This window comes from Acinonyx jubatus, chromosome C2, assembly GCF_027475565.1.
Source record: "Acinonyx jubatus isolate Ajub_Pintada_27869175 chromosome C2, VMU_Ajub_asm_v1.0, whole genome shotgun sequence".
Taxonomy (NCBI): domain Eukaryota; kingdom Metazoa; phylum Chordata; class Mammalia; order Carnivora; family Felidae; genus Acinonyx; species Acinonyx jubatus.
Genome location: NC_069384.1, coordinates 17,675,190 through 17,819,368, shown reverse-complemented (window position 1 = coordinate 17,819,368; position 144,179 = coordinate 17,675,190). Strand labels below are relative to the sequence as shown.

Genomic DNA, 144,179 nt, shown 5'->3' with positions numbered 1-144,179 from the left:
CTTCACAGGGAGAAGGGAGGCTTATTTATTTGGGATAATGTGTCATCGGTGTAAAAGAACCCAGACACAAATAATTACTCCCTCCGCAAGGGTAGAGAAGACTGCTTCTCTTCAACATAGAGTGACGTTGGCCCTGGTTTCTCTCGGTCAGTGAGGAAGACAAGGACAGGCAACTCTTGCCGCAAATTATGGGTTGAAAAGTTCGACTTCAAGGCCTTCCCAGACTTTTTTCTCTGTATGCTTTCAGAGAACAAGGCCAACGTATTTCTGGGTTCTAATATCCAGTTCCTATTAAAGTAAAGAGACTAGGATGTTCAAGTTAGTTTTATGGCAGGGACGAACTGATAATCAGTATGGAATAGGTTAAGTGTTCATTTGCATTTTTAGGTGCCCTTGATTTTGGAGTAATTTTCAGGCTTTGATTAGCAATGGGTCGGGAGAAAGCTGGAGGCTTTCTTGTGATCAAGCTGCTGGTGAGACTGGTTCTGAAGTCTGCTTATCTCATTATTGGGTGCCTTGGTGGGTTTATTCAGAAAGCTAGGATGTTCTAAAGCCTGGTAAGAGTCCTCTGCTGTGGTATGTTCATAAAGGCTATCCAGAAATGATTGGTAAATATCTAGGAAGTCTTAAAACTGGTTGCCAAACCACCAGCAGCTGGGCCACAGGAAAGTATTTACACCACAAAAATTGGCAAAAGCTATAAATCAGGGCTCCTTTGCCCCGCCTCCTTAGGGGACTTTTTTCCCTGTTCATTGCTGTTCATTTCTCTTCGTTTCTTAACATTAATCTGTCTTCCATTTTCCCTGAGCAGTAAAACTTTTCAGTCCAGGACTTTGAGTCCACTCTCTCTGTAGTTTCCTCTCTGGCCACCTGCTATTTTCTCCACTCAAGGTCGACTTATCCAAAAGGCAAAATAGGCATGGTGCCTAGGGCCCATGATACTTTCAGAGGTCCATACAATAGGAACATAATAATAATACTACTACATAAGAATGAACTCATTCTGGATTATCTTCATCTACCTACGAACATAGTCATGAAACACACTTTTTTATACTTTTTAGGAAGAAAGGGGACCATGAGGGCAAAAGTGCTTAGAGTTCACAAAAGTCATCATGCGGTCCTGTCCACAGGCCCTCTTCAGCCTCATGGCCCAGAGCTGATGTGAAAATGAGCTCTCTTAAAAACGATCGTCAGAATGGTGTAATGCATACTGGCAGAACCATTTCAGGTGTCTTTGGCACGGACCACAGCATTACCCCTAGAAGCCTGATTTAACCCCACATTTCATGGGTCTCTCTGGTATATCTGTTTTTGACTAACACATTCTCACCATCTTGGATTGTGATTCTTTCTAAAATATGGCAAAGAATATCAAACTCCTATTTGGGTTCCATTGAATAAAACATCTGCTGCCTTTGTCTTATATTTTATATTCATGCCCAGTGTTTTGCTAAACTTGTAGTTATTCAAGCCAATAGTAAGAATGTCAATGACATCTCCTGCTTCTTTTGGTATTTTCTGGTTTATTTATACGTATTTCCTCAGGATTTGGGCTTTTTCGTTTTGTTTTATTTTTGTTTTGCTTTTTAAGTGGAATCCTATCTTTACTAAAAGCTTGGCAACTGGAGTTTATGTTGGGGGGTCAGTTATTAGGGATGCCAACTAGAGCTAGTAACTCTGTGGTGGGCTTTGAGGGATGTTGAGGAATTCTTTCTTAATCATATCTAGGTCACAGACCTACTTATAATGCACTTGAAATAGTCCCATTAAAATCAGTCTTTCTTGGTCACCGTCCTTTTATCTCAACTCAAATCCTTCCTTTAGGTCTCCTGACCTGCTACTCCTTCATTCCTCCATACTTTCAACCCATATAGAGATTATATCTCAAATTTAATGGGCAAAGAATCACCAGTGGAACCTATTAAAATGGAGCCATCTGGGCCGCACGTCTAAGGATTCCCACCGGTAGGCTTAGATTGGAGACTCAAGATCAACGTTTTTGCTGATGCGGGCTGAAGGGAGCTGCCTTAAATTCTTTCTGGCTTACACAAAAATGAAACTTGAGCTTTCTGATACTTCACAAATTGCGACAAGCCCAGACCAAGAGTTACCAATGATTAAAGAAGACAATTTAAGTGATAGAAACAAACTTTATTTAACACTTCATGAAGTGGGCAGTTTCTGTTCTCAAGAGTCCAGACGACGGCAAAATGGGGCAGAAGGCAGATTCTTTTAGAAGATAAAGAACAGGGAATGAGGAAGAGAAAGATAGAAAATGAGTAAGGAAGCAAGTAGAGAGCTCAGAGTTGGCCTGGCCTTTAGGGGTTGTCTGGCTGAACATACCATGTTTCTGGTCAAGCAGAGCATTTATAGGGACACGAAGTTTTCTAGGTTTCAGTTCGCTGATGAGGCACCCTGGGCCGGATCGGCTAAACCTATTTTAACTTATATTAAGAGAAATTCAGAAGACTGTGGAGGGAGACAATGGAATAAAATATTAATAGTTGGGTAGCACACAATATGCTTGGCATTTAACACCTGTTAATTTTAATCATCATAACAATCCCGGAAGAGAAGTGCAAAGATCACCGTCTTACAATTAGGAGAGGCAGGCTGAGAAGGGTGGGTAAATCGCTCACTTTTCACATTGTAAGTAGTAGAGACCGAATATGCATCCAAATGTCTTTGCTTTGAAGAAGGGAGAAAATGTATCTACTGATCCTCATCCCAACCAGTTGCTAAGGTCATTTCTTAACCAACCATTCTCAACTCTACTTTGAACCTACAGGACATCCAAAAAGGATTTTGTATGTTAACCTGCTTAATTGTTCTCTGCTGCTTTCAGTTAAGACATTTTGAGCTCCTTCTTATTTTGATTTGAGCCCAAAGGAGAATGTGTGCACCCTTAGGTTTATCGAAAGGGCAGGTTCCTCTAGTTTCTGGGCAGAGGCGTGATTATATGGACCTGGTCACTGTCCACTGTTCTCTGCTCAGCCAACTCCAACCTACCCTTAGATGACCATCAAATCTTGCTTACATATTGCTATAGTTCCTGTAGGAGCTTCCTTTCCAGCCTCTGCACCTCCAATGTCAGTGCTGCAACAGGGTTTTTGCACTTGGTTTTCTTCCACACCTGGGTGTGCTTCTCTCCTCTCCATTGCTTAGTTACCCCCCATGTTCACTTACACATCTTGACCCTGGGGCACCTGGGTGGCTTGGTCGGTGGAACGCCTGACTCTTAATTTTGGCTCAGGTCATGATCTCGCAGTTCATGATCTCAGTCCTGAGTCAGGCTCTGCGCTGTCACTGCGAGCTTGCTTGGGATTCTCTTTCTCTCTGCCCTTCCCACACGCTTCCTCTCTCAAAATAAATAAATATACTTAAAAAAAAAAAGAGACAATCTTATGGATTTAAGCCACTTGCAGTGTGGCTAGACCAGATAGATGTACTGTATGTGTAAAACATATACCAGATTTTGAAGGCTTAGTACAGAAAAATGAAAAGAATGTAAACTATCTCATTAATAATTTTTATATTGGTTACATGTTCAAATTATAATATTTTGGATATATTGGGTTAAAGTATATTTCTATTGGACAGAATGTCTTTGAAAAATGCTTAAGTTAATGAGCATTTACTCTCTTTGGGTGACTGAAGAATTTCTAAATATGAAACAAGGTACAAAACACAGGTTAGAATTATAATTTACTCTAATTTCTATAAGGTCTGTAAATTATCAGAATATTAAAATTCCTCTGAAACATATTTTAAACATGTATATATTTATACATAATAATTCAAATTATTAAAATGGCATGATATGACTGTTCACAGAGAAGAAGGACTAAAGAGTTCTTTTCTTTTTTTCTCCAATTTTCCCATTTTTGTCCTGTTTCTGGAGAAAAAATGTTGGTTACTTTGGTTAAGGATAATAATACAAATGGGGCTCTGAAAAATTATAAATATGTGTGCATGATAGTAAGTATGAGTTTCTCTTTTTTTATTAAAAACATTATTACCATTTATCAAGATGGTAAATTGAATACATATTTTGTTTTGTTCAACATACTCATGGGTTAATTATATTTTAAAGAGACAGTTAAATGTTTTAAATTTATCACTTACGTGAATATTTATATATTTGTGCATACTTCATACACATGGAGTTATATAAACCTTTTACCACAAGTTGTTAAATGAATAATATACAGAAAGAGTAGAATTAAAATTTTGGTCTTTTTTTCTGTGAAACAGTCTTTGTGTGTGTGTGTGTATGTGTGTGTGTGTGTGTGTGTGTATGAAATGACTTGGTTACTTTCCGCCCAGATGGTAGAAATTCTGTATGATCTGTTAACACATGTTTAAGGGCAAGAGTGATATAACAAGTGATGATGAAATGCTTTGTTTTTAAGATTCTTTACTTATAAACCCTTTTCATTGTTTTAAGGTTTATTTGTTTGAGAGTGAGAGAGAGCACAGGTGGCGAAGGCGCTGAGGGAGAGAGAGAATCCCAAGCAGGTTCTATACCACCAGTGCAGAGCCTGATGTGGGGCTCAAACCCACAAAACATGAGATCACGACCTGAGTCGCAGTTGGACACTTAACTGAGTGAGCCTCTCAGGCGCCCCTAAAACCCTTTTCATTTTTATTCATAGACAGGTTGTGGGCTACTACGTTAGTCAACTTGGGCTGTTGTAACAAATACCACAGCCTGGGTGGCTGACACTATAGAAATTCGTTTTCTCACAGTTCTGGAGGCTTAAATGAGATCAAGATGCCATCCCAGCCTGTTTCTGGTGAGAATCCCCTTCTTGGTTTGCAGATGGCCACCTTCTCACAATGTGTTCCCATGGTCTTTTGTTGGTTCATGTGCATGGAAAGAGAGAGGTTGGACTCCCTAGTGTCTCTTTGTATAAGGACACTAATCCTATTGGATCAGAGCCCCACCCTATGACCTCATTTAGTCACAACTGCTTCCTTAATTCTGAATACAGTCCGACTGGGGGTGGTTAGGACTTCAACATATGAACTTTGAGGGGAACCAGACATTCAGTCTATAACCCGGTAGTCAGTCAATATGTAGAAGTCATCAAAAGCCAATTGCCCATTTCAGTCTTTCATTAGATGCAGTAGCCAATGCATATCCACTTAATTCTACAGCAGTGACAAATCTTGTGAAAGCTTCAACTGCTTTAGTTCCAGGGTTTCTGTTAAAAGGAATGATCTTCGGGGCAGACAGAGAACACCCAGAATTTCTCAGCTTGTCACCTTCTTTCCCATTGCTGCAACAACGTAAGCCCAGCCTCTCCCTTTTTTATTTTACCTGAAGGGAATGCCATGATTGCTCACCTGTTAGGAAACTCTCCAAGCCCTGCAGAGCCCCGGTAGAGACTCCCTTTAATATTCTTAATTTAAGTTTGCTTGTTGATGGCTTAACTTCAAAAGAAAAACTGAAAATTGCCATGCAGGTTATGTTATAACAGATCTGAATTTTCTCTTGAAATATAAGCCACTCCCCAAAATTAGCTCAGTTCAAATGGTGAAATTAATTTTCCAGGCCCAGATCGGCCAGCTAGCAAAAGATAACAGGGCAAATATTTACACTAAAAGTAAGTATGATTTTGGGCTAGTCCATGACTTCAAATACTGTAGCCTTTCTTAACTTCTACGGAAAATCTTATGAAAACAAGTTTAAAAAAATTGTATGTTTTTCTATTATCTAACGAGATAGACATAACGATAGTGAAGTGTAGCAAAAATGCTTCAGGGTATTATCCATAATAGCAGAGCTCAACTGGCAGCGATATTGACTCAATATTGGTGAGGTAATTTTAAGAGTATTTCCAAGGATGTTTTCAGTGCGTGCCCTACCCACCCACATCATAATTCTGATAAGACCATAAAATAAGAAATGGATAGAAACCAAATGGACTATGAGGTGTTCAGGTAATTGTTCATTCTCGGAATGGATTGAGACTCTTTGTGGAGTCTCTGATATAATAGATATACTCTGTCCTAAAGAATGTCATCCCATTATTCAGTGTGATTTCTTAGAACTGAGAGCTTCAGTTGTGCCTTTAGAAGCTATCCCAGTGTTCTATGAGGGCAGCTGCCTCTGGATGGCACAGGGGGCTGTCATGGAGCCCTCCCGTACTCTGGTTTGTGGCTACGCTGTATGGGATTCCGTGACTATGAAAAAGGCATCCTATAATCCCCCAAATAGGAATGCTAGCTGAGGTTCTGCACAGAAAAGGAAAACCCATATCTGAATGGCACCTGTCCTGGTGAGGACAAACCACTGGCCTCCACGATGGAAGGGATCCAATGGAATTAACTTACCATCAAGAGTTTGGTTGATCTCTTTGAGGAGTTGTGCTACATCAGGGTGTTATGGGTTAAATTGTGCCCCCTCCCCATCCAAATTTCGTGTTGAAGCCCTAATCACCAGTACCACAGAATATGATCTTTGGAAATAGGATCATTGTCGATGAAATTAGTTGAATAAGGTCATCCTGGAGTAGGGTGGCCTCTTGATCCGGTATGCCCAGTGTCCTTACGAAAAGGAGAAATCTGGACACAAATACTCAAAATGCAGATGTTGGCAGCGATCAGAGAATGCCTCCATTTATAAGCCAAGAAACACCAAAGATTGCTCACAACACTATCGGAAGCTGGGAGAGAGGCTTGGAACAGGTTTTTCCGCACAGTCCTCAGAAGGAACCGACTCTGCTGACAGCTTTGTCACAGCCTTTTAGCCTCTAGAACTGTGAGAGAATAAATGCTGTTGGTTAAGCTACTCATTTTATGGTACCTTGTTACAGTAGCTTTGGCAAGCTAATATATCGGGGGCGTAGCGTTGGTTTCCTTTGCTGACCTGTTGGACATTCAGAAGTACCAGTGGCTTCACCTACTTTGGTAAGTGAGAGTCCATGCTGTTGGGCTCTGTCTCTGCCATGGTGACCACTCTGGAGTGGTCAGTGACAAGGATTGACTGCCATCATGCAACCACGTCATTTTATTGAGTGCCTTTCCAGTGGTGAATGTTTTGGTGGGGATTAGCATTTAATTCGCATTTAGAACCCACTCTTTTAGGTCATCTATAGGTCTCTACCATAGACTTGCTTGTCTCTACTCTCCCAGTCCTTTTCTTTCCAGGTCCTTAACCAGACATCCACACTACTGGCCACTGCACGGAAATCTATACTTATTCTGACCTTGGGCTATTCTTCCTTGCACACAAAGAGAATGACTAAATATACTGCTCAGAGCTCTATTGGGAAGAATTTCCCTTTCTCCTATTTTTCAAAGCCACCCCTATATGTATCTGTGATGCAGCCACCTCCATTTTTGGCTTGCACTCATGTGCTGAGACAACTCATCTATCAACTAACTTAGACTTTCCCTCATCTCTCAGCTGGTTGTATGGGTCCCTGCATATAGCCATGAGTGCAAGTCAAGGGAAGGGCACCGATCCACCAATGGGTCACATGGGGCCTCTGAGCTATCTGCAGCCTATTCGGTCCTGTGTGAACTCAATCCACGTGTACTGTCTCCATCTTGTGATGGACTGCTGCTGGGCCCATCTGAACCTATGATGTGGTGAGTCTGATGGACTCCAGTTCATAAAGAGTGTTTCCGAATATATAGTTATTTGGTATCCTGTGGTTGAGCATTTCATCTCTACCAGAGCTCAGAAATATGCCAAAGGCTGTTTATCAAAGACTATAATTTCATGCTATAGATGGCATGACCTTGTTTCCGAATCCCAAGAACCTATGTTGTGACTCGCCCACTGGAGCTTGTCCTAAGTTCTATATTGTATCTTCGACCATCGATACCTCCCACACCATAGGACCGCTGCGGTGTCCTTTCCTGCTTAGGCCGGCAGCCTTCTTTGTTATGCAGGGCATTACTTACAGAACCCAAAGAGTCTGCCAGGCTCGATGCTTCCTTCTTTTTGACAGGGGACAGAAGAGGCAGCAATGTGTCTTTTAATTTTACTTCAGCATGTCCCTCACCGTGGGACCTCCCAAGTGGCTGGGCTGTCTCCCATCCTCTGGAATATGTGTGTCTTACCAAAATTTCCAGCACAAACACCAGCCACTTCTTGTGTTTTCTATCCAATCAGCACGAGGCCATCGATACAACAGATGAGTGTTGTGTTCAGAGGGATGCCGACAGTCCGGATGTCTTTGTACAATATTATGACAGAGGACAGGAAGGTTAACACAGCCTTGCAGAAAGATTGTAAGAAATAGTTTTATATGCTCTCCAATACTTGTGATGGTCTTTTAAAATCAGAAAAGAAAAGAACGTGTTTGCCAAATCAATGGCTGCCTACCATTTCCCCCAGACTTTATTAATATGCTCTAGCAATTTACCACATCTGGCACAGCAACTGGGTCACTGCAACTACTCAGTTAAGTCTATACTAGCCTATAGTCATTCTCCAGGATCCATCCGCTTTCTGCAGGATCTGGCCGGAGAGTAAATAGATCTATGACAGGGGAAACCAACCCTGCACTCTCTCTAGGTCTTTATTAGTACCAGTAATCTCCACCATTTTTTTGGAGATCTGATATCGTGTTTGGTTTACTATGTTGGCCAGTGTTGTAGGGCAGAGCAGTTTCAGGTTTATATTTGGTTTTCCCCACATGGTAGTTTTTATTTCACAGATAAGAGATCTGATACAGGCGTTAGCCCCAATTTCCGTATATCTATATCTATATCTATATCTATATCTATATCTATATCTATATCAATTCCAATTATGTACTCAGGGACTGGAGAAACAATTGCTTAGTGGCTCGTGGATGAAGTGGGCACACTATAAGGCAGAACCCTATATATTACATGGACACATGGGCTTCCCCCTCAAAGTAGAGCCATGATGATGCTTCAGGTCTCCCAAATGTCAACTCATAAATGTCTTGATATTTTCCCAGTGTACTATCACCTAGGTAAATGGCTATAAATCCCTTTAGGCAAATATTTAAGGGAAGAGTTATGGTATGATACTTGATGTTATAAGATCCTTCCTTTAGAGCTGCAATCACCCCTTCAGTCAATGATTTATGGGAACTTAGCAAAAGGTATTTTTTGTTGTTAGAATTTTTCCACCAGGGCCTTGATCTTCATGTCATAGACTGCCTTGGCTGAGGGTTCTGACATCTCTGGAGCTCTATTATATTTGCCCTTCTACTAAAGGCAATTAGGGACTTCCTGGGAGCTTCCGCCTAGATTCTGTCTCTCGTACAACCATTAACTATCTATTAGCAGCTCTTTTTAAAAATTTTTTTTAACATTTATTTTATTTTTGAGACAGAGAGAGACAGAGCATGAATGGGGGAGGGTCAGAGAGAGAGGGAGACACAGAATCCGAAATAGGCTCCAGGTTCTGAGCTGTCAGCACAGAGCCCGATGCAGGGCTTGAACTCACGGACTGCGAGATCATGACCTGAGCTGAAGTCGGACGCTTAACCGACTGAGCCACCCAGGCACCCCATATAGCAGCTCTTAATTTCCCATTACCCTGCAGGGTATTAATGCATCTTTGTAATCATCAGCTAACCCAAGTTTGGCGTCTTGCTGTCTTAGCAAGACATCGTTTCTCTCGGTTTTTTTTTTTTTTTTCAAATGTCTGCAGCATCATACCTGACACATTATTTTGCCACATCAAGACATGGTTCCAGGTCACTATCAGTGCAATCCTCAGCAACTGAACCACTACCATATGTCGGGGACCATTCATATCCTATCCACCAAGCAGGACACACTCTCATCTGCTGAGCAGTGAGTGAGCCATCCCCAAGCGCTGTTCTTACCACTATTTTCTCAGATCGTATCTAGTACCATTTGTGACAGTCCAGGTCCTCCAAGGAGAAGATTCAGATGATTTTATTAGGAGAAATGCCTGTGAGAAACAATGGTGAGAAAACATGGAGAAGCTGGGAAAGCCATCAGAGCTCAAGTAATTCTGACCCTGCGTGAAGGAGAAAAGAAGAATGGTGGGTGAAAGCATCCTGGACCATTGTGCAATCTGACAAAGTCAGCAAAGCCACCGGGGAGTCCACAAAGCAAAGTTGTTCGTTAGAAGAGTTTTCTGCATCCCAGGATTGGTTCCGTCTTAGTATCACGGAGTTGCTTGCTCACTTGCTGGCAACAACCTATGGGAAGCACTGTGTCTGTTCAAACGTGGTGATGGATTTCAGAGAGCAGCTGGGGCCCCAGGTCAATTACACGCCCTCTAGTTGGAATTTTGCAATGTTTGTTCTCATGGCCACAAAAATGCCCTCCTATAGGTCCTTCCTGGTGGATGCCTTATGAACTTAACCTAAGATTTCAGTCTTGTAGGAAATGGACCTTGACCCAACACCAACAAAACCTTTCTACTGAAGTTATTACAATCGTTCATGGGCATGTGACTGTTGTAGTCTCACGTAACTCTGCCCTTAGAATTTCAGGATGGTTTAATGTTTTGCTGTTGCCGTCTTGAAATGCTTAATAATTTTTGAACAAATGGGCTGCTATTCCATTTTTCATTGGATCTTGCAAGTTATATAGCCAGATCTGTCAACCCTACCAGAGAAATATAGTAGTCATCCTGGATGAAAAATACTGGGGCTTTTTGGCTAAAATATTGTTTGTTCTTTTCAGAGATATTCCAGACAGCTTTTCAGCAGCTGTTTAACTCCACTCTGAAAAGTTTCCCGTTTTAAGGGACCAATCATCAGCTCACTTCTGTTGAGATATTTAATACTTATATTTCCATTGGATTCTATACCACTTAAAATCACTACTGTTTATGAGAACACAACTTCTGCTCTGGAAGTCCAACAAAACAGCTTGAATTCAGTAACCAGCATTATCATGGTCAGTTACATAGCATTCAATTTCCTTTTAGCAAGCCAAAGGGCAGTTTATGCTTAGAATGAACACATCTGTCCACACCTATATAAATATTATAGATTACATTAAAAAAAATCCATGACTGGGGAAAAAAGCCAACTAGATCTCTAGAAAAGACCCAGATGAATGTAAGGACATATTTTCATTGCCTGGATTTGGTAATTTAGTTTCTTGTTTCAGGTTCTCATACAAAGACTTATCAACACTTTTCCCATTGATGACTGGCTGAGTTACAGTTGGCCAGTGGATCGTTTCCAGAATCTTAAGAGTTACTGGACGATCCTTGTTACATCAGACAGTTGAACTCCTCCTCTAGCAACAGGAGCAAGAAGGACCAGCCTAAGTCCAACTGCACATGATCTTCTCCAGAAAATCTCCTAATAGGAAAAATCATGGCAGTGATAACAACCTGGATTCTGTACATTCATGTCCTGTAAGCTAACTTTGTCCACCCTTGGCCCAAAGAGGGTACTGAGAAGACAAAAGTAGCTCTGATGGCCGTCGGCTGAGCTGGCCTGGCTCTAACAGCTGGGCCATGGTATTCTGCTGGACAGAAAGAATGTCACAGAACAAGTCAGACAAGCCCACTCTGTGACTGTGATGGGGCAAAACAAAAACAAGGCCAGTTGTTTTTACGGAATTTTATGGAATCATGTCTGGTGGAGCACAGCCAAAATCAAGAACACCGTCCACATCACAAAAGGGTGAGGCACCCCCCTCCTTTTGCTGCATGAGTGATTGGTGTTTCTTCAGCAATTATAACTTTACCCTACTTCACTCTCCTGCCTTTAGATGAAAAATTATTGAGATACCTTAGAATTGCCCCTACTTTCTGACAACACTTAATTCAGAGTCAAACTATGCTTTCTTGAACCTTCTCCAAAATTATGAAACATCAACCCTCAATGCCACAATACCCCCCAGCACTCTTTCACGTACATGCTCCATGGTTCACCATGGTGTTCTGGTATTCTCCTTCATAGCAACCAGCTGATAAACCCAGCTTTGTTTGACTACAGGTGTGCTTTTGGTGGGCTACAGCTAGAGGGCGCTGATAGTTCTGCTCAGCTTTTAATTTTGATTTTATCTTTATTTGTATGGCTATTGTTAAAAGTTGGGCTCCTCACGGAAATGGAAATGCAGGAGCTGTGTTGATTTTGTTCACACTGTGTTCACAAAGCCTGTACAAAGCCTGGTGTTTTGTAGTCTACTAATAAATACTTGTTGAAAGAATGGAGAAGAAAGGAAATCTGAGAATAGAAGAAATCAATATATTTGACTTGAAAAAGTTGCAAAAAAAAAAAAGGATTCTGTTTACTTTGTAAAAGTACATAAGCAAATTTCACCAAGTATGACAAGCCTAGAATCAATAGCCTTATTTTCTTAAGACTACCTTAAAAACAGCCACTCAACAATGCGATATTATTTGGCCATAAAAAGCAATGAAGGGCTGATATGCACTATAGCATGAATGAAGCTTCGGATTGAATTTAGATACTTATATTCATATAATTCACCTATTTAAATAGTTGAGGGCATTATATTAGTATAAGTATCTAAATTCCATCTCAATAAGGCTGTTACCAAAAAAAAAAAAAAAATGACCATCAATAGAGATTTTATACCTATTAGAGATGATACTCTTGAGGTTTTTCATGACATGGAAACACACTATTAACATTTTCCTGTGCAAAATGGCAAGACGCAGAAATACACATTGTTTTGTAAAATATATTTATACACACAGAGAGAATAAAAGGAAGTGCCCTAGAAGATTGATGCTATTTATATCTGCACTCCAAGAGATTTTCATTTTCCACTGCACGGTTTTGATATTTTCCAAATATTACACAATGAGAAGATATGACTTATAATCAGAACAATATTACAGAAATATTTGGCTGGAATCCTGTGATTTTTGTCTTGACGCAACTCTATTGCAAAATAGAAAAAAAAAAGGTTTGGTTTCTCTCAAGGTAGCCATTCCTCACAGAGGACACAGGAAATATACATACATGAAAATGGTGTCTTTTTTTTTTTTTTTTTGACACATCATGATCACTTTCTCAAGAAAATGGGCTTCCAGGAATTAATACTTTCTGATGGCATTTGGTGATGGCAATTGGGTCAACATTGCCCAGAGAGTCAAGGGCAAAATTCTGATTTTTCACAACTCGTCGTAAAAAATAGTATGCCCTAAAGAAGGCAGTATTAAATGCTTGATGTTCACTGATGACTTTCCAGAAATAAAAAACCCTGATCTTAAAAAGCCAAGTTCTTCTTTAAAACAGAGGTTAAGAAAGTCTCAAGCGGTATAGAAAAATGCTAAAATTATAGTATATAAAATATAGTAAAATACATAGAACTTTTATAGAGAAAATTTTGCAAATCACAATGAAATGTACAGAAGGAAGGGAAGATAGATTTATTAAAGAGGTGAAGCTGGAGACAATGGGAGGCCTATTGTGAGAAGGAATATGAAAGAGGAGAAAGAAATTTGGTAGATAATTTATGACGTAGCATTATATTACGGGAAGCAATGCTACTTATGTACTCATTCAGAAATACCCATGGGGGGATGTCTGGGTGGCTCAGTGGGTTAAGCTCCAACTTCAGCTCAGGTCATGATCTCGTGGTTCGTGGGTTCGAGCCCCATATCAGGCTCTGTGCTGACAGCTCAGAGCCTGAGGCCTGCTTCGGATTCTGTGTCTCCCTCTCTCCCTGCCCCTCCCCCGCTCACGCTCTGTCTCTCTCTCTCTTTCTCTCAAAAAGAAATAAACCTTAAAAAAAGATAAGAAATGCACATAAGACACAAGCATCACAGTCTCTGTCCTCAAGAAGCTTCATACTAGTTGGGGATACCAAAGAAAGACAGATTCAAAAATACATACAGATGTTTCTCGAACAGTATGTGTCAATAGCAAATTCACATTAGGACTCTGAACAGACATCAAGAATGCACAGAAGAGAGAAGGAAGTAGCCTTGCCATTCGGCTCCTGCAAATCAGGTAGTCAGAATACAAGTGTATCCTGTACATAAAGCACATAAAGTCCCCTTGGAACACAGAAATAGATTTTATTCTCTTCTGAGAATAATTGGAAATGACCCAGCTGCCTGAATTCCTTGCTTCTTTTTTCAGAAGTAGATTTTTTATGTTTATTTTTTTTTGAGAGAGGGAGAGAGGGAGCAGTGAAGGGGCAGAGAGAGAGAGAGAGAGAGAGAGAGAGGAAGACACGGAATCCGAAGCAGGCTCCAGGCTCTGAGCCGTCAGCAGAGAGCCCAGTGTGGGGCTCGAACTCATGAACCACAAGACCATGACCTGAGCCGAAGTCTGACACTTAACTGACTGAGCCACCCAGGTGCCCCTCAGAAGCATTCTTAAGAACCTCTCCCTGTCTATTCAGCTCTGCTTCTGTTTCCCAAAAACTTAGTTTTATCCTGATTTTTAATTCTGCCTAGAATCTCAGTTTCGTCGATGCTATGGGCTGAATGTTGGTGCTCCCCTAAAACTCATATGTTAGAACCCTAACCATTAGTGTGATGACATTTGGACGTAGGGCTTTAGGGAGGTGGTTGGGGTTAGAATGGGTCAGGAGAGTGGGGGCTTCACGATGGGATTAGCGCCCTTTTAAGAGACCCTGGAGAGCTTGCTTGATCCCTCTCTCTCTGCCACGTGAGGACACAGCCAGAAGGTCGAGGTCTGCAAGCCAGGATGAGAGCCTTCACCAGAACCCAGCCATGCTGGTATGTGACTTCCAGCTTCTAGAACTGTGAGAAATAACCTTCTGCGGTTTAAGACACCTAGTGTATGCTATTTTGTTATGGCAGCCCAAACTGACTTTCCCCGTTATCCCTTAAAGAACTTACATTGTAAGACATTTTATTTTATTATTATTTTATTCAAAAACAAAAATTTTTTTTAAATGTTTATTTTTGAGAGTGAGAGAGACAGAAGGTGAGTGGGGGAGGGACAGGACAGAGAGAGACACAGAATCTGAAGCAGGCTCCCAGCTCCGAGCTGTCAGCACAGAGCCCGACGCGGGGCTCGGACTCATGAAACTATGAGATCACGACCTGAGCCAAAGTCGGACACTTAACCGACTGAGCCACCCAGGTGCCCCTCCTATATAAATTTTCTATCCTAATTGCGTGACACCAGTTTTAAATTAATTGATCTTTTGATTCTCTCAAAATAGAGATAAGGAAAAGTAGTTTCCTGTATGCTGTCTGCTTGTTTTCATTATGATAAAATAGGAATGACCCAAAGAAACAATGGCTTTGTTAGTTTTTCATTTCCGAAACGTTAATTAACATTACGTTTGAAAAATCTGTCTTGGAAAGACATTTCTTTGCATATTGAACTGTACTCATGTAAGTAGTCAGTATAAATCACTCTTTCCATATGATTTATTTGCTCAGGCTTCATAAAACTGCCTTTTATAGTAAATTAGCTCGGCGGGCACATGGGGAGATCACGTTCTTAGAAACTGATTCTTATTCTGTTGTATTACTGACGTGTTTCAGCTGTACTAATGTGCTTCTGGCAACGGATGCTGCGAACCTTTTGCTTGGGAAGCCACGTTTGTCGTGCTCCGTGGTGAGGAACTTCAAGTCCTGACCCAAGGATGCCTGCAGGAGCTGGAGGAGATACAATTTACTTCCTAAGAAGCTGGCTACACCCGTCAGAACGCTGGCAGTCCACCTGTCCTGGCATTTCACGCAGTGCTTGTTTTCCAAACCCAAGAAACATAAACTGCTGTCTCTAATTAACAGCAGAGCACCCCTCTTGTCCAAGTCCTGAAATGATCCTGCTGCTCGATCTGGCATAAAGCTTCTAGCAGAGTCCTGGTGGCAGGAAAAGACATTTCTAGAAGATAATTTAGGAGACAAGCTGGATGCCCACTTTTCTAAGCACTTTAAGTGAATCTTTTGGATCCGAATATCGTATTACGGCTGCGTATTTCAGTCACGGTGTCTGAGCGCCTAACAGATCTCCCTTCACCGGACTGCATTCTGATGTGCAGCCGTGGGCTTCTTAGAAAAGCCAGGAACTCTCAGCTCGCTGTAAAAGCTGACAGAATTTTATGATAGGTCACAATTTCCTGTTCACTTTGGATTCCAAGGTGTCTACTTAGGACTTGTCTTGATGCTAAGCTAAGGCATGGTATATTTGCTTTCCTCCTTTCAATTCTGTTTTGCAAATATAGACTAGTTCCTTTCTTTAATTTTTGAAATTTTTTCCTAGGACAGGTCAGAATAGTTTTTCCCAAATTCAGGGCCTCGCAACAGGGGTTTTCCCCCATATTGACATTTTTTTCATTAGGAATGAGATTTGTAGAGCACCCAATATAAGGCAAAAGGCATGAGACTACCCAGAAGACCACAGGCTGATGTAACCAAGAGTCATACCCTGCACTTTTTCTCAGCTTGACATCTCTATTCTGCCCTTTTCTTATGTTATCTCTGAACGCTTACTCTCTGATGAATCCTACAGATGAATGTTGAGCCCTCTCACCACAGGAGCTAGTTGCCAGGGGGTGAGATTTTTTTTTAAATAGAAAGACAGAGATTTTCTTTATAAAATTTTCTTTATAATCATCACAGGCCTTGATGCTCGCTGTTTGGATTTCTTTTAAAATGTAATCAGTAGGGCTCAAGGCTATTTTTAATTTTAGTTAGAAAAATTAATGTGCCATTTCTAGCTCCCAATTATTGTGCATTAAATTGAGATACAAGGCGCTAAATTTTGAGCCACGTCTGAATTTAATTTAATTAACTTTTTTTTTTCTTTTGGTGCCAATTTGGATGCATTCCCAATAATACCCTCAACATGAAAAGAGAAAGTGGGTTGAAATAAAAGTTAGGAATTGTGTTTTTCCCTGGCCCTGGGGCTTGTCGCCATTGAACAAGCCTGAGAGCTTGCGGAAAGTTCTTGCTTAGAAGTGGACCTTTTTGTGACCTCCCTGACATAATGATTCTACCTTATCCGGAAAGTTTATCTTCTTCCACCGAGCAATTTCAGAAGCATGTAGAATGTTAAAAGAAGAAGTGGACAGTCTCCTAGACAGTCACACTCAGATATTGGAAACCATAATGAGAAGACATCAGACAATTAGGCAATACGTAGCAAGAGATTTTACACAGAACGGTCCCATTTCTAGAAATTTATTTAAAAATGATATATGAGAGACAGAATTGTAGAACAGTGACATTGCAAACAATATCACTGTGCAATGATAAAGGATAAGTACATGCATCATCTGGGGGAACTTCGTTCCCCACTTTACCAGTAACGTTACCTATTACCTGAATCCCATGTTCTCTTTCTTTGCTTCACTCTTGTTTTGCTGGATCCGATCCTCTAATAGCTTCTTGCAAAAGGATGCAGAGAAAAGATGCAAAGAAAGTTATTTCAAAAAAATATTTTGTGCTTCAGAAAATGACTTTAATCTATACTTTCACTTAGTACTGTCGCTGGATATTGATTCAGTTTGAAAGACATTTTCTGTTGACTTCTAGCTGCCAACGTTGCCTTTGAAAAGTCCTATTATAATTATAATTATAATGAAAAGCCATTATAATTTCTCATCCTTTGCATACCTTATGTCAATGTTCTGAAATTTCAGTCATATGCCATCATGGGATTACTCTTTAATTTATTGCATTTGGTTTTTTTGATGACCCTTTTACAATCTAGAGTTCAACGTCCTTTGGTTTTGAAGAGTTTTGTCATATTGTTTTCCAATATCTTTCCCCCACTTTCTCCCTGTCTCGAAAGAGACATTTAACTTCCTGGACTGATCATCTAATTGTCTTAATTTTTCTTTATAAGTTTGCATCTCTTTCTTTCTTTCTTTCTTTCTTTCTTTCTTTCTTTCTTTCTTTCTTAAGGTTTATTTATTTTTGAGAGAGAGAGAGAGAAGGGCAGAGAGAGAGGAGGAGACACAGAATCTGAAACAAGCTTCAGGCTCTGAGCTGTCACCACAGAGCCCGACGAGGGGCTCCCACTCATGAAATGCGACATCGTGACCTAGGCTGAAGTCGGGTGCTTAACCAACTGAGCCACCCAGGCACCCCTACATCTCTTTCCATGTATGTTTTATCTTATGAGAGATTTCCTTTATTAGTCAATTACTGTTTTTTTTTTATTTTTGCCATCACATTCTTTGAATTTCCATGAACTCTTTCTTTCTTTAAATCGTGCTTTTATACTATTCCATGTATTCCATATTAAGGTACTTCTATTCTCCTTATCTCTAAATGTCTTTCCTACTTTTATTTGTCTTTTACAGCTATAAAGTTTCTTAGTATATATGGGATAATAAAAAAGAACAACACCCGAAGCTGATATGATGTTGTACGTCAATTATACTGCAATAAAAAAGAAAATGAAAGAACAACTTTTGTTGTGGTTACCATTGCTCATCTTTTTACTATTGCTATATTTGGGATATACTAATTTCTGCTCCCTCCATTTATCTTTCTTTTGGTTTGTGTTTCCTGTTCTTTTTCTAACCTTTAAGAGGGATGCTTAGCTTATTAATTTTCAGCCACTCGATGAAAAGTTATGCTCCTGGTGAAATGCAATAATAAAGAAACCTCAAACTGACTTTAAATATGATCACTTCCATAAATACATGCAGAGGAAATGTTCGATAAAATTCAGTATCAATACCTGTATCAGAAATAAAACAAAACGACATCATAAATATCCTTAACCTCAAAAACCTATGATATGTCATTTTGGGAACATCATAGTTAATGGTGAAATCTTGAAAGTATTCCGTTCACATCAACAGCAGAACAAGAGTGACAACTGGCATTTCTATTCAACACCATTCTAGACAACACAGCACAACAACAACAACAACAAATGCCAATGATAACAGGATAAAAAGATATGAAGTTATTCATAGTCCATTCCTGATATCTAAATAAATTGCACATGAATCAACTATTTAAATACTTGAATGAAAATGTAAAATCCTGAAAAAGTTATGAGATCATTTCTTTATGATCCCAAGAGTGAAAGAGTTTTTGTTTTAAACTAAGACTTTAAATCCAATGACAACAAATACATTAATAACTTCAACCATATTAAAATGAAAATCTTCTGTATGGTGCACACACACACACACACACATTTATTAAAACTGACCCAGAATTTTTGCCTCTGGGAGTCTTTTCTGTGGATATGGCTCTACTCTCCAAATGACATTATGTCATTGTTTGTAATAGTAAAATCTTGGAAATGTGCATCAAAATGGAATTATAATTATTATTATTAAAAACAATGAGAATACTCCCTGATAACATTATATGTAAGGTATACTGCTAAGTGTATAAACCAAGATGCAGAACAGTAGATAGATAGATAGATAGATAGATATCTCAAGCCATTTTTTGTACAAGAAAAGGAAAACCTAAGAACAAATATGTTGTGTTCCTTTATAACTGCATAAAGAAACATTGAAAGAACACACAAGAAAATAATAAAAGTAGCTATCTATACAAGGTGGAAGTGAACAAGCCGGGGAAAACACTTCCTAAATTTGAACAATTAGCAAACTGGGAAGACACGCTTTACCAACTACGAAGGCTTATTTTAAAGCTATAGTTATAAATACAGTGAAGTCATAGAACAGAGATAGACATATAGACCAATAGAACAAACAAGGAATTCAGAGAGAGATTTGACATTTGACGATGGTGGTACGGTAGGAAATGTTCAGGTTCACCATGTTTCTATGTGCTTCCCCACATTTCTCATACTCTGTCACTTAGGCTGAAGCCATGTGACTAGTTCTAATCAATAGGCCATAAATAAAAGTGATGTGTGTCACTTCCATGTCCAGGCAGTTATCAAAAAAGACAGATGAGAGGCCACTAAGGTATGGCAACATTCAGCTTCTTGTTCTGGGTAGAAGGTATAAAGATTTTGTTTGATCATTTTTCCCTATAATGTACATGTACTATTTCATATATGCTTTTGTATTAGAGTTCTCCAGAAACAGACCAATAGGAGATATATGTGTATATATGTGTATATATGTGTATATATGTGTGTGTGTGTGTATATATATATAGATATATATAGCCTCATAATATACATTTAATATAAGGAATTGGCTTACAGGAGTATGGCGTTTGAGAAATCCAAGATCTGCAGTCAGCAAGCTGGAGACCCAGGAGAGGTGACGGCACAAGTTCTAGTTGTGTCTGACTCAGAAAGCAGGGCAAGACCCATGTCCCTGCTCAAAAGTCAGGCAGAGAAAGCGAATTCTCCCTCAGTCTGTTTTGTCCTATTCAGGCCTTCAGAGGGTTGAATGAGACCCATTCACATCGGAGAGGGAGATTGGTTTTACTCAGTCTTCTTAGTCAAATGTTAATCTCATCCAGAAATGCCCTCACAGACACTCAGAATAATGCTTGACCAAGTATCTGGGTACCCTGTGGCCTAGATAAGTTGACACATAAAATTCTCCACCACAAGTCATAGGCTTTCATACACAAGCTTCATACACATCTCCTTAAACCATACTCAATCTCCAAATGAACACAGTAACAAAATCATAATTCTGCTGAAATGATACAAATAGCTTCTGTGCAACCCCAAATTCAGGGTCTTTCCCAGAAGAGAAGGTAACATCCTTGAGTAAGGTTTACTCCTTGATATCCTGTAACTTAAATGCTAGGATGTAAAATTAACAAGACACATATCACTACATTTTATATTATATGATGAGGGGATAAAAGAGGGAAGAAAACAAAAATATTGGTTAATATATGTGTTAGTTCAGGCTGCTATAACAAAGTACCACAGACTGAGTGACTTACAAACCACAGGTATTTATTTCTCACCGTTTTTGGAGCCTGGAATTCTGAGATCAGGGTGCCTGCATGGTCAGGTTTGGTGAGAGCTCTCTTCTGGACGGCAGACTGCTGATTTCTTGTATTCTCAAGTGATAGGAAGAGAGATAGCTGGATCTCTGGCTTCTTCTAAGGACATAAATCCCATTCATGAGTGTCTCACCTGCATGACCTAATTACCTCCCACAGGCTGCATCTGCAAATACAGTGGGGATTCAAGTTCCAGCGAATGAGTTTTTGGAAGAGGGGACACACAGCGCGTGCGCGCGCGCACACACACACACACACACACACACACACACAAGCATGCACGTACAAACATGTAAGAAAATAATGAGGAAATACTCATGACAGTTGCAGTACTCATTCTGTGTGGTAGTAGCTGCCATTTGTAACTATCTTCTATGCAGTCTGTATTCCCTTTGCCTTCAGCAAGCAGCTCAGCTGGTCAGAGTTCTTCACCTAGTGATTGAAACCATCATTTCTGAAAGGTCTCCGTCATTAGCGGTTCTGCCTGTAGTGGTTGTTGTGGTTTCCCGTTGACGTGGTGACACTAAAAGAACCCTAAAGGATCTCCTGTGTTCCTGACCTTACTTTCATTGTGAGGCAGCACTTCAATTTCTCCTGAATAGTCAGAATCAGTCACCCCAACCAGCACTGTAACTCTCTTCTTTGCCTGTTGATTCAGATGCACGAGGAACCCAAAGGGGCCAGATGTTGGTCCTCACTTCCAGTTCGATGGGATCATTGCTGTGTCTCCTGGTGGAGGCATCCCTTACTTAGTACTTACTAAGGCACCCCTTACTAAGTACCAGGTCAGCAGGGCGTAGAGTCAGGAGATCAAGAAGCAGAAGTGTTGCTATTGGATCACTAGGGGCAATCCTGAGGGGTGCCACTCTTGTTTCCACCCCTAGATTCCTGGACCTGTGAATCTTGGCTGTGGGAGAACGAGCACCTTTTTGGTTGTGGGAGGGGTCAGCTTCAACAACTTATCCTTTACCCCAGAAGGGATATGCCCACATGCTCACACTCTTTACCATTGGAAATAAAGTCATTACAATCTTTGAATCTAATTAGAGATTCTACTCCAGGAACCTCCAGATGAATTCAGAAAACTCATTATTGATATTCTATTCCTCCAGAACCATACTCAGTACCTCTATCCGTGTTAGGATTCTCCAGAGAAACAGAACCAATAGGCGATTCCTAGGTGGATCCCTACCTCTATCTCTAACTCTTCCTATATGAGGAGATTTATTATACGGACTTGACTCATGTAATTGTGAAGGCAGAGAAGTCCCCAGATCTGCAGTCGGCAAGCTGGAGATCCAGGACAGCCAATGGTCTAGCTCCAGCCTGAGTACAAAGGCCTGAGAACCAAGAGAGCCAATGGTGTAAATTCCAGTTTCAGCGCGAGTCGAGTCCAAGGGCAGAAGACCAATCTCCCAGCTCAAAGAAAATCAAGCAGAGGTTGAATTCTTCCTTACACAGTCTTTTTTTTTTTCTATTTAGACCTTCAAGGGATTGAATATGTTCCTCCCATATTGGGGGGGGGGGTACCGTCTGTTTTACCTAGTCTTACAATTCAAATGTTAATCTCATCAAGAAACACCCGCACAGGGGCACCTGGGTGGCTCAGTCGGTTAAGTGTCCGGCTTTGGCTTAGGTCATGATCTCTCAGTTCGTGGGTTGGAGCCCCACATTGGGCTCTATGCTGACAGCTCAGAGCCTGGAGCCTGCTTCAGATTCTGTGTCTCCCTCGTTCTCTCTGCTCCTTCCCCATTCGTGCTCGCTCTCTCTCTCTCTCTCTCTCTCTCTCTCCCAAAAATAAATAAACATTAAAAAAGAAAAAGAAACACCCCCACAGACCCACTCAGAGCAATGTTTAACCAAATATCTGGGCATCTCGTGGCCCAGGCAAGTTGACACATAAAATGAACCATTATAGCTTTTTCATAGGTTTGCTATTTTTTCCACAATTCTTTGTGAATTATACAAATTAGAATGGGTGAAGGATGATTCCTCCCAAATATTCTAGGCAAAGAAAATATTACCAATTAATGCTGTTGGCCTGTTATATCACAAATTATTAGTTGGTACATAAAAAATTTTTACCACAATGTTTTTATGACAGATTTAATCTTTTTACAACACGAAGTGATTTATTTCCTTTATTCCGTTAATGATTTTTAACTTAAAGTATTTTGTCTGATATTATAATTTCCACTTGTGTTTTCCTTTGTTGGTGTTTTCCTGATATTTTGTTTTTTATTTTATTTCTGAATGATGTGTGTAATTTTTAATAAACATTGCTTTTAAAAGCACTTAGTTTAATTATCAAATTTTACTCCTCTTAAGGGGCAATATATTTCACAGTCGGAATTTACTATCAAAACAGTATGGTTGGTTTTATATCTGCCATTTTGTCTTATACTTCCTTGTTTTATTTATTTTTTTTTATACTTTATTTTGTTTTATTTTTTCTTGTTTCAGTCCATTTGCTTTTACTATAGAAACTCTCTTGTTTATTGTTATTTTATTTAGCAATTTAGAAGAGAGAGATGAGCAAACATCGGCCTGGTGAGAGACTTCAGGGGACTCGAACCTCAAGGTCTGGAGAAAGTGAGGTGAGCCTGTAGCAGGTATGATTTGCTTCAAAGCACAGCGGCTGGCTGCTTAATTCATGTCACAGGACAGCTGCAGCATGAGTTTAATCGTAGGTAGAAAAGACTCTATAAGCTTTTTATACTGATCTTTAAAATTGCAAGCCACGTGATTTCAGCGTGCTGTGGAGTGGTCTGGCAATATGCCAGGATATTGTTAGGCCAGGCCTGGGTAGACACCTGTACCTTTGCTGCCCAAATTCTGGATTTGCATCGGTGACCAAAACGACTCACCTTTGATTCATGTGTCCTGTTTACAGCCCTAGTTACACCAGGCCGATGTTTGCTCATCAGAGCATTTGCTTCTTTGCTGAGTCCGAATCTTTCTATGAGTTTTAGCCTCTTTGGAAACAGTCGCTTCATTATTTTCTTTACATGCGCGCACACACACACACACACACACACACACACGTCTAGTTACAGCTCTAGGATGGACTTGGGATGGGCTAATGCACCTGAGGAGTCAGGTTGGTCAGACCTACACAATTTCACGTAAAGAGGCAGGAGAATCAGACGTAGGGTACAGGACTGAAAATGTGTCCTGGAGAGAAAATGTGGAGCTGGTGACAAAGGTGGCCGGCATGGCATATTTCTACTCTTGGCCAAAGGAGAACAACAGACCAAACGTGACTCTGAGGGAGGTGCCGCAGGGTGCACAAAATGTGCACAAAATCACACGAAATTGGTAAATGTCCCATGAATTAATTTCAAGCTAGGAGAATTTTTTTTTTCTTCTGGGATATTAATTCTCAGGTTTTGTATTCTTGACCAATTGGCATCCCACTATGGCTGAAGCCAGGATGGTTTTCTCCTTCCCCCTGACATTTTTTTGTGGCTGCTATGGTTTTTGACAACACTAAGCATGGAATCCTACAAATAATTTGGGCTAAGATGATAACTGAGGGGTTAGGGATGGCTTGTTCTCTAAACGTTGTTGGTGTGGAGTTAGCGCCGAGATGATGTTGTGTCTCTTATTAGATCATTAAATGCTTTATAAACAAGGCCCATGGGGTATGTGACATCAAATTAATCCAAGCTGTGAGACTCTAAAAGTGATTGCACGTATTCTGTTAAGAAGGAGCCAAGCTGCCGAGAGCATTTCGCCACCAGTCAGGCTAAAAGAACTGTTCTCCCTGACATTGAGGCAAATAAGAGGATGATGATCAGTCTTTACACTGAAAATTTTGAACTCCGAATTTTCAGTTGTGAGACTACAAATATTCGATTTTGGATTTTAACATTCTTGTGCTTTGTTTGGGAAGCGTGAGATTTAAAGTTTTAAATGTCTGTTTCAGAGTTTGATAATGGAGGAGACTCTTCTCTTGGCATACGGTAGGGCGAGACTTTTTATCATTAGAGTCACTTTATAGGTGTTTTAGTATTGAGTTTTGCAAGGTCATTCACATTTATTCCAGACAGTTGCTTCTGGGTGACGGGAACATAAATCCCAACAGGTATAAGTTCACTGACTTGATCCTTTGCTGTAAAAAGAATCTTGATCAGGTGCATTGCTAGATGAGCTGAGCCAACATCTTGATAAATGAGGCATTGACTTAGTCAACGGATGGTGGCAATGAAAGAAGTGTAGTGAGGGAGGGAGGCAAATTCCGATCCAGAGTGAATCTCTGTTAATGTGAGAACCAACTGAAGCTCCTTCCACAATGGAAAAGATCCAATGTAATCAGGCTTTACTGGTTAGCTGGCTGCCCCCAATTTGTTACGGTGCCCATTTTAATGTTTTCTTTTAACGTTTATTTATTTTTGAGACAGAGAGAGACAGAGCATGAATGGGGAGGGGTCAGAGAGAGAGGGAGACACAGAATCCGAAGCAGGCTCCAGGCTCTGAGCCGTCAGCCCAGAGCCGGACGCGGGGCTCGAACTCACGGACCGCGAGATCGTGACCTGAGCCGAAGTCGGACGCTTACCCGACTGAGCCCCCCGGGGCGCCCCTGTTACAGCGCCCCTCTTACAAATCAACATTGGTCTTTGCCATTGGACATTTGCGCAGTCGGACTGGTGGTAGTTAGATCTGCCTCCAGAAGGAGAAATTCATGGTGTTGGACCCATACCCTCTGGCTCTGGCATCTTTGCCATTTTGTTCTCAAGCCCACCGAGCAGTTACTGGCTGGCTTAGAAAGGGACTGACGTATATTAGAGCAGATCACCTTGTACGACACTTCGCTGAGAAGATCCTATGCAGTCAGCCCCGTAGGGAGTGTTCACGTGAGACACAATTATTCTTCCTCGAGCCTCTTCTTTTTTTTTTTTTTTTCAACGTTTATTTATTTTTGGGACAGAGAGAGACAGAGCATGAACGGGGGAGGGGCAGAGAGAGAGGGAGACACAGAATCCGAAGCAGGCTCCAGGCTCTGAGCCATCAGCCCAGAGCCTGACGCGGGGCTCGAACTCCCGGACCGCGAGATCGTGACCTGGCTGAAGTCGGACGCTTAACCGACTGCGCCACCCAGGCCCCCCCTCGAGCCTCTTCTTAAAAGTCCACGTCTACCTACGTGGCAGAGGTCTTTGCGACAAATACAGTCATTCTTCCCTCCCAGTTCAAAGCTGCCATTCTCACAGGATGTTTGGCAAATGGGTCACCATAGATCACATGAAACTATTTGCCTCCAAAACCTAAAGAAGCATAAAAAGCCTCATGTCTCTTTCTTAGAGGAAAGAGCTACCAGGTAGAGTAAATTCTATTTCACATTGTATTGTGATCATTTTTATCTTCTCCGGCCCCCTGGACATTCTAAAAATTCACTGAAGCGACAGACTTCTGATTTGTGTGTGTGAAATTCTACGCTGCCTCATATTTGTCCCACTGAAGAATCAAGGGCGCCTGCGAAGAATCTGGCTTACTTTCATCAGCGGAGTGAACTGGCCTATATACCCTGTGGGATGATGAAACCATAGGTCCTTGAGAAGTAAACAGTCACAGAGACTCAGAGAATGGGCGTAGTCCTAGCGAACGTAGGGAGGATGCACTGCTGCCACTGACAGATGAAAAAGAAATCGCTCTGGCGATCTTCACAGATGATATGGGTAACAACGATTGCATAGCGGAAATTTGCAGCTGTGTTGACTCACTACAGTAAAGGGACAAAATCTGGGCGTCTATTGCCATTGAAGTCATCTAATTGCCTTTCAGGTAAATGCATGTTCATCGTCCACGTTGCATCTCCCAACTGTGCATGCTATCCAGGCAAGTTAAATGAGGATGTAGAGGAATTGCCACAACTTAATCTCATGCAGTATTGTTTTCCTTTATTCATCTTGTGGGGAGGAACAGAATTCTGTGAGCTCTCCCACTATAATGGCTTTTGCTCCATGTTTTGGGGAGACAACGGGACCTAGGGATTTTGTTTTCAACGATGCATTTAGAATCTGTGTTCTTCATCCTGTGGATGCGATGGACAAGTTAATGGAGTTTCTGGCTCCACCATAATATAGATTTGGGTATACCTATAAACTCCAGCTCTAATTGGTGGGCTCATGATGGTGTCTGGGTCTGTAGAGATTGGCATTAGCTCAGGTCTAACAATCACCAAAAGGTATGGGTATTTCCCTTCACTGCTATATGTTCACCCTGATACATAATGGCTGGTCTCTTTGGGAAAGGCCAGAAGGAATATCAACACTACATACTTATGGCAGTGTCACAGGAGCCTTGAAGATATCCAGACTCCTTTTTCATTCAAGGGTTTCTAGGTTTGTTTCCAGGTTTGGACATTGGGTAATGAGCTGGGCCGTTCCATCATTACAATTCAAATCTTATCCCCATTCAGTAGATATAGAGGTTTTATATTTTCAGTGACTTAGATAAAGTGGGACCTTAGGATACTTCCCATCCAATTTGGTCTTAAGAATCCATATTTATATTACCACTGGTGCAGATCCCTATGGTTAAAACATTGTGGCTACCACTTTGGTCTTGCTTAAAACCAGGGAACAGCGGTCACCCTGTCTCTAATAGTTGCATATGGTCACATGACCTCCCTCGCTTCTAGACCGATTTCCACTGAACACCTAGACCCCATTTCAATGACAACATCCACCACTGAGGTAGGCATTTACGGGCTCTGGCCATATACTTGCTGACCTCGGAGCTTGAAGGACAAAGTGTGCCAGGTTAGGATAAAATGAGTAGTCCCTCCATGATGGCTTTGAGAGGGTTAGAGTGACCATAGCCCACGTTTATTTGCTTCATGGTGCATGAATGAGTCAGCACAGTTAAAGGCACAGACTAGGTGAGATCAGACACTCCGGTCACCTGAATGTTGGCAAAACTGAAGGAAGAAAGGCAGACTCACAGGCAAGTTCTGTTTCCAAAGGAATAGAACCAGTCCACGGGTGAATGTGTAAACAAGCTGCAGTGTTGGACTTATCCAAGTTAATGAAAGTCAGCGAGTTATTGTGCAGATATGTACCCGGAGTTTTCAGATCATAGCAACCAAATAAGATCTACAGGTCTTATCAGCGAGGTAATCTGATGTTATTAGTTGGCAAGTTTGGCATAGAGTGCAATGACCTAAGGCTTCAAAATACCTCAAGGAATTCTGTTGAGCCATGGCTCATAGAACAGTATTTCTCAAGGGTGGTGGTATACTTCTGCCCAATAGTGTCACAAGTCTCTACAGCACCACTTGGTCTAACCCCACCCTTTTGACATAGAGAGGATACACAATATTGTATCTTGTACTCGCTTGGTATTGACTTTCAGAATGGATTCACTTTCTTGGGTACAAGAGGATGCATAAATAACATGCTTGTTCAAGGAGTCATAGACTTCCAGAGAATAGCTATAGGTACACAGGGCTTATCTGATTCAGCCCTGTAATCAGAGGCTGATTCCAGGCACAGAGATGAGAAAGTTTTCCCAGTCATCAGGTTGAATTCTGTACCGCCATATGTGAATTTTCCCCACTTTTTTGCTCCACGTTGTTGGGAAAACTAGTAAATATACAACCAAACACTGCTGTATGGGTTTTATGAATGTTATATTGAGACCAATAACATTCTGGTTATATTTTCAGGTCAGCAAAACTCATAAGAGAAATGTACTGGCTGTACCAATAGTAATGTGCTATGGGTCATATGAGACCAATAGTCATACCACGTTGCTAAACAGAATATGAAAATCGTTTCTAGTGGAGATGTGGATTCTTCAAATGCTAAATCATATCCTGCATATTTTCTGTTCTGTGTGACAATTTACCACAGATTCAGCTGCTTAAAATAACACACAGCTATCATCTCAGTTTCTGTGGGCCCGGAGTGCAGGTGTGGCTTCAGCAGGTCCTCTCCTAGGCTGCAGTCAAGGTGTTGACTAGAACTGAGTTCTCCTCTGGAGGCTCAAGTAGGAAAGTCACTAAAGTTGTTGCAAAACCAATTTTCTTGTGGCTGTTACACGCATAGCGGTTTGCTTCTTCAAAGTGAGCACAGAAGAGGGTGATGGTTAATTTCATGTTTCAACTTGGATAGTGTTTTTGGCTGACATTAACACTTAAAGCAGTGATCTTTGGATAGAGCAGATGGGCTTCCATAATGTGAGTGGGCTTTGTCCAATCAGACAAAGGCCTGAACAGAACAAGAAGACTGGCCTCCCCAGGCAAGGCGAAATTTTCCAGCAAACTGCCTTCTAACTTTATTTGCATCAGAAGCTTTCCTGGGTCTCCAGCCCGCTGGCCCACACTGCAGATTTGGCACTCACCAGCCTCCATGATTGCGCAAGGCAGTTCCTTATAATTTAGTAAGGATATTAAGTATTCAAATAGAAATGAAGATAATTTAATAAAAATATAAATATGTTTATATATTTTTATATATATCAATGTTTTTCTCTGAGGAGTTCTGATTAATAAAAACTTTAGAGCTAGTCAGCTACCAAGATGGAATCTTACCAAATGTAAAATGTATCATAAATAAGAGAGTGACTTCCCAGCACCTTTACCATATTTTATTGACCGAGAAGCAAGTTCTAGGTCCCATCTACACTCTGGAAGAGGGGATTATACAAGGGTGTGAACATGAGACCATGGGGGATCTCTGAGGCCACCTCCAGGTCTGTCTGCCACATCCTTTATACTTTTAACCGAAAAACAGTATAGAACAATTAAACATTGGACACAGCGGCAGACATACTCTGGGCCCTCAGCTTAAGCTCAATGCACCTTGAGCATCTGTCAGCATGGCAAAGGAATCTCCAAAAGAGAGGAACCAAATCTGCCACCCCCAGCTGGGGTAACATGGCTATTATTTATGGGAATGCAGGAATGGATAGTTGGGGATGTGGACAACGTAATGGGGAGATGGAATGACTCTCCTCACTGGAAAAGTGGGGAGGAAAGAAGCAGGAAGAGGGACCTACCTTTTCTGCTGGAAAGGATAGAGCCATCAGTACCCTCCTGCCTCAGAAAACAGAGATTCTAAGAGGCCAAAGGAGTTTCAGCTGCAGGTTAGGGAGGAGAGTGAATCCTACAGATTTCTCCAGGCTTTACGGATCATGGAATTTGACTCCTACACAGCCTTGGGCGCAAAAGAGTCTACCCCTGAGAATGTGGTTCCAGGACAGACCCAGGCTCTGCTATGATGTGGCCCATCTCAAGGCACCTCATCTGGGGCATCAAGGTCAAGACAGCAAGAACGGAAGGTGTTGACCTGGCATAAGGGGCAGCAAACCTGGTGTCACTGAGGGTGGTGGCAAAATTCCCATCACTGAGGAAACAATGGGACTTAGAAGGAGAGCCTAACCATTCATCCAGCACAGGGCCTTCCCCAGAAATTTGATTTCGTTGCCAACAGAGGGACGATCGGTAAGCTCCTTATTATACTTCTTCAGATTGATGGAAAATATGAAAATTTTATAATATGAATATAATCACATTCATATGTTATGGGGATTCAAGATAGACTGTCAAGGTTTCCAGCATGTATTAAGTGCACAGTAAATATTATTTTTATTTCCAATTAATGAGAAGAAACATCCAAACTGGTATCTACCTGAAAACCTTTTTTGAGGTAGAGATCATTGATTTGACTAAAATATTTTTAATTAACGTAGGATTTGGGAAAATTCAGATAGCTAAAGCAATCTGTACAGTTGGTTTTTTTTTTACTCTAATCTAAGCTCTTTTCACTACCTTCGTAATTTGCATGTAGCTAGGAATTGACTGACAGATATGGCAAAACATATATAAACAAAAGCATGTATTTACTCTTGTTCCTATTGGAGTGGGTAAGAGAGAGAGCGCTGGTGGGCTGGCCCATTAGAACTTGAATTAGGATAGGATCTTGGAAGACCAAATAGGCTGTGGACATTGACCTGAAGCTACCAACGAACAAGTATAATTCAGAATTGATTCTTATTATAAAAGATGAAGCAGAATAGTATCAAGGGATACTAATAAGTATGAGGTATAGAGGATGGTCAATAAAGGAGTCAAGAGCTAACTAGAACATAATCTAATGGAAAAACAGTAAAACCATCCAGGCAAGGCCGTCTTCATGGGCGTGGGACCCATAGAGTCATAGGTGGCCTTACACTAATAAAGGTTTCTGTGCTTGGCTTAATGTTCTGCCACTGTCATCATGAACTTCTTAATAATTTTTCAGTAAGGGGTCTCTCATTTTCACTTTGCACTGAACCCTCCAAATGTTGTAGCTAATTCTGCATCCAGGGCCCAGGCCTTTGATAAAGATGAGGGGTAAAAGATATCGTATCGTAGCAGGATGGCCTCAAGGACAGTTTGGAGTAAAGGACACAGCCACGTGGGCATTGATAATAGGTAAATGTGACAATTCATCTTGAGCGAACTGCTATTTAATATTCAGGGTCTAGAGTTTACCGACTGGAAAATTTTTGAAGTCAAAGATTTGTATTTGTATTTTGTGTTTTTTTTAATTGCTGTTACTGTTTAGATAGTTCTTTAAAAGATTTTTAATGATCCCCCTTCTCCCTCCCTGAAGTCGCTTGTGACTCTGTTTATTAGTCTCCCTATCACCCTGCCAGACTGATTAAATTAAAGGGAAGAGCTGTGAGCATTTTAAGGGGAAATCAGTGACACACACACACACACACACACACACACACACCGTGTTAATATGCAAAAAGAAGATTTTGTTATTTTCAATATCATATACAAGTAAAGTCTTAATAATATGCAACACGTCATTTTGTATAGATTTGTGCAATGTTTTGTGAAACCAAAATTGACGACTTAGGTTTGTTTTTAGAGATGGCGCCCAAAGACATTGGCATTGCCTATAAAAAGTAGTTTAAAACAGAATATAGGCAGCAAGAATAAAAACAAATGAAATAAGCAGTCTTATTTATTTATTCTTTTGCTATTAGACAGTTCCGGATGGCAATTCACAGTCACAAAATTTATTCTGAAAAATTGTAAATAAAGTCAACACTAGTTTTCTGAAAAGAGTTTTTTTCCTGGGCTGTTCTCTCTCTCTCTCTCTGCCACACACACCTCACACACACAGAGGTGCACACACAGTCCCATCGCTTCACACACATACAATCATAACTCATCTTTCTTCCCCCATCATCCCTATTTACTAGACTGAGCCAGCAATGGAAAAAATAATAGGAAAAAGTGGCCATGCAGAAAGAATCCATAAAGACAAATTTACGTTTTTCATTTGAGGTCAGGAGGTAGCATGAAACTCGCTATATATTGTAGCCCATCCCCCAGGCGATGCTCTCTTGCGATCCCAGTGGATGGAGGTGGGTTGTTTGGAATGTAATATGTCACGATGCCCATTCTTACCTCTAATGATCCCACCCAGTGAGGTGACCTGAATTAGCCTCGTGGTACAGAACAAGGGTAGATTATGTATGTGGTCATATTTCATGCCTTGATAAGCATGAACTTAATGAGTCGCATTACCTCATCTAATTATTTTTTTTAAATCAACAAATAAATATTTTACCTATTACACTGTCTCGCAGAAGAGAGACAAAGGGTTCATTCAGACTAGATTAAAAGTCTACCACAACCACCAACACAAACGAAGGCAACATGTCCCAACCAGATATATACAACAACAACAACAACAAAAAAACACAGCAGCTATTCCAGCCAGAAGGATACAAAGGTAGCGCCCTGAATTCTCCGGAGAATATATGGATGCTGTCCATGATCCCCCACCCTCTGGGGGATGAGCTTTCCGCAGCCAGGAAGGAGCAGCAGCCTTCAAAGCGCAGGTGTTTCTGAGTCATCGGAGAATCAGGCAGACAACCCACAAAGCTATAGTTGGTGCAAAATGAGATTTTTAATCTGTTTCTTGCCTTAAAGAGTCTATTAAAAATATTTCCTAAAAAATTAAAAATGAAATTACCCTATAACCCAGCAATTGCAGTACGAGGCATTTATCCAAAGGATATAGGAGTGCTGTTTCAATGGGACACATGCACCCCAATGTTTATAGCAGCACTATTGACAATAGCCAAATGATGGAAAAGCCCAAATGTCCATTGACTGCTGAGTGGATTAAGATGTGGTATATAACACAGACACACACAGACACACACAGACACAGACACACACACACACACACATAATGGAAAACTACTTGGCAACGAAAAAGAATGAAATCTTGCTTTGCAACAATGTGGATGGAACTGGAGGGTATTATGTGAAGTGAAATAAGCCAGAGAAAGATAGGTAGCATATGATTTCACTCATGTGGAATTTGAGAAACTTAACAGATGATCATAGGGGAAGGAGAGGAAAAATAAGATAAAAACAGACAGGGAAGCAAAACATAAGACTCTTAAATACAGAGAACAAACTGAGGGTTGATGGGAGTGGAGGGAAGGGTAAATGGGTGATAGGCATGAAGGAGGGCACTTGTTGAGATGAGCACTGAGTGATATATGTAAGTGGTGAATCACTGGGTTCTACCCCTGGAGCCAAGACTACACCGTTTGTTAACTAACTTGAGAATCAAAACAAACAAACAAACAAACACCAAAATAACACAACTCAAACAAACCCCAAACATGCAGAATAAACTTTTCGAAGTTGAAAAAAAAATGTTGCCTATGAAGTGAAATCTATGCTCAGTCATCACCTAAAAGAATACGGATACTTCCCTCCAAATGGCCATTAAGTAGCTTTTCATGAAGGCTCAAATGGCGTCTCCTGTGACTGTCAACATTTTTTTTCTTCCCTCTCTGTGAGTTCTTTTACATTTTCTCCGCTTACCCCTAACCAGTTTGGTCTTAGACTCACAGACAGACAAGCTGACCAGATCTATTTTTCCAAAATCACAAAAGGCATCACATTAATAAAGTGGAAAGAACATCCTTTTCATAGAATGAAAAATGCCATTTCATAAATCAAAAAGGGCATTCGTTCCATTTCAGCACTTAAGATAGCACTTGGAAACATTCTGTTGAATTACAGACATTCTTTGATGTAGGACCAAATCAGACGAAGATTTTCATAAGGTAGCAAATGAGCAAGATTTCCTAATGTCCTCATGGCGATCTTCCTTTTTTGTAAATCTTGCTAGCATTAACTAGGACATTGAGATACCAAAGTTGTTGATATTTGGACTTCAGATGTTTCCTAATTCAGGAAGGCTGCAACGGCTAAGTATTTCTAGGACTTAGTTGTATTTAAACATTTTGAAATTTCCCCCTTATCAGAACTTGCCTTTGTCAAAACTTGTCAATTTAAATTTAAATAAATGGCAACTTAAAAGATAAGGTAATGTACATTCATGCTTGTGCTCACACACATATGCATATGCATATTTTATTTTTTTTTATTTTTTTTAATGTTTATTTTTGAGACAGAGAGAGACAGAGCATGAATGGGGGAGGGGCAGAGAGAGAGGGAGACACAGAATCGAAGCAGGCTCCAGGCTCTGAGCCATCAACCCAGAGCCTGACGCGGGGCTCGAACTCACGAACTGTGAGATCGTGACCTGAGCTGAAGTCGGACGCTCAACCGACTGAGCCACCCAGGCGCCCCTGCATATGCATATTTTAATACACATGAAATATATATGTGATATGTCTGTTACATATAATGTGTAGAGTTTTCCGGGTTGGTTACTATTTTGAATATTCTGCTCTCTAGACAATGGTCATGTGTCAGGACATGTTCTGATTCAGAAAATACATTCAGAAATATGTTCATTGTCAAGCCTCATACGTCAAGCTTAGCCTTTCGTGTGTAAAGGTCTGAGCCCAGGTTCAAGTACAACTCTGTAACAGACTTGCTGTAAGTTTCCTGGAATTTGCTAAAGATCAGGGCTTCGATTTTCTTGTCTCAGAGGCAGGTATGTATACTTCTTAACTTACATACTTCACAGGGTTATTTTTGAGAAACAAGGAAAATGTGAAAACACTTTTGAATCTATAGAACATTTTACAAACTCACCTGTTTTTGGGTCCACAGCTCTATCCGTTATTTTGAGGGAAAAAAAAAAGTGCTTGAGTTCCAGCGTAAATTGTTCAGTGGGTTATCTTTCACAATGTTAATGTGAAATCAAAGAGAAAAGAAAGTGAAAGAGTCACTAAATCACAGAAAAATGATTTCTTAGAAGACAGATTGTATTTTAAACATACAATAATGTCTTCTAGACACCTGATAAATGATAAGCAATTTTTTCAATTTTCATGGAATGATTGCATGTCCAAAATTAGGTTAAGAAATGAAGGCAGTTTCCTTAAATGTATTTTACCATGGAAAATCAAACACAAGAGGGCATCCCTACATTTGTTTAAAACGATTCCCCAAAATAGATTTCAGATACTCAGTATGTGTTTTCCATTTGATCTAATAGCTCCTTATATGCCTGAAACAGAGCACGCTTCCTAAAATTTATTAGTCCCAAATATCACGGTATTTTCACGTTATGATCTTCACATCCTATCCATAAAATACTCTCCCTCGTGAGGCTATAACTCCTTTTTTGGCTTAAAAAACATTTTCAACCTACTCAGTGACTTAAAGTTAGAAAAATCTAACAAAGCCTAATGGGTATCGACAGGGACACGAATACTCAGAATTTTAAAGCCTAAACAATAAACCTACCAAAAGCTCTCAAATCTGTCTCTTGCCTATCCCTCCCTCTCATTTTGTCCAGCTATGACACAAACCCCAGTTCTGTCAGCGAGTCCAGAGGCAGCCCAATTTGATTGAAGGTCCCTGAGGAGGGGCTCTGCAGTCAAAATCTTCTCAGGTCTGAGGTATGTGAGGAGCAAGTTCATAGAAATCACACACAAGTTGAGCCAGAATACACAACGCAGAAAGAAGGCTTAACCTCTGCCCCCCTTCTGGAACAGAACTTTGGAATATGCAGGAGAACACAGTCAGACCTTGTTTTATTGCACTTCACTTTATTGTGCTTCACAGATACTGTGTGTCTCACAAAGCCAAGGTTTGGGGCAGCTCTGTGTTGAGCAAGTCAATTGGCACCATTTTCCCAACAGCATTTGCTTACTTCATGTCTTTTGGTCAGTGTGGTAATTCTCACATCATTTCAAACAATTTTGTTATTACTGTGTTTGTGGCGGTGATCCGTGATCCATGATCTTTGGTGTGACTATTTGTAATTGTTTTGGAGAGCCGCCCCCACACCCCTAGAAAACAGTCGACTTAATCGATAAATGTTGTGTGTATTCTTCACCACAGCCATTCCCCACCTTGTTACCTTTCCTTGGGCCTCCCTAGTCCCTGAGACAAAATAATATTGAAATGGAGCCAATTGCTAACCCTACAATGGCCTCTAAGTGTTCAAGAGAAAGGAAGTCACACATGGCTCACTTTAAATCCCAAACTAGAAATTATTAAGCTTAGTGAAGAAGGCATTGGCAAAAGCCAAAACCCAAATCTAGGCCTTTTGTGCCATGTGGTCAGCCTGGTTGTGAATGCAAAGGAAAAGCCTTGGAAATTAAAAGTGTTACTCGAGGGGCCCCTGAGTGACACAGTTGGTTCAGCCTCTGACTCTTGATTTTGGCTCAGGTCATGACCTCATGGTCGTGAGATCAAGCTCCGCACTGGGCTCTGCCCTAAGCATGAAGCCTGCTTAAGATTCTCTCTTTCCCAATCCCTCTGCCCCTCCCCCTATCTCTCTCTCTCTCTCTCTGTCTGTCTTTCTCTCTCTCTCAAAAAAAAAGTATTACTCCGGTGGACATAAGAATGACTAGAAAGCAAAACAACCTTCTTGCTGGTATGGAGAAAGTTTTTGTGGTTTGGAAAGAAGATCCAACTAGCCACAACATTCCCTTAAATCAAAGCCTAATCCAAACAGGGGAAGGTCCTAACTCTCTTCAATTCTAAGAAGGCTCAAAGAGGTGAGGATGTTGCAGAAGAAACGTTTGAAGCTAGCAGAGGCTGGTTCCTGAGTTTTAAGGAAAGAAGCCATCTCAATAACATAAAAGTTCAAGATTAAGCAGCAGGTGCTGATGTAGAAGCCACAGCAAGTTATCCAGAAGATCTAGCTAAGGTGATTAATGAACATGGCTGCACTAAACAATAACAGATTTTCAATGTAGATGCAACAGTCTTTTTTTTGGAAGATGATGCCAGCTCGGACTTCCATAGCTAGAAAAGAGAAATCAATGCCTGACTCCAAAGCTTCAGAGAACAGGATGACTCTTGCTAGGAGCTAATGCAGCTGTAACCAGAATTTGGGAGAAGTTGATTGCAACCCTCATGGGTGATTCTAAGGGGTTCAAGACGAGTGGAGGGAGTAACTATAGATGGGGTGGAAATGGCAAGAGAACGAGAAGTAGAAGTGGAGGCTGAAGAGAGGACTAGACTGCTGCAATCTCATGATAAAACTTGAAAAGATGAGGAGTTACTTCTTACGGATGAGCAAAGAAAGTGTTCTCTTGAGATGGATCTACTCCGACATCCTGGAGATGCTAGGAAGATTGTTGAAATGACAACAAAGGATTTAGAATGCCCCATGAACTTAATTGATAACACAGCAGCAAGTTTGGAGAGAATTTATTCCAACTTTGAAAGACGTTTTGTGGGTAAAATGCTACCAAACAGCATTGCGCGCTACAGAGGAATTGTTCAAGAAAGGGTCAATCGACGATGTGGCAGACTTCATTGTTGTCTTATTTTAAGAAGTTGACACAGCCATCCCAATCTTCAGCAACCACAACCCTAATCAGTCAGCAGCCATCAACGTTGAGGCAAGACCTTTCACCAGCAAAAAGATTATGACTCACTGGAAGCTCAGAGGATAGTTAGCATTTTTTAGCAATAAAGTATTGTTTAATTTTATCTAAAAATTTTTAATGTTTAATTATTTTTGAGAGAGAGAGAGAGAGAGAGAGAGAGAAACAGAGCACGAGCAGAGGAGGAGCAGAGAGAGAGGGAAGACACAGAATCCAAAGCAGGCTCCAGGCTCTGAGCTGTCAGCACAGAGCCCGACGCTTGGCTCAGACTCACGAACCACAAGATCACGACTTGAGCTGAAGTGGGACGCTTAACCAACAGACCCACCGAGGCACCCCAGAAATGAAGTACTTTTAAATCAAGCAATGTACATTTTTTTGGCGTAATGTTGTTACATACTCAATAGACCACAATAAAATGTAAAAATAACTTTTATATGCACTGGGCATCAAAAAAGTTTTTGACTTGCTTTATTGCAATGGTCTGAAACCAAACTCACAATATCTTCAAGTTATGCCTGTGTATTTTAATAGGGAAATGCAGACGCTGTGTCTGTATGCGTGTGCGTGTGTGCGTGCGTGCGTGTGTGTGTGTGTGTGTGTGTCTGCATGTCTGTAATGTCAGTGGTGGTAGGTGCTAAGATATGAGACAGCAAGATAAGGAGGTGCTATGTTGGGCAGACTGCTGAAGACCTTTCTGATAAAGTGTATTGCAAAAAACTCTGTGATGGCATTTAAGATAGCAGAAATAGAAAGTGCAGAAATACTGAAGTTACAGCACTTTTGATATCTTTGAAGAACATAAAGATGCCAGTGTAGCTAAAGCAGAATGGATGAGCAGTATCCTGGTAGGATTTGAAATCAGAGAAATATCAGGGAAGCCCTTGTGGTTCCTTGTAAGGCGTTGGCCTTTCTCCTGTATTAAAAAAGGAGGGCACCTGTGTGGTTCAGTCCGTTAAGTGACTCTTGATTTCAGCTCAGGTCATGATCTCACGGTTCGTGAGTTTGAGCCCCACATTGGGCTCGGCACTGACAGTGCGGAGTCTGCTTAAGATCCTCTCTCTTTCTCTCTCTCAAAATAAGTAAACTTTTTTTTTTTTAAAGAAACCAATGGAAGATTTTGAGGAGATGATGAGTTGATCAGACATTTTCTTTTTATGTTTTATGTTTTTTTTAATGTTTAATATTTTTGAGAGAGAGTGAGCGGGGGAGGGCCACAGAGAGGGCGACACAGAATTGGAAGCAGGCTCCAGGCTCTGAGCTGTCAGCACAGAGCCCCACGTGGGGCTCGAACTCATGGACCATGAGATCATGACCTGAGCTGAAGTCGGGCGCCCAACTGTCTGCGCCACCCAGGCGCCCACAGACATTTTCACTTTAAATACTACTTTAGATCATGTGCAGTAAAGTGACGCCAGGCAGATGAAAAAGACGTGTTAGGAGACCGTCACAATGTCGAAGGTGAGAACTGGTGGTGGGTTAGACCAAGTTAGTAGCAGTGGAGATAATGAGAAATGGTTAGATTCTGGGTAGTATCCAACGATTTGTTGAGGGATCCGATGTAGAAAGTGACAGAAATGGAAGAGTGACAAAAAAGACTGTAATGCATTAGACCTAAGAAGTTGGACAAATGGAGCTTCCGTCTACAGAAATGGGGAAGGCAGAGAGAAACAGCTTTCAAGCAGAAGATAAGGAATTTGGGTTTTCTGAACTGCTTATCAGGTATCCAAGTGGATATATTAAGCAGACAAATGAATACATTACGGGAGCTTGAAGACGAGTCAGTTGTGGAAAATGAGATTTAAGTGAGTCAATTGTGGAAAGATTAAACTGAAAGGCATTTGGACTAGATAAATTCCTCTGGGATTTCGTGACAGAAAATAAGGATCCTAGTTCTTGGGAAATTAAGAGAATCCTGTAAAGGAGACTAAGAATGAGAGATCACTGAGGTGGGTAACTGAAAGAAAGAAAAATTCCAGATATCAAGTGACAAAACGTTCAAGGAAGACAAGAGGGATCCGTGAATGTTATTCACAATATTGTTTGATAATTATTTTAGCCTCTGTTGAGTATGTAGTTACGTATACTATTTTGATTTCACATACTGGTTTTATTTTGCATATTCTCTACTATTTTCTTGACCAAACTTGCCATACTAATTTTATTTTATTATTTTATCATTTTTATGCATTAAGTTTGACTCTCATTTTGTTCCTGCTTTTTCTGTTATTTCATCGTTCTACTCTCTTTCGGTTGAATCTTCTGTTCTTTATCTAACTGAATGGTTCTCAACCGGAGGCAGTATCTCGAGGAGGATAGAACAATCAGGAAATCTCTTCAGCTCATTTTATGGAGCTACCATAACCTCAGTAGCAAAACCAGAAAAGGATCATGTAAGAAAATTAAATGATATGTTTACTTTACTCAGTTCACTCATGATGATCAAAGCAAAAATCCTCAGCAGAATATTGGTAAGCCAAACTGACAAAATAAACAAGAGAAAACGTGACAATGTTGGGTTAAACCAAGCAATGCCTGACTGGTTTACCATCAGAAAATTCAATGTGTTTGTAACCCTATTAACAGGTTGAAGAAAGAAAAGTATGTGATACCTCTATAGATGCAAAAACAGTATTTAATCAATTTCACATTCATTTATGATAAAAGTACAATAATAATAAACTTGGGTTGAAGAGAATTTATTTAACTTTCTAAAGAGCATCTAAAACATTGCAGACATTAATTACAAAACATTGAAAGCATTCTCTTTCAATTTGAAGAAAACCAGAGAACCCACTACAGCAAACTAGCCCTCCCCACCTTTCTGTAAATACCTGCTGGCCATTTTCCAATTTCTGTCTTCTCAGGTAAGGGAGGCGCGATTTCTTCCCTCTTCTTCTTCCTACACAAATCCCTAAAACCCTGAAGTCTTGTTCCTGTGAAAGGTTTGTTTTCACTTGCTTAAATTTGGGGGTTACCTTGATACTTTTGGTGAAAGTGTTGCACATGGGGTCTTATATTTGCAATCTAGTCACTCTGTTTAGTTTTACGTGGGGATTCACAGAGAGACACAGACTATGCCTCTACCAATGTTGCCAGCTGCCTAGCATCACGGGTCTTTAACTTTTTCAAGGGAAAAGGACAATTTATTAATGGGCCTTTAATTTTTTGCATATGAGTGTAATCATAGAAAGTGGTGCAAATTTACACTGCCAACATTTTAATTCTGCTAGACTTTTATTATTTAGATTATGTGGGCTTTCTTGGTAAGCAAGAATGGACCGAAGGACTGGGGTAATTTATGATGCAAGATAAAATAGGGGTCATATATAGGTTTCTAAGCTCATTTAAAAAGGTTTTGGTGAAGGGGCATCTGGGTGGCTCAGCTGGTTAAGCATCCAACTCTTGATTTCAACCCAGGTCATGATCTCTTGGTTCATGAGATTGAGCCCTGCGTTGGGCTCCGCGCTGACAGTGTGGAAGTGCTTGGGATTTTCTCTCTGCTCCTCCCCCACTTGTGTGTACATTCTCTCTCTCAAATAAATAAATAAACTTAAAAAAAAAAAGGTTTTGGTAAAAGTGGCTGAACGTTCATGCAGTGCCCGGCTCATTTCTCTAGTTTTCGAAAGATACATAGGAGCAGCCAAGGTCGTAGAGTGACCTCATGCTTCCCTAAGGGGACAGCCAGTGGCCCTTGCTGACAAAGGCTCATAATAATAGACTCAAGACTCCAGGTCTTCTAACATTAGACTTCCCATTATAGGGAGCAGTATCCTCTTCATTGTTCTTATTTATGTCTTCAGCTTAAGCCCTGGACTTACTTTGCGACATCCATGGAGTTCATTATGGACCTTCCATGTTTTGAAGGCCATCTTCTCGTTACTTGCACGTAGGTTTGGCTCAGGCTTTCCATTTATAAGGGCACCTGGTTGGTTCAATTGGTTAAGTGTCTGACCTCGGTTCAGGTCATGATCTCACTGTTTGTGTGTTCGAGCCCTGCGTCTGGCTCTGTGCTGACAGCTCAGAGCCTGGAGCCTATTTTTGATTCTGTGTCTCTCTCTCCCTCCCCCTTCTCTCTCTCCCCCGCCACCCATCTTTCTCAAAAATAAACACTAAAAATTTTTTTATTTAAAAAATTCCATTTATATTTAATACTGTCTTAGTCAGGTTTCTCCATTCTTAATGTTCTGTTCTTCTAAAACCCCTCAGTACCAAAGTCTGTATTAGTTAGGGTTCTTCAGAGAAACAGAGCCAATCAGATGTATGGATGTAAAAGGAGATTTATTATAAGGAACGGCTTTCTACAATTATGAAGGCTGGTAAGTTCAAATCTGCAGCATGGGCCAGAAGGTTGAAGACCCAGGAGATGCAATGGTAGAGATACAGACTGAAGATAGTTCGCTAGACAATTTCCCTCTTGCTCATGGCAGCTGGTCTTTTTGTTCTGCTCAGGCCTTCCATTAATCGGATGAGGCCCACTCACATGGTCTCACTCACATGAGACCAATCTGCTTTCTCAATTAAAATGTTGATTTCATCCCAGAACAGCATCTAGATTGACACAGAAAATTAACCATTGCATTTACCTTGGGCTAGATTAAATTTTTAGACTGGGCATTCTCCTCCGTACCTAACAAAACAAAAACTTCATGATACTCTGTTCAAGAGTGATTTGTCTTTTGTTTACAATTAAGTCAATTCCATAGAGAATCAAGAGGCAGTGAGCCAAGGGGTGTTCTCAAACCCCACCCCCCTCCTTGTGATTCTCCTTTAAATCTGTTCAAATTATGTGTTTATCCCGAGTTAAAGCACAAAAACTTGTGACACAACATTTTATGGCTACAAATTCACCTGATAGTAATTACGAATTTTTTCTTGAAGAAGAAGCTCAAATTAACATGTAATAATGTTATTATATCTGAAACATACTCTAAATTTGTCTTATTTTATAAAAGAGCTACATAGTCTTTCCCTAAATTGGCATCACTTAAAAAATTTTGTGTATGTGTATTGATTTTTGTGAAAATTTGAAATACCTTCTTTTTAAGATCTTCCCAAAAAACACATAAAATTACATGTTTTTCTTCCCTAATTCTTACACATTATTGTCCTGTAATGGAGGATGGGAACACCGAGATCAAGAAGGAGATATTGATTCAAATAACAAGCAGCATTGTGTACCAGTGTCGACATTTGCTTCATTTTAACGCTCCTTATCTGGATCATTTCCATTTGTTTCCTGTAATTTCCATTCATTTCCCGCATGTGTGGAGGGTCTAAGTTGCATGAGGTGACAGAAGAGAGGTCTTGGGATAATAGTAGCTTGAGGCTCACTCTGAACTTTATCTTAATTAAGTGCTACCTGTTCTCACCCATATTTTGGCACTGGACTGATTCTGTCCTGGCACAAGGAAGACTATATACATATCTCCAGTTTTGCTGTGATGGTTTCTCAAGCTGCTTCTGTGAAGAGACTCTTCCTGGTTATTTGGTTTTGAAGGAAGAAATTCTGGACATCAGTACTGATGTTAACACACATTACTAAGTAGCTAAGCCAACCAGCCACATATTTGATGCTCAACTAAGCATCCATTGTATGCCAGGGGAAGGGACAATAAGATAATGTGTTAAAAAAAGAAAAACATACTAAAATGAACAACAACCACAACAAAACTCAGTTGAGTTTTATCCAGTTCGTGTGATATAGATCCAGGAAAAAAAAATCATCAATTAAAATATAGAAAATTGTACATGTTTGATGACCGTCATAATTTATTTCTGCTCCATGAATTTGAAAAGTTCTCCCTAACAGACTCATCAGTGTGTTTTTCAATGTTGCTGGTTCATTTCTTGTATATTTGTTGGGGAAAAATGAGTTTAATGTGCTGGGTCAAAATGAACTGTTGAAATTAATGAAGTTAAATATAAGTAATCGACATGAAATAATTAAATTATGAGAAACTACATTTCAGTGAATCCAGGAAGTTTACTATTTATTTTTCTTAATTAGTTTAGCGTCAAGGGTACTTCTTACAAAATTTATGAGACACCATGAACTTAATAGCTTTTCCCAGATTTTAATGTACAGCAAATGCATCTTTGGTGAAAAATTGAAATTGTTTTTCTCATTTTGATTTGTGGCAGTGATATTTATCAGGTTCTGTTTTACAGTTCATAGTGTATTTTATTTCATGAGTGTTCTTTATTGATAGTGACTAAGCCATTTTATTCCCATTTCAGAGTAATTTAAAAATGATATACTTATATAATACACACTTTTGGTCTAGTTCAAAGTAACAAATGAGGGCATGTTATTATTTCTTTTTATTTAGTCCAAATTTTGGCAGAATAATTTCATAAGAATGCAAACATTCCATCTTCAAAGTAATGTAAGAAATCGCCGAAGAGTCCGCATCAATTAATTCCCACTATACCGATCCATTGGCACAAAGTGAAGAAACCATAGATTTGACTTACTTTAATCTGATAATGCCTCAATAAAACAAAGCCAAAGGTAATTTTAAAATATTAGTGCCTATTAAAGTCACCCAAAAAACACCACCCAGTCCATCCATAAAGCCAGGTTTCATGGTCAAAGCCAAAGAAAATTTGAAATTTAGAAGTTGGTCCAATCAGTGCCTTGATTGAAAGTGAATCCACACAGGCCATGCCAAGTTGTGGAGCAAATTTTTGTGATATTGAAAAAACAGTTCTAGTTCTTTGGCTTTAAATATCTCAGTCACTCAACCTACTGACTAGTGTGCAAAAGATTTTTGTGAGTCTGAGAATGTGTCTACACTCCCTTGCAGTCGAATTTTTCTTTTAAGTTTATTTACTTATTTTGAGACAGAGACAGAGACAGAGAGAGAATCTTAAGCAGGCTCAGAGCTGCCAGCTGTGGACCTGACACTGGGCTTGAACCCATGAACTGTGAGATCATGACCTGGGCCCAAATTAGGAGTCAGACGCTTAACCCGCTGAGCCACCCAGGCACTCCTTGCCGGTCAAATTTTAATCTCTATTCTGAAGACTTGGCATGATCTTTTATTTAATTCACAGGTTTCTGTATCAGTTTTTTTGCTGAAGAACAAATTACTACATAACCTAGTGTTCTAAAAACAATAATCACTTCTTACTTCTCACACATTTACACGTTGGCTGGTAGGGTCCATTGATCTTGCCCAGGGTTGGCTGGCCAACGTGAAACTCTTACCTTACATTGGAAGATAATCCTAAATTGAGCCCATCTCTGGGTGTTCATCTGGGACTCACTCACATACCTGGCAGTCAGCTGACTGTTAGCTGATTTAAAATTACCTCAAGGGGGAAAATTTTCTCTGCTTCGTGTGGTCTTTCATTCTTCAGTAGGCTCTCTGTGCCAGGAGTTCCCAAGACCAATCCTGAGACTGAAGGATCCACAAAGAGAGGTCATAGGACTCAGCATATAGTCAAACTCATGGCTATGATTTATTTTGCAAAAAGATACAAAGCAAAATCAGCAAAAACAAAGGCATGTGGGGGAAAGTCCGAGGAGACAAGGCGCAGGTCTCCAAGAGGCTTCTCTTAGTAGAGTCACATAGGCCGTGTTTAATTCCCCCGGCAATGAATTGTGACAACACATCTGAAATATTGTCTACCAGGGTATTTCATGAGGGACTCAATGCCCAGGATTTGTTTTAGGGGCTGGTGATGGAAGCACACTTTATCTGGCACATGCCAAAATTTCACAGTCTTAGAACAAAAAACAGGAGTTCAACATAAGCCATATTGTTTAAACAAATATTGTAAGCACAGTGAGCCACTCTTATCAGTTTCAGTGGCAGGAACATTTGAGAAATCCAAATTTTCAGAGGCCAGCTTAGGGCCCATCTTCCAAGCAGGTTTTTCCAAGGAGAGTAACTAGACCCTCTCTGTTAACTTTTTTCTGGATACTACCCCAGGCTTGTTCCCCAGATAAGGCTAAAGTTCCAAGAAGGCAAGTGGAAATTCAAAAGACCTCTTGAAGACTGAACTTGGAATCGGCATATGCTCAATTCTGGCATAGCGTACTGACCAAAGTGAGTCCCAAGAGTCAAGAGAAAAGAATATAGACTCCATCTCTTTGTGGAGTGGCTGCAAGATCTCATCAACAAGGGCATAGTCATTAATTGTGACCATGAAAGCTCTCAATCCGCCACACTTCCCAAACTACTATCCTTTGTCTTACAGAGTCGTGTGAAGCTTATGACTTGCCCCCTCTCACACAAGCAGATCTATTCCATAACCAGCTTCTATCACAATTCCTCTCCAGTCACCCCCGAATAAGATTCTTGTCACTTTCCAAAAGCTAATTCTCAACTTCAGTTCACTATGGCGTCTCTCAGGAGGATGAATACACTGGACCAACTGTCGGGGTTCCCTAATTTCTTTCTTCACCCTCAGTGTGTGAGTTTGCCATGAAGCAGCTGCTACTTCTCAAGGATTTGGGAGATTACTCCTTAGGCAATCCAAGAATGGACCTCCATCAACTCCAGCTCCAGAAACTCAAAGTGTCTATATCCACTGACGAACTGCAGTCACTGTCACACCCAAGAGGCTGAAACTCTTTGGACTCAGTCCACTAAAGAGCAGCCAAATCCCAGACCGATCCCATCTCTGGGAGTCCAATTCCATAACTTTCCAAGAGCTCATCCAGAGTTTCTTGGGCAGCTGGTGGAGAATACTTCAGGGAAAATTCCAGGACAGACCAGTAGAGATCCCAAATTCTAAGTTTGGGGGAGACTAATTACATGGAAATTAGAAATAATTGATGCCAGCATTCATTGCCCTTGACATTTTCAGGCTAGCTATGATCAAACCAGAGCATGTCACTAGTGGGAGAGCGCAATGGCTTTTATTGGTAAAATGTCACAGCTGTAACAGTTTCTTTTTAGTAGAGTACAGTCTTAATACCCAAAATAGCAGATTTTAGCATGGACTTTAAAGGAACATTCCTCTTAGGACTCTTTCCCGGACAATATAATTCCTCCCCACGACATTTCTTTGGCAGGACAATCTGACCAACTTTGTCTCAGCCCAGACATGACAACATTAACTGCTCTTTCTCATGAGCTAATGAACTGCTCAATCTGATCACCTTCTTCCCGCATTTATCTGGCCTGACTTGTACAGCTAATTCAACAATTTCATGCCTGATAGAATGATTTTGAATAGGGCATTGTTCCTTTAAATGGGAAAGTGCTTATAATATTTTTAAAGATTGAAATTTGGGGGTGAATTTTTGATAGAATGGCTTTTGTACTGTACAGAAACACCATGAATGTATAATTTAATATCCAAAGTAAAGACACGCAATTGAAAAGATATTTGTGTTTAATCAAAACTGGTCTGTTTTCAGTTAAGACCTCAATAAATTTAAAGGCTGAAATAAAACTTCTTCTCCTCTAAGTGACAGTTTTTTTACACAACGTTCTTTACTAAAGTCATTCAAAAGAGTGTTTTTCTGATTCTGTTTGAAGTGAATTATTTAGCAATAAATAAACAGCTAGCTCACATTTGTACTTATTATAGGAAAGGCACTACATAGGGAGGCTTCATATATTTTATCATAATCATAACCATAAATCAAATAACTTTGCTCAGGGGTACCATTTTGCAGATGAAAAAGCTAAGAGTTACAGGGGTTTAGTGGCTTAATCAGGACCATACTGAGTAGCAAGATCAGATTGGAATTCAGTTCTGTCTGACTCAAGAGACCAGGCATGATTTAAAATAGTCAGTATACTTAGAGATAGACCAGATACTGACACATGAGCACACACACAGATACATGCATACAACACAGATTATATTTGGACATTTTTAAACTTAGAAAAACGTTACCCCTTAAATGACTTTATAATCTCCAAAACAGTATTACTGTATACTTTAATCATTTGCCATAACTAGAAAGAATGAAGCCACTTAAATATGTTATACTGACTGTATTCTGGAATGTTCCCTCAGATTCTAAGACTTAGAAGAAGATTGTTGCTAAGATTTTATTTTTTTTCCAAAATGATGATTCTTGGCAGTCAGAGTATGATTTTATTCACAGGAACATTGTCTTAGGGAATTTTCTTGGTAGGAAAATTTTGAAGGGAATTTATAGAAAACACCACTCAGAAAACTTCCTTTTCAAGGCAATCTGTAAGAAGCCTGGCCCTGTCAGAAAAACACCTAAGAAAAGATTCCAAAATGAATCACGGAGACATTCTCAAAAAGATTTTAATAAGTATTAAGAACATACACTCTAGCTTGGAGATGAATTTAACTTTATCAGTGGAATTTTATTTAAAGCATTATAGAGATATGCTGATTTGGTTTCTTTCTTTGTTTCTTAAACTATGTCTTATCCTAGGAGTTGGCTAGTGGGAGGCCTGAATAGGGGGAAATATATTTTGATTTAGCCAGAAAAAAAACTGTGAGTGCATTGAGCATAATCTTAACCACTACCTATCAAGTTTTACCAAGATATTTTCAAAAGTTAAACTGTCCCTTTGGAGATGAGAGCAAAATAAAGAACATCTAGAACCTGCATTTGTTTTGTTTGTTGTTTGGCAAATCTTCCTCCTAGTTCAGAGCCCTGGAAGAAACAGAAGTAGTAACCCTCAAGAAAGCACTTTGATTTTGGAGTCCATCAATTTCCTACCCTACAGAACATGCGAGACTCAGAGCCATTGTTTAAGAAAGACTCTATTTTAGGGGTGCCTGGGTGGCTCAGTCAGTTAAGCATCCGACTTTGCCTCAGGTCATGATCTCATGGTTCATGGGCTCAAGCCCCACGTTGGGCTTTGTGCTGACAGCTCAGAGCCTGGAACCTGCTTCAGATTCTGTGTATCCTTCTCTCTCTGCCCCAACACCACCCTTTACAAAATAAACATTAAAAAAGAAAAAAAGAAAAACTCTAGTTTACAGGGCACATGAAGGAGCTTTAGCAGGGCTCAAGGAGCCAAGAATGTGCATAGTTCCAGAAAGAAAGTAATCTTTGTTCTACCTTAAGATAGTAAGATTATTAACCAACACTTATATGAAACGTGTTATAATCCAAGTACTGTATTAAGCACGTTGCATACATAAATTTAATAAATTCTTGGAGTACTTTTATGCTCTCCCTTTTACAGATTAGGAAGCTAAGAACAGAGATTGGGTAGTGCGTCCATGTTAACACAATCAATGTAATGCAGCCATTTCACTTGGCATTATTTCTCCAAATATTTTTCTCTCATTCATTACACTATCCTGCCTCTCAGATGAAATCAGAACGGACGGGATTGAGAACACATCTTTGGAATTACCTTTCACTAACAGGCCCAATGGACTCTCCATCACGGCACAGAGCCACTTACAATTCTGGACAGATCCCTGCAATTAAGAAGAAAAGAAGAAACTAGGAAGAACTGGACATTCTCACAAAGCCAAGATTGGGTGTCACTGCAGGGACAATCCAGACAATCCATGTGATCTGAACTTAGCGTAGAATGAGTAGCCCCTTGGGACATGACTTGCCACATACAGAACCTTTTCCAAATCTTGCCCAACCTTCCCTCGGTCACCAAAAAGAATCCAAAAAGGGAACTCCAGATTAAAATTAAAACTTTATGAACCCATCCATCTTTTTACTACACTTTTTATCATTTTTTTTAATATTCTTTATATCCTTTATATCCTTTCTCTTCCCCAGCTGGTTTGTGTCTTCCCAATTCTCTCTCTTTATAAAATCTGTCCTTGAATCTATTGCTAAGAAAATATTATTAGATGTGCTTTTCCAGACCGGAACTGTCAGGGAAACCAATCAGAAGAAAGAGTCCTGAGCCTGTCTCTTTTCCTTATAGTGTTTTCCTTTGCATTTATGATGATGCTTTTTAACCCTATTCTTTCCATGGCTGCTTCCTGTGCTGGTCCCCCACTTCTGACCATCTTCCACCTTCAGAACTTAGAACTTGGAGTTTTGCTGAGAGGGATTCTGAAGAACGGTTTATCTACCAACGTTCGGGTAACAAATTCAGTAACCAAAGAGCAAACATAAATAGATTAAACTTTCTAGACAACTTTATATTAGGAATGCAGATCGCGTATCTTAGCTGCATAATGTGCTTGATAATTTCTCATCAATCACAGCGATTTGCACGCATTTAGGGTGTACTTTCAAAGAATAAGTCTGTCAGACCACAACTGTTGTGGGACAGGTGTTTGGAAAGCCCTCTTGGAGAACTATAGATTGTGCTCTTTGTTAGCATACTGCTCTAAGCCTCAATGTATCTATTCAGATTTCTTCCCTAGGAATTTTGTCCTTTGTCTACACACAATTTTTTTTTTTTGCTTCTTCAACTTCTATAACATTGAATATGTCATCCTAAAAATCCACATGTTTTAAAACTGTTTGGAAAGTTTCCTCAACCTTTGTGATGTCCATCTCCCAGCTGCAAAATGAGCAGCCATTCCAACTGGAATCAGACCATTCCCCTTTAGCAGCATACTCCATACCCAAGACTTATTAGATGTCAGAATGATAACATTGAGCTTACATTTGAAGAAAAAAGTACACATGAAAAGAGAAAAATGTATCCACTTAGATGATTTATGTGTGCAATTATAGCCACTCAGGCAACTCAGACACCTGAGTAATTGCTAAATTTTTGTGACTCTCTAAACATTTTCTTAGGGAAACAGAGCTACCAAATTCCACTTTATGCTGAAAACAATAACTACTTACACTAGAATGTCTTTTTCAGTCAATAGGAAGCTTAAAAGTGGATGGAATTCAGTTTCTCTAAGTATTTTACAGGAACATAAAATGAAATTTCTAAAGAAATTAGATACCACCCATTTCACACCTCAATTTCTTTTATTTGCTTACATGTTATGTGATCTTGACTTATAGTTTAAAAGTGTTTCCCCTCACTAGTTCTGTTTGAAAAATCGCTGCAGACTTTTAAAAAATTTTCAAATCTAATTTCGTCCAGTTTTCCCCTTAAAAGCATAATCCATTGAATGCTGATTTTATAGGCATTAGATTCAAAATCAAGTAATTACAATCAAGGTTTGAGTAGTAACTTACCTCTCTGAATACACTGAGCAATCAGTTGCTAAAATGTACATAAATATTCTCAGTATAATAGAATCTTTTAATGTTGTGAATGCAGAGGCTATAAAACAAAAGAATTCTAATGTTTGAAGAGACATTTAAAAGTGCAATGAGCATAGAAATTGCTCTTGTACATTTTGACCATGATCACATGGCCTTTTCTGGAACATTTCCAGAAACTCAGGAAACAGTTCTGGTTGGTAAGGCTTTTCATTGGACTGAGCACTAAATGTCTCTGTTTAGTTTAAAGTTGCTAACTTGGCCAATCCAGAATAATCCTAGTAAATTTTATCCAAGATAATTCCTCACATATATTCTATTCTCTATAAAATTCCCCTTTACTGAATGCTTGTAGAAATTTCAATAAATAAAAACTAGAAATATAAAGACATAATTTCTTCAGACACATTGTGTGTCTAAATTAAATTTCACATATTGAGAAGAAAAATTAAGCTAAAGGTCAACAATAGGAAAACATTCGTGGGGAACAAAATACATATTTGTTTTTAAGGGTAAATTTCCTAATTAAGTATTTGAAGTACATCACATGCCTAAATCTAATATTTTATAATTTAAGAGCTTGCATAATATTAAAATACTCTACATGGTTTTGGTATTTCTCCTTTTAAAAACATCCAGCATAGGCTTTGTCCAATGTAAAACATCTACCATATTATTTTTATCTTTACTGATGTAACATGAGACATGAATGGCTCATCCATTGTTTTATGAAAATGATTTCTTTTTGAGATGTGAGTACTTGTTTAGTTTAGTCTAAATATAACAAAGCTAATCTTTTTTTTAAAAAATTTTTTTTCAACGTTTTTTATTTATTTTTGGGACAGAGAGACAGACAGAGCATGAACGCGGGAGGGGCAGAGAGAGAGGGAGACACAGAATCGGAAGCAGGCTCCAGGCCCTGAGCCATCAGCCCAGAGCTTGACGGGGGGCTCGAACTCCCGGACCGCGAGATCGTGACCTGGCTGAAGTCGGACGCTTAACCGACTGCGCCACCCAGGCGCCCCAGTATAACAAAGCTAATCTTAAAGAATATAATAGCCTATTCTATTGGTTTCACTACAACAAATGGAATAATAAATTACTTAGGATGTACGTTGTTATTGCTGAACAAAACATAAAGTTAATGAGATGTGCCCTTAAGAGATAAGGACGGTTCCCGTGATGTTAATAAATTCAGATTTTAGTCTTCTGTGTGGCAGACTCTCACATTGTTGTTTTGATTTTGTCATTTCTTTCTTATGAATTATTCTACTTCACAGGTAACTTTACATAAAGGTATCCCTTACAGGCAATATTTTAGAAATGTAATTTTTGAATTTTTAAAATTTTTAAACGGTGGGCCCCTTAGATCCTTTCCTTAGGATGAAGCAATATCATGAAAAAGAAGAAATATTCTTCCCTGGCCTTGAAGTTTACTGGTCTCATATCAACACTAATTTAAACTGATAACATTAATTCATCACCACTAATTTGAGCAATGTATTATTCACATTGTTAGCAAACTTGATAATATACAGGTTGTCTGAATTTATCTACAGGGTTGAACCATCATCCGTAAGCTTCTACTGTGCTTTCTTTTTATTTTCCTTGAAAATCCTTTTCTATCTTACACATACTCATTTTTGTACTTCCTTCACTTGTTTTTCACCTGTCCCCTAATGTCATTTGACGATGGTCATAGTCTGAACAGTTTGTTTGTTTATATTTTGTTTCACGTTTGCAATTAGTCCATGATTTACATAATAGTTCCTAACCTGAGTTGCCTTGGCATTAGCAGTCAAGTTGGCAAAGGATATTATCAACAAATTACTCTGCTAAAAGTAGATGTACTCAGTTTGGGCCAAATTCTGGCCGTCAGTTACTGCTACACACAACTTTGGGGTCAGTTCCTGCCTTCGTTTTCTTACGCACAATTGCTGTGGAAATCAGCATTGATGCAAATGGAACTGAGCATGAGTGTCTGGGGGAGGGTTTGGCATGGAAATCACTGAAAACAGAACTTGGCTCAGGGTTTGTTTAAATGGAGTACCTCACGTTGGACCACAGGAAAAGAGGAGAGAGAAAATAAGAAAGGAAACGTCTGCCTATTTTTGGGTTGTCTGGCAGAACAAAAAGCTTGGAGCCTCACAAAGAAAACAAATGAATGTATTAAAGGAGATATTATGATATGATATTAAAACACAGAAAGTCTACACGATGAGTTAAATTCCTTATAACAAAATACCTCTAAGAGATACGTAGAGCAACAAATTGATAATTTTATACATTTCTTATGTATTTCCAGCATATTTTTAAGCCTATTCAAGGTCTTCCTAGGTTCCTTTTCCAACCCTACCATCAGCAAATGACTGATTTCATCCAATGGAAATTCTCTCATACCCTTGTCTCTTGCTCACAAACTGTCCTTGGCTTTATCCTCAATTTATTTTCCTTTCTGTTGCAGATGTGAAAGTGTCTTTCTTCTTCAACATGACTCAACACTCATTGGCTTTCTGGTTGTGTTCTATCCTGAATCTTCTAGGCTATAGGTCTCCCCCTTTGTCACTGTCCCCTTTAAAAAAAATCCTTTTGCTTTGTCTTTGGAGTTTTAATTAGGAATTTGACTTCTCGAACAAGGCTGCTCAAACAAGGATTCATGAGGATAGCTCTAGAAAAGGAAAGGCAGCCTATTATAATATGAAAGTAGAGAAAAGTGGAAGGTGTTAGCAAGTTGCAACAATGACTTCCTGGCAGGACGCCATGAATCTTTGCTTTCTTGTGCCACCATCAGCTTGCTTCACCCAGTCTCTCTGTGCTTCTCCTTCATCTGGTTTCTCTAGGTCTTTCTACCAAATGGTTCTTTCACTGTCTACTGTCTGCTTACTTGTACTTAATGCTTGGGCTTACTCATGGTCTTTTCTTTACAACAATGACTCACCTTTATGGATCCCACTGCTACTAAATGATTCTCTGTGCATTCTTAATTCAGATACTTGAAAATTAGAATCTATCTGATGTTATTCATACTTGATTGGACAGCAGATTTTGTCACAGATTACCTCACAGGCTATAACTACCCTGATAATTATTTGTCTCTGATACCCAGTTTTAGTCCGACCACTTATAAGCTAGATGGAGAAGCTTATATAATAATAAATATCGATACCTTAAGAGACAAAACAGATGAACATAAGGGAAGGGAAGCAAAAATCATATAAAAACAGGGAGGGGGACAAAACAGGAGAGACTCATAAATATGGAGAACAAACTGAGGGTTCCGGGAGGGGATGTGGGAGGCGGGATGGGCTAAATGGGTAAGGGGCACTAAGGAACCTTCTTCTGAAATCATCGTTGCACTAGATGCTAAGTAATTTGGATGTCAATTTAAAAATATAAAAAATAAAACAAGTTAATAAAAAAATGATAACTATCGATACCTAAGGGCATGAAGAGGATTGAATAGCTTCACTTATTTGGGTCTATGAATATTTACAGGCTGGTTTTTGAGCATACATTTGTGGTTTTCTCCTCTGCCATGACATGTGCACATTTCTAACTAGTGTCACATTCAGCTTGAGATCAAAATTTAAGGGAGGATCAAAAAATTCAGGAACCAAGGTAAATAATTTTCTAATGCATTTTTTCAAAATATCAAAATTAATCCAAAATCATCTCTGGTGCACAAAATATCAGACTCTTGTACTGGTTTTACCTTTTGCCTCGGGATCCAATATGGCTGAGCATGGCCCTGATCACAACTATTTCAACTAAAAGAAAATAAAATTCTGCCCTCTTTAGTTCCAGTTCAATTTCTCTTGTCTTTCTTATAAGTTGTCTATTTCCTTGAAGTCTATTTCTTGAATCTTTTAGAATGGCAATATTTGGAAATTTAATTCTGTATGGTTACCAGTGACTTCCTAATTCAGAGCAAATTTGGTTCACAATTAATTTGAATTGTGAAACCATAAACTGATGGTTCTTGCCACTTGCCGAACCAGGGAGTGCATATAAAAGGGGGATGATTCATTCCATAAGAAAGGCATAACAATTTTGGAATAATGATATTAAACAGGTGTTAGGGCATCAGAATAAAGTTCAGCGCAGCTAAGAAAACACATTTTTCTCCTGTTATTGTCCCTTCCCCTCACTTCCCACCCTTGATCTCTTTGTAGCATCCACCATGTTGACTGACCCCTTCTGGTTGAAATCACTTTTAGGACACCAAGCTCGCAAGGTTGCCTCCTACCTCTCAGCCACGGCCCTTTATTTCTTATTGCCATTGCTGCTTTCTCCCACTTCCTCAAGGAAGGTGTAATACAAGGCACAGTCTTTAGAATTCCTGTTTGTCTTTTCCATCATGATGACAATTCATTCACCCTCACACTTCTGTTTCTATCCCTCCAGAAACCCGTCTGGAGAGGGTGATTCCTCCAGAAAATACATCTCTAATCCTAAACTTCTCTAACAGCTCTTATATTTTTTCTTTCATCTCTACTCCAGTATCACCTGTCCATGTACAGCCATACCAGGCCTGGTATTTAGGACATAAAGAATGATTGTGTGGTTAGTTCCCAAACAGCTCTTTCCTTTTTGTTTTGTTGAAAGATGTCAATATTTTATTTTCTTTAGAGAAGCTAATTATAATAAAATTTCATTTGGATATTTCTTAGAGGGAAGCAGTATGTTAAATGCACTGTTTGCTAAAAGTCCTGAAATAAAGATTATAATAGGAAACTTCACTTTCCAAAGACCCACTATCTGGTGGAGGAATATGAATTACAAGCTTATTGCCTTGAAGAAATGAATGGTCATTTGAGGGGGTTTGCTTTGCAAACCTCACTCTTTTGCTTGTTTTTAAACTCTTTATTTTGGAGAGTTCAAACCGTGCAACATATAAAAAATTAATGTAATGAATTCAATGTACCCGTTAGTGAATTTAACAATTATGGACCCTTAACTAAGCTTGTTGCAATTCCATTCCTTCCTACTTCCCTTGCACCCCAAACTAGTATTCTGATCTGTTTGTACCTCCCTTGTTTTCTGTGCTCACTTTGCCCTGGCCCCCTTAATGTGATGCAATTATTGCTTATTTTATTAGCTTCTTGGCTTCAAACTTCCAATTTCAGTCACTGTTTCTTCCATCTGTACTGATGTTACATCTAATAATAGACCCCACTTAGGCACAATCCTTGTATCAATTAGGTCTTCTTTGTAACAAGCCATCCCAGAACTTAGGAGGCTTCGATCACAGCCATTTTATTTAGCTCTTGATCGTATTCTTTCTCAAATCTGGGATACACCTCTCTCAGTCACTATCCTGCTCATTGCACAAAATTAAAATGTAATTTCACTTTCCAGACATGGGATGGTGAGATCAAGGACATCAGAGTTACAGTCCTCTCTGTTAGGAATTTTGTCTGAGAGTGGAAAGAATTACTTGATCATCTGGGATGATTTTGTCTAATACAAATTTCTGGGACTTCAGAAAAATGAAAGCCACAATGCTCTCAAATTATCTCTTAACTTTGAAATTGATGCCTTGAGTTTCAAAGCAATGAAATTTTAATCGCTACATTTCCAAGCCACTTATCCTGGTGTGCCCATTTCCTTTTCCTTCTCTTGTCTTCCAGGTTTTGTCGTCCACTTCTTTCCTTGCTCTACCCAAGAGCTCCGGTGATGAGTTTCCTGTCGACGTAAGCTTACACGTGTTCCCATATGTAATGAGGATGATGGTCTCTTACAAGAATCAAAGATTAAATGGAGTTTAACACAGTTAGGTGCAGAGCTTCGGGTGCCATGTTGGAAGAAGAGGCAAGATAAAGGTGTGTTCCTGCTCAGCTCTGTTCTGTCCCTGGTGTGGTAAGGTGGAGTTATGTTTGCTTTGGGCACAAGAGGACTCTTGTCTTAACAGAATTCTTTAGGGCATGGCGGGATGTGGGGCAAGGGGTACAAGAACTGGTTCTCCATGCCTGAATACCATCTAGCCTTTAAACAAGGATATTTTTATAATTAACCATTGTCCTCTCTAGCCTGTTCATCGGGTTGAGAAGCAAAAATATAAGGGGGGGAGATCATACAGTCTATCCAGAAGTAGTACGTGTGTGCTAATCTTGTTTCCTGATTTGTTTGTTTTTCTCAACACTCAATAAATATTTTTGAGTTCCTACCAAAATGGTTTGTAAATGAACCAGGTAATGGGACCAGCGCAAAATTTAGAGTACAACAGTCCATGAGAGTCAAAAGTGTATTCTTGGGGCACCTGGGTGGCTCAAGCAGTTAGGCATCTGACTCTTGATTTCTGCTTGGGTCACATCTCACATTTCACGAATTAGATCCTGGCATTGGGCTCTGTGCTGACAGTGCAGAGCCTTGTGTGGGATTCTCTGTCTCCTTCTCTTTCTGCCCACCTCTCTCCAATAAATAAATAAACATTAAAAGTATATTCTCTAATGAATACATTTTAAGGTAGTTTGAGCGTATAATTCTTAATGGCAACGATTGCTAAAGAAAATACAAAAGCACAAAGCAGGGCAGAGAGGAGGGATTTCATAATGCTAGTTAAGATAACTGAGAACATGGCATATAAGCAAAGAACTAAAGAAGTGAAGGAATTAGTCATGCAGATATCTGGGGGTGATAGAGGAAGAAGCAAGGGCAAAAGACCTGAGGGAGGAACATGCTTGGCTCCTTAAAGGAAGAGAAACTAAAGTGGTAGCGGAGTGAGTAAGGAGACAAAGTACAGAAGGTGAGGTTAGAAGAGCGATGAGAATTCTGATCAAATCAGGAGAAGCCTTGTTAGGTATTATAAGAACTTTCGCTTTTCCTCTGAATGAATCAGAAAGGAGGATTTTGAACAAAGAAGTGACAGGATTCGATTTGGGCTTTAACAGGATCATGCTGATTTCAAAACTGAGAATTGAGTGGGGGTCAGGGAGAACAGAGGTAGAGACAGGGAGACCCATTTGGAGACTACTGCCGTAACCCGGGTGAGAGAGAATGCGGGCTTAGAACAGAATGGGGTCAGTATACATCGTAACTGTGGTTGGGAATGGAAACATTTGAAGGCAGTGAACGTAGAATTTGCTGATGATCGATCACATGTGGAGTGTGTGAAAAAAGAGAGAAGTGAAAGTTGACGCTGTTGATTTTAGACTAAGGATGTGGAGAATGGAACTGCCATTTTCTGAGATGGGGGAGACTGTAGAGCAAGGGGTCTTTGTCTTTTTTTTTTTCTTTAAGTAAGGATGGTGGTGACGAAGGTAAGGAGATAAGAACTCAGTTTTGGACATACTAAGCTGGAAATGCTTTTAGACATTCAAATGGAAGTATCTAAGTGGTAATTGGATCTAGGAGTCTGGAGTTCAGAGGACAGCTCTACCCTGCAGATGTAAATTTGAGAGTCCTCAACATAATGATGGTATTTGAAGACAGAATAAAACCAGGGAGAGAGGTAGAGAAGACACAAAAGAGGAAAGACACAATTTTTATAGACTAGGGATGGGAGAATGAGAAAGGGCAGCCATTATGTAGGAGAAAAATCAGGAGCGTGGTTTTCCGGAAGCCGAGTGAAGACATACTTTCAAGAAGAGGGGAGTGATCGAATGTGTCAAATTGTTCCTGATGAATAAGGAAAACAGGAACAATGAAGTGATCATTGGCTTGTCTTTTGGGTCACGTCTCTAAGAGTGCTTAATTAAGGGTCACGTAGAGGAATAGAGATTTGCAAGATGAAAGTAATTTGACTGTGCATCTCTCTCTTCTCTTCTGTTGTAGATTTGCCTCATAAGGCTGCATGAAACTACAGTGAGACCTCCTTTCTCCCTCACAATTCCATGAGGGACCTTCCAAATTTTGGCTCGGGAGGATGGCTTTCTCCTGAAAAGAACTGTCCTCTGGGATTAATGCTTCTCCATTAGTGTCTCATGATTTTGAGGGATGCGTTTTTTTTCCCCAAGACTTCTATCTTGGGAATGCAAGCTGGTGCAGCCACTCTGGAAAACAGTATGGAGGTTCCTCAAAAACTAAAAATAGAACTACCCTACGACCCAGCAATTGCACTACTAGGCATTTATCCATGGGATACACGTGTGCTGTTTTGAAGGGATACGTGCACCCCCATGTTTATAGCAGCACTATCAACAATAGCCAAAGTATGGAAAGAGCCCAAATGTCCATCGATGGATGAATGGATAAAGAAGATGTGGTATATATATATACAATGGAGTCTTACTCGGCAATCAAAAAGAATGAAATCTTGCCATTTGCAACCACGTGGATGGAATTGGAGAGTATTATGCTAAGTGAAATTAGTCAGAGAAAGACAAAAATCATATGACTTCACTCATACGAGGACTTTAAGAGACAAAACAGATGAACATAAGGGAAGGGAAACAAAAATAATATAAAACCAGGGAGGGGGACAAAACAGAAAAGACTCATAAATATGGAGAACAAACTGAGGGTTCCTGGAGGGATTGTGGAGGGGGATGGGCTAAATACGTAAGGGGCACTAAGGAATCTACTCCTGAAATCATTGTTGCACTAGGTGCTAACTAATTTGGATGTAAATTTTAAAAAAATAAGAGATAAAATTAAAAAGAAAAGAAAAGAAAGGCTAGCGAGCCATGTTCATGTTGAATAAATTTTGTTAATAGGATTTATAATAAAAATAATTACTCTCAAAACCTAGGATGCCTACATCCAAATATTTATATCCATAATGTAAAAATGTTAGGTCAGATGACAATAAGAATTAAGGTTGTACATAGAAGGAAGGTTAATAATTATCTCACTTTAAGGTGGAGACATTTTGCCTAATTGTCAGGATTCGCCAGATGTAATCATGATGGGCCATAAATGTGGAAGGAGGAAGAGAAAATGTCACAGTATGTGATGGAAAACTCGCTTGGACATTACTGTTTCCCAATTGTTTGGTAATTCTTTTGATATTGCCATAAAATTTACAATAGTTCAAGCATACAAACACCTGTGAGTCCTTCATGTGACTATTAGCATTCTTGGCACTGACTATGAAGGAGAAATGCAGATCAGGAGAACAAAACTTTCTAAAGAAATGTATGTACCAGAGGAGTATGGGCAATGGGTACAGTATCCTAGCATGATTGGGGATATATTGCTGAACATCTGTCTTTATCTCCCTGTGTCTCTCTGTCTCCCTCTCTCCTACCCTTCTTTCTCCCTCTTTCTCCCTATGTAGGTGATAGAAAAATGGATCGATGAAAACTAGATACGTTTGTAAATGATATACACACTGTGAAATTGTTGTAAAAATAACATGGAGTGTATTTCTAAAACTTTGTACAACATCAGTTTACTGATTAATTGGTTGTAATAAAAACTGTATCAAATAAAGACCATGGTGTTTTGATGAGGTTGACCCCCCCAAAAAAAAAAAAAGACTTCTATCCAACCTCTCAACCATCAAAGTGGACCTCGGGACTTTGGAGAGATGAAAAATTTCTCCTCAGAAAAAGGGTTATTGTTAAAGCTGTTGTGAAAATGTTTTAAGCATTTAAAAAGTGGCCAGAAAGCAATTCTAGACTGGAAGCCACCGGTTTATGAGGCAATAGCCATAACAACAAGGGAGACCTGGTAATGAGCAAGCAGCTGTCACAGTATTTGAAGGGAGTAAGGCTGGCATGGGTATAGGGGAGCAGCTGGGTTTTTTTTTTAAATTGTCGTTTGTTTATCTTTTGAAATTTATTTGACATGTGACATTGTATAAGTTGAAAGTATACAGCATGTTGACTCGATATATTTGTATATTGCAATATGATTGCCATTCTAGCCTTAGCTACAACCTCTATCGTGTCACATAATTATTACTTCTATTTTTGTGGTGGGTAATAATTAAGAGCTGGTCTCTTAGCACGCCTGATGTTTATAACACAGTATTGTTGTCTGTAATCTCTAGGCAGTGTGCTAGATCTCCAGGACCAATTTATTACGAGTTGCAAGTTTGGGCCCTTACACACCATCTCTCCTGTTCTCCCATCTCCTGTCCCTGGGGATCACCCTTCTGCTCTCTCTTTTTACAAGTTCCATTTTCTGAGATTCCGCATGTAAGTGATATCAGACAGTCCTTGCCTTTGTTTGACATCGCACTCAGCATAAGGTCCTTGCGTGTGGGCGAGCGTGCGTGGTTGGAGGAGGCTGACGGAGAGGGTTATGAGAAAGTAGTCGGAAGGCTGCCAAAGGAATTCTTTCTCTAGAGATAGCTAGAAAGAGAACATAAATAAATAAAACAGTGATTCATTCTTTGTGATGCAGTAAACCTTGTTCGGCAGGCCTTATTTACGTAGGAGAGGGGCCTGTGATGACTTCGGTTGTTTGGAAAGCGTAGAAGAACCAGTGGATTGAGTCCTAATTTGGCCCAGGTTGCCAGTCCCTAAGATCGTAAGTTTTATTCTCTTTGGGAGACTTAAAAAAGTAAACAACAGACGCTTAGGACAAACAGAAACTAATATGAAATGATGGGCAATATCCAGAAACTGGCATTTAACTTTTCAAGAAAAGTGCTTATCAAACTAATTCCTAAATCTGTGAAACACATGGGGTTTCTAACTGAAGATTTCTGAATGAAGACATACGTCTTTTATTCACTCAAATAAATCATATACAAACTATATCCTAATGGACATTGTGTTTTTAATAAAATCATCTACAATGTATTCCATCTCCCTCTCTTTCTCTCTCTCTCTCTGAGAGTATTTGTCAAAGATTATAGAATATTTTGAAATTTTTCTTTATAAATAAATATGGCATATATTTCCATTTGTTTAAGACAATCTCTGTGAAACTACGCCAGAAACAGATCTTGGAATTTGGGCAAATAAGAAATCGAATCATGATCGCAAATGCTTTCATCTACTGACGTTTATTCTGTGCTTTCACGGGATGACGTTTTGAAATGACAGCTTTCTTTCTACCAAGCTAAGCAAAAGGTGTCCTTTCTTTTCCCGAAATCCTTGCTTAGAACTATACCGGATTTTAAGAAGAAAAAAGTCACAGATGTACCCTGCTGTGCACTCACTGATACACTGATTTAGGGCTGATGGTGAACTCCTTTCCTTCCTTTGGCCAGGACTGGAAATCTGAAATTACACAGAAGTTCAAGAAAGGACTCCAGTGGTTGGAGGCAAAGGTCCTTTCCAGGAAAGAAGCACAGGAAATACTGGCAGTGAATTCCACTCTGACTTTGTCCAGAGTTGCAATATGAGTCTATAAATATAGTGTGACTCCTATGGCCTCTTTCCACCCCAACTATAAACCGATGCTTGAAATTCCACCTTAGAGATCGTGTTAAAAAATAAAGGGCGGGGGGAGGGTGTGTTTTAAACCCTGAAAAGCCTGATGAATTTTTTTTAATTCTTTTTTTTTTTTTAATTTTTTGTCGGTCAGTTGCTACCATGATGTGCTCTGTTGCCCAAAAGGGATGCACTATTCCAACAAATAGTGACCTTGGAATCCATAAGTCATGTCCTTAAGCTTTACAAGTTGTCATTTTTTTTTTCTTTTTGTGCTTAGCACCAACCTAACCTGACGCAGACCTACCCACAGATGCCTAGACAGCTACACAGGTAAACACACGGTTCACAGAAGCACAAATACGTAAATTCGCCACATGCGTTCACGTACACACCCTCCACAGTAAAGGTTCAAAAACTCCTGTCTAACTCTCTGGCCGGAGTCGTCATCATCTTCCCTAAAGTCTTCCCTGGGGATGTGCGTAATCCCCAAAGTCAGACTGGGTCATTCAAAGTTCCTACCTTGTGATTTTCTGCTATGTATTGTTAATATGAGTACATGCCCAAGAGAACTCGTAGGGGTTGGTTTAATTCATGGAGAATGTTTAGAACAGAGCCAGCGCTCAAGAAATTTACCTACCATCACTGGGGAGTGTATTAGTTTTGTATTGTTGCAGTCACAAATCACGACAAACTCAGCTGCTTAAGACAACACAAATGTTGTTATCTTACATTTCAAGAGGTCAAAACTCTGACATGGATCTCCATGGGCTAAAGTCAAGGTATCAGGAGGGCTGCCTTGCCTTCTAAAGGCTCTGGGGAAAATCCAATTCCTTGCCTTTTTCAGCTCTAGAGACCACCCACATTCTGTGGTTCATGGTTCATGGCGCCCTTTCTTCATCGTCCAAGCCAGCAACAATGTGTCCCTCTGGCCCCTTCTCCATCTTTATCTGACCACAGCTGGTAGAGGTTCTTGAGTTTTTAAAATCTCGCGTGATTTCATTGGATCCACTTGAATAATCCCAAACAGTCTCAAGGTCCATAACCTCAATCACATCTGCAAAGTTTCTTTTGCTTTATAAGGTAACATATTCAGAGCTTGCAGGTTTAGGACATGGACATCTTGGGGAGGGAGGGTATTCTTCTGCTCACCACAGTGGGAGATGTTACTGAGTATAAATCTGAATGAAAAAAATGCATTCTCAGCACATTGACTGTCTCATATGTTTCTATCCATTCACCCCTCCTTTAAAGGGGTAGGCCAGGCCCTGTGGTGAGCATGTCTATGCTTCACGGAGTAGGCACCCCCATGGGGCTGTGCCACCATCACAGTCAAAAAGGGACAGCCAACTATTTTAAACTAGCCTTTGCTAGAGAGTACATAAGGACCCGCAATTATAAGATCCAAATATGCCCACTTACTTCTTGTTTTTTCAATCACTCCATAAATATTTATCAAGTGCTTAGCATGGAAAGGCCACTCCACAAAAGGAAATCGTGATTTCTGACCAGCATTCAAAGCTACGAGCTATGACATCAGCCTCTCTTAAACAAACCGGCCATTATAAACATCCCACAAGAGGCTCCACAAAGGCTTCTCTAGACAAGGGTTCTTAACCTAGGGCCGGTGCGGGGGCTTCAGGAGCCTGGGACTTCCTGGCAAGTGCATGCCAAGGTGTGCACGTTGGTGCATCTGGAAGCAGGGTAGGGGAGAGGGTGCGTGGTCTTTATCCAGTTCATAAAGGAGTCGACACTCCACCAAAGTTTAAGCACGACAGCTCCTGGGTGTCAGTTTGGGTTGTCGAAGATCTTCCTGCTCTGTTTCCATGCTTGGCACAGGCAGCTTCTCCATGGGACTGAGTGCGTGGAAGGGTCAGAGGTAGACAACGCAGAACCTGAGGATGATCTCTGGAAGCCCCTTTGCTTTTCCAACCTGGAAAATTGCCCTTGTGATAGTCCTCCATCATTATCTACCTCCACTCACTGTAAAGCACCTATGTATCCTGCATTAAAAAAAAACAAACAAAAACAAAACAAAACAAAACAAAAAACTGAGGCAAGAAGAAAATGAAATCACATCCTTCTATGTAGACTGAGTAAAACTCACTCCCTTCCACTGCCCTTTTCCCAAAGCGGCAAATAGAGACAAGCATTACCTCTTTCAGAGAATGCACTTGATTCCTGTAGGTCAAGGCCAGCTGTGGGTGGTTTGTTCTGGGCTCACCTTTAGGAATGCCTCCAGTCCAGACTCTCCAGACCCACTGGCTGAATTGCTTATGCCTCCCTAGTTCCCTCTATTTCTGAGAAGAGCGTGGGGATAGAACATGGAGTCCCTTTTCTTGTCCTACATGCCAGGTGCTATCACTCATTTGGGGCAACCCTTCCCCCACCAGGCCTGGGAGCAGAAGCAGCAGCAGAACTGACGGCTTTTGAAGAGCCTCTCCGGCTCTTGGAGAACTAACCCTGTGGAAATCTAGAAGGAGGCGACAGTGTGGGATGTGTTGCATAGAGGTGTGGAGGCTCATGAGCTCGTACTCATAGGACAGGTGCTGTGAGCTGGGCCCATTTATGGCTTTGGTATGTAGTTTTTTGCTGCTTTACTGAAGAGTTTCCTTGTCTCTCCTTCCCAGTCTCAGGCTTTACCCCTTTGCACATCACTCCCTCCCCTTAAAGCCAGCCCCACCTGCTTGCATTTCCTGAACATGCCATGAGCAGACGCCATGTTCTTTGTCCATTCATTTTATGACTTAAAATTCACTGGACTGGTATCAGGAACAGACAGAATGAGGGTGACAAGGAAAGTTAGATGATTATTGTCAAGCTAGAGCTTGGTTTCTAATGACCTAGTTGAAGACGACGAAAACAGTTTGTAGAAGCCATGACTCTACAGTGTTATGAAAATCAAAGGATGGGTTATATCCTGAATTTTTAAATTAGGAACTGAGAGTCCATATTGGATGAATTCATTTTTATAAAGGAGTTGGGACCACTATACATGATCTCTTTTTACTATCTTTCTTCTGTCTCTGGGGTCACGTGGTCAGGCATGACGTTACTTTCATTTTAATCCATCTGGAGAGTTTCCAGAAGACTGGGAAAGAGAAAATGCTAATTCGGGAGTTTACTCAACGTCATCTAGTTTTATAATCCACAGCATATGGATCTGCGCAAATGGTACACGGCCAGGTCAAGGTCCCACGCTCTGTTCAAATTCTGTTTCCTCATTAGCGGCCTTCTCAGGACAGGGCCCTGGAGAAGAAATGCATTTGAACAAGTTTCAAACATCACAGCATCTGCTAAGAGCCAGAGAGAGAATTCGGGAGAAAACTACTGCGAAGCAAGGTTGCAATTCTCTAAAATTAAAAGCAGTTACAATGATTAATTTAGTGTCCTGCACACCACAGCCTCAGGACATCATGGAACGCTCCAGTGATTCATTACCCTTCACATGTTCCATTTGAGAGACAAAACTTTTCAGAAGAAAATGCTACGGTGTTAAATTTTAAAACACTTTTTCCTACATGTTCACTTCTTGATCTGAAATAGTGGAAGTAAAATAAAAAACAACAACAACCAGGATCTCAAGTGAAAGTGAACGCCTGGGCAAACTAGAGATTAGCAAAAGAGACAGAAAATTATGAGTCTTTTTACAGACGCTGGTGGGGAGAATTAAGCAATTTCCCACCGTGCAAGCATTCAGAATTGTAACTTTTGATACCTTTTAAGGAGAAAATACCATCAGCCTGCTACTTGAGAGGTTTTATGAGAACCAGGAAAGGGCTTTCCTTTCACCCTCATCTGTCTTCATTTGCTGTGTGTATGCTGTGGATTTCATGCTGGTCAGCTAAATCTAAGAAGTCAAAGACTTGCTTAAATCAAGCACATGAATAATGTACCTTAGGCTCGAAATACCAAAAAAATGTGACATGAGAAGAGAGTTGCGCTGTACTCTATGGTTTTTATTATTTGTGTCCAGTGTTCCCAGTAGCAAATGAGCAGAAAGATCGACGTATGCAAATTCATAGCCATTAAGTGGGGATCTGGGTTTATTTAAGTGGGTGAGAGAAAGGATTATATTTCAAGGGATGTTGTTAGACATCTTCGCCACATTTATGTTTCTAAGTAACTGGATGAATACTGGAAAGAGTGTGTGTTTTTGTTTTTGTTTGCTTTTGTTTTCGTTTCTGGTTTTTGGTCCTTTCCATGCTCAGGCAGTTAGTATTATGGAATCATAGCAACTTTGATTCTATGACGATTTCACCAGGGTCTCAAATGTGTTTTTAATAAACACTTCTTGCACGTTATCATCATCACAAGCATTGCTATTTCATTTTATTTGTTTATTGACTTTTACTCACCAACTAAATTTTCTAAAGTACCAATATTTCCAATAAGAATTCATCCGTTGGGGCGCCTGCGTGGCTCAGTCGGTTAAGCATCCAACATCAGCTCAGGTCACGATCTCACAGTTCGTGAGTTCGAGCCCCGCGTCAGGCTCTGTGCTGACAGCTCAGAGCCTGGAGCCTGCTTCGGATTCTGTGTCTCCCTCTCTCTCTGTTTCACCGCTGCTCACGCTCTGTCTCTGTCTCAAAAATACACATTAAAAAATTAAAAAAAAAAAAAAGAATTCATCTCTTAACATGGATGCATGCCAGATTCAGAAGCAGAACCATGTGATGGATACATACTGATTTATCTTTGGTGAATATTCCATAGATTTCAATCTCGCAGGTGCATTTGATTTCTTTTCCAAATCAGACTATTTAACACACTAACCGCTAGGAATGAAAATTGAAAGATTGGATCAATTACCAATCAACCAGGTCTTGGGTACCATGAAGGCCCAATCACAGGTCCTTCTGGACTGAAGGCATGTTTTTGTTAGAAACTAGATTACAGATTAGTGGGTAATGCTGTTTGTAAGTAGGAAGATTCTTCTCGAGGGGTTATCATTTCTTTTTTTTTTTTTAATTTTTTTAATGTTTATTTATTTTTTGAGAGAGCGTAAGTGAGGGAGGAGGAGAGGAAAAGGAGGCCAGAGGATCCAAAGCAGGCTCCCACTAACATCAGCCAGCCTCATGTGGGGCTCGAACTCACAAACCATGAGATCATGACCTGAGCTGAAGTCAGACACTCGAGCAAGTGAGCCACCCAGGCGCCCCTCATTTCTTTGTAGAAATGAAGTATCGTTTAACATAAAATTGGCAATGGAATCTGAGTTTTGATATTATGAATTTGTGTGCTATTTTTGCCCTTTAACTTATGTTAGTATTTTAATTATTTATTTATTGAATTGACATGCAATGTTACAAACGTTATATTAGTTTCAGATGTACAATGTACTCACTCAGCCATTCTCTACTCAGCGCTCACCATGATGAGTGTAGTCACTTGGTTTTTATATTTAGTATTAACATTGTTATTCATGGCGAAGCGAACAAATATGTGTTCAATTGGATAATATTTTAGGCAGTTGTCTGCCCTTACTCCTCTGTGAATGTATTCTAGAAGTTGCTTTTGTAATAGTACAGGGACTCTCTTTCTTTTCTTTTCCCACACTGCCTTACCTTACCATTTCACACTTTTCCACAAGAAGTCTCCCCCAACTTAGCAAAGAATATCTCATAGGAGAAAAACCATAAAGGAAAAGGAGAATAATGAGTTTTAGAGGTGTATATTCCAGTCAAATATTTCTTTTCTCTGTAAGTATAACTTCTGAGATTTTTTTCTTCCGATTTTTAGGATCCATTCTTTCCATTTATTTCAAATATGACATCTATTGCACTTTTTCTCCAAAATGACCAAATCAAGAGTTACCCTGTGGACTTTTGATGCCACCCAAAAGTCTTTTCACAGACCCTAAGGTGGGAAATTATGCCTCCACCTTTTTGGCTTCCTTCCTTATAGTGGGAAGCTAAGGTCCTAAGTCACACAGTTAAGAAGTCTATTTAGTTAATGGGGCCCCTGGGTGGCTCAGTCGGTTGAACACCCGACTTCAGCTCAGGTCATGATCTCGTGGTTCATGGGTTTGAGCCCCGCCTCAAGCTCTGTACTGACAGCTTGGAGCCTGGAGCCTATTTCAGATTCGGTGTCTCCTTCTCTCTCTGCCCCTCCCCTGGTCACGGTCTGTCTGCCTGTCTCTCTCTCTCTCTCTCTTGAAAATAAATAAACACTAAAAAAATTAAAAAAAGAAGTCCATTTAGTTAAGCAAATTACTGCTAAGTATTCTAAAATAGAATGGTTTAAAAGAATTAATGTACCCAGTCGTCACCCACCTAACTCATTCAACTTTAGTCCCTGGTTGAATATCAACCTGGTAGGAAGGGCTCATTACATGAATACCAAACGAATGAACTGGTTCAGAACTAGTCATGGAAATAATTTAGGGGCACATATAAGTGGCTCTGGCACGAGAGAGCCTAAGTTCTTGGGTGATACAAAATGAAGTATTATTAACTGAATATGTAGTACCTCCTACATAGAGAGCTCCCACAAAGCTCTGTGTGGTGAGCATTCCATGAGCATTTCTTGGACGAAATTCATTTCTATTTCCATCCCATTTGAGATGTTTTCGGTTTATAGATTTGACCCACCTTTGGTTTACCCTGGAAATTGAATCCATGCCAAAAATTCCAGATAAAAATCAGGGGTGATATTCAAAATATTTATCAGTTGGTACAGGGAGCGCCCCAACCAGTCAGCATTGGTGATGGCTATGAACCACGCGAGAGCTGTAGTGGGGCTTGCCTGCTGCACTTGGCCGTGTCCAAGTCTGCGATCTCAAATCCTTCTGGGTGCCTCACAGTCTCTAAGAGGCTGCCCTTTCTTGCCATGAGAAGATCTAGCCCCTAAACACATTTCTTTTCCTTTCCTTCTTTCCTTTCCTTTCCTTTCCTTTCCTTTCCTTTCCTTTCCTTTCCTTTCCTTTCCTTTCCTTTCCTTCCCTTCCCTTCCCTTCCCTTCCCTTCCCTTCCCTTCCCTTCCCTTCCCTTCTCTTCCCTTCCCTTCCCTTCCCTTCTCTTTCCTCCTCTCCTCTCCTCTCCTCTCCTCTCCTCTCCTCTTTTTAACCAGCCATCTTAGAAAAATTCTGGGGAAATTTGTCAGAATCTATGTAATCATCATTAATTTAGCAATTCTCAAAGGTAACCCAGAGTTCATCCAGCTGCAGTTTATTCCATTGATCACAATAACCCACCCCACCCAGAACTTTCCTCATGAAAGGATTCGTCTTGGTGTGGCCATCTGGATCATATTATCCTAATCAGTGTGTGGAGCATACAAGGTGCAGACACTATTTCCACTGGAGAGTCGGGCTCACTGATTCTTGGATGAGATTTTCCTTTTATTTTACCCCTCTCTTTCTTTTATCTCTGCTGAATGGGTATTTGATGGTTTTACTGAAATTAAAAAATAAAACTGCAATAAATTTTGTTTTTCTCCAAACGGCACATATGTCTGAAAACTGCTGTCCCCATTTATGTGTGTCAGGCCTGCAGAGGAGATGGGACTACAGCTTACTACAAAAGCCTTCACTTTGGGAGATAATTCTATAATCTGGAAAAGCCTTCAGCTCAAGCTGGCGAACCACAGATTTTTGTGTTCATATAGAATAAACAACTTTGATTAACAATAATAAATGCGAGAGTACAAAGTTACAGGCAAACAGGAACAGAAGAGTGGAGTATCAAAATAGTTTCTTGGTGTTTTTAGTTTAATATCACTAAAGCCATGGAATTTTGACTCTTTTATTTACAACTTAGATAAAAGATGAAAGCTAACATTTATCCCTTGCCAATCAATTCATGGGTTGGGATATTTTTACCTCCATTTCTATTGCCCTGCTATAAAAATGAAAAGAAATAAAAGACAATAAAAGCAGATACGGTGTTTGGTGTTTTGAATGAACACTTTGCCTTCAAAGGATCCCAAGTAATTAATGAGTATCTGATCTCTGTTCTGTACCAACAGGATGATCCAACAAATGTTGGGAGCTCTTTTTTATGTCATTCTGACTAACCATAAAACAGCAAGTTTACTTTGTATCAGCTGAGGAACTGCTTATTTAGAATAGTAGAATATGTACCAAACAAAACAATTTAGAAGCCGATAGACTACATGTGAACAGGCAACCAAATAGTAGCGTCAGTAAGTGACTTGTTTTCTCATATGCCAAAAAGTCCGGAAATGGATAGCCTAGTGTTTTTGCCAATGTCAACCACGCCACTGAGGAACCAGGCTCCCTCGGTTGTCTCGTACTGCCTTTGACCTCATGATCACAAAATGATTCTTGCAACTCCAGCCATCACAATCCTCATTCCAGACAGGAAAAAGAGGGCAAGTGTAAATGGCCAAAGCTTTCTTCTCACAAGGTTTTGCCATTACCATTTGAGAGGAATTCTGCCAGTCTCATTGGCCATTGCTGTGACTCCTTAATAGCAAGCAAGAAGGAAAATTTTATTTTCAATTCTGGTAGGCAGGAATGAACAGAAGTTGAATAAGCTGGCTCACAGTATCCGCTGCATATTCTTCTGACCAACATAGGCAGCTCTTTAAGGGTACAGCATGTGTTTTCTCAGACTGTACAGGTTTCAGGGCAAAAATATGGGTCATGGTAAGTCTCCTTGAGTGTCCTCTGACTTCTCCCCCTTCCAGACCTACAGGAAACCTACATCATTTCTGGATGTCTCCAGAGGATGTCTTGTGAGGACACACAAACTCAGCTCTGAAATATACCAAGCATGTCCATTTTCCTTGTGTCTTACACTGGCTTCACAGAGCAATCAGATGTTGTCTGATGTTTCTAAAGGTGCCACAAGCCAGGGCCCATGCCACTGTGTCCTACTGTTTCTTATCACTGCTGTCATTGGCAAGAGTGTCCCGTGCAGCCTCTGCAGAAGCCATCCCCCAGCGTTCTAACCCGTAATCCAGCTAACAGTTACTGTTTTCCTTGGGAGTCCATGTGGGGAAGACATAACTCGGAAATGGTGAGTATCCTCTCATCACCTGTGAGTTTCACAAGTCATGTCTTCCTCCTTTGCACTCTTAGTTCCTTGCAGAGTTTCAGTTGGAAGCATTCTTTCTGTTTCTCGTTTGGATCATTCCATAGAGCTCAAGTGAAATTGCATCAAGTTGGCCGTGGGACCATACAAGGAGCAGACAGCCTGCCATATTCAGATTCATTCTCCCTTTGATTCTTGGGATCATTTTCCAGGTCCAACTTCATATGCCTCAACTTTCCTCTGTGTGTGCTTTTTCATCCCAGGGAGCTCTCATAAGCTTCATGCAAACCTCCCAGACATTGAGTCCCTCTGATTTATCCAAATCAAGGGGTAAATTCAATTTAGGTTGCCAAACTGGGATTTATTACCTTTAAGAAATAATTTCTATTTATGTAAAAAATTATTGTTTAATAAATGCTGAGCGCAATATACCTTTCTTCTCTTTTTTAATGTTTATTATTTTTGAGAGAGAGAGAGAGAGAGAGAGCACATGGGAGTGGGAGAGAGAGTGGAGACACAGAATTTTAAGCAGGCTCCAGGCTCTGAGCTGTCTGCACAGAGCCTGATGCAGGGCTCGAACTCACAAGCCATGAGACTATCACCTGAGCCGAAGTCAGGCACTTACCGGACTGAGCCACCCAGGCGCCCCGCCCTGTATCCCCTTTTTATCTTAACTTCATTCTTCAAACTCCAGATGCCACGTGTGTTTGTATTTGTGCTCCTTATGTCCAGTCAATATACTTATCCTCTTGAAATTAGGAGCCCAACATGTCACTAAATGTTCAGTGACACAGAAAATCACAGTTCACTGTTTTTGATATGTTTACGCCCCGCTGCGTGCAGAAGAAATTTGATGAGCTACGCAGATCATGTTCGTTTTGGAAAACCTCCTTCAAGCCAGCGCCAGGAGCTCCCACTAGGGAATATCAGTGACAAAGAGAAACTAACTACATCCTTGTTCCTCCTCCTATCCCCAAATCTGGAATTTGAAGTCCCGGATGAGATTCTGCTTGGGGTGGGGACAAAGTGTCGTGGAGTCAAAGCTTGTCCTTCAGCGATGAGAAAGAAAGGCAAATAGAAACTAGAGTGCAGCTGTACCTAATGCAACGTAGAGCATGACTATAAAAGGGCTGGTGAAGATTAACGCTGAAAACGAACTCCTTACAGCACATTAAATCCAGACATGGGAATCTAAAATGAAGTTAAAATACACATAAGAAGCAAACTGGATACAAGTAGAACAATGTCAGTGATCAACACAACATTCAGAAAACACCCACATCCGTGCTGAAATTCGATTTTCAGGTTTTCTGGCACAAAGGAAGGACTTGAGAAGAATTTATACCTAGAATGAGAACAAATGAGATAATACTTTTATTTCCTTTTTTTGAAGCTTATTTATTATTTTTTAAGAGAGAAAGAGAGAGAGAGAGAGTGCATGCAAGTGGGGGAGGGACGGGGGGGGGGGGGGGCGGTCAGAGGCTCCGAAGCAGGCTTCACGCTGACAGCAGCCAGCCTGCTATGAGGCTTGAACTCACCAACCTTGAGATGGTGACCTGAGCCAAAATTAGACGCTCAGCGGACTGAGCCACGCAGGCGCCCTGAGATAATAGTTTTAAACTGACCATACCAATAAATACCCTTGAGTAAGCTGAGTGTTTCGTCTCCATAAACGATTACCTCCAGAAAGATCAGATAATGTGTGTGATCTGGGAAAGTGTGCCAACGTTGAGTTTTGTGAGGGTGTGCGTTTTAGGCTAACGCTTTTTAAACTAGCCCTTTTTAAAATCAGAAGAGTCTTCAAATAGAACACTATAAATAGAAAGCAATGGCTTTAGACCTTACAATGTGATTTCAGTATTGGACTGTTGAGGTCCATTCAGTAATCGAGATCCCAAGCCTGGGTTGGAGACCTTGCTGAGTCAAGAGCTATACCTTTGCTCCATTTCCGCCTGAAGTAAATTATTTCTTCCAAGAAATGGCTTTTCTTTTTTTGGCAAGTAACTTTCGGAGATGCTAAAAGGAACTGGAACTTTGGAAGAGATAATTTACCTCAGATGGGCTCTGCCATTTATTTCCAGAAATCAGTTTAAATTTTCTCTTTACTCTGACTATTGGGTCAAGTCCTTATTAATAAAATGTGTGCTACTGGAAAGGAAAGACACCTTTGTTACTTAATACATGTGTGGTCATTTATATCTGGCGTGCATAAATGTCATGGAGAACAGGAAAAAATATAATTCATGAACAAAATGCATTTTTATGCTACTGTCCCCCTTGCCAAATTAAGTATTATGGTTGGAAATTCAGGGTGGAGGCTCACTTTGGAAAAAAGGAATCAAATTGTCCTGGGAGTTCGCTTTCATCATCAAAGGGTTTTTACGCCTTTGGAGGGATCATCAGTTCCTGATTTGGTAGTAGAGAATATTCTTACTTTGCAACACTACCGCAAAATTCTACACGGCTTGGTTACAATTCCTGCTTTTGACAAGAAGCTTCTTTCACTTTTTTTTTTTCAATATTCAATTTTGAGACCATCAAAATAGGATGGAAAAATACATCATCTACATCAGAAACAAAACTTTCTTGAACTTACCTAGATGACGCTGTCCTGACAGGCTTTTCCTGTCCAAATCTATTTATGAAAGATTCATTAATCTCCAGATTTTAAAACTAAGAGGAAAATTACAATAGTGTTTTGTTTTTTTTTTTTTAAGTGATGAAAAAAGTGCCTGAAATTCATTTGCCATTAGCCTTGCTACTGAGATAGTGCTGTTCGGGCCATAACCAGTTAGGATCTGAGCCTACATACCTATGGCCCTGTTGGAAAGTCCCACTTAGTTCAAAAGCTGAACGAACAAACAAGCACAAAACCAACTTTGTGTTCAGATTTTTTTTTGCCTGTATCTATTAGATGTTAAATTGGATTTGAATTTTTTTTAGTATTTATTTATTTTTGAGAGAGAGAGGAAAACACAGAGTGGAGGAGCAGGGGAGGAGCAGAGAGGGAGGGAGACACAGAATCCATGGCAGGCTCCCGGCTCTGAGCCCCGACGTGGGGCTCGAACTCACAAATCGTGAGATCATGACCTGAGCCAATGTCAGATGCCCAACCGACTGAGCCACCCAGGTGCCCCAGATGTTAAATTGGATTTTAATTGGGTAAAAAAACTTACTTGTAAACCTTCCACTTTCTAAACTGAAGTTTAAAATACGTGTAGAGCTAGTATCCAAAATCTATGAAGGACTCACCAAACTCCACACCCGAAAAACAAATAATCCAGTGAAGAAATGAGTAGAAAACATGAACAGACGCTTCTCTAAAGAAGACATCCAGATGGCCAACAGGCACATGAAAAGATGCTCAACGTCACTCCTCATCAGGGAAATACAAATCAAAACCACACTGAGATACCACCTCACGCTGGTCAGAGTGGCTAAAATGAACATATCAGGAGACTATATATGCTAGAGAGGATGTGGAGAAACAGGAACCCTCTTGCACTGTTGGTGGGAATGAAAACTGGTGCAGCCGCTCTGGAAAACAGTGTGGAGGTTCCTCAAAAAATTAAGAATAGATCTACCCTAGGACTCAGCAATAGCACTGTTAGGAATTTACCCAAGGGATATAGGAGTGCTGATGCATAGGGGCACTTGTACCCCAATGTTTACAGCAGCACTTTCAACAATAGCCAAATTATGGAAAGAGCCTAAATGTCCATCAACTGATGAATGGATAAAGAAATTGTGGTTTATATACACAATGGAATACTACTTGGCAATGAGAAAGAATGAAATATGGCCTTTTGTAGCAACGTGGATGGAACTGGAGAGTGTTATGCTAAGTGAAATAAGTCATACAGAGAAAGATACCATATGTTTTCATTCTTATGTGGATCCTGAGAAACTTAACAGAAGACCATGGGGGAGGGGAAGGGGAAAAAATAGTTACAAACAGAGAGGGAGGGAGGTGAACCACAAGAGACTCTTAAATACAGAGGGTATTTAAGATGGGGGTGAGGGAGAGGGGAAAGTGGGCGATGGGCATTGAGGAGGGCACCTGTTGGGATGAGCACTGGGTATTGTATGGAAGCCAATTTGACAATTAATTTCATATTAAAAATTAAATTAAATTGAATTAAATGCACGTCGAAGTAGCAATATTTCTTTGACCTGCTTAATCATCCACGGTACTGAAAGTCACTTGCTCATACCATGATATAAAGTGGGTGAGTAATAAAGACACCTGATTTAATTTCTGTACATGCATCTTATGCTGGCACAATATGAGATAGGTCAGCAAGAAATACTTATTAGATGTAGCAGTTGTTTTTATATCTAAGTTGATAACCTCTAATAATAGTGCTTTGCTTAGAAGGTCGTAAGGAATTTTCTGTGACAGACATTCAACATCAAAGTATTTCCTTCACTCTTCATATGTATTCTTCAGATAGTCTCAGACTACTCTTCCATTTATAAGTTCTTTAAAAGGCAAAATATGGTGGGAAGACAGCAAATGAATCAGAGTTATTGTATGCTGTAGAAATTGCCTTTCAACTCCACTTACCGTTATGTCCAAGGTCAAATCCACTTTGAAACTCCAAAACCAATGGCCAAGAAACCTAAACCAACCTAAATAAACCATTTCAAGAGCTTGAAATTTGTGTTGAAAGCATCTGGCTGACACTGTCCCTTCTCCCCAGCTGTGCTCTGAACTTGTCATTTGTTATTCATATAAATTGTGGGCAAAGTGTCATGTCTCAATGTTTACTTCTAGCCCCTGTCATGTGCACATGTGATTTTTGCCCAAGGATTCATCACTGCTATCTTGTATGATATAAAAAACAAATTTAGGGGCGCCTGGGTGGCTCAGTTGGTTAAGAATCCAAGTCTTGATTTCAGCTCGGGTCATGATCTCAGGGTTTGGGAGATGGAACCTGGGCTCAGTGCTGACAGCCCGGAGCTTGCTTGGGATTCCTCTCTCTCTCTCTCTCTCTCTCTCTCTCTGCCCCTCCCCCACTTGTGCTATTATATATGATGATAGTATCTGCTTTACTTATCTTAGAACTTATTATGAGGGTAAAATAAAAAAATTTTTTTAAAGGAAACCTGTGGAGAAAACTTAAAACACGAACACCAAGGCATGAAGCAAATGTGTGTGCCTGGCATGCAACGTTGTAACCGATGAGCTTGGCCGCTGATTGTGACCACGTTTTTACCACCAGAACTCTCATTGTCATGGGTAATGTAATCCAAATATTGAATTCCCAGTGAGAGAGTCAGGAATAAATAAGACAAACACTGCACGTTAATTCCGGCATGAAGCCTGAGCATAACAGAGAGCTGAATGAGGAAATCTGGTTTGGTGTTAAGCCCAATAAAATGAAGAGATGTTTGTTGATGGGCTGTGTTCCCCGCTGAGAGAGTAGTTTGAATTTGGACAAAATAATATTCAGCTTCAATTTCCCTTTGGATTCGTTATTGCTCCTGGATTCTCTCTAATTTGAACCTCGTAGGGGTCATCTGTGCCTCTGTCATCTTTAATACTCCCTTCTTCAGTGAATCATACGACACACTGCCAGGATGACCACCCAGAAATCCTGTTTATGTAGGACTTGGCTTCTGCAGAGGAGTTCATCTTAAGTCCTGAACAGCCGAGTTGGGAGTTCCACAATGGTCTCCTGTTTGTCTCTGGGCACGGGTGGAAATAGGGTCCTCTATAAGGCCCAACAGCCATCTGGAAGTTCATCGGTTGGAATTCTCTTCTTCTCACTGCATACATTGAACTGCACTATATATAGTAGGCATTCATTTTCCAAACTACTGTCTTGATGGAAAAGAATGTGTATGTCAGGAAAGCCAGTGTGCATATGAATGAGGAGGTCGAGAAGAAAGGATCTGGAAATGAACAATCTAGAAATGAACACCTTGTTGCCTGCTCCTTCTGTTCCCTCTGTCTGATTTTATGGTCTTATTATTTCTACCACTAAAGTTTTAGAAAACGAACGGGGGCCTGACTGGTTAAGTCAATAATGATGATTCTTTAAGACTTAGGGAAGATCCATGTTAGATTTTGACATGAGTAGAAGAGATTATTGAATATCCTTTCAGTGAAATGCAAGAGGCTTTGGAGATCAAGTTATCCTCTGGGGTGGGGGGGGGGTGGGGAGGAGGTGTGCCTTTATCTTTGATGAGGTTCTTTTACAACTCTCTAGGGACAGAAGCTAACTTGTAGAAGTGGATAGAAATGGAAATAGTTCCTGTCTGTGAAATTGTGAATTGTGTCCCTTGGAGATCATAACAGATGATCATCATCCTGTGGATATTGAGCAGTTTGGCCGGTTTTGCATGCATTTATAAATTCATTTCAACATTTCTACCATAAATATGCAGTTCTTTGAGTTCTTCAAACCTGTCATAACATCTCATTTGTTCACTCATTAGTTAAGTTAAAGGAAACATTTAATAAAATATCCATTGTATATTTGTATAGGAAGCATAATTTTATCTTCTTTTAAAATTCGTCCATCAAAAGATATATATACATATATATACACACATATATATATACATAGCATTTAGATACATATATATATCTCAAGCTCTCTGTGAGTTTTCTATATTGGATGACTCATTTACTATAACAATTATTTGAAAGGTTTAAGATGAGGTTCAAAATAAGTATCAGGGAGATAATGATAAGGGAAGAATAACAAAATACTATCAGTCATGATTATCAGAAAGGCCACCTTCAGTGGCAGAGATAACGAAGCTTCTAGAATTGACATTTAGAAGAATCAAGGCCTCAAGGAGAGTAGGGGAGTAGAAGGAGGGACTGGTAAACTGATAAGGTGCCAAAGGTAAACAACTTCCTAATACCGCTTTTAGGAGATCCCAGGTATGTAAGTATGGTATTCATCTTAAATTTAACTAAACTAAAATTTTTAAATTAGTTTTTGGCTGTGGTTCTCCTTTATCATTTCCAATGTGGTAGGCTGTATTTTCCCAAAATGACTGCAATAATATCTATTTCATATGCTGTGCTTACACTATGGTATTGACACTTATCCCATTGAGAGGGGAGGGGGAAGTTATGTCCCTTCCTCCCTCTTTGAATCTGATGTAGGTAAACCTAAGACTAGAGCCAATTTATATTAGAGGTGATGCTGTGTGACTTCCAAGGCTGCATTCTAAAAAGCCATTCTCTTGGGACCACTGCTCTTGGAATCTGACTACCACCTTGTGAGGAAGCCCAAGCAATTTGGGATTGGAGCCATATGAAGAGGCACACGGAAGGAATCAACCCACAGGCTCAGATGAACTCCTCACTGTCAGTGAGCATCAACTTCCGGGTCATGGATGACATTTTCAGTATTTTTAATGAAATTAAGACTCCTCTAGTAAAGAAGTAGGAAATGATTATAATATATTAAATTTATCCACATGAAATGAGAAATGGTGACAAATGGGAAACCCATATAGCATGACATGTTGAGTATTTTTAATGAAATTAAGACTCCTCTAGTAAAGAAGTAGGAAATGATTATAATATATTAAATTTATCCACATGAAATGAGAAATGGTGACAAATGGGAAACCCATATAGCACATGTTCTTACTGGGTTCAGTTGAAGCTCAATAAATGCTTTTTGGTTTTTTTTGAACTTTAATTATATGAATGTTTCAAGAACAAATTCAGGATTGTTTGCATCACCCCTATTATTCATGAATAAATATTTAGATGGAAAGTTCTTGCGTGTGTTTTTGTGTGGGAGTGTATCCTCTGAGGGGCTTGTGCTACTCACTACTATGTGTACTTTGGCTCATTCAATTTGTACTGGCTCAAGATACAGACACCATCATTGTCTTGAGACCCTCAAGTTCACATTCAGCAGATTTCTTTGTCTCTTTCCAGTGTCAGCCCCAGCCTAATTATCTTTCTCTTCCTAAACTCAGGGTGCCTCTGCCAAACTCTGATAGCTACTAATTTTTTTCATCCCCCTTGGCAGGCTTACTCGCTTGCCTAGAAAAGAGACACTTATTTATTGTAGTAAAATATACAGCACCGAATTGACCGTTGTAGCCATTTTTTAGTACGGTAAAACCTTGGATTGCGAATAACTTATTCTGTGAATGTCCCGCAAGATGAGCAAACATGTCTAATTAATTTTAATTTGATAAACAAGACATGTCTTGCAATGTGAGTAGTACGTGATTCCGAATGTCACATGATCACAACTGAGCCGATGGCTCTTGAAATTCGCTTTGATATACAAGCGTTTTGGATTACAAGCATGTTTCTGGAACGAACTATGCTCCCAAAGCAAGGTCTTACTGTACACAGGGCAGGGGCATTGACTTTGTTGTCCAACCATCACCACCATCCAGCTCCAGAACCTTTCATCATCTCAAACACAAACTCTGTCCTCGCTAAGCCCGAGCTTCCAATCCCTCCTTCCCTCAGCCCTTAGTAACTACCATTCAGCTTTCTATCGGTAAGCATTTGAGTATCCTAAGTACCTGTAAGTGGAATCCTTCATATTTGACCATTAGTCTCTGGTTTATTTCTCTTAGCATGACGTTTTCAAAGTTCACTCGTATTGTAGCATATATCAGAATTTCATTCCTTTTTGTGGCTGAGTAATATTCTCTCATATGTATATACGCCATTTGTTCATTCATTCATTCACTGATGGACATTTGGGTTATTTCTACTTTTTGGCTACCGCAAGCAACGTTGTGAATATTTGTGCACAAAGATCTGCATGAGTCCCTGCTTTCACTTCTTTTGGGTGTATGCTCAGAAGTGGAATTGCTGGATCGCATGACAGTTCTGTGTTTAGCTCTTTGAGGAACTGCCATACTGGAAAAGGGGTACTTTGAAGGGGGAGTATCCTCCCAGTAAATATATTATTTGGTGATATAAAAAATTATATAAGTATATATAATAAATATTTACATATATATTATATATTTGCATATATTATATATTTACATATATATTACATATATTATATATTATTTTAATTATATATTTACATATATTATATATAATTATAATTTTTCCTAATGGCCACATTTCATTCATGTTATGTTAATACTTCACATTAATCATATGACTCTAGACCAGTTCACCGCTACCCGTGTTATAATAGAAGAGCATTTTCTCACCGGTTTCTACTTTTAATTAACTTCATTTCCAATCATGCTTTGGAATGAATTTTCCATTCCGAGGAAAAGACAATACAGGTAGCGGCCCTGTAAAACACATTTGAACATCTGATAAAGTTCTCTATGTGCAGAGATTTCTTTGCTGCTTCCATCTATGTGTGTGTGTGTGTGTGAAGAGAGACAGAGACAAAAACTTATTTTAAGGAAGTGGTTCATGTGATTGTGGAGGCTGGCAAGTCCAAAATCTGCAGGGTAGGCCAGCAGGCTGGAGACCTAAGGAAAAGCTCATCTTGTAGTTGAAGTCCAAAGACGGTCTGTAGGCAAACTACCCTCTTCCTTGACGGAGATCAGTCTTTTTTGGGGGGCCTTCAACTGATTGGATGAGGCTCACCATATTACGGAGAATAATCTGCTTTACTCACAGTCTATTGACTCAAATATTAATCTCATCTAAAAAATAGTTTCATAGCAACATCTAAGCGCGTTTGAGCAAGTATCTGAGAACCGTGACCTGCACAAGTTGACATAAAATCAACCATCATAATAATGTACTTCCTTTAAATAAGGGATGAATTTACAGAAAGCTTAAGTTCTGCAAATTTTGGTTTCTTATTTTTTACCCTCTGATTTACCTTAGCCATTCATCACGTTCTATATTACTCATAGGTTATTTGTATGTGTTTCCAAATATGTTTCAACACAAATTTGATCCTGATGATTGGCTTACATTTTCCTTAAAGCTTAAGTCAAGATTTATATTTTTTTAATATCCTACCAATACCACCTGTTCTAGCACCGAGAGGAAAGTCAGTGTTTAGGCCATACTGATACTCATCCTCTGAAGCTTCAAGTTATCGCTGACTTCCTTCCTGGCATCACCAACATACCTCCCATAGAATTCATCGGGTTTTCACGGAATCCCGGTGGCTTATAGCTATTATCTCCATTCTATCCCAGGTCCGAGGGGGTGCAGCGAGCCTTCTTCTTCTTCTTTTTTTTCTTTAGAACACTTTTCTCCATGATTTGCTAAAAGAAACTCTGTCCTAAGCTCATATCTGCCTCTAAGATTTTGTTTCAGTTCCTGTCATACCTCTAGGAATGCCTTTCTTAGCCTATCCCAATCCCACCCATTGTTTAGGACATAGTTCACATTCCTTTTCCTCCACAAAGTCTTTCCCAGAATCCAAGTCTATATTACTCTCTGATCACTCTAGCGCCCATTTGATCTGTAACTTAACTGCTGGTAGTAAGGCATATACTGCCTGTGGTGGTTTGTCCTTTCATCTGAAGTTGACCTCCCAAAGGAGAATGCAAGTTGCGGAGGAATTCATTCTTTTATCTGCCTCACCCTTCTCTATACGGAGTTAATTAGTACTTATTTTCCAAACAATGAATTGAATAAAACATACTGTGATCCTGCTCTGTATAAGATCACTCCCGTCCATTTCCAAGCTTTACCTTGGGGTTGTGGTGAGTGTAGGCGTGTTGGGCAAGTGTTTTTGACTTTATGTTTATGTATGACTTTGGGAACAACGTTTTTCATTTTGAACTACGGGCATTTTAATGATCATGTCAAAACGTTACCTTATGAACATTTTTTTCCCTACCGAATTCAGAGCTGTTTCATTTGAACCCACTATTTAGCAAGCCGAATAGTGTCATTCCTCTTGGACAATCTCCAACCAGAGTTATCTATAAATGGTACCTTAGGGATCCTCTTTACAGACTCAATCTGGTTTTTGTTCTACAATGCAAATAAATAAAACCATAAATTAAAGTACATGGAAAACATATGATAGAAATTATGTTTTTTTCGTCACACTCATGCACAGCTGTTTAAATCTGTGCAGACATTTAGGTACTGTTCACAGTCCTGTTATTAATATTTGGTGTAACCTTCCTGTAGCCATTTCCCCTTTTCAAGTTGGTCTTATATTTCAGGGGGTACATGGCAGCATTTATCACTTTGTTTGGGGCTAGGATTGTGACAGGGCACTGCAACACTGCTTTCATGTAGCAGCACGTCAAACAACTAAAAATGTCAAGTATTTTTAGCCTCTGCATCATCGACGCTACAGGATTCCAGACTCCCAGTGTGCACTTCATCCCCAGAGCACAAAATCTCAGTGAGTCATTTCACTAGGGAATAAAAGAGCTTTCCATCCAAACTGATGTTTTAGTTTTCAGACTGTGGGTTAAATTCCCGAAAGCATTTACAGTCAGATCAACTGGTTTTCAAACTTCTATACCTTCATTGGCACCGTTAAGTACTTAATCTAAAGATATAATGACATATTACTAACTGTTCAAGGGGTAAAGAGGTAGGTTTTAAAAGCTATTGAAAGCCCTCCATGGTTTAGGGAAGAATCTGTCCTGAGGTTAAAATAAGCCACAGCGGAACATTCCCATTTGGCCCCGCTAGATGTCTCAGTTTATATTATCATTATTTTTTTTTTCTGGAAAAGCTAAGATACTGCTGTTGTGGATTCCCTGATAGCAAAATATTGCTCAAAAGAACAATTACCATGAAGTGCTTATTAGAATCCACCGTAAATAAGAACAAGTCCTAGTACCTTTTCCCAATGTTTAAACTTTTGTTGCACATTTCTTCCTACAGTAACATTCAACATTTAAAAAAATGTTTAAAAAATTTTTTTAAATGTTTATTCATTTTTAAAAAATTTTTTTAACCTTTATTTATTTTTGAGACAGAGAGAGACAGAGCATGAATGGGGGAGGGTCAGAGAGAGGGAGACACAGAATCTGAAACAGGCTCCAGGCTCTGAGCTGTCAGCACAGAGCCCGACGTGGGGCTCGAACTCACAGACTGCGAGATCACGACCTGAGCCGAAGTCGGACATTTAACCGACTGAGCCACCCAGGCGCCCCAAAATGTTTATTCATTTTTGAGAGAGAGAGAGAGAGAGGGAGAGAGAGAGAGGGAGAGAGCGTGAGTGGGGGAGGGGCACAGAGAGAAAGGATCCAGGCTCTGAGCTGTCAGCACAGAGCTTGACGTGGGGCTCCAACTCACAAACCACGAGATCATGACCTGAATCGAAGTTGGACACCTAACCAGCTGAGCCACCCAGGCAACATCCCCCACCTTTTTTTTTTTTTAATGTCAAGAAATGTTTTTTTAAAAAGTCACGATACTCTGTGTATCTGAAGAAATAGAGATGACAATGTGTTTCTTCATGTGAAAAAAAGATCACAATAAGTGAAAAGTGTAGTTTGTGCCAACTTAAAAAAAAAAACGCCTACAGGCTCATTCTGTCTTGTAATTATGATTTGATATTTCTAGAAGCTCTGACTTTCCATCATTAAACTGATTGATCAACAGGGTATGCTATTTATTTCATAATTTATTCTGCAATGTGAATCAAGGAAAGGGGAAACATGGAATTTTGATTTAGAGCTCTTAGATGGTAAAGTGGTAGTCCGGGGCCTCGGTCATCTAGGATAGCCATCGCCATCATCACCTGGTCTCAATTATAGTGAAAATAAAATTTCTTAAAAGGACATTTATAAAGTTGGGAATTGGTTAAGTGACATCGTTGAAAAATTATTTTTACTCTTAATACTTGGAGAAATAGATTTATGATGTGTAGTAGGATTTACCACTCAGCTTGTTCTTTTTTTAAAAAAAATTTTAAGTTTATTGATTTTGAGAGAGACAGAGACGCACAGAGAGAGAGAGAGAAAGGCAGGGAGAGAATTCCAAGCAGGCTTGATGCTGACAGCATCAGCCCCATGTGGGGCTTGAATGCATGAACTCAGATCATGACCTGAGCCCAAACCAAAAGTCAACTGCTTAACCCACTGAGCCACCCAGGAGCCCCACTCAGACAGCTTGTTCTTTTGTAGCACCCTCAAGGGCATGGATAACTAATTTGTCTATGCTTTTGTTGGCGCTGATAAACTTATAAGCTTCTAGAAGTTTCTGAAGGGGAAGGCCAATTTAATTCAGGTCAGTTCTTATTACTGAGAAACCTTCTAAAGTAGCTGAGTTGACGTGTCCATACATCACAGTGGGATTGAGGGCCGCCGCATCAAAGATTGGTCTCAATAACAATAGTTATTTACGTAGAATATATCATTTATTTTAGAACAATCCTTTAGGTAGATCGTTATTTACAAAGAAGGACCTGAAACTCAAGAGATTAAGTAATTTGCAAGCTTCCAAGGAAATTTACAAGCACAGAGCTGTGGGCTTCAGCGGCTCTTAAGAGCACAGATTCCCCTGCAAAGTTACTTGATCCTTAGCTACTGGGAATTGTTTGAAACCATAGCTGCTCTTTGCAGGAAGCCCATGTTTGTCAATAAATAAAACTTTTATTGAGTTTCTCCTGTGTGTTGAACTACAACTCTAGGAACTCCACAAGAGGGAGAGCTATTAAAAAAAAATGTGATTTTATTACTAAGAAAAATAAAATCCACTCATAGAGACAGCAAAAAGAGCCTAAAATCCAGATGAACACTTTTATGGGAAATGCATACCTGCTTGAGGGCTTAGCATGTGAAAAACGATACCGTCAAAAGTGAAACTCTTCAAGGGACTCTGGGCTAAGTAAAGGTCATTTAAACCAATTCTGGTGTTTCTGTTTTAGCAAACAGTTAAAATGACAGTATAATGGGGGGAAACTGAAAAAAATATGTAACGTTTTAAAGGAAATTGCCTGGGTGAAATTGGCCTTTATGTGCAACTTTGTGAGTTGAATTCTAGCATCAGAGTATAATTAATTACAACGGACAAACCAAAACGCACATTCAAAAGCACTCTGGCCCTTTTAAGGTTGTCATTCGGGAAGTGCATACACCTTTCCTGGTAATGCTGCCGCTTCTTCAATATTTTTGGAATGGATCCATTGAAATTGCCTTTGGAGCCTGCAGCTCATTCTTTGAATATCCCCTGTGGTGGCAAATCTCTCTTTGAAGGAGGATTTTATTTTGGATACAAATAAGGGTCTTTGCAGCCAAATGTGATGACTAAAGTGGGTGTCTAAGCTGGGTGATGCCATTTTTGGTCAAAAATGAAACATGGCTGGGAGGCAGTGAAACAGGTTGCTTCTCTGAGTTGGCTCTAGGACTGTTTCAAAGAAGAACTCCAGTCTTTGAAGAAATGGCTGCTCTTGGCATCATGACTGACAGTCCAAAGTCATTACGCTTGGGGGAGGGGTTGTTAATTTAGATATGTGAGTTTCGGCATATTTATCTTCAAAGGTCGCATCACTTGCCTCTGAGACTTGTGTTTATTTATGTAAAACAAATTATACCACCCAAATATTCAATAATTCCTCTAGGTAACTTTTTGGCAAATTAAGTTGGCCTATCTAGGTGAGTGAGTTGGGTTGAAGCCACCAAGGCAGAAATCATCTTCTCGGGGTCTCTCTCTCTCTCTCTCTCTCTCTCTCTTAAATTTATTTATTTATTTTGAGAGAGAGAAAGAGAGAGAATGAGTGGGGGAGGGGTAGAGAAGGGGAGGGGTAGAGAGAGAATCCCCAGCAGGCTCCTCGGTGTCAGCTCAGAGTCAGACATGGGGCTCGATATCGGGAACCCTGAGATCACCACCTGAGCTGAAATCAAGAGTCAGATAGGCACCACTCAGGCGCCCCGTTTCTGGGTCTCCTACGCATAGTTTTTATTCTTTGCTCCATGCCAGAAGGGATTCCCTGTGTCTCCAGTCCAACTGGTGGCATTATCTATGCATTCCACTGGTTATTAGGAGAAGCTGGGGTCATACTTGGATGGGATTAGCGCCTGTATAAAAGGGATCCTAGAGAGGGCTCTTGCCTTCTTCCTGCCACGTGAGGATACGCCAAGAAGCTGGCCGTGTGTAACCTGGAAGAGAGCGCTCACCGGACCCTGAAATCTAGGATTTCCAGCCTCCAGAACTGTGGAAAATAAATGGCTTTTGTTTATAAGCCGCCTAGTCTTTCGTACTTCATGACATCAGCCTGAACTGACGGAGACATCACCCCCTGCTAATTTTTCAGTTCTAATCAATGTGAAGTGTCATGTTTATATCTCCATTTCTTCCCTGAAATTATTTTTCACCCTTTGACCTGCAGCGATTTCTCTCTTCCAGATCTCTGAGCTTACATTATGCGTACAACTCTTTGGCCTCACTTCCTTGTATTGTTAATTAACTTTTCACTGGCATCCCTTTTATTTAGTGAGCTGTATTGTAAGACTGAAGGCAAGATTGTCTCTCTCCCTTCCTCCCTCTCTTTCATCCTCTTATCTTTCTCTCTCACTTTCTTTTTCTTGTGGGATCCTTCTGGGTTCCTAGGACAGGACTTTGTACAAAATAGGGGCTCAGTGATAGCAGTGGAATGGTCATCTAATGGCCTGCCCTACAGATTTATCCTCTTTATTATAATTTCCTTAAGAAAGTTGATTTTTTTTTTCCTTTCTTTTGTGTCTTGAGCATATCCTTCTTGAAAGATGTGTAGTTCTATTTTGGGGAAAGGCAGTCTGAATTAAACATTTTGTATTTGTTCAAAGTGATCAAGGCCAAATATATTGGCAAGAATGACCCCACCTTGTTAACAAGTGACATTAAATGTAATGAGTCTTCTTTTGCTCCATTAAACCTTTGGGGTTGACAATTTGATTTTTCAGCAGCCTCTGTCAAAATGTTACTTAAAAGCAAGCATTTGTTTTAGCAGTGTTAATATCCTACCTTCTTTGGAATCTAAGTAAAGTAAGTATGATATCCCATAATCTGTAGGCAAACAACTTTATTGTTATTGGTGCCCTGTAATTAACAAAACTTCACATTTTAGATAGTATCTTTTTTGTGGCTATGATAATTTAGATAAGATATGTTAGAAAGAGTTAATGGTATGGTACTTTTCTCCCTGAAATTCCACAACTGTGGATGGCAGAATCCCCTAGAAAAATAAATGTTTAGTTCTCTAATTCTGGACTCTCAACTCTACTGTGGAATGATACCTTTTGCCTTCTCCCAGTCATGCTAGAATGGAATATTACTGTGTTTCCACTGTGCCTGCAATTTTTAGTGTAGTCCAAAGTGATGATTTTAGACATGTTTGCCACGGTATGGGATCAAAGCTTTGCCAGGTGTTCAACTTTGTTTACATTTTAATCTTTTAAGTGTTTTGCACGCACGTGGTTGTTAAAGAAAATCAAATGCAGTGCTATAATGACTTTTAGGAGAGAAACCAATGGCCTTTGTTTTAAAAAAAGAGAGGCCAAAACCGAATTTCTTTAGCAGTCTTGCACAGTTGCTTGTTCAATGTAGGGGTCCAACCTAAAGTTTTACTCATGGTCTATACAATGGAATTCTATTGTCACTACTACCTACAAATAAGATATTAACAATGTATGTTACTAGAATAGCAGTATTAGTGTAAGAGTATTTTAATTAGAAAAACACAGGGTTTAACTAACATCAGACTTCTAAAAGAAATTGTCCCAGTGTTATAGAGAACATTCCAGAATATCTTGTACTTTGATAACTACATATCGTCTCTATGGATCTTTAAGAGGAGACAGCCCTGCCCATGGACTCGAAGATCTAGCATTTGAGATTCCGTGACCTTATTGTTTGAGATGAAGGCCTCCAGCTGACTTCCATTTATTCAGAATTTGTTTATCAAGCTGATGGAGGGGGTTTGCCCCAGCTCTTTTTCCCTTTCCTCTCCATTATCCTCTGGAGTGAGTCCTGTTTTCTCCATTACCTCTGGCATGCTCTGACAAGAGAGGGGACAAAAGCCAAGCCGGTTGCTTCTCTTCTAGTTAACAACTGTGGTGAAAATTTTAAAGGTGAAAGGTTCTGGAACATTCAGAACTGAGTAAACCAAGTTGAAATGAGTGAAAAGCCAAAGCAGTATAATAATGTCCCTCATCTCAGGGGGCCGCTTTGCTCTTGGGGTCTTTATTTGGTGCCCTTCCCTGCTTGTATGCGAGATGCAACCAGTTACCGGTAAAGGCTTAGCCCACTTTGAAGATGGAAAAAGGAACGAAGCTTTGCACACAACTAATCTAATACAGCTGGTGAAGAGCTTCAGTTAGAAATCGGAGATCTTTGATCCTTGCCCATATCTTAAATCTTTCAGTGGAGTTCCCTCGTCTGCAACTTGAAGGTTGCCAAATGTGCCCTTTGTCTGCCCACCATTGTGTTCCTGCTTCACCAAGGGTGGCCTTGCCTCCCTCACCTTTGGGAACTGAGAGTCCTTCTGAGGTTCTTCATATTCGTTCTCCTCCCCCTCCTGAGCTTTTCTTTCATATATATTTATATGGAAAAGTGACTTTCTATTTTCATTCTCTTGACTTGCTTTTCTTCCTCTGGATGCAAAATCTGTAATATAGAATAGTGAATTTTTTTATAGACTCTGATCATATTTAAATCAGGCCTCGCTAGAAAAGTGATAAATTCACAGCCTATGAACACAGACCTCATTTAAGTGCTCTGTGTTTTGCACAAGTAAGAAGAATGTCTCTCTCCTTTCTTCCTTCATTTTTCTTTTTCTTTCTTTCTTTCTTTCTTTCTTTCTTTCTTTCTTTCTTTCTTTCTTTCTTTCCTTCTTTCTTCCTTTCCTTTCCTTTCCTTTCCTTTCCTTTCCTTTCCTTTCCTTTCCTTTCCTTTCCTTTCCTTTCCTTTCCTTTCTTTCCCTCAGTTTTACCCCATGATTTCTTCTTGGCTCTCTACCAAATTGGTTTTAGACAGTGTTTCTCTGTTTTTAAGCGGATATACTTTAAATACATCTATTGTCCCCTCAAAACAAGCTAAAGAGTAGAAAAGGAGACTAATATATATCTTAAATTACTTCAAAATTGACTTGATTTGTAAATTGGACAAAAGAAGTATAACTTCTCCATAGTTTTTTGGTTTTTATTTTTTGACTTTTGATCACAGAAAAAAATTAATTCACAAAAGTAGAGGACAAAGTATAATGGGTCTCTATCTATCACTCAGCATCAACAATTATCATCATTTTGCTGATCTAGTTTCATCTATCCCCGCCTTTTCTATTTTTGCTAGAAATTTTAAAAGGAAATTCCAGACATATCATTTTACTGAAGGACTCAGTTTAGTTTTCGAAACGAGATAATTTGGAAATATCTCCTTGGTTATGAGATGATAGGACCTTTCCACTGATGTGTTGTTCAAGGCAATAAACACCACTGAATTAAAAGGCCATTATTCCATCTTAACATGTTGCTGTTAGTGCTTCTTGGACATTCTTTTCTTCTACTGCTGAAGGAGAAAAAAGTTCTCTGCCCCTCTGAGAGTGTCCATTAAAAAAAGATAGTTTAAGGGATTGTGTAAGTTATTTTCACAAATTTTTGTAAATAAAGAGGAAGATCGTCATCACACCTTGGCTTTATTCTTTAAGCACATGTCTATATGGAAAATTGTACTTTATTCTTTTGCTCTTAACTTTGGATGAATTCTTTTACTTCACAGGTAATCTTGGATAATTGATCATGTCAATGTGGATCTTGAGGCCAGCTTTTTACTTAATGCTAACGCCTGGCTAGTTGTGCACCTTGGACAGCTTTGGAACTAAAGCACTTCTTCATAAAACAGTGAAACTCACACCCACAGATATACAAGCCATGTGGATTTTATGCCTGATAGGAATTATGAGTTTGAATCTCCTGGATCTCCTCTGGCTGATAGGTACACAATTTTATTTTAAATTAAAGTGTCAGTAATTCTAGATTCTTGGGGATTTACTGTTCATTCATTCTCTTCAATGATAAATACGGACAGAGAGGAGGAACCATATAAAATGGAGGAATACATACCCAAACAGACTGGAATTTGAAAAATGATTTAAAAAAAATTTGTAGTGATATATAGTATACATCTCTTTGGAAAATAACATATACAATGAAGTTACAACATGAAGTCACTTAGTAATAAACTGACCAATTTATCTTTTTTTTTTATTTGAGAAAGAGAGAGTGCATAAGCAGGGGAGAGGGGCAAAGAGAGACAGAGAGAGAGAGAGAGAGAGAGAGAGAGAATCTTAAGCAGGCTCCTAGTGCAGGGCTTGATTCCATGCCCCTGCGATCATGACCTGAGCTGAAATCAAGAGTTGGTCACAACACCAACTGAGCCACCCAGGTGCCCCAGCAATATATCTATCTTGATTTTTTGCCTCCATATCTGGCGTGGACAACACCACCCACCTACCAACAAAACTGACTTGCCTTAACATTACGGCATTGCAAAAATGTTTCAGCTTTTAAAGGGTTCTTCTTGGGGGCAATCAAAACAAAACCAGATAATACTTACGTGTCTATAAATGACTGCCTAGAATGAATTCACGCAATGAAAATCACTCCAATTAGGGGTTTCCTACCCTTTCAAAATAACTTTTCTCATGATGATAGAAAAGATACAGTTGTGTTTTGCTAGAAAATTTGGAAAATGCAGAAAGGTACTGAGAAGAAAATAAAAATAGCCATTTAGGTTATTTTTGTGTCTACGCATTGTTAAGTGCAAGTGTGTATGTGTGTTTGTACGTACAACTTGGGAGCAGTAATAGGGTTTAATGCTTGAAAGTGAAGAAGGAACAGCCTTTCGAGCTTGGATGCCTAAAGTTGGAATCCTTGCTCAGGTGCTTGGTAACTGTTCTGCCTCAATCAGGTAGTTCAATCTCTCTTTGCTTGTTTCCTTATCTATAAGATATAAATAATAATATCTACATCAGAGTTTGGGGTGTTTTTTGGCGTGGTTGGTCATTAACTGAACTAATTTATATAAAACACATAAATAACTTCCAGGAACGTTGGGCATCATTATATCTACCCGTGATTCACATTTTGTTATGTCATAAAATGTCCTCAGCATACTTCTTCGATGCCTGTGCTCCGATGTATGTAACATTCATATCTAAATTTTTGTGAACTTTTTTGGTTATTTAGCACAAATAAATACAGAGTAGAAATTTCTATGTCCAGTAGTTTGACTATTTTTAAGGGTTATTCAGTGAACAGGAAAGATCACACAGGCAAAATTCTAGGAACTGGGGAAATAATAGTGAGCAAAACAGACCCAGAGCCAGGAGAGTAGAGGATTTTTGCGAAAAGTGACAAGAAGGGAAGGTATAGAGTGTTTTTAGAGTGTAACCTAATCTAGGGGTTTTAGAAGGGTTTCCCTGGAAAAGTGACATTTAGTTTGACATCTGAAGGTTGATTAGCTGTTAACTGGGTGGCCATGTGGAATCATGGGGAGAAATCAATGGCCTGTGGGAAAGCTCTGATATGAGCTTGGATGTCTTTTGTGTTTATTGAAAATACACTTACATTTTTTTCCAGGATTCTTCTGAAACACAGAAGCTTAAAGTTTTTAAGCCAATCACATCAACACCTGTGAGGGCGTGTGTGTGTGCGCGCGCATGTGTGTGTGCGTGTTGGCTGTGTATTGTCTTCCATTGTCGAGATATCACATAAATATTTGTCTATATTTTCTAGCACTTCTTAAGGTTTCATTTAAATGTTTTAACTTTTTAGGGGCTCCTGGGTGGTTTAGTTGGTTGAGCACCTGACTCTTGATTTCAGCTCAGGTCATGCATGGTCTCACGGTTGGGGAAATCAAGCACCTTATCGGGCTCTGTGCTCAGTGTGGAGCCTGCTTGGGATTCTCTCTCTCCCCTCTCTCTGCAACCCCCCATGCACTCATGTCCTCTCTCTCAAAATAAATAAATCAATAAACATTAAAAAATAAATACACGTTTTCACTTTTTATGAATCTGGAATTTAAGTTGATAAATGGTCCAATAGAAGGTTCTAAATTTTTTTTTTTTCCAAATGAATTTCTACTTTTTTTCCTCTTCTCCTGTTTCACCCACCTCCCCACCTACCTCCCCTCTGGTAACCACCAGTTTGTTCTCCATAGTTAAGAGTCTGTTTGTTGGTGGGTTTTTTTGGTCTCTTGTTTTCTTTGTTTATTTTCTATTTTTTTAAGGTAATGTTTGGAATGATCCTTATTTGCTCACAGACTTGTTACTGACTTCATCATATACTAATGTGTCGTGGTAATGGTTACTGAGGTTTATTTCTGAGCTATCTTCCTCACCCACTGTTATGCTTATCAATAATCCTGTATGTATCACTTTCTTCTAATTGTAATTTTATGCACTAATATATATATTTTTTTAGTGAAGTGTAGTTGATACACAATGTTATATCAGTTTCAGGGGTAACATAGTGATTCTACAACTCTGTAAGTTATGCTACGCTCACAAGTATAGCTACCATCTGTCACTATGCGACGCCATTTTTTTAACGTTTATTTATTTTTGAGACAGAGAGAGACAGAGCATGAATGGGGGAGGGTCAGAGAGAGGGAGACACAGAATCTGAAACAGGCTCCAGGCTCTGAGCTGTCAGCACAGAGCCCGACGCGGGGCTCGAACTCACGGACAGCGAGATCATGACCTGAGCCGAAGTCGGACGCTTAACCGACTGAGCCACCCAGGCGCCCCAATGGTGCATTTTCAAATCAAGTCTAGCAAGTATCGTATATTACGCTTTGGTTTTTGGTTGCGTTTCTCTGTATCTTCACCAAATTTATTTCTTCAGATGAACTTTAGAATCATGTTAACCCATTTCCAAAACTTAATGAATGGCTAATGATTGGAATTTTATAATAAATCTACTCATTGTGGGAGAAAAGAAAATGTTTATGATTTAGAATAAAATAAATGTATGTCTTAGGGCACGTGGATGGCTTCGTCACTTAAGTGTCTGACTCTATTTCAGCTCAGGCCATGATCTCTAGGTTTGTCAGATTGAGCCCCGCCCCCGGGGTTCATGTTGATGGCACAGAGCCTGCCTGGGATTCTCTGTCTCCCTCTCTCTCTGCCCCTCCCTGCTCATGCCCTCTCTCTCCTTCTCAAAACAAAACAAAACAAAACAAAACAAAACAAAAATTAAAAAAAGATAAATGTACATCTCTTGTTATCTTCAAGTCTTTTTCTATGTCTTTCTAAAGTTTTGTAGTTTTTTTCTTACATATTTAGTCTGCCTTTACCTAGAGGGAGGTTTTAAAGACAATCAGAATAGTTCCTACCTGTTCATCATCCTTTGTATTGTTAACAGTTTTTAAATCACATATAGGGATTTTATTATTTGAGACACATATTTTATTGTAGATTCTATCTTTAGTCCACAAGAAACATTATTCTCTATGTTGCTTAGTGTGTTTTTCCATCGTAAATATAATTTTGGCTGATATTCTATTCTAGTCTTATTTTTTCCTACTGTTTGCCTGATAAATATTTGGACTTCTCTGAAGAAATGTCAGTTTGATTTAGACAGTTCCCTTTAATTTATCATGCCACTGGGTTTTATTTTTAAACACGTACTGAAGATATCTGTCTTTTAACAAGACAGCTTAAACAATATATTGTGATAACGTGGTTGGTATTCTGACACCTTATTTTTTGCTTTCCATTCTTTCCTTTATGGGTTGTGTTTTACGTGCATCCTCTCTCCACAGAGACATTTTTAGAAATTTGTTTTTCAGGAAACATCATTCATCTGTATTTGTCTAATTATAAAATTCAAAAAGAAAATGATGTCCTTTGATACCTCTACATGAACATTTCTATCCAGCTGTTATGATTTGGTCAATATGACAGAGGATTTCACACTTGAATTATTATTATTAACATATTCTACATTATATACCGTCTCTTTTAACTATTATTTTTTTATATTTTCTGTTAATTTGAAAAGCATATTTTCAACAATTATTTATATTTAGCTGTATGTTTAAAACTAGTTTCAATACATACTAAAAATCTTGTATTTTTAATTTCTGTTTGTCTTTAGAGTGTAGGAGGCAACATCCCTGTTGCAAAGAACATCCTCTCCACCACCCCTCCCCCCCAAAAAAACAGACAAAAAAGAAACAAAAAACTTGGACTCATCCATGATGGGTTTTTTTTTCTTCCATTTTCACATCTATATCCATCTGCAAACCTCAAAGTCTTGACCTGCAGAATTTGACCTCTTTTTCTCAGCTCTGTTATCATTTAGCTTATCATTATCCTTCATCGTGGTCATTGCAATAATCTCTCCATCTGACTCCTATCTGGTCCCCTTCCACGTTAAAATGTTAAGTCAAACCGTGTCTCTCCTCTGCTCAGTTCCTCAAGTCCCTCCCCTTCGGTTTAAAGCAACACCCAAGCATACTTCCTGCTCCCCAGGAACTAGCTCTCTCTCTGTCCTCCACCAATCTCCCCTCCTTCCCGTTTCCCCATTATTCCAGCCACAGGGGTGTTTTACTGTTCCCTCCAAGAAGCTGAGCTCACTCTCACGTGTGGTGGCCACCTCTCTATTGTAAAATCTCATCCCTCGGAGAATTGTCTCCTCACCTCCCTCTGATTTCTTCCCAAATATCTCCTCATTGAAAAAGCTCTCCTGGATTAGTCAACTTAACATCACACTCCGCCTCCTTCCCACCCCAGCAAGTGAATGTTTTATACTTTCTCTTAAGAGTAGTAAAACATAAAACTATAGTAATCCTAAGGAAAAAGAAACTACCATTGCCAAAAAAATATGCAAAATTAGAAACAAATCATTGTATAGTAATTACAGACACTTACCCTTAGGCAATCTGATTAATACGACACAGCTGTAAGGAGAGGTTCAGGCTTCTGAATTACGGAGACTGGAGCACACTGAACAAACACCACATTAAGAACTTCCAAGACTGAGACCAAATGGAGACAAGTAGAGTGAGCAGGCACTGTGCGTGGTTCTGTGCTCAAGCAGGGGAGGGGCAGAGAGAGGGAGACACAGAATCCAAAGCAGGCTCCAGGCTCTGAGCCGTCAGCACAGAGCCCGACGTGGGGTTCCAACTCACAAACTGGGAGATCATGACCTGAGCGGAAGTTGGGCGCCCAACCGACTGAGCCACCCAGGCACCCCCCGCCCCGCCCCGTTCCCATTTCTCCTCACGCCCCCCGTGAACTTGTCCGTGTCACAGAAGTATGTGTATGGCAAACAGGCCACACTTCTATAGTGAGGTAGCTTTGGTCAATTTCCTTGACAGGTCGAGCACCACCAACCCTTCCTTACATTAATAATGTTTGTTTTTCTTTCTTTTGGAAAACCAATGAGATTAGCAAATTGTGTTGTGTATTCTTCCTCAGTCACATGAAGATCTGTGACAAATTAAACAAAGAGCAAAAGTTGGAAACGATTTTTGCCAATTTTTAAGCGAAAGCTCTGGTCCAAATGTTGTGCTCGCATGGTGGTTATTGACATGCTAGAAAGAGAAAGTGCCCGTTGAATGCTTTGAAAATTAGGTGCTTGGATTAGTATTGAACATCATGCTGGCTCATCATTTACACCTGCAACGTGAGTGAGCACAAAGTTTCCTCCTCTTCAGCAGGTGCCTGGTCAAACTCACAGAACTAGATGCATGTTTTAAACTAAACTCTCTTTGCTGCCCAAATGGAGTATCTTAAACTGCTCGTTTTATTGATAAAAAGAAAATCTTACCAGCAGAGGGCTGAAAAAAATAATGTGGCAGCCTACACAGTTGTTTGGCATTGCGTTGGACAATAAAGAGAATTCTGGAAAGTCTCTTGGTGGTTTTTATCTTCATGTCCTGAATTTCAGCCTTCTGCTTATCACATCCAATCAATGTAAGCCTTTTTTTTTTTTTTTTTTTAGAGAGACACAGAGAGAGCAAAAGTGCAGAGGAGAAGGGCCGACAGAGAGATGGAGAAAGAGAATCTTAAGCAAGCTTCATGCTCAGTGCGGAGCCCAAAGCGGGGCTCGATCCCACAACCTTGAGATTGACGTAAGCCCCAATCAAGAGTTGGACGGTCAACCTCTGGCACCACCCAGGCACCCCTAATGCAAGCTTTTGAAAAGAAACAAACCTCATTGGTGAATTAGGCAAGATCTACAAATGACTTCTTTATATTATGGGTCATCACTTTAGGTATATTTATAGTATTGTATCAAATAGCTTCTACAGTAATTGAGGGTAAGGGCATTTCTTGTGTGTGTGCACCCCCCACCTCACTCACTCTGGGAATTTGCGCCATAGTAATAATCTAGGCAAGTAAATAATGATGGAAGTTGGTGCAATGAGCATGTTAGGCCATTGAACTGCATGGCCAAATTCTATGTTTAACTGAGTTCTATGGGAACAGGACTGGTTCCCCGTGTAAGAAGACTGGACTTTCACCTTTCAGTTCAGTGGCCAGTAGGTAGGAAAAAACTGAACCAGAGAAGACATGACTCTCCCCTCCCCTGCCCTACTTTCTGACCTATGCACCTGGCCCCTGAGAATCTTATATTCAGTTTGCTCAGGGGAAGAAAGAGCACCGAGTAATTCTTGAGGGCAAATGGGAAATTATCATCTGAATCTGAAATTAGCATGTTATATAGAACTATTTGAGAAAACTAAGGAAGGTGAAAAAAAGGATGAAAATGTAATGTTGGAATTGTCTGTGGTTAACCACATAATCGGAGTCTCCTAGTAAATAAGCCATTTCCTGAGAGAAATGTAGTTATTTTGGAAGTGATTTCAACTTTTAAAGTCATTGATGTGCCATTTAGTATTTAAATTACAGTGATTTACAAAAGGCCACCCAGAGTGGTCTGGATGTTCCAGGCTTTCTCCAAAACACCTCATCCATTCCAGAACAGCAAGTGGAACATTTGGAGAGCTTGGCTCACCACGCATGTGTAGCCCAAATGTAACTTCTGAAGCATCATTTTCTACTCAGTAGCTTACTTTCACAAATTTTACTCACATGGTATAATGGAAGAGACACAAATTCAAAATGCTTTTAGAACCCTACCTGGTCTCATTTATAATTTTTTTTAACGCTTATTTATTTTTGAGACAGAGAGAGACAGAGCATGAATGGGGGAGGGCCAGAGAGAGAAGGAGTCACAGAATTGGAAGCAGGCTCCAGGCTCTGAGCTATCAGCAGAGTCCCACCCGGGGCGCGAACTCACGGACCTCGAGATCATGACCTGAGCCGAAGTCCGACGCTTAACCCGACTGAACCACCCAGGACTGAGCCAGCCAGGCGCCCCTTATTTATGTTACACATCAGAGGTCGGAAAACTGCCCACAGAACAAATTTGGCCCAGTTTTTGTAAATAAAGTTTTATTAGAGCACCACCATGCCCATTCGTTTATGTTATTGTCTATGGCTGTTTTCACGCTACAACAGCACAGGAAAGTAGTTGTGACAGAGATGATCTGGCTCTTCGCAGAAAACATTCACTAACCATCTGTGTATGTTATTGCATCAGTAGCAAAACCTATCAATCACTGAAGATATAATAGGGTTTTCTTTCTTTCTTTCTTTCTTTTCTTTTTTTCTTTCTTTCTTTCTCTTTTCTTTTTTTTGTAGCAATCACACACATCAAGGATCCATCAGGTACATCTCATTAGGACGAAATCTTATTTCTACAGAATTTATTTTGTGCCTCGGATGTCCTTCCCGGGAATGAATTCTCATTTAAACAAAACAGACACGCACACATTCAAAAAGTGTTCTTTTATTATTTCTAGTAACATATATTGTATAAATACTCTATTTTTATATGCCCTTTTACAAAAGCGATATAACTTAAAAGTTTTATCATTAGAAAGAAATGTATAAAAATAAATATGTTATTATAGGCATTTATTACCAACTATAGTCCTTCTTAGAAGGAACACACAAATACTTATGAAGTACATAGAATTTATAGTAACATATTTTACTATATACATATGGGAAAAAAAAAAAGTCCTATTCTCTTTCATAGTAGAAGAGCTGAACAGACATTCACCAGGATATGACTGTTGGGCCAGCTGCTGGGGGTGGGCCTGCTACCCCTCAGGAGCCTCCCCACTGCGAGACTAGTGATCTCCATGTCCCCAAACACTGGGGATCCAACTCTACACGCCCCATCCTTATACTGGCATTACATCCTTTTGTGTGTGTGTGTGTGTGTGTGTGAGATCACCCGGTCCTTCTTGAGCCGTGAACCGGTTTTTGTTTTCTGTTTGTGTTTTCCACCCACATTCCAAAAGTAGGCTTGCATGAGGAGGAAAGAAGGTGGAAGGTTTGAGCTTATCCTGTCTCCTCTGACTTTCACTAGCGTCTGATTCATCGCTGCCTTTTTTTTTTCCTAACTCCTTATAGACTTAACGCATTTCCACAAACACGTGGAATTGTTTCTTTGTCAAAATGACGTCACGGATGAAGACCCAGCAGTGGCACGGGACAGCGAAGACGGCGTTCCTTTTCAGTCCCTTTATGTTGCCAAGCAGTTCTCTCACGGAGGCCAGTCTTGCATTCTTAACTCTCGGTAGAGACGACGGCGGAAGTGTTCTCCGAAATCGTAGCAGCCGCGATCAATCAGCGCTGGCTGAAGATGCTATGGGCCCTCCTTTCTCCCTCCGTGGTTCGCGAGGTAAAGCAAGCCCTGTCTGCAACTGAAAGTCTCCTCTTTCTCCTGCTTTTCAGTTCCCAACCCGCACGGCACAAAGTATTTAATCATTTAATCGGTACCACAGCACGGGGATCGTGTACTCCTTAAACTAATTGTGACAACTGCGTCTATTTGTTTCTTACACTTGTCATAGATGTAACAAAAGGAATAATAATAATGCCCCGGGGCTTTATCATGCTATATCATTGCTCAGAGATTAATAACCCTCATTAGCTACCCTATCAGATTTGTAACTGGCAGGATATTCTGCCGATCTAACTTCTTTTCTACCTACCTCCACACTCCCAACTCCTTACCCTCTCTGTTCATCACCGGCAAGGTACACTGGATCCCTCCAGCCTTCTTGGTATCAGTGCACCAGCCCTTCCACACCTCATCCTCCCCTCAACGCTCCCCTGCTTAACTGCATTCTGCCATCGTACAGAAATCTATGTAATGCTTCGGTTTCTTGAAAGGATCGCAGCTCTCGTGAGACAACACCCCCCCGTCGTGGGACAGACATTGCAAGGTTCTCTTTTTGTAACCTTTCCCGCAAGTCTTGGAGCATGGTGACCAATCCCCCAGCTGCCAGTGGGGGCATGGCACGTCCGCGCAGGGTCGGGTGCTGGCTGGCTTCACCTCCTTCGCACACTCCGAGGCGGGCTGCCCATTGATGTCTCGGCACTCCACCACTCTCCTCTGCCAACCCAGTCCGCATGACTTGGAACATTCGCCCCACTCTTCAATGACCCATTCTGAGAAGGTAGGGATGGCGTTGAAAGGTTCCTTCTTCTTCTTCACAAAATAGGTGTATTTAATTTTTGGGCGAAGGGCGTTGCCCACGGTGAGGACCTGGATGGTTATTGGCTCTTTGAGCGGGCTAAAGCTGCGGATTCTTTCCAACGCGGCGGAGGAACCACTGTACCTCAAGACGGTACCCTTGTAGGTAATGTCTTGCTCTAAAGTGGACAGAGTGAAGTCGCCGTTCAGGATATATGTGCCGTCAGCGGCTTTGATGGCAAGATAGCTGCCATTATTCCTGGACCCCCGGTGATTCCGTTGTTTCACCTCAATGTTTGTGGCTCCGGCAGGAATCGTGACGATGTCATGATATCCAGGTCTGCAGGCAAGAAAAAACAGATATAAAACTCTCTCGGTCGCTGGCTAATTATAACACTCAACTGGAAAACACGCGAATCGTTTGGAACGTCAGCTCTCCCAGACCTGTCAAGTTACCTCTACGTAACAAGATCTTTGGGAGTATGACGTTTCAAGACTCACTTTGCACTAGTAACCGATCCTGAGGTCTTCTTGCACGTAGATCCGTTTCCTCCACAAATACCGCATTTGTCAAACTTCTTTTTGGAGTCTATGATACGATCGCAGCCAGCTTTGACACACTGTCCTTGCACACAGACAGAGGTGGAATCGGGGCTACACGGGGTGCCATCAACCACCTGGAGGAGGGAGAACACGTATCTGGTGTCACACGTGAGTCAACTCGGGAAAGAGATGATGTTGCGATAATTACGGGAGATTTTCTCATGAACATAATGCCTCTGCTTTCCTGACCATCGTAACGAGAGGAGTGCTCTACACGTGGCACACGTGACCCTTCTGGGTGGCTTTTTCACTACAGTAGATATAGGCGTCCGAAAATACTATACATTTTGATTACTTGTTTATTGACCTGTCTCACATCTAGGTCAGGGCAATGAAAGCAGAGCCGGTCCATCTGCATACTGCGGTACGCTCAGTGCCTAGAATAATTCCCGCCAATTGCAGATGCTGAGTAAGTCGGCTGTTACCCATTGAAGCCGCAACCGGGAAATATTTTCACAGCCTACAGTGATAATGGCACATGATAATCCAAGCAACATTCGTTTCATTGTTCTTAAATCTCAGAACCAGATTTATCCTCACAGCAAAACAGCAAAAGGATGCTTCTACTAGTTCAACGTACGTTCTCAAACACAAGTGTTATCGATGTCAGACTTCCTTTTAATAAGTCCATTTGCACACGTTACCGCTAATCACCGGTCACAAGAACTGTGCTCCATGCTAATGCTATTTTCCAAAAGCGCTGTCAGGCTGCCATGCTAATACGCAATTTATCTGACCATAAAGGCCTTTTCTCTGCATACCAGAGTAATAACAAGCAATGCTAAGAATCCTAAGTGCCTGATTTGGGCTTTGTTCATAACTGGGAACGATGCCACACTCAAAAGAAGGCGGTGGGCAACATGTCTAGAACAAAAAGGAGATCCGATTTGAAAATCGAACACGTCGGGATGTGAATTCATGCAACTGCATCACAGGCTGCATGAAAAGGTTGCAGCCCAAGCCCTCATTTCTTGGGCAACAAGCATGGATCGAAGTAAGTACCTTGGGCTGCAGAACGAAGAAGAAGCCAATGCCTTTGGCTTGACAGATGAGCTTGCATCTGTCCTTCGGCGAGACTCCGGCATACTTGGGTGTCCACTCCACCGCGGGCCCGCTCCCGAAGGAAACCTTAGAAAACTCGTTGTGTGCCTCACACTGTTCCTCTCTAAATGTTTTTCCTGGGAAGAAAATGATATCATGACATCATCGGTTTTCAACCCTCGCCTGCCTGCTCGTGGGCGCATCACTTGCGACCCGCTTCTACTCACCGTTGTTATCCGGACAGTCTTCGATGTTACAGGACCTGTAGCGCACGCGCTTGCCTTCACAGTACTTCCCTCCATTTTTGGGGACAGGGTTGTCACATTCCCTCATGGTGTACTGAACTCCTCCGCCACAGGTTCTCGAACAGTCTCCCCAGGGTCCCCACGGCCCCCAGCTTCCATGAATAGGAGTCTGCATGGGGACACAAATGATCAGCATTAGAACTCTTTACGGAACTCTTTTTAGGCAACGAACGAGAAAAGTAAGAGATGAAGAATCCGTTGTAAAAACCATCTGTCTTGTGTCCCCCCCCCACCCGCCCCCATCAAAGGACACAAACAGGGGTGCCTATCGTGCAATCAGATGTTTTAGCATCGGACTGCTCCTTCCAATTCCGAATCTTAAAGGCGTAGGCACGTGCGGTGACAGGCAAAACTCACATGGAAATGCATCTTGTCCGTCTTGTTCACACACTTGCCGTTCAGACACCATTTCCCTTCTCCACAGCTGGTGCCGTCCGCCCAAGGGAAGTGTTTCGTTTGGCACACCAGCAACCCGCCAGAGGTGCCCGTGCACCACAGGGTCGTACAAGTGCTGGCTGCATCCAGGCAGTGCTTGGACTCTTCCCCAAATGTAAACTGGCACTGCCGGTTGGCATCGTACAAGGTCCCCGGGAGATCGGAGGGAAGCTGGAGGGGGCTCTGGGGCTTGTCCATCAAACATTCCCCTGCAAAAGAAATGCCGACCAATATTAAAGAGCGGTGACTGCAAACAGACAGAAGGTAGATCAGTTTCAGAACACAGTCACCGTAAGAAATCACAGAGAGCAGAGTGATTTGAAAACTAGAGCTCCTGGGGAAAACGCCAGCGAGAGTTAAATAATTTGTAAGATACTGTCCTCCAAAGGGGATTTCTGCATTAACAGTGACAGGAAATTACTGTTCTGTTAAAAAGCTCAAATTAATGCCCTTTTAGGAGCTACTCGGCCAGAAGCACTGTCATTTACTGGGAATTAAGATCCAAAAATGTATGCTCGTGGGGCGCCTGGGTGGCTCAGTCGGTTAAGCACCCGACTTCGGCTCAGGTCCTGATCTCACAGTTTATGAGTTCCGAGCCCGGCGTCGGGCTCTGTGCTGACAGCTCAGAGCCTGGAGCCTGCTTCGGATTCCGCGCCTCCCTCTTCTCTGTCTGCCCTGCTCATGCTCTCCTTCCCCCTCTCGCCCAAAAAAATAAATAAAACTTAAAAAAAATAAAAAGTAAAATAAAAATGTATGCTCTTGACAACGAAAGCAATTTGGAAGAAGGGGAAATAAAAAAGCACACAAAAGAAAGAAGGGACTGGTTTAACTAGAATCTTACATGTGGAAGGCTGGATAACATCTAGAAAGAGTAGCTGCAGCATCTTACCATGACCATTATCTAGGAATGATGTAATCATGTAGGCACTGCAGGGAGACCAAGGCTGGTTGTGGTTCAAGTTGGAAAGCATTGACGCCATCATGTGGGAATTCTGGTCGACACCATTCATGCTGGCACACTGCTTTGCATCATCGTGTGGCATGTTAAACACGTGGCCTAAGAAGCAATCCAAAACCCACATCAAAATACAGCACTTCCCACCCCCCCACCCCCCAATCAGGGATTCACTTGTCCTGAAGTGATTATTTCTAGAAGAAGAAATTTCTAGAAGAAGAAATTTTGGAAACAATCGAGCTTGGGCCCGATATGTCTATGTCTTACAAGGCGCAGACAAATAGGTAAATTTCCAAATGTCAGGATCTCATACTATCTTATTTTGAAATCTGTTAAGGCTGGCCACGTTCAGAAGAGTGGGAAAAGAGGACTTAACTCCCACCCTGAAATGACTTACCTAGTTCATGAGCCGTGGTGAAGGCAGCTTGCAAGCCATCGTCTTCTATGACCGAACAGCTTCTGGTGGGGTCACATATAGTTCCGACATCAGCCATCCCAAGGGTGTCACATGTCTGCGCCCCACACAAGTCCTAAAAGAAGCAAACATAGGTCCTTATGCCTAGGAACAGAGAGCACGAACCTTGCAACCTAACTTTTGGCAACAGGTATCTTCCCGTTCGTATTGGGAGCATTTACATTCGCCGCCACCGAGCTGTCCAAATCTGGGGACTCCTCTGAAGATTTTTCTCTATTGCTATTCAAACAGGACTGTGGGACTTGGGCTAGTAAAATTACGGAGGCCGTAAGGAAAACTGACCACGTTAGCCAATTAAAAGAATGCAAGTCAAGGGCACTGGCGAAACGCCTCATCCGCGTCTCTGGGTTCCGGCGCTGCCCCCCCCCCCCGACCCCCGCCGGAGGGCAGTCATACCTGTCTGGTGAAGAGAATAGCGGTGTCATAGTGCTCCCCGTGCCGGTCACTGGGCGGGTTGTGCTGCTTCTGCCAGTTACAGAAGTTCCGCAGAGTGAGGGCAGCATTGGAAGTCACCTCGGGCCCCTTCTGTTCCTCGTAGATGACCAGGATCTTCACTACCACCAGGCTCACGGAGTTCCGGATGCTGGGGTGTTTGTAGAGCCTGGCTGCTACCGAGAACAAGGTGAGAAGGTAGTGCTTCAGACCATTGCCGTGGAACTCTGCCATGGACTGGTCGGCCACCAGCATAGTTTCCACGTAGCGGTGGCTGGACACAAATCGCTTCTTTCTCACGCTCCCAGCGCCTGTAAAGAAACAGAAAAGGTAGTTTGCTCAGGGCCATTCTGGCCGGGAATAGCTACCATCCCAGAGTATATAAGGAAAGCCTAAGCAGTCAAAGCAAACAAAATAAAAATATACCTGGGACCACAATAACAAAAATAGTTGCATCTCTTTTCGCTGCAAATGTTATTTTTAAGGCTTTCTCCTTTACTTTATTTTCTCTCTTTCTCTTTTCTGTTCCTCTGCCTCTTAAATAAAAAAGGCCATGGGAGCCACTGAGGGTTCAGGCTTTTTTTGGGGGGGGGGCGGTGAGGAGGATTTCTTTTGTCCTCCTGGAAGTCCTACAATCTGCACAAGGCAGTATGGACATCATCCTACCCAGCTGCAGTAAAAACTTGGAGCAAAGGCAGCAGGCAGAGAGCCCCTGAGTCACTCTTTCACAGGCCAGGACTCAAATCCTGAATGAGATCATCGGACTCCACGTGGAAGGCCCAGGGCAGGGCTGAACTGCGCTGCTCTGCTGTCTCATTCCAGGGGTCCTGGGGGGAGGGGGGGGGGAGGGGGAGTGTTCTGCTCAATCCGGGCACGAGGACCACCCACTCTGCCCAGCAGCCTGTCGTCCCATTCCCACTGCCCCAGGGAAATAAGTTCCTGCCTTGACCCTGGCCGGGGAGGGGCGGGGGGGGGGTATTTGATTATTTAGAAAAGAGCCTTCTGACTCCTCACGGAAAGCCGGACCCCAGGGAAGTCCCAAACTGGACGCCGACCACGTAACTGCTTCAAGGAGCAGATGTCCAGGGGGAAAGCGGAAAATTCGAAAACAAGCCACGTGAGAAAGTTAAGGAAGAAAAAAAAAAGGCACCAAAGTGACAGGATGAAGAGAAGGAGACAGTAAGCACCGCACACAACTCAAGGGCCAGGGTGAAGCGTAGCAGGAAGGATCAGCAGTGACTAACACGCAAGAGTGCAAGAGAGCAGAATTTTGGCCGCGAGAGGGAGCGCAAACTGGGAGGCCGGGTGGGAGGCGCGGGGAGGCGGGGCCAGCTGGGCAAAGACCTCCCAAGCAGGTTCTGCAGAGGGGCCGGGCCGCCGCCAGCCGGTCGGGGTCAGCCTCTTTAAGAGGGAAGGGGGAGCAGGCCGAGGCCAGCAGGACAGAGATCCCAGCGCAGCTGTCCAGGCGTGCGGGTTGCGCACTGCTAGGTCACCGTCGCTCCTCCACCCTCCATCTCCGCCCTCCCCCCGGCGCAGGGCGCGCGCACAGGCAGCGGTTGCAAAACTCAGCTTAAAGTTGCAACCCGACCAAAGAACACATGCACAGTCGTTAAAAAGAAACGATCAGGACGGAAAGAAGTCACACACGCTCACACTAGACTAAGGTGGAAAGGAGTTGGGTTACCAACTCTTCCCTTCCCCGTCGAGACGCTTCGCCTTAGCAGAAAATCGCTGCTCTGCCCGGCCTCTCTTGACCATTCATTATTCGGGCCAACGGGATTCGGTTCTAGCCGGGTTGGATTCGTTCACCAACCCAAACCTCAAGCCACATTCCTCCACACCAGGCCCGCGTCCAGTCCGCAGAAGCATGTTCCTGCCTGCGAACAGGAGTTGACCCTCCACACGCGCCGCTCAGAGACAGTGGGGAGAGGGGGATGAATGGAGAGGCGAGTGAGAGCACCTCTTCTGCGACTGATACCTGTCGGCTGTCCCGCCCGCTGCGGCGCGGGGTCCCGCGGCGGCCACTGCGTCCCGGCGTCCTCGTCCTCTGGCCCCGCGCCCCCGGCGAGCTGGGTCTCGTCGTCCGTGACCCCGCACTTGGCGCCGTCGCCGCCCCGCTGCCTCCGCCGCAGGAGATGGAACTGGGGCCGCTCCGGCGGCTCCTTCCCGGCAGCGGCGGCGGCGGCGGCGGCGGCGGCGGCGGGGGCCAGGCCCACGGTGGCGGCGGCGGGCGCGGGCTGGATGAAGTACTCCTCGCCCTGCAGGTAGAAGGCGCCGCTCACGCCCTCGCAGAGGCTGAGAGCGGCGGCCGAGCCGGAGTCGCCGTTCACGGTGCCGGAGTAGAAGCAGTGCGTCAGGTCGCCGGCGGGGTCCGGACGCAGCGCGTCGGGCCCGGGCCTGCGCCCCACGGTCTGCAGCGTGAAACCGGGCGCCAGGAAGCCGCGGTCGGGCTGCAGCTCTAGGTGCAGCTGCCGGCCGAAGGCGTCCAGGCGGAGGTGCGTGGTCGCGTGTCCCGGCGCGCGCTCCAAGTTCGGCAGCACCAGCTCCTCGTCTTCCTCGGCGGGGCGCCCGCGCGCACCCGGCACGAGCAGCAGCAGCGCCGAGGCCGCCGCGAGCAGTAGCAGCGCGGGCGCAGGCTGGGCGCCCCGAGGCCGCCGCGCCAGCTTCGCGTTCCCCATGTCGCTGCCTCCCGTGCGCCTTCGGAACCCCGCGGGGACGGTTCGCTGCACCCGAGTCCCGGGAGGCACCGCGCGCCTCAGTGGACGGAGAGAGAGGGCTATTGTTCGGGTCGGGAGCGCGGAGCCTTGCTGGCTTCGCTCTGGGTTGTTACAGTGACTGTTATTCTTTGAAAGTGAGCGCAGAGCCGGCGGTGGACAGGACTCCCGGAGTCCCCGGGAAGGAGGCGCTGCAGTTCTGCGGGCGCGCGGGAAGTTTTTCTTCTAGCGCAGAGTTGGAGGCACCGCGCGGTAGGGGCTGGCCGGGAGGCTGCTGCAGGGACAAGAAGTGCCCCGGGACGCCTCCGGGCCAGGGGGGCAACGGGCAACGCGAGGACCGGTGCCTGGAGCCCCTCTTCGGTCTCCGCCTTGGCCGCGGGGCTTGGCTCTGCGCACCACAAGGTCCTCTCGGCCCTACAGCGCGCCCTGGCTTTGCAGCGGCCCCTGACTTGGAGCCGCTCTCCAGCGAGTGCAAGAACCAGGCAACCCGAGTTGCCCTTTTATAGTCTCCAACATGTCTCCACCTCCCTTCCCCCTTCTTCCTCCCTCTTGGCCGCCTTTCCATCCCAGAGACACCGCCCCCTAAACTCTGTCGGTGCTAAACCGCGCTCAGCGCCGCGGGCCGGGGCGGGGGAGGGGGACTGCCTCCGCGTTGGCTGGGCGCCAAGGGCTCGTCAATCTGGGGGCGGAAGACGCAGGAGGGGCGCTATGACCAGCACTTTGTGCGTCTGGGGTTGCTGCGGGGAGAAGGTACTCCCTTCCATTGCGCCTTCCCCCTCGCTAGCTTCCCGGACCACCCTCCCTTCTCGCTGCCCTTGTGCGGGAGCGCAGCTCGCGCGCTGGGCTGCAGTTCCCAGAAGGGACGGTGGGGGTGGAGGGCAGAGTCCCTTCTCCAAGATTTCCCTGCCCGGGGGCTGTCACTGGGCCGCCTCCCTTTGCCAACCCCTCCCGCAGCCCATTACTCCCCAGTTTGTACGATGAGCCGGGACTGCCCTTTCTAGAAAAATACCTCACCCCACCTCCACCTCCCTGGCCCTCCTGGGCGGGTTTATGCTGCTTACTCTCTCTTCGCCCCAACATTTCTCGGGTAAGCTTGTTTGGGTCAGTGCCAACCTGCAAAGCATGCCTGGGGTCAGGGGGACACTTCCCAAGCTCTAGATTTTAAAATGCGTTCGCATTGACCTTTATCTCTACCCTGCCACCCCCTGCCTTAGCGACTTCTCTTTGGGGACCAGGCTCACACTTCCGGAATAGGTGATCTGGAACGCGTTTCAATTCCCTGGAGCCTTAGGGAGGGACTTGGGCTTTCTCTTCTTCATTCCACAAATAATCAACTCCCGCCCAGTCTGCCTTCTTTTCCCTAAAAGCTGCTGCAGAACGTAGGCCAGGCTGGCGGAAACGTCAAGGAACCCCACTTTTCCACCCAGGGGCCAGCGGGACCGCCGGGGCTACAAAGTGTGCTGTGGGGAAATTAGGAAGTTGGCTCTCTTCCCTGACCCCCTCCCTCCTCTTCCCACCAGGAAGGGAACAGGCTGCATTCGTGTTCTGAAAGCAAGCGCTGCAGAGCCTTTCCACCTCCTTAGGTCCCAAGGAAAAGCTGAGCCTCTCTTCCATCGATAACGAGGGAGGGAGGGGCTCAATGACACAGAGGAAGGAAATGTTTCATAATGCTTCCACAGGCGGAAAACCAGGGGACAATGGTGAGAACGGCCGCCGCAGTCCCGGGGCAGACCGTGTCCCTCTCGCGCGCGCTCCCACTTCCTCGCCCGGTGTCCTGTCTGGCCGTCCCTGCCCCTCGATTTTCACCAAGTTTTGTGTCAGCTCCTTCCTCACTCTTCCCCAGACCTTCCCAATTTCATTCTGCCCCAGCCAGAAGCGCCCCCCACCCCCCAGTCCTCCAACACACCCCTCTTCCAACTTTTGCTTTCAGAATTCTTTCCAACTTCCTCTACTCTCCGAGTTCTAGATTGCCTGCTGGAAAAAAAAAAAAAAAGCAAACACAAACACAAAAACCCTGCTTGCCACTCTTTAGGAAAGATCACATGAGAAAGAAAGGCAAGGAGGAGCAGAAACACTTCACTCTTAGAGGGTAATAACCGCTGGCCCTACACCCTTAGGAATGTTTGCATTCTGGAATGTAATTTTCCTTTCCTAAGGTCAGGGTCATAGTTACATGCTGAATGGTCAACTCAAGAATTACATGTTTTATTAGCAGCTTAAAGTATGTCAATGACCAATTTCCACCCTGTCTTTGCTCTTCCATTTTCCCACCAGCTGACAATGTGACAGTGTTTTCTGCCTGCTTCCTTTCACCCAGCCTCCCTTTCCAGCCCTCTCTCGCTCCATCCCATTTCTCCTTCAAAGTTAGTGTCCACCTATACTCATGAGCGGCCTCATTCGTTTCTACTTTGTGTAGCCTGACTTTCTGTTCACCCTGGAACTAAGCAATTCACTTCACTCTGCTTCAGGGCATTATTTCCCATTCAAACATCCCTACTCCCTGGTTTGGTGTCTAGACTTTCTTCTTCTTCTCCTTCTTCTCTTTCTTCTTCTCCTACATTTCCCTCCTCTGTTCCAGTAGTTTTTAAATGTGCCCTCTTTTAATGATTTCAATTCACTTGTTCTTTCATTCTAGGCAGAAGAAAGGTAAGATACTTGAGAGAACATTTGAAGAAAAGTCATTTTACACTTGCAAGATATTGACTATGGAATCATGAAAACATGATGGCAAAGCCGTGAGTAAATTTTGATACCCCTTGCATAGAGGAGGGTTCTGGAAACAATATATGGTGATCAGAAGGTGGGGCCTCAAACTGGTTTTGAGATGAAAATTTCAGATACTTGAGATGGCCCAGGAATAAAAGAGGTACAAGATCTGTCAGGTTCAGTGTGATTCCCTTGAACTGGGGCAGGATGGGAAATGTGTCTTTTTTTTTTTTTTATAAAAAATCATGTAATGCATTTCCAACTTTTAACTCTCTTACATAAAACTTGGCTTTTAAAATATATTTGTGCAAGTTTGGCCTTTGGTTTCTTTCTGCCTCCAGTGGGGTTCTTGTTGGAAGTCTGTTTAATTCAAGGCATACATTTCTAATCTTGAATGGTTTACTTCAAATCCACTACAATTTTTGCAGATTTCATGTTGTATATACAAATAGAGCTGAAAAAACAGAGAGCTAGCAGCAAAAGAATGGCCAGGAACATGGCTTTTTTATTCACTGGGTCTCTCTCCAGATTTCTGTTCTTTTGCATAATGACTCCAATCTGTTGTGCACCTGTAGTTCTGGGAAATGATTCTTTTTTAATCGCTTCAACAGAGGCATGGATGTAGACGTTGCCAATTACTAAGCTTGAAAAACTCCATCCATGCTCAGGAGAACATTTAATCTACTTGCTTTTTTGTTTTTAAAGACCAGAACTCTGTTCAGGCCTTTGTGGTGTTACACAAACATGCACATATAACACAGAAGCATGCTTATAAACAAAACTGTGGATTGAAAAAATACTTTACTATAGAAACAAGACCAAAGGAATCAAATTTGTACACGGCACTAGTAAAAGCGACATGTGATTGTGGATCCTTGTCAGTAAGCTTTGCACCGCCACCCATAAAATGTTTGCTCCTTAATTTGAACATGCACCCAACGCTTACGTACCGAATTCACCCTTACCATATTATCTGGTTTTGTCTTTATAGAATATATATGCGCCTGTAGAAACATAAATCTTGGTATGTCCTAATTTATAGACCTTAACCAGTTTTTATTATTTGTAGAGATGACCCCCAAGAGTTAAAATATTTGACATAAAAATATTTTTTACAATTAACAGTTTGACCTTTTCAAAGCATTCACGTCTTCTATTAACAGAGAAAAAAAAAAGTTTCATGCATTTTAAAGTAAAAGAAATACACAAGTATTAATTTTATTTATACTTTACATGTTTGTATGTATTTAATTTTTTCATGTACTCCAGGCACAATAGTCTATTCATAATTTTCAAGAAGTTTATACCAAATTAAGTATTCCACAAGTAGCCATGAAATGAAGGAATCTGGTAAAATACATGAGCTGTTAGCATTGTTTTAGTGGAAATGTTGTCTACAGAAAAAATTAATGTACGTAGCTCATAAACATGTAATGCTATTCATATTTTCATACCACAGGATTTACCAAGTAGAAAAGGAAAGATGTTTAGCATTCGTGCTTTTGGGGGGAACATATGGCCTAAAGTAATATTGGACAAATGGATATTTTAGTTGATCATAAATGAGAAAATAGATAGAAAACATCTATTTTAAGCCGGTTATATACCCAGAAATACAACATTATTGAAAACAGAAAAATTACTGTAAATTGCATTTGGACTTAAAATAGCTATGACCTCAAAGCCATGCATTTGCAAGAACTGAAAAGAGTGTGCTGTGTCTAATCCACTCCCCTTGTTTGACAGATGTGGAACTTTGCCTCCGAGAGGTTAAGTGACTGGCCTTACATTGTAGCCAACTGAGGACCTAGAAATAACTCTGGCTCATAATTTTTCATCAAATGCCTTTTGGAATTGTAACTAACTAGTTGCTCTGGTAGGTAAGTATGCTGTCAGATCCGCGATTGCTGTTGTTTCCAATGATTAAATTTTAACCATTCTAACTAGGAATTTTCTGGCAATAAAAAATGTCCACCTTAAGAGATCCCCGGCCTTTAGTACTTCATTTTTGGTCCACGAGGTGGCGACGTTCTACAACAAATGATGTTTTCAGCTGTTTTGTTTTTTGTTTTTTGGTTTTTTTCTTAATAGTTCAAGGCTGGAATGTGTAGTTTTTGCATCTTTCCAATCCTATTTGATAATTTTTCATACAATTTTCTCTTACCTTTTGGCATCATGGAAAATATCTTTTAAATATTGTAACTTAAATGTATTTACATCCTTAATAATAAAATGCCTTTTTATTTTTAATCAATGGCTTTTAATGGCTTTTTAATCAATGTAGCTCTATTAGCTTAAACCAAAAACCAATGAGCCTTTAAAAAAAGAAAACTACTTCTGAGAAGATAATACCATAGGTCACTTTCATTCGTCACATTTGAGGACTTTTTTCAGTTCAAATGAAAAAAGCGTAGACATTGCAATTTACTAAAATAAAAATTCATTTATTCATTAAGCAAAAGTTAAGTGCCTAAGTCTGGTCAGTATACATTAATACTTGACTATCAATACTAAAGTTGAATACTTGCTAAAGTTAAATGCTAAAGTTAACTCATTTGCTTGGTTTAGAGATTTTCCTTGGCAACAAAAAAGAACGTCAAGTGCAAAAGTCTAAGAAAATAAGAAAATGTTCTACCACCAGGTGGTGATAAACGATAAAATTTAAAATCACTCAAGTGTGAGTACTTCAAGCAAATGTTTGACTACCCCAAATACAAGTGACTTCCAAATGTCACATAAATTTAGAATTGTATTATGAGGATCTTTTATGACTTGAAATAAATTAATATTAACATAATATTTCTAGTTGAATAAATTCTGGAATTAGAAGCAGACAATTTTAGTCAGCAGGAGGCACATGAGACCACAGAATAAGAAATTTTAAACTAAATATTTTTCCCCACTCAGCTCACAATTTATTGATTAGATGATTGAGATAGAAGCTTTTTGGAAAAGTGTCTATTCATGTCTTCTGCCCTTTTCTTCACTGGATTATTTGTTCTTTGGGTGTTGAGTTTGGTAAATTCTTTATAGATTTTTGGATACTCACCCTTTATCTGATATGTCATTTGCAAATATCTTTTCCTATTTCATCGGTTGCCTTTTAGTTTTGTTGATTATTTCCTTTGCAGGGCAAAAGTGTTTTATCTTGATGAGGTCCCCATAGTTCAATTTTGCTTTTAATTCTCTTGCCTTTTGGAAATGTGTTGAGTATGAAATTGCTGCGTCTGAGGTCAAAGAGGTTGTTGCCTGCTTTCTCCTCTAGGATTTTGATAGTATCCGATCTCACATTTAGGTATTTCCATCCATTTTGAGTTTATTTTTGTGTATGGTGTAAGAAAGTGGTTTAGTTTGATTCTTCTGCATGACGCTGTCCAGTTCTCCCAGCACCATTTGCTAAAGAGACTGTCTTTTTTCCATGGCATGCTCTTTTCTGCTTTGTCAAAGATTAGTTGGCCATACATTTGTGGGTCCAATTCTGGGTTAATTTTTCTATTCCATTGGCCCATGTGTCTGTTTTTGTGCCAATACCATACTGTCTTGATGATTATAGCTTTGTGGTAGAGGCTAACGTCTGGGATTGTGATGCCTCCCCCTTTGGTCTTCCTCTTCAACATTACTTTGGCTATTCGGGGTCTTTTGTGGTTCCATACAAATTTTAGGATTGATGGCCAACAGACACATGAAAAGATACTCAATGTCACTCATCCTCCGGGACATACAAACCAAAGCCACAGTGAGATATCACCTCACGGTTCACCTGACGGTGAACAAGTCAGGAGACTACAGATGCTGGTGAGGATGTGGAGAAAGGGGAACCCTCTTGCACTGTTGGTGGGAATGCAAACTGGTACAGCTGCTCCGGAAGACAGTGTGAAGCTTCCTCAAAAAATTAAAAATGGAACTACCCTTCGACCCAGCAATAGCACTGCTAGAAATTTACCCAAGGGATACAAGAGTGCTGATGCATAGGGGTGCATGTACCCCAATATTTATAGAAGCACTTTCAACAATAGCCAAATTATGGAAGGAGCCTAACTGTCCATCAACTGCTGAATGGATAAAGAAGATGTGGTTTATATATCCAATGGAATACTACTGGCAAGGAGAAAGAATGCAGTCTGGCCATCTGCAGTAATGTGGATGGAACTGAAAGGTATGCTAAGTGAAATAAGTCAAAGAAAGACAGATACCATATGTTTTCACTCATGTGCATCTTGAGAAACTTAACAGAAGACCATGGGGGGAGGGGAGGGGGAAAAAGAGTTACAAACAGAGAGGGAGGGAGGTGAACCACAAGAGACTCTTAAATACTCTTAAATACAGAACAAACTGTGGATGGGGGTGGGGGAGAGGGGAAAGTGGGTGATGGGCATTGAGGAGGGCACCTGTTGGGATGAATGCTGGGTGTTGTATGGAAACCAATTTAACAATAAATTATATTTAGAAAAGAGAGCGAGATGGAAAGTTTTTGTTATTGTTGTTGTTGTTGTGTTATTGTTGTTGTTGTTCCTGCCCCCCCCCCCCCCCCCAACTACAGCTATTGAAGCCAAGGCTAGAAATCAATTGTCCAGATATTTTGGAAGTGATTTTTGCCACGTGGTGGTTTCTAAGCTTTTTTTCCTACAAGAAGGATTTAAGACTTTACAATGCTCCTTTGTAATTTATTGATAACCAGTGACTGGATTGTGAAGTTCTATGGTTTATTGGCAATTCACTATGGCAGTTCGAATGAATAGCTCAAGGTTACTGCCACTTGAATATCTTCAAAGTCCTAGAATTGCTGTCTGCCTCCCATTTTCCTGGCCCTCATTCTGGGCCCTCAACTCTGGCCACTGCTGCACTAAACGCTTCTGGGGCTGGTGTAACCTCCCTGCATCCCATGTGCCACATGCTTTCTCACCTGGGGCCCATCCAACTTGCAGGATGACGGTCTCGCAATGAGTGCAGCTGGGAAGCTTAGCAGGGTTAACCCTCGACCAGAAAAGGAGCCAGTGGGAAATGGGTCCTCGTCCTGAGCGCACCATGAAAGCACGCACGCAAGTTGCGTCTTTCCGCAACGTCAGCTCTGCGCAGCCACAAAGCAAAGTTAACGTAATAGCACGACAAAGCAGTTTCCGGATTCTGAACCCAGTGACGCTTCACCACGTGTTTAACGAGTTATAGATCACACGGAGCAAAGCACACGTCGCGCACAAATGGGGTAGAACAGGGGTCAGGAAGTTAATGAACCAAATGTGAAGTCCATTTGTGGACGTCAGTCGAGTCGAGGCTCCGTCGTCCGGTCCTGGTCGGCTCTCGGCACTTACCTCTGGTTATGTGCGGGCAGTGGAGGATCTCTGTTCCGTTCAGAGATCAATCTGCAGAACCTTTGGTGGCAGCTGCCTTTTTGAAATGGTCGTACACGGAGGAGCCAGTGTCTGGAGAATCTGACAGTTTGCTGCAAAAATCCTCCCCTTTTAAAGGGATTTAATCCGTCTTGGGCCGTTACAGACCTCCCCGGCTCTGCTGGTTATCAGTTCTGTGTTACCCACCACCACTGGCCTCAGCGATATCGGGTCTTGGCTGCAACGCCCTTAGCTGCTTGAGTCACCGCTTGACGTAGGCCAGTGCTTGACACGAGTGACTCCATCTTATTCTCTGTAGTTTTCTTCTTTTCCTTGGGAGACAGTATAGAAGCCCATTCTCCATGTCTCTTCATAGGGGCCTGTTAGAACTAAGCTCCTGCTGTCCCCAACGCTCCCTTGCATCGGCTTTGGCCCTTCTCCATCTTATTCTTGTTTGTCTCCCTCCCCTGCTTCCTAAACTAGCTGACCGGCTCCTTGTACTTCCTACCTCCTCAAGGACTCCATGCACACAAATGTTTTTCTGAGGCTGCTTTCTGGGGCCCAAGTAAATCTCAAACAATGAGTATCAGAAGATGCGATAGATGGTCCGCTCACGGATCAGACGGTGATAAACAGCCTTTGATGGCGGTAAGCGGGGTGGCATAGCCTGGGGCGGTCAGGGCACTTAAACAGAATGCGGAAAAGAGTAATTAAAAAAGAGTGTGTGATCAGATGGCTTCTGGTAGTTGCTTCAGAGCGGGGTTGGTAAACTGCAGCCTGTGGGCTGACCACCTCTTTTGTAAATCAAGTTTTATTGGAACAAAGCCACTGTCATTTGTTCGCGTGTTGCTTATGACTGCTTTTGCAGGACAAGGTGGAATTGAACAAGTACAAAAGGGACCGCGTGGCCCGCGAGTCCCAAATAATCGTTACCTGCCCCCTTATGAAAAGTTTGTTAACCCATGCTTTAGAAGCCTTGAAAACAATTTTAAAGAGATTTTTTTTCCTAAGTCTTAATTGCATGTCGTGAAAGTTCTCTTTCTCTCCTGCAGCCAGAGGGCAGATGGTACTGAAAATCTGAAAATGCATCACCTCATAGTTGCCCTATGCCGAAGTCAGGGTCCTAATAGAAAAATGTGGGAGCCTGAGACATGATGTGGAGACATCTGGGGGGATTAGCCTGAGTTATCTTGAACTTCCACATTCTCCTGAGCCCTCCAGATTGTCAGAGGCAGATATCACCTCTCTGCGACAGCCGGCCCTTGCCAAGAGACCCTAAAGTTCTCAGCAGAGACAAGTGCTTCTCCAAAGGACCCTTCCCCACCTTAACGTCTGCCCCACCTCCTGCATTTCTATTCTCTTATTTCCTGGAGAAATTCTTTGAAGAAACATGGGCCACACGAATTATGGTTCCCAAATATTTTCTAAATTCTGAGAGTAGAAGCAATGTTAGTCAAAAGCCCTGCACTGCTAACCATCCAATTATATTTGGTTAAGACAAGAAGAAGACAATTTGGTTATTCTTATGACATTATAGAACAGTTTATCGTTCTGTTGTGAAAATTTTGCCATTGTGCACAAAAACTCCACAGAGAAAATGCACAATTGTATTATTTTAAGGTTAATAATATGGCCTGTTGGAGGACATGCAGTTAGCTAGCAAGAAATTCTGGGGATCTGGAAGTGATAACCAAACAGACTAGTCCCAAGTACTCTATGAGAATTGGTTGTGGTTGTCCACTATGGATTAATATCAGTGGAGATGGTTCCTGTCTGGCATCTGTCTGAGATTTCTAGGCTAAGCTAGCAGCAATGATTCCAGAAAACTTTGTTTGCCTATCTGATCTAGGGAGATTGAGCTAGGCAAACACCGAGGGCGTGTGTGTGTGTGTGTGTGTGTGTGTGTGTGTGTAGAGGGGTGACTCATCTATATCCAGTTCCCTGTTTTCTGAGCAGCGGCTGCCTGCTGTTCCCTGCTAGGCTGTGCCTTCTTTTTCATGCTGCTCCTCAATTTAAAACTCCAGTCTGCTCAAGCAAACTAGGCAGGAGAAAGGAGCCCGTTGTAAATGAAACTATATCTGAATTCATGTTTTCTCAGGTTTTACCATGACAATAATGTCTGCTATTTCTTTAGTGTTCGTTGTATGCCGTGCATACGTTACATATATAAGCTAATTAAGCCTCACATGTCATTTTATTGTTATTGCTATCTCTGTTTCCCAGATGATATAATGGAGGCACAGAGAAACTAAGAAATTTGGCCGAGTTCACACAGCTAATGGTTGATAGAGTCAGGTAATCTGTTCTTTTAACCTTTAATGCAACCAAGCACAGTAGGTATACAACTCTACTTAAAACTTGTTAAGGGTGGTGAGACTATGCAAGAAAGAGGACTGGGTTAAGAGTCAGGGCAACCGGGGTGCCGGGGTGGTTCAGTTGGTACGGTGCGCAACTTTGGCTCACGTCACGATCTTGCAGTTTGCGAACCCTGTGCTGACAGCTCGGAGCCCAGAGCCCACTTCGGATTCTGCGTCTCCCTCTCTCTCTGCCCCTCCCCCACTCGTGCTCTGTCACTGTCTCTCTCAAAAAAAAAATAAACATTAAAAAAATTTTAAAAATAAGAGAGCAACCAATTTCAGATGTGCAACCACTTTCCCAATGACCTGAATCACAGGCTCTTTGGAACTTAGTTTCTAAATCTGTAAAATGGGCAGGTTAGATAGACAGTGCTGGCTTAAATATTCTGTGACTTTTAAGGTAATTTTAGTACTTTGAATGACAATGGATGTCCGAAGTGCTGTATATTTGTTTTAATGGTATAGCTCTGTTGTATAATCAATTTATTATATGCTATGTCCTTGATGATGTAATTATTCCTCATTAAAATCTTGGCATGATTAGAATGTTGTTCAGATTAGAAAGTCAGACACACTTTTTTCTTGTTCTATGAAGCCCCCGTGGCTAATGGTATTATTATCACCAGTGTCAGGAACCAACTAAGTAAAACATCGAATAAGACTATTTTGTCTTACATAATTAAGCCGATGAAAGAACCGGAAAATCTGATGGCATAAAGGAATGTAATTTCCAAAGGCTTCAGTGCTACACTTTGTGGATTATACGACTTAATGAAAATATAATTAAAATATAATATTTTAATAATATATATGTATATATGCATTGCATAAATGTAAATATTATATATATATATATATGTATTTACATATCAGGAAGAAGAAATAGATTCCAAATTCCCATATTGTATCCCCGAGGTAGGAAATATAAAATAAAGACTTCAGGACTTTGTAACTCTTTAGTAAGTATATTGGACTCTGAGCATGTAAATATAGTGTGTTTTTCTGGAATTCACCAACATCCTCCTCCCCTCTAGTATGTATAACTACTAGGCACAGATGATGATCTGTGTATTTCACTTGTCTTACAACTTGGCCAAAAAGCCATTGCTCAATTTATAAGGGAAGGTTGCAGCTAAGAAGGGAGACATCTATGCTAACCTTTTCATTAGGATAAATCGACTTGTCTGCTTAGAAGAAGAATGTGACCCTCGCTCAGACTTGCTCAGCAACTGACGTTCATCCGAACTCCAGGCAACTGCACAAGCTATATATACTTCTCATTCGAAATCAGAGATTAAATGAAAGGAAGCAGGTGAAACCCAAGAGAACGTGGCAAGACAGTGGCAGAAGCACACCTGTTAAGCACAAGCGCCGGGTCGGGACACCTGATCAGCGACTGCCGGCAAGAGCACGTGCCCGGGGGAGCTGAGCACGACCACAGCCACAGAGAAGGCAGGAGCCAAGCATTTGTTCCCATCTTGGCAAAAACTAGGAGTTAAAAAGAAAGGGGATTAGTGACATTGCATGGAACAAGCCGAAAGTATAGAGCAAACGCACATCATCTTAGAGAATTTAGCCTTGTCCCCCACATGTCATTTCTGAATAGCTGGGATCTCTGGATATCGCTTTCGACAGCACCTGCAGACTGTCACCCATTCCTTGTCGTGAGCCCACGTGCAAGGAGGGAAAGCAATTCTTACCTGAGGTTTGAGAATAGACCTGGTGACTTTAGGGGCAGTATAAAACTCATATCATAAAAGCAAAAGACAGAAAAAAATGAGGTTCTTCCCCAGCAGCAGTGTGTCAAATCAGAGACATCTCTGATTACTTGATTGGCACATCAGAAATGAGGGCACAATGTGAAAACCTCCCTTACGTTGATAATGTGAGTCTTCAGCCATTTCTTTCCCAAGATTTTGGATTTTATGTTGCTTTTTCTTTTCCTCTTCTCATTTTACATTTGATTCTGTTTCTTTTTTAATTTTTTAATGTTTATTTATTTTTTGAGAGAGAGAGACAGAGAAGTGATGGAGGGGAGGAGAGAGAGAGAGAGAGAGAGAGAGAGACAGAATCCGAAGAAAGCTCCAGTCTCTGAGCTGTCAGCACAGAACCCGACGTGGGGCTTAAACTCACGAACCGTGAGGTCATGACCTGAGCCGAAATTAAGAGTAGGGATGCTTAACCAACCGAGCCACCCAGTTGCCCCTCAAATGACTTTTTTAAACAATTGTATCAAGGTTTTCTTCTGGGGCTTTGTCAGTCTTCCCTCCCACCCCTCATCCCTTTCTCTTTTTTGTTTCTCCTTTTTAAATTTTTAATGTTTATTACATATCTACTTGTGTCAGTTGCTATACTGGGCATTGATGATATTTACCCTGCCCCCTGAAATTTCACAGTCTTTTACAGGATGATTTAAAAAATTGCTGTTGAGGGGCGCCTGGGTGGCGCAGTCGGTTAAGCGTCCAACTACAGCCAGGTCACGATCTCGCGGTCCGTGAGTTCGAGCCCCGCGTCAGGCTCTGGGCTGATGGCTCGGAGCCTGGAGCCTGTTTCCGATTCTGTGTCTCCCTCTCTCTCTGCCCCTACCCCGTTCATGCTCTGTCTCTCGCTGTCCCAAAAATAAATAAAAACGTTGAAAAAAAAATAAAAAATAAAAAAAAATAAAAAATTGCTGTTGAGAGTCTTACCCAATATATTTAAACAGTTGTTCTCCAGTGTAGTTAGGGGCTACGCAGGGGATACAGATAAGGTGGAGGGCATGGCATAAAAATGGAAGTGTTAACCTCGTGCAGGGGCAAGTGGAAAGGGACAGCAATGAAAGTTTCACACAAAAAAAGAGTTATTCAATCTGATTTTTTCTTTTCAGTTTTTTGAGACTTCATAAAAATACCTTGTATGTGAATACTACTGTCATTTATGTTCCTTTTCTAAGAAGGTAAGAATACAGGGAAATTTTCAGGGTGCCCTGGGTGGCTCTGTGGATAAAGCTTCTGACTTCAGCCTAGGTCATGATCTCGCAATTCATGAGTTCGAGTCCCACGCCTGGAGCCGACTTCGGAGTTTGTGTGTGTGTGTCTCTCTCTACCCCTGCCTGCTCCCACTTTGTCTCTCTCAAAAATAAATAAACATTAAAAAAAAAAAGATCACTTTCCACCTTTAAAGAATATGGGAAAATTCTCTAATTTTTTGTCACTGGGCTTAGCACATTGTATGCTGTATGGCTTAGTTTCTATATCTTACTAATTAATCATTCTGTATAGAAACAACATAGAATTGGTATGATAGCTCATAGGTATTCACAGATGAAAGGGATTACTTACTGAGAAATTCAGTTTGTGTCCATTTAGCAGTATCAGCAAATGAGAAAGAAAATTGTGCTAAATCTAATTTTGAGTTTAATGAATGGTTTGTACTGTTTAACTCTTTCTGCATTTCTGCAAAAACCTTCCTTTAGTATCATTTAGGAATTTTATCAATGTTTCTGTGGTTTTTTTTGAAGAAAAATTATGGATGCCTATAAAACTAAAATACTAAAATATTATTCATTATTTAGTATAAAGAATGACTGGGGCATTGTAAAAGAAAAAAAATACTTAAGCCTTAAGTCTTCAAGTTAATATTAAAAAATTAATGTTTTAAATATTCTAGTATTTTCTCCTTTATATATGATTTATTTGTTCTTTTTTTTTTTAAAGCATTTATTTATTTTTAAGAGAGATAGAGAGCTCGAACAGGAGAGGGGCAGAGAGAGGGAGACAGAGGATCTGAAGCAGGCTCTGGGCTGACAGCAGAGAGCTCGATGCAGGGCTCAAACTCATGAACTTCGAGATCATGACCTAGGCTGAAGTTGGATGCTTAAGTTTTATATGTTCTTTTAAAAAGGATTGAGTATAAGTAATAGGAATAGGTTTTTGGCCTCCTTACGTGGAAGTTTCATTACTTTTCTAATGACAGTGGTACAAAATAGTGAAGCTATGAGGGGAATCTTATATTCTTAAGAAAAATAGATTCCTTGGGGCGCCTGGGTGGCTCAGTCCATCAAGCATCCGATTCTTGATTTCTACTCAGGTCCTGATCTCAACGGTTCCTGAGTTTGAGGCCCACGTCAGGCTCCAGGCTGACAGTGCAGAGCCTGCTTGGAATTCTTTCTCTCCTTCTCTCTCTGTCCCTCCCCCATGCTCTTTCTCTCAAAATAAGTAAACTTAAAAAGAAAAAAGAAAAAAGAAAAATAGATTTATTTGCATTCGGTTTTCAGGTTAAAGGGGAAATGCTTACATTAAGAACCAAAATAATTTAATTTTTATCCTATAACAATTTCTGGTAAGATATTATGCACACACACACACACACACACACACATATAGATACATGCACACACACACACACATAAATATATATGTATTAGAGAAATCAATATATGCCTTCAATTATGTTTTTACAAATACTGCAATTTTGAGCACATTGTCTGAACTGGCACTTTCAACAATATACTATGTTTTTAAACATGCATCTTTCGAAGAATTAAAAGCACCATTTAAATGAAACATATAAAACATGACTCCTTTTTTCTCATTCACTCTCTGGTAGGTACTGAAGTAAACATTAATGTACAGGCCCAACATGGTTCCCAGGCAATCGCAAAGAATTCAGAAAATGACCGTAGTCAAATCTAAGTTTTTCAGGTCAGTGAAGGAGTCAAAGACATAAACAACTCAAAATATTGGGTAATCCAAGATAAATATATGTAAAATATTTTTTAATTACTTCAATGAAATTGACTTGGATATAAGTGATAACAATAATGATGGTGATGGTGGTAAAGGTAATGGTAACTCACATTTATTGACAACGATTTGATTGCCAGGTACTGCTCTAAACACTTTGCTCGTAAGATAGCCCTATGAAGTATACCCTGTTACCATCGGAAGCTTAGAGAGATCAAGTGACCTGCTCAAGGCCAGAGCTAAGAGAGCATTTATGTAGTCATTGGTGTTGCCCATCAACGCATGTTAATACTGTACTTCCCTACCCACCCAGTTAGATGTGTCTGTGTGACTTCCTTTAATATACTGTGAGCAAAGTGTCTCGCTTTGGCCAGTGATATGAGAGCAGAGTGTAACTTCCAGTTGGAAACTCTCAGAGTCACCGAGTGATTTGCCATGCTCTCTTTCTTTCTCCTCTGTAATGACAGTGGCTGTATTAAATAACTGGCTGCTCCATCAACTTGGGTTCTAGAGAAGTGATAACAATGATGAGGCAGCCAATGATAACAGACATCTAGTATAAGTAAGAGTTAACTTCTGGTTTTCAGCCTCTGAGATTTGGAGATACACAGCCAAATAATTTGAACAGATAAAATGGTAGAACTAAGGTGACCTTAAGTTGGTGACAATAACAAGTCAAATTATTACTCTGAGAAGCTATATTACAATTATTAGCCCTCTGTCCTTGATGGTCTTTTTCTATATAAGGTACCAGGCCAAGCTGATTCATTAGTGTGTATCTTAAAAGCTGGGAAAAATACTTAAAATAAGAGTTATTTTTATTCTGAGTGGTTCACTATAGATATTTATTAAGACAACTAAACATATCAATAAATAAAAATAAAAATCGTAGAATTTTTATCGACGCTAAAAATAAATTTCAAAATATTTTAAGCATCTATTTTTGAATTGCAATCAATTTAATCCTCTTTTCCTCTAGAAACAAAATAAAACTCTCTTAAGGAGATGAAGAATAACAAAGTCTGTATCAAATTCATTTGAAAAGGTCTAGAGTTATTCCCATAAAAATAAGGACAAAGATACCTATTATTAACATTATCATTCAACATTGTTGTGGAAATGTTAGTAAATGCCTTAAGAAGAAAATGTTAGAAAGAAGAATGTAGAAGATAGGAGAAAAATCTGTTTTATTTATTTATTTATTATTTTTTTTAGTTTGAGTATGGCAGACATACAATGTTACATTAGTTTCAGGTGAACAACATAGTGCTGAATGAGAGAAAATACTTGCAAATGACATATCTGATCAGAGAATAATATCCAAAATATATTTGATTTTATGTTTTTTTTCAAAATATATTTTAAAACTCATAAGAGTCAACACCAAAAAAGCGAACAGTCTTATTAAAACATGGGCAGAGCACCCGAATAGACATTTTTCCAAAGAAGATATCTAGATGGCCAACAGACACAAGCAAAGATGCCCCACATCATTAATCATCAAGAAATGCCAATCAAAACTGCAATGAGATATCACCTTACACCTGTCAGAATGGCTAAAATAAAACAGACAAGAAGTAACAAATGTTGATGAGGATGTGGAGAAAAAGGAACACTTGTGCACTGTTGGTGGGAATGCAAATTGGGGCAGCCACTGTGGAAAACAGTATGGAGGTTCCTGAAAAAATTAAAGAAAGAACTACCATAAGACGCATATTTTATTTAAATGTTCAGGGAAAAAAAACTTCATATAAACTGCAGTCTGGGTTTTCCACATATGTAGTATGCCTGGATCATTTATTCTGGAAAATTAATCTTAAATTCCTCCAGGTTCTTGGTAAGAATGTCCTGGGGCATTTAACAGAAGTGGCATCTGATAAACAGGCATACACATAACACAGAGTCTCTAACAGTTGAGAGGAGGCAGAAGGGTACATTTGACACCCTAGTCCCCACAGATTGTCAATGAGAATAGCCCAAGGAACTTCTCAAAGACTGGTAGGCTAATCTTACCAAACCGTGCTGTATCGTCAGCTGCTGATCACATCACAGAAATGGAAAGGCCAGTTAAACTTGCCTGTCTATGTGTAATAAGCCATGACATTTTCTTATGTTGTGGTAAATTGTATCCTATGCTGGGAGTGTGCACAATTTTCTGTAAGTTATACCCCTGTTCCACTGTGACAGTCACAATATGATATGCTACTTGGAAAACCCAAGAGAACTAAATGGAAAATATCATGATTATCAAGAGAGTTTCATGAAAAAGATTAGGGTAACAAAATGATTACAAAATTATCAAGAAGTTTTATATAACCCCCAACATAAAATGTAATGGAAAAATTTTAGTCTCAATAGCAACAAAAATATAAGCAGCTTGAACTGTGTAAAATCATATATAAATAAATAAAACATAGATACAACCTATAATCTTTTATTCAGGGACGTAAAGTAAAACTTTAATAACAGGCTTAAATGCAGTAGTCTAGAACAATTCAATATTGTAATCACAAGGATACTTTACAAATTAATTTACATGATATATATAATTCCAATAAAATTTCTACAGTACATAATGTAAATCCTCAAACATACAGATATTAAAATGGAAGGAAATACAAACAGTTTTGGGGTCAGAAAGGATACACAAAGTGAAATTATAGGATATCTAGGATATATTGATGGTGAAAGACCATGTTAGCAAAACCTATGTATGAATGATTGAAAACCTATGAGTAAGCCTCTATTTAAATTTTTTTTATAAAAGAAGAAAATAACCCAAAATACAGCAGAAAGAAGAATGCATTTTAGCAGAGATTAATGGGAAAAAACCGAAAACATTTAGATAAATAAACAAATAACATAAACATTTAGATAAATAAACAATTGAGGTAAATGAAATTTAGATAAAAAAAATAAACAAACATAAAAGCTGACTCACTGAAAAAAAAATGATAAAGATGTACCATCAACTAACCTAAGGAGAAAGAAATACACATAAAATAACAGGGGTGGAAATAACTGCAGGTAAAAGCGAATTAAGTTTTCTAAAATTTATCCCAAAATATTTGAAAATCTGACATCATTGAAAATTTACCAAAAAGTGACTAGAGAGGAAATAGAAAAATTTAATGCTGGTTACTACCAAAGAAATGAAAGATTGTGATTAAAGAGGATCCACAAGGGGGGAATTCACGGTGGCAGAGAAGTAGGGGGACCCAAAGTTCCTTCCTCCCTCAAACACAGCAGTGTTGAGGCCAGAGGACTTTGAACTCCAAGATTCTGGGCGGCTAAGCGACCAGGGGCCCACAGGGACAACCTAGAAGGCCATAGGTGCGTGATTGCAAACTGGGGAAAATAAAATGGGCAGTGGAGGAACGGAGGGGAGGGATCCCCTTCTGGGGAGAGACAAGAGGAAGAGAAAGAGAGGCTGGGGAAGTATAGGATTATATCTGCACAAGAGAAAAACCACGGGTGGGGGGGGGGAATCAGAAAAAGAAACAGAGAAGGATTGAAATCACTAACCGTGGGGCTTTCTCCGAACTGGGGCCGGCTGACCTGGGGAGGAGGGGAGCTGCCCCCCCCCCCCCCCCCGGCCTCGGTAGCTAGCCCAGAGGCTCAGTCTGCCGGGGGAGAAAGCAATCCCCTCCCTTGAGTGCTGTGAGAAGATATATAGCTTTTCCAAAGACAAAGATCCCTTCCTGCACCCGCCAGCCAGATGCCCTTTAACCGCTGGGTGGAGCCGAACTTCCCCGGTACCAGGAGTGTGGGGCGGGATCCTTTAAGACATCGAGGTTTGGATCCCAGAGGAGCGCCAGGGAGGCACAGCAGACTGTGGAGTGGAAAAAAAAAAACAAAACAAAAGCACCTGCTCACACCGCACAGCACTGTGAGGATGGTGTGGTTTAGGACACCCCGTAGGGGAGGAGAGACAAGGGTGTTGCCATCTTTCTCCCCATCACCAACAAGGTGGGGCTCCAGGGAACCGCCAGCAGGACCCACGGGGGAGGCGGGACCCACGGGGGAGGCGGGACCCGCCTGCACCAAACCAGGCCCCTCTGCGCCTGCTTACTGTGTACCTGCCAGAGTAAGGTTGACGCTGACCAACTGGACAGCCCCTCCTCCCAACCAGCCCAGCCACCGGTTCCAAGGCACCCAGTGGTTTTGCACTTTCTGATTTACTTCTTGGACAATTCTTCTTATAGATGCATTTTTTTTCTTCCTTTTCTTCTTCGTTTTTCTTCCCTTCCCTAATCTAGTTATTCTGGTTGTTGGTTTGTTTAAGCAGACATATTTAATCTATTCTTTTCGCACATGTTCTGTACCTTTTGCTTTATTTTCCTCGCTCTCTCTCTCTCTCTCTCTCTCCGGATGAAGGTGCATGGTTTCTCTGCCTGGTCAATTTTCTTTTCTTTTTTCCCCGTCCCTGTCATTTTTCTCTTTCCACCACCACTGCCCTCCCCTCCTTTTTAAGAACATTTTTTTCCCCCAGGGTGACTTCAATGAACAAATCAAAGCATACCAAGTGGAAGGTCCAAACCGCCACTGCAAGTAGAGAGATTAAAACAGCCAGAGTCATAACAACAGAGAGCAGGTAACACACTCCATCAAAACACCTCCTGAAGGGCCAGGCCCAGGACAGCGTATGATTCCTCTTTAATATAGTAGTGCTCACAGGTACAGAACACATAACAAGCTTTTAAAACACACAAGGGAGCAAAAACTAGCCAAAATGACAAAATGGAAGAATTCTCCTCAAAAGACATTCCAGGAAGAAATGACAGCTAAAGAATTGTTCAAAACAGATATAAACGATGTATCTGATTTAGAGTTTAGAATAATAGTCATAAGATTAATTGTTGGCTTGAAAAAAGCAGAGAAGACAGCAGAAGCTCTATTGCTGCAGAGATGAAGGAACTAAAAAATAGTCATGATGAATTAAGAAATACTGTAAATGAGGTGCAAAATAAACAGCAAGGATTGAAGAGGCAGAGGAGAGAATAAGTGAAATAGAAGACAAAATTATGGAAAAAGATGAAACTGAGAAAAAGAGAGATAAAAAAATGCTAGACCACGTGGTGAGAATTAGAGAAATAAGTGATCCATAGAAATGTAATAGTATCCACATAATAGGAGTTCCAGAAGAAGTAGAGAGAGAGAAAGGGGCAGAAGGTTTACTTGAACAATTATAGCTGAGAACTTCCCCAATCTGGGGAAGGAAACAGACATCCAAATCCAGGAGGCACAGAGAACTCACTTCAGATTTAATAAGAACAGATCTTCTCCAGACATATCATAGTGAAACTGGGAAAATACAAAGATAAAGAGAGCATTCTGAAAGCATCTAGGGACGAACAGGCCTTAAACTAGGAGCGTAGACACATAAGAGTGAGAGCAGACCTGTCCACTGAAACTTGGCAGGCCAAAAGGGAGTGCAGGAAATATTCAATGTACTGAGTTGGAAAAATATGCAGCCCCAAATCCTTTATCCAACAAGTGTGTCATTCAGAATAGAAGGAGAGATAAAGCTTTTCCCAGAAAAAAACAAACACTGAAGGAGTTAATGGCCACAGAAACAACACTTCAGGAGATCTTAAGAGGGACTCTGTGAATGGAATGTTGCAAAGACTACAAAGGACACCACAAGCAGGAAACCTATGGATAACACAATGACACTAAGTCAATATCTTTCAATAATAACGCTGAATGTAAATGAACTAAGTGCTCCAATCAAAAGACATAAGGTATCAGAATGGATAAAAAAAAAAACAAGATCCATCTATATACTGTCTACAAGAGACCCATTTTAGACTTGAGGATATCGTCAGATTGAAAGTGATGGGATGGAGAACCATCTATCATGCTACTGGAAGTCAAAAGAAAGCTGGAGTAGCCATACTTATACCAGAAAAATTAGATTTTAAACTAAGGTCTGTAACAAGAGATGAAGAAGGGAATTATGTCATAATTATGGGGTCTATCAATCAAGAACTAACAATTATAAGTGTTCATGCACTGAATTTGATAGCACCCAAATATATAAAACAATCAATCACAAACATAAGCAATCTTACTGATAAGAATATAGTAATTTCAGGTGACATTAATACTTCACTTACAGAAATGGACAGATCATCTAGACAGAAAATCAATAAAGAAATAATGGCCCTGAATGATGTACTGGATGATATACTGAATGATATACTGAAAGATATACTGGACCAGATATATTCAGAACTGTCATCCAAAATCAGCAAAATATACATTGTTCTCAAATGCACATGGAACATTCTTCAAGATAGATCGCATACTGGGTCATTAAACAGCCCTCAACAAATATAAAAGAATTGAGATCATACCATGCACATTTCCAGATCACAATACTATAAAACTTGAAATCAACCACAGGAAAAATTTGGAAAACCTCCAAATGCATGGAGGTTAAAGAACATCCTACTAAAGAATGAATGGGTCAACCAGGCAATTAAAGGGGAAATTAAAAAAATATGTGGAAGCAAATGAAAATGAAAACAGGACAGTCCAAACCCTTTGGGTTGCAGCAAAGGCAGTCCTAAGAGGAAAATACATTGTAATCCAGGCCTATCTCAAGAAAGAAAAAAAATCCCAAATACAAAATCTAACAGCCCACACCTAAAGGAACTACAAGCAGAACAGCAAAGAAACCCTAAGGCCAGCAGAAGAGAAATAATAAAGATTAGAGCAGAAATAAACAATAGAGAATCAAAAACAAAAACAGTAGAACAGATCAATGAAACTAAGAACTATTTTTTTAAATAAACAAAATTGATAACCCCCTAGCCAGACTTCCCCCCCCCAAAAAAGAGAGAGAGAGAGAGAGAGAGGACCCAAATACATAAAATCACAAATGAAATTAGACATATCACAACCAACCCCTCAGAAATGCAAACAATTATCAGAGAACACTATGAAACATTATATGCCAACAAACTGGATAACCTGGAAGAAATGGACAAATTCCTAGACACCCACACACTACCCAACTCTAATGGGAAGAAATAGAAAATTTGAACAGACCCATATCTAGCAAAGAAATTGAATCAGTTATCAAAAATCTCCCACAAATAAAAGTCCGGGGCAGATGGTTTCCCATGGGAATTCTACCAGACATTTAAAGCAGAGTTAATACCTAGCCTTCTCAAACTGTTCCAAAAAAATAGAAATGGAAGGAAAGCTTCCAAACTCATTCTGTGAAGCCAGCATTACCTTGATTCCCAAACCATACAGAGACCCCACAAAAAAAGGGGAATAACAGGCCAATATCCCTGATGAACATGGATGCAAAAATTCTCAACAAGATACTAGCAAATCGAATTCAACAGCTTATAAAAAGAATTATTCCCCATGATCAAGTGGGATTCATTCCTGGGCTTCAGGGATGGTTCGATATTTGAAATCAATCAATGTGATACATCACATTAATAAAAGAAAGGATAAGAACCATGGGATCCTGTCAATAGATGCAGAAAAAAAAAACATTTAACAAAATACAGCATCCTTTCTTTAAAAAATCCTCAAGAAAGTTGGGATAGAAGGAACATACCTTAACATCATAAAAGCCATATATGAAAAGCCCACAGCTAATATCACCTCACTGGGGAAAAACTGAGAGCTTTCCCCCTGAGATCAGGAACATGACAGGGATGTCCACTTTCACCACTGTTGCCTAACATAGTGTTGGAAGTCCTAGCATCAGCAATCAGACAACAAAATGAAATAAAAGGCATCAAAATTGGCAAAGAAGAAGTCAAACTTTCACTTTTCACAGATGACATGATACTCTACATGGGAAACCCAAAGACTCCACCAAAAAGCTGCTAGAATTGATACATGAATTCAGCAAAGTCGCAGGATACAAAATCAATGTACAGAAATTGGTTGCATTTCTATAAACCAATAATGAAGCAACAGAAAGAGATATCAAGAAATTGATCCATTTACAATTGCACCAAGAACCACGAAATACCTAGGAATAAACCTAACCAAAGATGTAAAATATCTGTATGCTTAAAACTATAGAAAATATATGAAGGCAATTGAAGAAGACACAAAGTAATGGAAAAACATCCATGCTCATGGGTTGGAAGAACAAAGATTGTTAACATGTCAATACTACCCAATGCAATATACACATTCAGTGCAATCCCAGTCAAAATGGCACGGGGCATTCTTCTCAAAGCTAGAACAAACAATCCTAAAATTTGTATGGAGCCACAAAAGACCCCAAATAGCCAAAGTAATATTGAAGAAGAAAACCAAAGCGGGAGGCATCACAATCCCGGACGTTATTCTCTACTACAAAGCTGTAATCATCAAGACAGTATGGTACTGGCACCAAAACAGACACATAGACCAATGGAATAGAATAGAGACTCCAGAATTGGACCCACAAATGTATGGCCAACTAATCTTTGACACAGCAAGAAAGAGTATCCAATGGGAAAAAAACAGTCTCTTTAGCAAATGATGCTAGGAGAGCTGGACAGCAACATGCAGAAGAATGAACCTGGCCCACTTTCTTACACCATACACAAATATAAACTCAAAATGGATGAAAGGCTTAAATGTGAGACAGGAAACCATCAAAACCCTAGAGAAGAAAACAGGCAACAACCTCTTTGACCTCAGCCACAGCAATTTCTTACTCGACACATCTCCAAAGGCAAGGAAATTAAAAGCAAAAATGAACTATGGGGACCTCATCAAGATAAAAAGCTTCTGCACTACAAAGGAAACAATCAACAAAACTAAAAGGCAGCTGACGGATTGGGAAAAGATATTTGCAAATGACATATTGGATAAAGGGTTAGTGTCCAAAAATCTATAAAGAATTTACCAATCTCAGTATCCGAAAAACAAATAATCCAGTGAAGAAGTGGGCAGAAGACACGAACAGACACTTCTAAAGAAGACATCTAGATGGCCAACAGACACATGAAAAGATGCTCAATGTCAGTCATCATCAGGGAAATAAAAATGAAAGCCACACTGAGATATCATCTCACACCAGTCAGAGTGGCTAAAATTAACACCTCAGGAAACAACAGATGTAGGTGAAGATATGGAGAAATGGGAACCCTCTTGCACTGTAGGTGGGAATGCAAACTGGTGCAGCCATTCTGGAAAACAGTGTGGAGGTTCCTCAAAAAATTAAAAATAGAACTTACCCTACAGCTCAGCAATAGCACTGCTAGGAATTTACCCAAGGGATACAAGAGTGCTGATTCACAGGGGCACATGTACCCCAGTGTTTATAGCAGGACTTTCAACAGTAGCCAAATTATGGAAAGAGCCTAAATGTCCATCAACTGACAAATGGATAAAGAAGATGTGGTTTGTATATACGATGGGATACTACTCAGCAATGAGAAAGAATGAAATCATGCCATTTGCAGCAATGTGGATGGAACTGAAAGGTATGCTAAGTGAAATAAGTCAAAGAAAGACAGATACCATATGTTTTCACTCATGTGCATCTTGAGAAACTTAACAGAAGACCATGGGGGAGGGAATGGGGAGAAAACGTTACAGACAGGGAGGGAGGCAAACTATAAGAGACTCTTTAATACAGACAACAAACTGAGGGTTGATGGGGGGTGGGAGGGGGAGAGGGGAAAATGGGCGATGGCCATTGAGGAAGGCACCTGTTGGGATGAGCACTGGGTGTTGTATGCAAGCCAATTTGACAATAAATTATATTTAAAAAAAAACCATCAGCAAGAGGGAAGTTATCAAGGGGCTCCTGGATGGCTCAGCCAGTTAAGTGTCCAACTTCGGCTCAGGTCATGATCTCGCAGTTTGTGAGTTTGAGCCTTGCGTCGGGCTTGGTGCTGACAGTTCAGAGCCTGGAGCCTGCTTCGGACTCTGTCTCCTTATCTCTCTGCTCCTCCCTGTTCACACTCTGTCTCTCTGTCTCTGTCTCTCTCTCAAAAATAAACATTAAAAAATTATTAAAAAAGAGGGAAGTATCAATAAAGGCCTAAAACTATATGTTAAAAAAATAATAAGAAAACCCTCACTGCCTATATATGCAAGAAATTATAGAGTTACTATTTAAGGGCAGATATTGTTGCCCACACCTAATAAGATATCCTGATTTCATACACCCTGGGGTGTCTTATAAATGCTTTCAATGGATTCTTAATCTGTAGAACTCCAAAGTGCTGTGGCCAACTCTGTCCACCAAGTTTGTTTACGGTCTGCCGTCAGACAAACTGTTACAACAATTACCTCTTTTTTTTTTTTTAATTTGAACTTTCTGTATCATTCTATTTTATTACTTTTGGCTTTTGTCATTTTATTTTTTCTCTTTTGAAATTTACATGCAAATTAGTTAGCATATAGTGGAATAACGACTTCAGAACAATTCCCTCTTTTGAACATGACTTTACCTGAAAAAAGTTTCCCCACAGCCAATTTCACAAGCAATCACTGTTTTTATAGATGGCTCTGGAAACACTACTAAATCTGCTGTTGCTTGGTTTGACCAGTGACGGCATAAAGTAGTCTCAAAAGGACAAACATCTACTTAAAGAGCAGAATTAAAGGCAGCTTTTGTGGCTTTACAATAAGTTCCTAACCAACCTATTAACATTGTAGCAGATTCTCCGTATGGAGTTTATGTAACACAGAGTATAGAACAGGCCTCTCTATTAGGGAATTAAAGGATTCCTCCTTACCCTCTATATTTTTAACCTTACAAACCTTACTAGGTAAACGAACACCCCCTCTTTTTATTGCTCTCGTAAGATCGCATTCAGGCTTACCTGGACATTTAACAGAAGGAAGCAAGGTTGCATATCAATTTGTTGGCTATAACATGGCTTTTAATACTGTTCCATTGTCTCACGACCTTTTTTCATCAAAATTGTAAGTCCCTTATTAAACAATTCCATCTTACAGTTATTCAACCTAAACAAGCTGTTCCTGCCTGCCCTGATTGTCAAAAGCAATCAAGAGAACAGAAAAAAATGGGAACTGACCCGAGAGGTCTAACTGCAAATCAGCTTTGGCAAACATGTATTACATGCTATGCCCCATTCGGTCGTCACAAATACATCCATGTGTCTGTGGACACCTTTTCAGGATGTATAATGGCCTTTATTCACACTGGAGAAAATGAAAAAACGTATCATTTGTCATTTTTTACATGCATTTTCACAAGCCGGTAAGCCTCCGCAAATTAAAACTGACAATGGGCCTGGATACCTTTCCTCCGTGGTAAAGGAATTCTTCCAAAATTGGAGTATACAACACATCCTGGGCATAGCGTAGAATCCTACCAGACAAGCTAGTATAGGATGTACCCGTGCCACTTTAAAACAAATGCTTCACAAACAAAAAGGGAAGAACCTATATAATGCCTCCCCTTGGAATTCACTATATAAAGCCTTATACAGTTTAAATTTTTAAAATTGTGATTCCCATGGCCTCATGGGATCAGCATTTTGCACCAGCTCCTGGCTCAAATGTCAGAGCCAACATGCTACTTAAAGACATGCAAGGTGATAATTCATGGAAAGGGCCTTATGAATTAATAACATGGGGAAGGGGATGTGCATGTGATCTTGTCCCATCAGGACCACACTGGGCACCTGCCCATCTGATTAAACCACACCATGAGTTGGAAGGATCAGCCCTTCAACCCCCTTCCTCAGATGACCATTTTGTCCTTGCAAGGACAGCAGGGGACACCTTGCCCATGAACAACCAAGGCAAATGATGCCACTTGGGGACAACTTAAGAAGCTCGATCAACATGCCTCTGAAGGTCATGAGCCACTCGGGGAGCACCACCAACCCCAGAAAACAGGTTTTTAGCATATTGAGCTGTAGTTTCTCAAAACTCAGCTAAGATAATGATTTGCTTAATCTTTCTTTATCCAGACTGCTACGGCTTTTTCATCACTATATTGGGCTCATGTCATAGACCCCCCCTTATCTTTAAGCTGGTTACATGGTGGGATGCAGACCCTCCCCTAACCGGTACTGATTCTCTTTGGGCTGGAGGCAGCTGGCTTCGGCCAAAAGGCTTTCTTGCTGAACGGAGAAATTGGTTGAAGGTGAATACTCCTGGTCCTTTTATGCCACCTTTCCCTCCCATTTGTGTAACCACCGTGAACGCTTCTGGATGTTTAAAAATCACAGCACAGACATGTCTTCACTACCTGCCTAAAACAAAGGACCGTAGAGCAAATCTGACATTCATTTCAGTAGCCACCTTCGCTACATCCTCCCCCACCAATGATTCTTCTCCATTCCGCATTGATCGTTGCCAAATGGAGAAGACATGGTCTCCTAGTAGCTCTTTGGTCATCTGGCAGCCCTCCCGGACCTCTCTTGGCCATAAAGAGGAAATTTTTCAAAACCTTACTCTCATTAACGGGGGTCCTAAAGGACGCTTAACCTCAGCAGGCAAACCTATTGGGTTTTCAGAACCTAGCAACTCCTCCATCCTTTGGAACGATGGCCGGCTTCCAGGAGCCATAATAAGAATTGAGAACAACGATTCGTGCAGCCCATGGCATTACAACTTATGGCATCTTAGCCTTCTGCTTTTGTTATGCAGTATCTCTCATGGCTAGAACGCTAATAGTGATAACTTTTATGTGAGCCTCACACAGAGTGTCTCAGACAGCATCATGATCTGTATGCCTCATCCCTACGTTTTCATCATTTCCACTAAGCCGGTTAATAAAACATTTGACACCCCATATGATGTTCTTGAAGTACCTCCTCCGGCTTGGTACACAGCCTGTGTCAGCCATTATAATGTTACCAAACTTTCTATCTCACCTATGTTTATCTTAAAAAGACAGCATCAAATTTGGCTGCCAGTAAATGTAGCCTCAAATTTGGCTGCCTTCCCCCTGGGAAGGGTCCAATGGTCTTGCTGAATTAGGCCACGCCATGTCTAAGTGGAGTCCTACAAGATTTGTTGGATGGCTTCCTGCCTTCCTTATCTCAGCAGTTGTCATCCGAGTCACAGCCTCTGTCGCAATGGTCTCCCTGACACAGTCTATCCATACTGCTAAAGTAGTCAATCACGTAATGATTAATGTCACCGAGGCAATAATTACTCAAACGCAGGTTGATGACGGTATCGTGTAGAGACTACAAGCTGCAGAAGCAGCACTAGAATGGATGGGGGACTGCTAACAGGTACTTGTCGATCTTCAAAATATACAATGTGACTGACAACATGGCGGACTTTGTGTCACTTCCTTACAATATGTCTCAACACTCCCAGGATTTAGTTAAAAGACACCTACAAGGAGCTTTTTCCACCAGTTTACAATCTGAGATTAATGCTCTGTCTTCCCAGCTGCATCAACAGCTGTGAGACATTCAACAGGAAACACAGTTACAAGTTGAACAGGACTTACTTGACAATATGACGTGGTTGAACCCAACCAACTGGTTCCATGGCCTCAATCTACGTATTTGGATTATTGGAACTCTCTGCTTGTTAATCATTTTTGTATTTCTCATTGCCCTCCGAATGATCTACACCATAGTGGCCTCCTCAAGATTTCATGAACAACGACTGATTGCCTTCCTCAGCTCCCATGAACAAGAGAATTCTTCATAAAAAAAAGGGGGATACGTGGGAAATCAAATAGCTCTGTCCTGGGTTAGGAGATTATAGGAAACACATTGCAAAGCAGAACACTGCTTTCTGGCCTTGCTGAGAAGAGCAGCCACACTTCGCTTATTTAGTTAATGTATATCTAGGGGTTAGGTCCTACCTATGCTCATACATTCCTTAGACCATGTTATCGCATGGAATATTTTACCCTGTCTTAACCTGTTTTTCTGCACGTTTTCTATACATTCTTAATAGCATGTAGCCCACTGGGTATTGTGCAATGTTATCCTAAATGTATGCTCAATAAATACAGGAGCTTGAAAGCAGCGTCGGGAGACCACTCTTAGCCTCCCTTTCACCTCTCTTGACTTGTGTGGAGTCTTGAGTAATCCTTTCAGTCATCCTCGGCTTTGCTGGACGAAACCAAAAGCCGAACCCACAGTTGGAGACTTTAAAAATATTCTCTGGCATTCCTACCCAAATGTTAACATCTTTTTAGATTTTTTGAATGTTTATTTATTTTTGAGAGAGAGAGAGACAGAGCATGGGTGGAGGAGGGGCAGAGAGAGAGGGAGACATGGAATCTGAAGCAGGCTCCAGGCTCTGAGCTGTCAGCAAAGAGCCAGATGCAGGGCTCGATCTCACGAGCTGTGAGATCATTACCTGAGCCAAAGTCAGATGCTTAATCACCAACTGAGCCACCCAGATATCCCTAAATGAGAAAACCGTTGAAGTAACAATGTAAGAATTCCACTGTCACCAATATTATCTAACATTTTTCTGGAAGAACTAACCAGTGATATGAGGCAGAACCAATAAATCACAAGGAAAATTGGGAATATAAAGTAACATGTTTCACATTCAATAATTTGATATTTTACTTAAAACTAAGAAAATCAGGTAAAAACTATTATACAACATAAGGTAAATTAGCATGGTCATAATATTCAGACATATAGAAAAGAAGTAGTTTAAAGATATAATGTAAGAAAATCCTCTTTTACAACCATAAAAAAATCATTAAAATCCTGGACAGGAACACGACAAAAAACATTAACAGCAACATAACAAATTTAAAACAACCTTTGAAGGATACAAAATGATTTGATCAAATGATATCCTATCCATGTCCATGGAAGACACAGCATCACAATAACCCTTTAGTACCATACTCAACACCCTGAGAACAAGGTAGCTGTCTATGGAACCCTGAAGGTAACAGAAGCTAATCCAGTTTGACTACTAAGTAGCTTGACTCTCCCCCACTCCCATATAATGTACTGAACCAAAGAAGATGTGTAACCATTTCTGAGAATAAATTCTAATTACCTTGGTTTCTACTCTTCTATACACAATGACCATCGTCCAACAAAAAATTAAGATGCACCCCAATAAAGCTGGGGGAAAAACATCATGAAGAGGTAAAGTAGTCAACAGAAGCAGACCCAGAAATGACACAACTATTTAAACTATCTAGAACTTAAAAAAAAAAAAACCAAACTATGAATAAATGTAGGCAGCATGCATGAAAGAAGTGTCATATCAAAAGAGAGCTGGAAACTTTTTAAATAAGTAAAATAAAAATGCCAGAAACAAAAACACGCTATTAGATATCAAGGATCCCTTTGATGGACTTATCAATAAATTGGACCTAGCTGAGGAAAGTGTCCATATAATTGAAAAGAAGTCAAGAGAATTATTCAAACTTGAATATGAGAAAAATACTTTAAAATAATAAAGAAATAGAGCATCCAAGATTTATGAGACAATATGCAATTTGTTTACATATGTGTAACTGGAATTGCAATTAGAGAAAAGAGTGAGAATAAAGCAGAAGACATATTTGAAGAAATAATAGACAAGAATTTCCCAAGATTAATGAAAGACAACAAATCATGGATGTAAGAAACACAGAAGACCCCAAGAGTGATAAATAATAAGAAAAAGAATAAATTCCCAGATGCATCATACACTGCCAAAAAATAGAAAATCTTGCAGGCACCCAGTGAAAAACAAACATTACAATATGTACAATACAAACGTACACGTACAAACAAACAAACAATACGTACATATTCGTGCATACATTAAGTATGAATATAAAAATTACAGCAGAATTTTTATCAGCAACTAGGCAACCCAGGAGACAATAGAGTAACATCTTTACTGCACTGAAAAGAAAATAAATCTTCCAACCCAGAAAACCTTTTTTTTTTTTTTTAAGAAAGAGGGGAAAAAAAACCCTAGATACCAGAAAGGTAAATAGATTAGAATTTTCATGTATGTGCATGAAATATATCTTAAGGATACCCAGTAATTACTACTGATTGCCCCTGCCTAGAAGAATAAAGTATTTGGGAGTGTATGAGAAACACATTTTTCACTCCATAGCCTTTTTTTTTCCTTTTTATTTTTTAGCTATGTGAGCAAAAAAAGTAATAAAATTTTGACACTTGAAAGAGGTTAAATGATTTTTTTTGTAATATTACAAAATCATTGTGAATTTCTTATATAAGAATTAACAGATAAGAAGAGGCAAGTGATCTTTGACAAACAGCAATGAAGGAGAAAGTATAGACATTCAACGTCATAAAGCTATTCTTGTTCAGACAACTGGTTTATGAATGGATATGCCACAAAATATAAGCCTATGAACAATTTATGATTATTTGTGAAATCAGTTTATGACAAAAGTGATGTTTTGATCCAGCAGAGAATATATGACTATTGCACTTCACTAAATTTGCCTACATTCTCAAGAAATACGTTGGTTTTCTTTTTCGTTTTTTTAACACTTATTTATTTTTGAGACACAGAGACAGCATGAGCAGGGGAGGGGCAGAGAGAGGGAGAGACACAGAATCTGAAGCAGGCTCCAGGCTCCATGCTGTCAACACAGAGCCTGACCTCAGGCTCGAACTCACAAAAGGTGAGATCATGACTTAAGCTGAAGTTGGTCGCTTAACCGACGAAGCCACTCAGGCGCCCCAGTAAATTGATTTTCTAATAGTGCATACCAAATGAATCCTAGTTAACAACTAAAGTTAAAACTGGAAATAATTAAGGAATAAGAAGAACATAGAAGTAAGTATATATCTGCTTTATCGTTGGGAAAGGAAAGTGCTTTATTTTTATAATTTTTTTAAATGTTTATTTTATTTTTGAGCGAGAGAGAGAGGGTGCATGCGTGTGCACGTGCATAAGTGGGGGAGGGGCAGAGAGAGAGACAGAGGATGTGAAGCAGACTCTGCATGACAGCAGAGAGCCTGATGTGGGGCTTGAACTCATGAACTGTGAGATCATGACCTGAGTCAAAGACGTTTAACCGACTGAGCCACCCAGATGCCGCAAGGAAAGTGTTTTAAAGCATAACAGCACATAAAGTATTAAAAAGAAATCACTGATAGATTTAACTTAAAAATTGTCATGTGTCGGGGGGCGCCTGAGTGGCTCAGTCGATTAAGTGTCCTACTTTGGCTCGGGTCATGATCTCACAGTTCGTGGGTTCCAGCCCCGCATGGGGCTCTGTGCTGACAGCTCAGTGCCTGGAACCTGCTTCAGATTCCATGTCTCCCTCTCTCTCTGCCCCTCCTCCGCTCGTGCTCTGTCTCACTCTTTCAAAAATAAATAAATGTAAAAAAATTAAATTAAATTAAAAAAAGTCAAGTGTCAAAAAACATAAAAAAATTAAATTGATCATAATTGAGATAATATATAAAACATGTGACAAAGATACTCTCTTTGACCAACTCTATGCAAGTTCCTCTGAATTCTCTTAGGAATCCTGACTTTGGGGCTTCCAGGTTTGTCTCTGCAAAGTCCAATGTCAGCAAGAGTCCTCCTAAGTCAGGTTAGCTGGAGTCCCCTATCTTCCATACCTGATCACCCTCCATATCTGATCAGATGCCTTATTCCTCACCACCCCCCAGGTGATGTCTGATCACCCTGGCCAGTCTTCCCCAAAGAATCCTGTTAGGGCACTTAAGCCAAATCCCCTCTTGGCCTTGATGTTTCCTCTTGGCAGTTTTCCATCCACTGACCCCTACAGTGCTCCTTGGCTAGAATTCCTACCTTGCCTCGCTATATTTGGAGGACAGCCTCATCTCTGTCCCCAGTGCAAAACCCAGTTGCAGTGGTCCCTACACCAATCGTTATGGTCCCCCTGAATAAAGTCTGCCATACTACTCTTTGTTACTTTGAATAATATTGTTTCCTTATTGCATGCATGACAAAGTATTCATGCGTTTAGAACGCAACGCTCACTTATGAACAACTATTGAAATTTGGGCATTGAAATAAAAAAAATTACAATAGTATACACAGTTCACCAAGGAAGAAACATAATTGGTCTCAAACCAAATATCAAAAAAAAACCCTTTATTAATATCCAAGTAAGTTGAAATTAATTCTCAAGTTACATTCCCATGTTGAAGAGTGTGAAGAAATTGGCACTCTTTTGCACTCTTTGAAGTAACGAAAATGAGCACCGCATATTGGCGGCCAAATTGGAAACGTGCCACAAATGTTTCCTGTATGTTTTTAACCTTTCCCTGGGACAGACTCCATTTTTAGTAATATAATTTAAAGAGACATTTAAAGGTGTGCTTATGCATGTATGTACAATGGTGTCTCCCTGTGTGGATTTTTTTTAATGATAGTGAAAAACAAAAACATAGTCCAATGTAAACAATTATATATATATATATTTTTTTAATTTTATAAAGTTTTTTTTTGTTATTTTTAAGTAATTTGTACACCCAACCTGGGGCTCGAAATCTGAGATCAAGAGTCACAGGCTTCACTGAGACAGCCAGGTGCCCCCAATATAATCAATTTTAAATTTTTTTTTTCAACGTTTATTTATTTTTTTTTGGGACAGAGAGAGACAGAGCATGAACGGGGGAGTGGCAGAGAGAGAGGGAGACACAGAATCGGAAACAGGCTCCAGGCTCTGAGCCATCAGCCCAGAGCCCGACGCGGGGCTCGAACTCACGGACCACGAGATCGTGACCTGGCTGAAGTCGGACGCTTAACCGACTGCGCCACCCAGGCGCCCCGTAATCAATTTTAAATAAATTGGAATAGTGGTATAAGATTTAGTGCTATGTAGTCTAAAAATACCTTAAACCTTAAAGGCATGGTAAATCTTTATGATTATTTTTTTAAAGATAATAAAAAGTTATAAAATATTGTATATTGTGTATATTACATATTGTATGCTTTACAAACGATGTAAACATGCAGAAAGATATATACCTGTATCTATCTATCTATCTACCTACCTCTCTATCTATAGATATGTACAGGTAGATAGGATATATGTAACTTCTGATGGGATATATGTGTGCATCAAATTGATTTTCTTGGTGATAAAATGATATACTTCCATGTTAATGATAAGTAAAAGTTACAGAAATACACAGAAAATGCTAAAGCAAAAATAAAGAAATACAAGACAGAATGAAGAAAAAATACGCCTGCATATTCCACATCTTCTATCCTCTGCAAATTTCATAAATAACATATGTGCTTTACAAATTTGTTTTGCCCCTTGGCCGCTTAAAACAATACGTCCTACTCATCTGGCAGATACAATTCGCATTCCTTCCCATGGCCCATGGCAACGAGTACAATCTCACCTGTCACAGACCTTCTTGCCATCTAAAATCCTCAGGGTGAACACTGTTTGTTGTTTCCTGCACGCACAATGCTGCTTTCTATCTCGGTACCTTTCTCTATTTTATTTTCCCTCCCTGATACCAGAACATGCTTTGGCGTCTTCTGGGCCTGAGCAGTTTTGTTTACTCTCTGTGTGCTCCTATGACGACTCCATGGTGAGAAAATGCCAGATGATACCAGTTCTTCCCCCACATACAAGGAGACAGGCTGAGGTAATAGGAAACACCTTTCTTCTGTTTTTATTGCTATATGCATAGTTCTTTTATTACTTTTTTTTTTGAAGTGGGTTTATTTATTTTTGAGAGAGAGAGAGAGAGCTCAGGGCAGAGAGAGCCGGAGATAGAAAATCCCAAGCAGGCTCCACACTGTCAGCACAGAGCCTGGTGTGGGGCTCCAACTCACAATCTGAGAGATCATGACCTGAGCCAAAATCAAGAGTCGAATGCTTAACTGACTGAGCCACCCAGGCACCCCTGTATTATTACTCTTTGTATCTATCAAATTTTGGTAATTATTTGGTTACTTCTATAATTCAGCTACTGGAGGGTAAGGTCCTCTAGGACAGGGATGGTTTTATCTCCACCTGCAACTTTTCATTTTTTTTTTCTTTAAACTATAGACACTCAGCCAACAAATGTTTATTTCAGATTGACTGACCTGAAAAGTATTAAGACTAGTATAAAAATGATGCTTGCCCATGATAGGATTCAAAGAAGAGCATATTTAAGTTTTTTTTTTAAGTTTATATATTTTTGAGACAGTGAGAGACAGAGCGTGAGCGTTGGGGAGGGGGAGCAGACAGAGAGGGAGACACAGAGTCCAAAGCAGGCTCCAGGCTCTGAGCTGTCAGCACAGAGCCCGAGGCGGGGCCCGAACTCACAAACCGTGAGATCATGACCTGAGCTGAAGTCAGACGCTCAACTGCCTGAGCCACCCAGGTGCCCCGAGGGAGAAAATATTAAAAATAAAATCTTTCTGAATGCGTCTGTGAATAGTTAAGAAAGTAAAGAATTTTTAGAAGCCAAGGAATCAACAGAGGAAAAAAAACCCTCTCAATTCACTTTCCCTTCAAGGAATTTTCTGTATGGATAGTTTGTCTTCAGGGACTGATTGGAAGTGGGGAACATAGATAAACCATATATATATATATATATATATATATATATATATATATATATGGTGGGGATGTCACAGGGAATTGCCTCCCCATATACCATACATTTACGTGTGAAAAGAGTACAAGAAAATTAATCTGTCTTGAACTTTGATACAGTATGGAGGGGAATAAAAAGCTTTCTTTTATACTTAGTAACCACAGCCCAATGACTTTAGTTTTACTGCCTGAATTCATACTTCCTGGGTGGTCTCAATACTCGACATACAAGCATTCAATGTCAAGTGGTCCCTGGTTAGTGGTGCCCTTGGGACCTGGCAGGAGCAAACAAAAGCTCTCTCTCATAAAAAAAACGCTGCAACTCAGGGCTCAAATAATATCAACAATAATATGAGCTGACAGTAAAAGCAGAAATAAAGCAAAGCAAAACAAAATAAAACAAGCTAAGCCAGCCATGTTGAATGCAAACCGGCAGGAAAAACAAAAAACAAAAAAACAAATCACAGAATGAAACCTGCAAAACATTAGACACTGGCATTATCAGATACAAAACATAAAAGAATGGTTGAAAATAAGTTCCAAAAGTAAGGGTCCATAAAGATGACTGAACATAAAATTTGAATAAAATGGGTTGATTAGTGTATTAGACAAAGGCGAAGGGCAAATTTGTGAGCTGGAGAGAAATAGTGGAGAAATTTCTATAAATGTAAGAGAGTCCATAGGACGGAAAACAGAAGAATACAGCTTAAAAAAATAGAAGAGACAGTAAGGTTTAAAACAAAAAAATTATACCTAAACCTACTAGTTTTTAAACCCCAGCTAGCAGTATAGACAGTAACATTTAGAGTAATGACAATTATTCTGAGATGATTTATTAACAGCAACAGAAACAGCTTGAAGTGTAATTATGTATTTAATATACCGAGAAAAAAATAACCGTCAGTGCACTAGAAAAATGACCAGAATGAGAGCAAGATAGTGCAATTTTAAGATAAAGAAAACCTAAAAGAATTTACCTGCAATAAACTCTCACTAAGGAAAAAAAAAGAATACTTGTACTTTAAATTTTTTTTTAATCTTTATTATTTATTTTTGAGACAGAGAGAGGGAGAGAGTATGAGCAGGGGAGGGGCAGAGAGAGAGGGAGGGAGACACAGAATCTGAAGTAGGCTCCAGGCTCCGAGCTGGTAACACAGAGCCCGACGCGAGGCTCGAACCTACGAACCACGAGATCATGACCTGAGCCAAAGTCGGATGCTCAACCAACTGAGCCACCCAGGCACCCCAAGAATGCCTGTACTTTAGAAAAAAGGCACATCGTGTCGGATGGAAGATTTTTGCCAGGGGTCAATCAACAACTTAAATGTTAACATTGATGATTCCAAATATATACCAAGAGAGAACATTCCAGCTCATTATATAAGAAAGCATAAGCTCGGGGCGCCTGGGTGGCGCAGTCGGTTAAGCGTCCGACTTCGGCCAGGTCACGATCTCGCAGTCCGTGGGTTCGAGCCCCGAGTCGGGCTCTGGGCTGATGGCTCAGAGCCTGGAGCCTGTTTCCGATTCTGTGTCTCCCTCTCTCTCTCTGCCCCTCCCCCGTTCATGCTCTGTCTCTCTCTGTCCCAAAAATAAATAAAAAACGTTGAAAAAAAATTTTTTAAAAAGAAAGCATATGCTCTATACAAAAGCATCCAAAAAGAGTGAATGAGGAAGATTTCAAGTCATCTGTTTTGTGACATTGATGCAAAAGCGTTTAGCCAAATATTAGAGAAACTAACGGAGCACCATGTAAAAATTAGGTGAATACTGCTTGGCCAGGTGGCCAAATGCCATAGAAGTTTAATATTAGAAAACCAATGAATGAAATTTACTGTACTAACAATTTGAAGGGGAAAATAAAAAAAAATTAAAAATGAAGACATAAATGAATGGAGAGATCTAATCATGGATTTAAAAAAAACACATCTAAAGAAAGCAATTAGTACTTGAATTCATTGATAAATGAAATGCAATTAAAATAAAAACCTCAAGGGGCACCTGAGTGACTTAGTCGGTTAAGTATCTGACTCTTGATTTCTGCTCAGGTCACAGTCTCACCATTCACAAGACGGAGGCTTGCATTAGGCAGGCTCTGTGCTGACAACATGGGATTCTCTCTCTCTCTCTCTCTCTCTCTGCCCCTCCCCCACTTGTGTGCATCCTCTCTGTGTCAAAATAAATAAACATTACAAAAACCAAAAAACCTCAAAAGTTTATTAGTGGATTTGACAAACTGATTCTAAAATTTACATGAAAGAAGAGAGGGGCACATGATACTTCT

General features: G+C 40.7%; 1 protein-coding gene and 2 long non-coding RNA genes across 3 annotated transcripts; 1 reads left to right on the top strand and 2 right to left on the bottom strand.

The window, feature by feature from the left end:
- Positions 1 to 17,150: 17,150 nt before the first annotated feature.
- LOC128315050 (uncharacterized) lies at positions 17,151 to 21,318 on the bottom strand. The gene is made up of 3 exons (XR_008297415.1): positions 21,128 to 21,318; positions 20,774 to 20,978; positions 17,151 to 17,280 (listed from the first exon to the last, which is right to left on the bottom strand). It is a non-coding gene; the product is annotated as an uncharacterized LOC128315050 (long non-coding RNA).
- A 76,331-nt stretch (positions 21,319 to 97,649) lies between these two features.
- On the bottom strand, positions 97,650 to 106,802 carry ADAMTS1 (ADAM metallopeptidase with thrombospondin type 1 motif 1). Its single transcript, XM_027041764.2, has 9 exons — positions 105,591 to 106,802; positions 103,577 to 103,923; positions 103,103 to 103,235; positions 102,640 to 102,807; positions 101,673 to 101,959; positions 101,238 to 101,424; positions 100,972 to 101,147; positions 99,868 to 100,043; positions 97,650 to 99,706 (listed from the first exon to the last, which is right to left on the bottom strand). The coding sequence occupies exons 1-9, from the start codon at positions 106,288 to 106,290 to the stop codon at positions 99,007 to 99,009; spliced, it is 2,874 nt and encodes a 957-aa protein (XP_026897565.2). The 5' UTR covers positions 106,291 to 106,802; the 3' UTR covers positions 97,650 to 99,006.
- A 6,494-nt stretch (positions 106,803 to 113,296) lies between these two features.
- On the top strand, positions 113,297 to 119,385 carry LOC128315129 (uncharacterized). The gene is made up of 3 exons (XR_008297578.1): positions 113,297 to 115,007; positions 116,583 to 116,654; positions 117,886 to 119,385. It is a non-coding gene; the product is annotated as an uncharacterized LOC128315129 (long non-coding RNA).
- The last annotated feature ends 24,794 nt before the right edge of the window (positions 119,386 to 144,179 follow it).

Bases quoted from the DNA above. Each gene is read 5' to 3' on its own strand.
- ADAMTS1 (XM_027041764.2), bottom strand. From the start codon at position 106,290: ATGGGGAACGCGAAGCTGGCGCGGCGGCCTCGGGGCGCCCAGCCTGCG. The intron at 102,808-103,102 runs GTAAGTCATTTC...ATTGCTTCTTAG, and splicing joins CACCACGGCTCATGAACTAG to GCCACGTGTTTAACATGCCA. The intron at 101,960-102,639 runs GTAAGATGCTGC...TTTCTTTTGCAG, and splicing joins ATTCCTAGATAATGGTCATG to GGGAATGTTTGATGGACAAG.